Source organism: Brachypodium distachyon, chromosome 4 (genome assembly GCF_000005505.3).
Source record: "Brachypodium distachyon strain Bd21 chromosome 4, Brachypodium_distachyon_v3.0, whole genome shotgun sequence".
NCBI lineage: Eukaryota > Viridiplantae > Streptophyta > Magnoliopsida > Poales > Poaceae > Brachypodium > Brachypodium distachyon.
The window spans coordinates 9,798,938-9,906,208 of NC_016134.3; the positions used below are offsets into that span (position 1 = coordinate 9,798,938).

The 107,271-nt window shown below is 43.0% G+C and overlaps 5 protein-coding genes, 4 long non-coding RNA genes and 1 pseudogene across 40 annotated transcripts; 9 read left to right on the forward strand and 1 right to left on the reverse strand.

The window, feature by feature from the left end:
• Positions 1 to 8,001: 8,001 nt before the first annotated feature.
• LOC100826073 (putative disease resistance protein RGA3) lies at positions 8,002 to 49,773 on the forward strand. Of its 21 annotated transcripts, none has more exons than XM_024462814.1 (11): positions 8,002 to 8,149; positions 8,252 to 8,388; positions 8,489 to 8,723; positions 9,647 to 11,018; positions 35,069 to 36,874; positions 37,343 to 38,312; positions 38,703 to 39,088; positions 39,161 to 41,080; positions 41,158 to 41,265; positions 48,080 to 48,191; positions 48,514 to 49,692. In XM_024462814.1, the coding sequence occupies exons 4-5, from the start codon at positions 9,722 to 9,724 to the stop codon at positions 36,838 to 36,840; spliced, it is 3,069 nt and encodes a 1,022-aa protein (XP_024318582.1). In that variant the 5' UTR covers positions 8,002 to 8,149; positions 8,252 to 8,388; positions 8,489 to 8,723; positions 9,647 to 9,721; the 3' UTR covers positions 36,841 to 36,874; positions 37,343 to 38,312; positions 38,703 to 39,088; positions 39,161 to 41,080; positions 41,158 to 41,265; positions 48,080 to 48,191; positions 48,514 to 49,692. The 21 variants fall into 21 exon arrangements, with proteins under 21 accessions (XP_024318582.1, XP_010238997.2, XP_024318576.1 ...); XM_010240695.3 differs by having other exon boundaries at positions 8,575 to 8,723; XM_024462808.1 differs by lacking the exons at positions 8,002 to 8,149; positions 8,252 to 8,388; positions 8,489 to 8,723; ... (2 more) ...; positions 48,080 to 48,191; positions 48,514 to 49,692 and adding exons at positions 29,883 to 30,174; positions 30,932 to 30,963; positions 32,309 to 32,427; positions 32,667 to 32,828 and having other exon boundaries at positions 33,694 to 36,874; positions 38,703 to 38,993; positions 39,389 to 39,504; positions 39,586 to 40,603.
• LOC100823904 (putative disease resistance protein RGA4) lies at positions 13,248 to 16,291 on the forward strand. Of its 3 annotated transcripts, none has more exons than XM_024462823.1 (5): positions 13,248 to 13,395; positions 13,498 to 13,637; positions 13,735 to 13,777; positions 13,898 to 13,977; positions 15,041 to 16,291. In XM_024462823.1, the coding sequence occupies exon 5, from the start codon at positions 15,103 to 15,105 to the stop codon at positions 16,138 to 16,140; it is 1,038 nt and encodes a 345-aa protein (XP_024318591.1). In that variant the 5' UTR covers positions 13,248 to 13,395; positions 13,498 to 13,637; positions 13,735 to 13,777; positions 13,898 to 13,977; positions 15,041 to 15,102; the 3' UTR covers positions 16,141 to 16,291. The 3 variants fall into 3 exon arrangements, with proteins under 3 accessions (XP_024318591.1, XP_024318592.1, XP_024318590.1); XM_024462824.1 differs by having other exon boundaries at positions 13,264 to 13,395; positions 13,604 to 13,637; XM_024462822.1 differs by lacking the exons at positions 13,248 to 13,395; positions 13,498 to 13,637; positions 13,735 to 13,777 and having other exon boundaries at positions 13,837 to 13,977; positions 15,041 to 16,242.
• LOC112272330 lies at positions 18,929 to 19,779 on the forward strand. The gene is made up of 3 exons (XR_002965979.1): positions 18,929 to 19,135; positions 19,512 to 19,585; positions 19,707 to 19,779. It is a non-coding gene; the product is annotated as an uncharacterized LOC112272330 (long non-coding RNA).
• On the forward strand, positions 21,445 to 27,843 carry LOC106866809. The gene is made up of 3 exons (XR_001407683.2): positions 21,445 to 21,762; positions 21,852 to 22,604; positions 26,528 to 27,843. It is a non-coding gene; the product is annotated as an uncharacterized LOC106866809 (long non-coding RNA).
• A 22,393-nt stretch (positions 49,774 to 72,166) lies between the features above and the next one.
• On the forward strand, positions 72,167 to 79,688 carry LOC100824827 (putative disease resistance protein RGA3). 7 transcript variants are annotated; one of them, XM_014902672.2, is made up of 7 exons: positions 72,167 to 72,566; positions 72,669 to 72,806; positions 72,928 to 73,169; positions 73,306 to 73,484; positions 74,147 to 77,158; positions 77,858 to 78,003; positions 78,756 to 79,295. In XM_014902672.2, the coding sequence occupies exons 5-6, from the start codon at positions 74,210 to 74,212 to the stop codon at positions 77,966 to 77,968; spliced, it is 3,060 nt and encodes a 1,019-aa protein (XP_014758158.2). In that variant the 5' UTR covers positions 72,167 to 72,566; positions 72,669 to 72,806; positions 72,928 to 73,169; positions 73,306 to 73,484; positions 74,147 to 74,209; the 3' UTR covers positions 77,969 to 78,003; positions 78,756 to 79,295. The 7 variants fall into 7 exon arrangements, 2 of the variants coding, with proteins under 2 accessions (XP_014758158.2, XP_024318593.1); XR_002965983.1 differs by lacking the exon at positions 78,756 to 79,295 and adding an exon at positions 79,562 to 79,688 and having other exon boundaries at positions 72,168 to 72,566; positions 74,147 to 77,313; positions 77,645 to 78,003; XR_002965982.1 differs by having other exon boundaries at positions 72,168 to 72,566; positions 72,666 to 72,806; positions 74,147 to 77,313; positions 77,645 to 78,003.
• Positions 79,689 to 81,476: 1,788 nt separating this feature from the next.
• LOC106866813 lies at positions 81,477 to 86,606 on the forward strand (annotated as a pseudogene).
• A 2,763-nt stretch (positions 86,607 to 89,369) lies between these two features.
• Positions 89,370 to 92,145, forward strand: LOC106865443. The gene is made up of 2 exons (XR_002966572.1): positions 89,370 to 89,682; positions 91,732 to 92,145. It is a non-coding gene; the product is annotated as an uncharacterized LOC106865443 (long non-coding RNA).
• A 313-nt stretch (positions 92,146 to 92,458) lies between these two features.
• Positions 92,459 to 98,452, forward strand: LOC112268543 (putative disease resistance protein RGA4). Of its 3 annotated transcripts, XM_024463659.1 has the most exons (5): positions 92,460 to 92,622; positions 92,725 to 92,861; positions 92,960 to 93,136; positions 94,200 to 97,344; positions 98,003 to 98,452. In XM_024463659.1, the coding sequence occupies exon 4, from the start codon at positions 94,262 to 94,264 to the stop codon at positions 97,304 to 97,306; it is 3,045 nt and encodes a 1,014-aa protein (XP_024319427.1). In that variant the 5' UTR covers positions 92,460 to 92,622; positions 92,725 to 92,861; positions 92,960 to 93,136; positions 94,200 to 94,261; the 3' UTR covers positions 97,307 to 97,344; positions 98,003 to 98,452. The 3 variants fall into 3 exon arrangements, with proteins under 3 accessions (XP_024319425.1, XP_024319427.1, XP_024319426.1); XM_024463657.1 differs by having other exon boundaries at positions 92,459 to 92,861; XM_024463658.1 differs by lacking the exons at positions 92,460 to 92,622; positions 92,725 to 92,861; positions 92,960 to 93,136 and adding an exon at positions 93,185 to 93,202.
• On the reverse strand, positions 93,933 to 102,426 carry LOC112272539. 2 transcript variants are annotated; one of them, XR_002966574.1, is made up of 2 exons: positions 102,123 to 102,426; positions 93,933 to 94,280 (listed from the first exon to the last, which is right to left on the reverse strand). It is a non-coding gene; the product is annotated as an uncharacterized LOC112272539 (long non-coding RNA). The 2 variants fall into 2 exon arrangements; XR_002966573.1 differs by lacking the exon at positions 102,123 to 102,426 and adding an exon at positions 98,981 to 99,116 and having other exon boundaries at positions 93,937 to 94,280.
• On the forward strand, positions 99,036 to 107,065 carry LOC100825129 (putative disease resistance protein RGA4). Its single transcript, XM_024463661.1, has 3 exons — positions 99,036 to 101,667; positions 102,506 to 105,646; positions 106,592 to 107,065. Exon 2 carries the CDS (start codon positions 102,572 to 102,574, stop codon positions 103,982 to 103,984), a length of 1,413 nt encoding a protein of 470 aa, XP_024319429.1. The 5' UTR covers positions 99,036 to 101,667; positions 102,506 to 102,571; the 3' UTR covers positions 103,985 to 105,646; positions 106,592 to 107,065.
• The last annotated feature ends 206 nt before the right edge of the window (positions 107,066 to 107,271 follow it).

Here is a 107,271-nt window from a genome sequence, read left to right on the forward strand (position 1 = left end):
ATGGAACCATCAAAATCCTTCTCTGTCAAGGCGCTGTATCAGCTTGAAAACTTTGGGGGTGTCTCTGATCTTGCATGCTCTGCTCTTTGGGGTTGTTAACAAGGAATAGTTATGGCTACACCATTCATCATAGATAAAAAGTATGACTCCCAATAGAAAAAAAATTGGGGTTAGGAAGAAAAATTATCATGGATGTAACTAATGGTATGAGCGATCAACAACTGTAACGAATAGTGATATCTGATTGAACAATACTGCAATAGAATAAATTATAACTTACTGAAAACTTCTTGCTATGATATCATGTAACTTTCCAGTTACATGGTAGGAGTACTAAATCTCACTTCGCAAACACATTAAATGGGCAACCTGCAAACACAAGGGTTCATCCTTAATACCTCACCATACTACTGAATTTGTCAAACACCAGGATGGACCTACCGCCATTGCTTCAGTATCTGAACTTACTCAATATCTAAATGAGAAATAAATATATTTGTGGACATCTTTAACCAGAATATAAATTCCATTTTCCTTATATAGTTTTTAAACCATATTAACATTTATTATACATTCATTGGCAGCCAACAAGTTTACAGTTTTCTGAAGTAAGCTGCACGCTTAGTACTTCGGTGGATCTCCCTCATCAAGTTCATCTGATGGCAGCTGTATTAGACCCTTTGGTTGGATCATGCATCACGAAGTTGCAAGAAATCATTGCAGAGAAGGCAGTGCTAATTCTTGGTGTAAAAGATGAACTAAAAAAACTGCAGGGGGCAATGAAACAAATACGATGCTTTCTTGATGACGCTGAGCAAAGGAGGATAGAGGAGTCAGCAGTTAACAATTGGCATAGTGATCTAAGAGATGCTATATATGATGCTGATGACATTGTTAACTCAGCTAGATTTGAAGGAAGCAAGTTACTGAAAGACCACCCATCATCATCATCAAGAAACTCAACTGCATGCTGTGGCATTTCGTTTTTATCTTGCTTTCCTGTTATTCAGAAGCGTCATGAAATTGCTGTTAAGATCAGAGACCTGAACGATAGAGTTGAGAAGCTCTCAAAGCATGGAAACAATTTTCTACATCTTGGTGCTGGGCCTACTGGCCAAGGTTCAACATCCAAACAAAGAACTGCAACATTAACTCCACTAGCTAGCGGCCGGACAATAGAAGTTCTTTAAGGGTGTGCTAGGTTTGGTTCTTTCAATTTAATTATTTTATTTTATTTACTGGTAAGTGGCCACCATGTGCCAAAATGGAAACACAACAGGATGGGTGTATAGAATAGAACCGAAAGCTGATGTTAAGCTGTAATTCTTGCTTTTTCGCCACCAGAAATTTGTTAATTGGGAAACGCCCAAGGCATTCATTACACAAAATCTGCTGATGCCTGATGGGCATTGCAGATTTAAAGGAGTTAGCTACCTGTAATTCTCTCATTGACTAATGGGATGATTCAGAGTCTATCGAGGTTATATATCTAGTAACATATCTCCATGGTGAATACTGCATGAAAAGAAATATTCATGGTGCTTTTATTGCTCTATAGATGCAGGTGTTCATTTTTGTTGAGCATATGAATATTTCACATAGTAAAAGATGTATATTTCATCTAGTGCTTCATCAAGTTGGTTTCTTTATTTTCATATGGTCTGCTTATGTCTTTCCAAATATCTTTACGTTTTTCTTGGATAATACTATCTTTTAGTTGTGGACTTTTATTTATGTGCTTGGCTGCTTGTTTGTTTTGTAGGTTGCTGATTCCAATGTCTTGTGGAACTCAACTTGATGAAGGACCCATCGGTGCAGTACCTGATATTCTACTTTGAGGAAACAAAAATCAGAAGGAAAAAAAAGAGGGAAAAAGGGAAAATAAAAAATATATAAAGTAGAAAAAATACAAAAAAAAGAGAAAAACAAAAAATCACAAAAAAAAGAGAAAAACAAAAATCCACCAAAAAAAGATTGAAAACTGGGATAATCAATTTAGCAATGCCTAAGGATGTTTGTTGTTGTCCGTTCCCCTGTTATCAATCTAATTGCCTTAAGATTCTATTATTATTATTTCTACTTGTCTACACAGATTTATAATTATCATCCAATTGTTCGTATCAGACACAGGCTGCACACATTAGTTCAGTCTGGCTCTGTCGGTTACAGTGATCTGTATGAATTCGAAGCGGCAGTGCAAACTTCTGCCCTTTTATTATTTTCTTTGTTCGAGTGTTATAAGATTATGAGCAAGAACGAGCCCCCCTGCACATAGCTGGCTCTGTTCTGTTCAGAAGATGAAACGAGACAGTGAGAAATTCTCTTCAGTCCTAACTGGCCTCGGCGTTGGATTGGATCAAAAGAGAAGCCCCAGGACCAGGTGCGCGGCAGCCTCGGGGCAAATATTTTGTCCCAGCACCGTCGATGAATTATTTACTCTCTCCGTCCCAAAATAAGTGACGTAGATTTATATAGAGTCTAATACAAATTCACGACACTTATTTTGGGACGGAGGTAGTAGTAATTCTATCAAATTTTCATTTGATACAGAAAATTTTATCAGCTATTTTGGTCACTAAGCTTATCTTAAAGATTGTTTATGCATATACAGTGATGAATTTATTGTAAAAATAAAACAGACAACTGAGGCCTTTTTTTTGGCGGAACGTAGGCCAGACTTTGGTCAGTTCCTCCTCCATCAGAATATTTGGCCAGATTGCCCATCAGGGCCCAGGCCCAGCCCATACGCATAATGCACAGCCCAAACGTCCGGCTTTCTTCTCCTCTTCCAGACCGGCAAAGGCTCTCTCCGCCGACGGACGGACGGACGGCGGCGCTGCCCTGGGCGGCGCCGCACCAATGGAGCCGAAAAAATTCCTCATCTTCCACTGGTTCTTATTCGTCCCCCCTCCAACCCCTTCCGTCTCTGAGAGATCAACATGAGGGAGCCAAGAAAGAAGAAGAAGATCTCCAGTCCAGGGTTGGGGTTCGGCCATCTCTCCATGGTAAGACTTACGAACAAAATTTCTCTTCTTGCTTAATTAGCGTGTTCACTTCTTGCTTAATTACTATTCCATATACCCCACCCCATCAGCACTCAGCAGTGGTTGCTTAATTACTAGTATCTGGAATCTGGACTGCCCATCACTACAGAGGATAAGATCATAAATCCGAGCACCAAATGACCTTCTGGGCTTAGGCTACTCAACGAAAGTGCAGGCTTCGATTTGTGTGGATATTAATACATTATTACACTGGTGTCAACAAAACTCACATGCCCTCCCTGTGGAATCTCGAGGCAAAACTCACATGCTTTTGCTTTGGAATCTCGAGGAAAGAACAACCCGACAACAAAAGCTTAGGAAAAATACACGTAAATCAATTCATTGGGAGCACCGATTCCACAGCTTGCTCGGACACATGAGCTTGCTCTTGCATATATACCTCCTAGTCACAGCAACAGCTGAGTCTCAGGAAACACTGCCTGGCTTCTGGAGTAGATTAGATTCGGTAGCCAGCTCCATGGTAACTTACGTCGTTGCCAATTGGGCAGCCAACAACACCATGAGACAAAAACATTCCAGCAACAACACCGACGTATAATTGGCACACTAACCATCATAGCCGTCTGCTTAATTTGCCCCCACTTCGAACTGGAGTATATGTATGCAAGACATTCATTTCTGCAAAGTCGTCCTATCTGAATCAGCTTCCTTTCGCTGCTTTAGGACGAATACTCCTAAAGTTTCATTGGAGGAGTGCCAACACTCCAACACCATTGTATGGGGAAAATTTATCGGGACTCTGTAGACTGTGCTGTCTAGTCTACATATTTTATACAAGGTTCACCACTATCGACGTGTGATGCAAGAAGAGCATACTGAAGTAGCTCGTTCCTAGTCTGTTACGGTGGCTATCTCGGTCCTGTAACCTTGCACGATGTAGGGCGTAACTATAGTGGCAAGTGACGCCCCAACCCCTTCTTCCACATAATTCAAAAAATTAGAATAGGCAAACCGAAAGAGGCCCAGAACTTGTTTGATGAAACTTACTCAGACAGATTTTTTTATTAATGGAATTCAGATATATCTCTTTCTATTATATATCGGAGAATAAATTCCATTATTGCAAAGATTCTATTATTCAGTAGTTTTTTTTGCGAAGTGGCAGGTTGAGCATTGAATTGTTTGAGACATTTTCTGCCAGATTTGACACCAGGAGTCCTCATTTGGATTACGTTAGAAACATCCATCCATTCATCTGGTGAATCTTCATGATTAATTATCAGTAGACCATAACCGTTAGATCCTTTCTGATGGGAAAATTGTAGGCCGTAGGGGAGGTCCCGGCAGTAAAATACTAAAATTTATTAAAGAACGAATACTTACTAGAGAATCTGTACAATAGGGAAAATATACAGGGGGGGGGGGGGGGGGGGGAGAAGAAAGAACTAAACACTTAGGGGGGAGGTCTTGAGCCCCTTCTAGAGTCTTAGAACTCATCTGAACAAAACTGTTGGCAGGTTTCACATGGCCTCCTTGTGGGATCTCGAGGTGATTACTTGATTAGATTAAACCCGACAAACAAGGTTAGGGGCACTATTCCTATGCAATGTTCCTAGTTAACTAACACCAATGCAAATAACCAGCCAGTGGTTAATTTATCTCACAAGAACCAATACCATTGCGCCAGGCATTAGTAGACTGTGCTGTTTAGGTTCCCACTTCAGCCACTATTTCTCTGCTCTTGCTTTGCTCTGGTGTATTACTTGCTGCAGTTTGCCCTGGTAAGCTCCATGCCACACTGGCATCAGGCATTAGTAGTACTCACATGTTTTTTTTTTTTGCTTTTGAACAATATTTTACAACCTGACAAGAATGGTTAGGGAAAAAAAGTAGTACTGAATCTATTCATTAGCTCGGACAAATCGACGCTGGATTATATTTTTAAGCATTAAGCAGGCTTTGATATGATGAAAGTGGGAGGCTGGGGACCAAATAAGCTTTCATATTCCTCTATTCCTAATGGCAAACTAACCCTGGTCACAGCAACCGCGTGTAGTTTCAGGATTCACACTGTCTGGCCTTTCGGCTTGGCCGTTGGCTCAACAGCTGTGGAGGTATGATCTCTGTATCTGTCGCCCCGATCGTTTCTCGGTCGCACATGGCCCTTCGACTATGCCAGCTACATAGAGGTATCATGGTGTGGCCTCGGCTCATGCTGCCTTTCGACTACGTTGATGGCACAATGTTGGGTGACAGTTCGATGTCTTTTGGCTACATCATTTGTGTTCCTGTTGTGCAATGCGATTGTTGTTGGCTTGCTTCGAAATCATAGTTTGTTTCTTTTGCCAAATGCTACGGTTTGTACTTGTTGTATCCTGATTCTTCTATATTTATTTAATTCAAATTGTTCTGGCTAGCTAATGCCTGCTATAGTTCACCTCAAACAAAAGGAAAAAAAAGCTCGAGGAATCTCCAGGTAAATAGTACTAAATCAGATTCAAGTGAACAGCCAAGTTTAAGAGTAATTAATCTTGGTAACTTACATTCGACAGCCAAGATTTAATTCAACTGTCTAGCTTGTGGATGAACGCTCCTGCTAACTCTGACAACGGGCAGCTCGTTAACTTCTTCCACAAGCTAGCCTCAGCATCATTCCGGCAATAACACCTAGTATAATTGGCACTCATAAATCGTTGACACTAACCATCACATATAGCCATCTTTTTTTTCCTTCAGTTCAAACTGGAGTATGTGTATGAATGAATCGAGATGCAAAGCTTTTTGTGTTTTCTTGGCGAAAAAAAGACATTCATTTTTTCAAAATCATCCTATCCATAATATGTTTTTTTTTCTATTTCACCTTGAAGTTAACATCGATTGTATCAGAGTTTTCAGGTCATCCCACCTGAATTACCTTTTCCATTTTTGCATCGTTGTGGCAGTTTATCTGGAAACTGCAATGGTTGTTATTTGCTGGCAATTAGTGACTAAATGACCTTTTTGTTTAGGGCAGTCAAAGGAAAGTGCAGGCTTAATTTGATGCGTGTGGATATTAATACATTGGGATACACTGGTCTGAACAAAACTCACATGCCCTCCCTATGGAATCTTGAGGAAAATACTACTCACTCCGTCCAACAAAAGATGTCTCAAGTTTGTCAAAATTTGGATGTATCTAGACATGACTTAGTGTATAGGTGCATTTAAATTTAGTCAAAGTTGAGACATCCTTCGTTGGACGGAGGTAGCAGTAGTATTTTGCTTTTGAATAATATATGTTACAAACTCAACAACAATGCGTAGGAAAAAATACAACTAAATCTATTCATTGGTAGCACCGATTCCAATAGCTAGGCAACAGCTTGCTTGGACTAATCGCCGCTGGTTTATATTTTTCAAGTGTTAAGCAGGCCTTGATCTGATGAAAGTGGGAGCCTGGGGACCACATTTTTCGAGTGTTGTGTGTATTTCACTTTGAAACATGTACAGAATAGTTGAAGCTTTGTATACATATACATGTGCAATTCCTCAGCTTCTCCATCCAAACAAGAATTGGAATTGGTACCTCACTTGAATTCAACGAGCCAATTCAATGAACAACCAAACAAGAGAATTGGTATTCCATCCCAATTAGATTCCTTGATGAATTGGTATTCTAGCCCAATTCAATTCCTTGCCCCCCAATATGTACATCCAAACGGAGCCTAATCCTAATGGCAGACCAATCCTGGTCACAGCAACAGCTTGCGGTCTCAGGATGCACACTGCCTAGCTTGTGGAGTCTCGAGGTAAATTGTACTGTACTAAATTACATAATTAGATTCGGCAGCCAAGCCTAGGAGTTGTTAATCTATTCACTGGATGAACGCTCCTAGGTAACTTACATCGTTGCCAATAAGGCAGCCGATGGGCAGCACGTTAATTTCTTCCACAAGCTAGTCTCAACACCATCAAAATCATTCCAGCAACAAAATCTGTGTATTATTGGCACTCTAACCATCATAGCCGTCTGCTTAATTTGCCTCCATATATTTCGAACCAGACTATATGTAAGTAAGATATTCATCTCTGCAAAGTCGTCCTATCTGAATCAGGTTTCTTCTCTACTTTACCTTGAACTAGCCATCAGTTGTATCAGAATTTTCAGTTCATTTTGCAGTACTTTACGTTTCACCTGACTTTAGTTGTCTGATTTTTGCAGTTTATGTTTGGACAAGTATCAAATTGCATGTTACTTTATGGTTTCACACGTGAATCTCAAGGTGCTGATACTGACGAATTCTCCTAAAGCAGCGTTGGTACTTGCAAATTAATGGTTTCATCGGAGCAGAGCCAACACTCCAACAGCACCATATGGGGATTTTTTTTTTTATTGGCGACTCTGTAGACTGTGCTATCTAGTCTACATATTTTTGCAGCCAAGTGAAAGCCTTGAGCTTGTTATGAACAGACAGATATTTTTTGATGACCCGACAGCTGACCGACTGACCTGCTCGCGAGCTGAACATTGTTTCCAACTCCATAATGTCATGTACACACGACCTGTCCGACTTGATTATGAACTATCACCAAACTTGTTTTTCGTTTAACCTGGTTTTCTTGCAAATAACACAATTATAGACAAAATGTGATGGTGTGAGTTTGAAAAACAAAGATGACGAAATTTGTTTCCTGTGCAAATATATTAACTGCACATTGTGCTAGTTGCATGAAAAGAAAATGCGAGAAAGATACCTGAAAATGATTATAACAGAAAAAGGAAATCTCATTTGTACTTTGGTTGCTCATTGTTCTCTCTGACCGACACACACGCACATCAACAGAATTGAAATCCCAACTCTGGTCCGTTCTGATGGCTAGCTTGATATGAGGCGGAAATCCAGTCCTTCAAGTCATGGTCCCAAGTCTTAAATAAATAACCTGAAAAAAACTGTTGGCAGGATTCACATGGCCTCCTTGTGGGATCTAGAGGTGATTACTACTTGATTAGATTAAGCCCGACAACCAAGGTTAGATCTATGCAGCGTTCCTAGTTAAATTTTCTCACAAGAGTCAATACTTGCTGTTTAGGTTCCCACTTCCCAGCCACTTTCTCTGATCTTGCTTTGCTCGATCTGCTGTACTACTTGCTGCGGTTTGCCCTGGTAAGCTCCATGCCACACTGGCATCAGGAGATCAAGTGATTGTTGCAATTTCTTTCTTTCTATTCTCTTGAGTTGATAAACTTATGCCTGGCTTTCCTGCAGCATATCGATACATTGTGTCCATTACTGTTGGCCCGCAGAAGTTGTCCTGCAGAGTGTTGAGGCAGGAAGCAGTTGGTACTAACATATCGCTCTCCTTCTCCAGGCCTCAGTACTCTCATCAATTGACCTGTGTTCAGGTATGTTATTTCAATGTTCTGCATCTGTTTTTCAGTGGTAATTCTTCTTTTCTGAGGTATTATTAGAACCACATATTTTGTTCTTTCCCCCTTTCTGTAGGTGTAGAGGCGTGGGATATCTACGGTTGTTCCTTGGTGATTGACAGAAAAATTCTGTTACCTATTTCCCTGCATTGATTTTTCCAGGCAGCTCCATTTCATCCCTCTTGGTTTGAGCACGTTGAGATCTTAATGCAGCAGTGGGTTGATCATCAGAGCAAGATGCACCTGCAAGATGATTACAATTGATTTTTCTTATTGGCTGTTTATTTCTTGCTGAACGAATTGCTTGTGAGGTAAGAAATATAATTTTAATTTAGGTCTTGAATCTTAGCTTCCACAAAGTGACTGAAACATGTAATCACAACTGGATAGCTAGCATGCTAGACATTGATTCGTTGGCGAGAAAATTTATCAGACAAGGAAGAGTTATGGCTACACCATTCATCATAGATAAAACTACAACTCTGTAGAACATTTTCTAAGGTCAGGGAATTTTTTTGTCATTGATGTAACTAATGGAATGATACATGATATATTATAATTAGGATGCTAGGCAGCTGCCGATTTTTACATACACGATGTATTGCCCTTCTCTGCAGTTGAGCAGACAAATAAACGTTGTTATCATACAAAACCGAAATAAATGTTAATTTTTACATGGACAAATGGGTTGCCCACATTTTGTGGAAACTTATACCTATTTCATAGTATATGTTTCTTTTTTTCCTTCAAAATGGAAGCTTTATTACCCAGAACAAATAGTGTTTGTTTGCTTCTAATATTTTCCAAACTAGTATGAGAAATCAATTACTGTAAGTGATATCTGATCGAGCAATACTGCTATAGAATAAGTTATAACTGTGCAAACTACTTGAGGTTATGTATGTATGATACCATGTAACTTTCTAGATACATGGTAATAAATGTCACTACGCAAACACGCATTAAATAGGAAACCTGCTAGCTAACTCAGGAGTTGACCTTCAATACCTCACCATGCTATTGAATTTGTCGAACACCAGGATGGACCTACCAGCATACATACAAAGCAAATTATTGGGGCAGCATAGCTGATTAGCTCAGTATCTGAACGTACTGAATATCTTAATCCAAAATAAATAGAGATATATGTTGATGTCTTTAACCCTAATATAAATTTCATTTATGTTGCATAGTTTTTAAACCATCTTAACATATATTATACATTCATTGGCAGGCAGCAAATTTGCAGTTTTCTGGAGCAAGACCCACGCTTACTGCTTCGGCGGATCTCCCTCCTCAAGTTCATCTGATGGCATCTGTATTAGATCCTTTGGTTGGATCATGCATCACAAAGTTGCAAGAAATCATTGCAGATAAGGCAGTGCTAATTCTTGGTGTAAAAGATGAACTAAAAAAACTGCAAGGAACAATGAAACAAATACGATGCTTTCTAGATGATGCTGAGCAAAGGAGGATAAAGGAGTCAGCAGTTAACAATTGGCTTAGTGATCTAAGAGATGCTATGTATGATGCTGATGACATTGTTGACTCAGCTAGATTCGAAGGAAGCAAGTTACTGAAAGATCGCCCATCATCACCCGCAAGAAACTCAACTGCATGTTGTGGCATTTCGTTTTTATCTTGCTTTCCTGTTATTCAGAAGCGTCATGAAATTGCTGTCAAGATCAGAGACCTGAACGACAGAGTTGAGAAGCTCTCAAAGCATGGAAATAGTTTTCTACATCTTGGTGCCGGACCTACTGGCCAAGGTTCAACATCGAAAGTCAGAGAAACTTCCAAGCTTGTACAACCCAACCTTGTGGGAAAGGAGATTATGCATTCTAGCAAGAAATTGGTGGATTTAGTCCTTGCAGGCAAGGAACGGAAGGATTATAAGCTCGCTATTGTTGGAACTGGAGGAGTTGGTAAGACAACACTAGCTCAGAAAATATACAATGACAAAAAAATAAAACCAGACTTTCAGAAACAAGCATGGGTTTGTGTTTCTCAAGAGTGTAATGAAGCTAATCTTCTAAAGGAGATTCTCCGCAATATTGGAGTGTATCAAGATCAAGGTGAAACCATAGCTGAACTCCAGAACAGGATTGCAGAAACAATTGAAGGCAAGAGTTTCTTTCTTGTTCTAGATGATGTGTGGAAGTCTAGTGTGATTGATCTATTAGAGGCTCCAATATATGTCGTAGCTTCATCAGTAATTTTGGTTACCACACGAGATGATAGAATCGCAATGGATATCCATGCAGCGCATACCCATCGAGTTAACCTTATGTCAGAAGAGGTGGGGTGGGAGCTACTTTGGAAGAGCATGAGCATAATTGAAGAGAAAGAAGTGCAGAATCTGAGAAACACGGGCATTGAGATTATTAAAAAATGTGGTTACCTCCCCCTAGCAATCAAGGTCATAGCTCGTGTTTTGACAAGCAAAGATCAAACAGAGAACGAGTGGAAAAAGATTTTGAGCAAAATCAGTGCTTGGTCTGAGAGCAAACTTCACGATGATATAGGAGGAGCTTTATATCTGAGCTATAATGAGTTACCACATCATCTGAAGCAATGTTTCCTTTATTGTGCATTGTATCCTGAAGATTCTACCATCAGTTGTATCATAATTTTCAGTTCATTTTGCGGTACTTTACATTTCACCTGATTTGACTTTTCTGATTTTTGCAGTTTATGTTTGGACGGGTATCAAATTGTGTGTTACTTTATGGTTTCACACGTGAATCTCAAGGTGCTGATACTGACGAATTCTCCTAAAGCAGCGTTGGTTCTTGCAAATGGTTTCATCGGAGCAGAGCCAACACTCCAACAGCATCATATGGGGATTTTTTTTATTGGCGACTCTGTAGACTGCTATCTAGTCTGCATATTTTTGCAGCCAATTGAAAGCCTTGAGCTTGTTATTGACTGACCGGTATTTTTTGATGACCCGACAGCTCACGTATAGGTCGGCCGACTGACCTGCTCGCGAGCTGAACCTTATTTCCAAGTATTGACATAATGTCATGTACAGACGACCTGTCCGACTTGATTATGAACTATCACTAAACTTGTTTTCCGTATAACGTGGTTTTGTTGCAAATAACACAATTGTAGACAAAATGAGATAGTGTGAATTCCAAAAGGAAAGATGACTAAATTTGTTTCCTGTGCAAATATATGGACGTGACATTATGGTTACATGAAAAGAAAACGTGAGAAAAATACCTTATAATGATAATAACAGAAAAAGAAAAATTTCCATTCTGTAATTCTGGTTGCTCGACTTCTTCCTCATTGTTCTCTTTGTCCGACACATGCGCACAGCACGTCAGCACCCTCTCTTTATTAATAGAACTGAAATCCCAACTCTGGTTGGCTCTTCCCCATTGGCCCCTTCCAATTCCAGGCATCTTCAAGTCATGGTCCTAAGTCTTCAATAGAACTCTGGCAGGGTTTTTTTCTCGAGAAAAGGCAAAAGCTTTGCGTCTCGATGCATAGATAGAAAGAAAAAGTTATGTACAAGGTCACGGAGGACCACACCCGATTACAACACGACGCGCCTAACTAGGATCCAGCGGCAGCAGCGTCCCCAGGCCCACAGCTCCCGCCCTAGACCACTGCCGAGCCTCCGTCTTTATCAGGTCGAGGAGGGAAGCGATGTTGGGGGGAGTGTTGTCGAAGACAGCAGCATTGCGGTGTTTCCAGATTGACCAAGCCGTGAGTAGGATCACAGACTTAGTGCCTTTCCGAGCAGAAGGAGGGGAGGAGTGGATAGCTCCCTGCCACCAAGTCGCAAAAGGGGCGCCAACGGCCGGGGGGATGCAGGTGGATCGGATCCAGGAGAGGACCTCATGCCAGATAGAGCGGGAGAAAGGGCAGTCGACCAGGAGGTGGTTCATGGTTTCCATGGATTGATCGCACAACAAGCATCTGGGGGAGTGCGGCAGCCCATGGCGTGCCCTCCGCTCGGCTGTCCAGCAACGATCCTGACAAGCAAGCCACATAAAGAACTTAACACGGGGAGGGGCCCAAGCCTTCCAGTTCAGCTTCCAAGTGTCCGAGGTAATCCCCCCCAAGAAGAGAGCCTCATAGCACGACTTAGAAGAGTACTGTCCATCGGCTGTCCATCTCCAACGAAGGACATCCGCCGTGTCCGTGAGCTGGACACCCAGGACCAAGTTCCAAATCTGGATGTACTGCCATAGGGCCACCGGCCCAAGAGCCCCTCGGATATCCCGGATCAAACGTCGGTAAGCAAGGGCCTCAGCGACCGTGCGGGACCTGCAGGTGCGTTTCGAGGTGAGCAGGTAAAGAGTAGGGGCAAGCTCCGAAATGGCTCGGCCATCCAACCACCGGTCTTTCCAGAAAGGCGTGGAGGAGCCATTACCGACCACCATCGTGGTCAAGGCAAAGAAGATGCTCCGCTCGGTGGGGGAAAACTGCATATCGAGCCCTCGCCAGGGGCGTTGGGGGTCGTTCCTCATGCGCCAAATCCAACGGGTGCGAAGACTGACAGCCGATTTGGCAAGGTCAGGGATGCCCAACCCACCGTATTGCAAAGGCCGGCAGCATTTAGCCTAGTTTACGTGGCAGTGGCCGCCTTGAGCATCTGCGCGGCCCAACCAAAGGATCTTCTCCACCTGCTTTTGGACCTTCCGGTAGAGGCCTAACACCGTCATCTGGTGGAGGGGGATGGCCGAGAGGACCGCCTGGACCAACGTCAGGCGTCCTGCTTTTGGACTGTTGGCAGGTTTCACATGGCCTCCTTGTGGGATCTCGAGGTGATTACTACTTGACTAGATTAAGCTCAACAACCAAGGTTAGATCTATGCAGCGTTCCTACTTGAATTTTCTCACAAGAATCAATACCATCGTGCCGGGCATGCATTAGTAGACTGTGCTGTTTAGGTTCCCACTTCTCAGCCACTATTTCTCTGCTTTTGCTTTGCTCTGGTGTATTATTTGCTGCTGTTTGCTCCGGTAAGCTCCATGCCACACTGACATCAGGAGATCAAGTGATTGCTGCAATTTCTTTCTTTCTATTCTCTTGAGTTGATAAACTTATGCCTGCTTTTCCAGCAGCATATCGATACATTTTGTTCATTCCTGTTGGCCGGCAGAAGTTTGTCCTGCAAAGTGTTGAGGCAGGAAACAGTTGGTATTAACACGTATTGCTCTCCTTCTGCAGGCTGCAGTACTCTCATCAATTGACCTGTGTTCAGGTATGTTATTTCAATGTTCTGCATCTGTTTTCAGTGGTAATTCTTCTTTTGTTTTCCTCTGAGGTATCAATTTTTTTGTTCTTCCCCCTTTCTGTAGGTGTAAAGGCGTGTCCGCGTGGGATATCTACGGTTGTTCCTAGGTGATTGACAGAAAAATCCTGTTACCTATTTCCGTGCATTGATTTCTCGAGGCAGCTCCATTTCATCCCCCTTGGTTTGAGCACGTTGAGATCTTAATGTAGCGATGTGTTGATCCTCAGAGCAAGATGCACCTGCAAGATGATTACAATTGATTTTTCTTATTGGCTGTTTATTTCTTGCTCGACAAATTGCTTGTAAGGTAAGAAATGTAATTTTAATTTAGGTCTTGAATCTTTGCTTCCACACAGTAACTGAAATATGTAATCACAACCGGATAGCTAGCATGCTAGACATTGGTTACATTGGTGACCGAGAAAATTTATCAGACAAGGAAGAGTTATCGCTACACCATTCATCATAGATAAAACTACAACTCTGCAGAACATTTTCTGAGGTTAGGAAGAAAATTTGTCATTGATGTAACTGATGGAATGATACAAGATGTAGTACTATATTTAGGATGCTATGCAGCTTCTGATTTTTACATACACGATGTATTTTCCTTCTCTGCAGTGGAGCAGACAAATAAACGTTGTTATCATACATAACCGAAATAGATGGTAATTTTTACGTAGACAAATGTGTTGCCCACATTTTGTGGAAACTTATACCTATTTCATATATGGTTCGCTTTTTTCTTCAGAATGGAAGCTACATTACCCAGAACAATTAGTGTTTGCTTGCTTCTAATATTTTCCAAACTGGTGAAAGAAATCAATTACCGTATCTGATCGAACAATACTGCAATAGATTAAATTATAAATTAGTGAAAACTACTTGAGATTATGTATGTATAGAGGTGCAATATGGTGACCCTCAGGGTACACTTCGACCCTCCTTAGTTCAACCAAATGAACTAAAATTTCAAAATGGCATGTAACTTTTCGAAAATCTAGTTCATTTGTTTGAACTAAGGAAGGTCGAAGCGTACCCTGAGGGTCACAATTTTGCAGCTCTATGTATGTATGAGATACCATGTAACTTTCATGGTAATAAATCTCACTTCACAAACAGGCATTAAATAGGCAACCTGCTAACTCAGGTGTTGAGCTTCAACACCTCACCATGCTATTGGAATTTTCAAACACCAGGATGGACCTACCAGCATACATGCAAAGTAAATTATTGGGGCAGCATATATGGATGTCTTTTTTTTTTGACTGAAAGCATATATGGATGTCTTTAACCATATAAAACATAAATTTCATATACATTGCGAAGTTTTTAAACCATCTTAACATATCTTATACATTCATTGGCAGCCAGCAAGTTCGCAAGCCCCACGCTTAGTGCTTCGGCGGATCTCCCTCCTCAAGTTGATCTGATGGCATCTGTATTAGATCCTTTGGTTGGATCATGCATCACAAAGTTGCAAGAAATCATTGCAGAGAAGGCAGTGCTAATTCTTGGTGTAAAAGAAGAACTAAAGAAACTGCAAGGAACAATGAAACAAATACGATGCTTTCTTGATGATGCTGAGCAAAGGAGGATAAAGGAGTCAGCAGTTAACAATTGGCTTAGTGAGCTAAGAGATGCTATGTACGATGCTGATGACATTGTTGACTCAGCTAGATTCGAAGGAAGCAAGTTACTGAAAGATCGCAAATCATCATCATCAAAAAACTCAACTGCAGGTTGTGGCATTTCGTTGTTATCTTGCTTTCCTGTTATTCAGAGGCGTCATGAAATTGCTGTTAAGATCAGAGACCTGAACGACAGAGTAGAGCAGCTCTCAAAGCATGGAAACAGTTTTCTACATCTTGGTGCCGGGCCTACTGGCCAAGGTTCAACATCCAAAGGGAGAGAAAGTTCCAAGCTTGTAGAACCCAACCTTGTAGGAAAGGAGATTATGCATTCTAGCAAGAAATTGGTGGATTTGGTCCTTGCATGCAAGGAACATAAGGATTATAAGCTCGCTATTGTTGGAACTGGAGGAGTTGGTAAGACAACGCTAGCTCAGAAAATATACAATGATCAAAAAATAAAACCAGAATTTCAGAAACAAGCATGGGTTTGTGTTTCTCAAGAGTGTAATGAAGTTAATCTTCTAAAGGAGATTCTCCGCAATATTGGAGTGCATCAAGATCAAGGTGAAACCATAGCTGAACTCCAGAACAAGATTGCAGAAACAATTAATGGCAAGAGTTTCTTTCTTGTCCTAGATGATGTGTGGGAGTCTAGTGTGATTGATTTATTAGAGGCCCCAATAGATTTTGCAGCTTCATCAATTATTTTGGTAACCACACGAGATGATAGAATCACAATGGATATCCATGCAGCGCATACCCATCGAGTTAACCTTATGTCAGAAGAGGTGGGGTGGGAGCTACTTTGGAAGAGCATGAGCATAATTGAAGCTTAAAGCAAGGACACTTTTAATTTGGTCTGCTAAGAAACCGAGTATTGAAAACACAATTTTCAAGATACTTCCATGCATTCGAGTTTTATCTTTGAATGAATCGTCATTACAAAGTATTCCAGATTGCATTGGAAGTTTGATCCATCTACGATTTCTTGATTTCGATCGTACAGATATATCTTGTCTTCCAGAGTCAATCGGCTCTCTCTTGAACCTTCAGGTACTGAACCTGCAAGGATGTCAAGCCTTGCACAGCCTTCCTTTGGCAATCACTCAACTATGCAATTTAAGGCGCCTTGGTCTGCATGGTACACCAATTAATCAGGTACCAAAAGGGATAGGCAGATTGGAATGCCTCAATGATTTAGAAGGGTTTCCTGTTGGTGGTGGAAGCGATAATGCTAAAAGACAAGACGGATGGAATTTGGAAGAGTTGAGGCATCTCTCAAATCTAAGGCGTCTTGACCTAATCAAACTGGAAAGAGCAACGACTTGCAGTACAGATTCATTGCTAGCAAACAAAAAATATCTGAAATTTTTGAGTCAATTCTGCACGAAACATCCAGTTGAATCTTATTCAGAAGAAGATGTTGGCAACATTGAGAAGATCTTTGAGCAGCTTATACCTGGTTAGATGGCAACACAGACACAAGGTATGATCTGTGGTTGGACTTTTCTTTCCTTAACCATCTGGTATGAAAATCTTCACTCTGCCTTGTTCCATTGGGTGTTTAATGCTCTGTTCTGCTATGTGCACTATTTTCTTTCTCGAGCACATATACAGGATATATTAATTGCATTTCATAAACCTCTTAGATTGAATATCCACTTGTGCGTTTTCCATTAGAACATTACTGGAGTTGCATACGTTATCATGTCCTATTTCACCTGAAATTTTTGAACCTACTGTACTTGAACATGTCTCATAAGAACTGTTTTGGAAGGCAGCAGATCGAAATCACACATTCTGCTCTGCAGTTCTACTGACAATTCTACTGGTTAGATTCTAGGATCTATTCTGTTATGTTTCATACGTGTATGCACACTCTTTCTGAACTCAACATACGAAATGTGCCGTGTTGTTAGATAAGCCTAAGCCTTTCATTACATAAAATGAGTCAAAGGGTACTGTAAAATTTGGAGGAGTTGATTAGCAACCTATGATTCTCTCCTTTACTGATGTGTTAATTCTCTCCGTAATCTCGAAAGCTGATGTTCAGTTGTAATTCTTGCTCTTCTGCCGGTAGAAATTGATTAACTGGGAAACAGTGATGTCTGCTATGTCAGTTCTAGAACACTATCCGATAGACCAAAGGGCGGCGTCTGCTATGTCAGTCATATGACGATTTTGAAAATTAAAAATCAAAAAGCTTCATGGCGACATTTTTATTGACACAAATGCGTACGCCCTAGTCATGTTGAGCAGGTATGCATGGTCTCATGTACCATGTTCAAAATAGGCAAGATCTTCCTTTCCTTTTGGATTTTGACTTTTTTTTGTCCGAAACTAGGTCTTCTTTTCTCAAATGCATGATAAGATCGCAGGTTTACAAACTTCTATCTATATTTCAATTATGTTTGAGAAAAACATTCATATTATGCTTATTCAATGTCTTGTATTTTTGCAGGTTGTCAGCCGGAAGGGCTTGTGGAACTACAATTTAGTGATTGACCCACATGTGAACAGACACTAGTGAGATACCATTGAGAGTGGAAAAAATGAGAAAATAAAAAAGGAAGAATTCAGAAAAAGTAAAAAAGTAAAAGAAAAACCTAAATTTTTTGAGATAAAAAGCAAAAACACAAAAAAAGGAAAAAGAAAATCCCAAAAAGAGGTTATTTTTATGCATCGTAGTTTGTTTTATTTTAGTAGGGTAGGTAACTCCGTCTATGTCGCAACGAGTGCAACACTCATGCTTCATAGCCGGTTCCAAGCCCGGAAAAAGGAGGAGGACCAACCATGTGGTGCCATTGGAACTAGATGATGAAAGCGCTAAACATGTTCTTTTGAGTGCTGTGAGCTATCTAGTAATCAATAAGATTGCCTTTATCCCTTGCATCATTATTTGCATGTAAAGACACATTTCAGTCAGCTCTTTGGTCGCGTTGTTATTGTTGATCAAAACATTGTCTGTATATTCAATGGGCAGATACGTATGTAAATATGTAATGTTGTTGTGGAAGACACAGTTCGGAAATATATGCATATGGAGCAAGATTTCTAGTTTGCTGTGATATGGCGGGAATTATCCTTGCTTGCCCATTGACTGCGTCTTCTCCAATGAGTCCGAGCTGAATTCGAGGCAGAGACTGCCTGCTGGCATGTTTTTATAAAGAGGACATTCGTCCTGGCCACCACCACTGATGAATCCTCCGCACTGCATAAGCTGACCTGAGAAAATTTCAGCAGCTACCTCGCGATGAGTGTCCTTCTTTCTTTCTGAAAATAATCTTGAGCATAATCCTTGCATCTATCGCATATGTTGTTACCAACTACTTGCTGCGTTCATAATTTTACATGATATAGTTGCTATGCATATCCCATTGCAGCAGGTCAGTTGGTTTTGAGCAGGGCAATTTCGTTTGCCGAATAATTTTCTGTTCCAGAAATTTGTAGCTCCGGTGCTGCTATACAAATTATCATAGACGCATATAAAGCAGCTTTGCTTCATGTGGCTGCCATGTCTCACGGTTGCAATGGCGGGAAACGCCAAATTCGAAAAATAAGCAGCCCGGCAATAGAAAGCCCACCGAGTCCTTCTAATATCCGGCCCAGCCCGTGTGTGCAACAGAAAGCCCAAACAGAGAAGCTTCTTCTCCGTCGCTCCACTCCATCCTTTTCCCCTCCGCAGACTCTCTCTGTGCCGCGGCCGCAGCCATGGATCCAAAATTTCGGCCGCAGCCATGGTAAATTTTCTCTGCCTGACCTCGCTGGTGACCCGGAAGGAAATCTCTGCCTGGATGCAAGAGAGCCTGCTCCAGCTGCTGCTCGGTGCAGGTTCGTCGCTGCTTCCTGCTGTTAATTACTACCAGTACCGTTGTAATTTCCTTGTTATGATGTGCCTTAATTTGGTGAGGTAACTATTAACTTGGTCTTACTTTTAATAATAAACTTGGTAGATTTTGGTACCATGTTGCTGTTGCTTTCATGGAATTAGAGTCAATTTGGTCGTGCTTGGCTGCTATTATGTAATGTGCAAGTTGCACATACAGAGAGTGCTGCATGAGGAGGGATTGTGTTTCCTTTTCTCTGCATTTTTTAAAAAAAAAAGGACTACTAGTGTTAATCTAAGACTCCACTGCAATGGGTTGGTGGCTTGTTGCCATCATGGTGGGATTAACTTTATCGCCTAATCTTATTGGCGTATCAGCAGCACTTGGACAACTTTTACCAAAGTAGTCTTTGGTGGTGGCTGTGCCTCAGCTTTACTCAAGAGTCAACAATCTTGTGAGTGATGATTGATACACTTCTAATCTTCCATTATAATATTTGCTGTGCAGTTGTTTATCCGTCTTCCTTTTCCTTTTCCCTCGTTTATCTTCTTTCCTTTTCCTTTTGTTTTTACTAGCATTGCTCCCTGGTGGTCTTGTAAGACTTGGCCGTCTTGGCCCCTCTTCTAATGAAATTTGACAAGTTCGATAAAAAAAGATGTGCAGTACAATGCACAACCAAGCCAAGGCAACAACAGAACAAGCCAGGCAAGTTTTACTTGTGCTCTACAATACTGCAAGCCATTACTTCATTTCGATTGCTAGTATCCAAGAGCTTTTCCTTTATCTCCACTGAACTCTGCATTTGCTAGTACAGATGTAAACAATGCTGCAATTAAAGGCATAGTTACCGGATCTGCGATTCGCTCGCTTCGGGATTTGGATTCGAGTTTCGCGATTCGGTACTTCTTACGAATCGGGTTCGACGCACCTCTGATTCACGAATTAGCGATTGTTTTTTTTGTGAGAAACCAAAGTGAGTAAATAAGAACTGTGAATGCTGCAGCACAAATAAGTGTTTTTTTAGCGAGCGCAGCACAAATAAGTAAAAAAAGAAGAAGAGAGATATATAGATGGTCATTAGTTGTTGGGCTGGCCCAGCCTTTGCTCGCATCTGCACCATCCACCATCAAACGCTTTGTCTCCTCTCAAAAAAAATAAAAATCATACGCTTCGTCTCTCTGATCTAACCCCTGACCACATTGCCGCCTCCCCAGTCCCCAACAGGAGTACTCCCCCAACACTCACATCCCGATTCATGTCCAAGCAAGATAAAGTGAGTCTGAACTACGATAAATCTAAGAGTACTTTAAAATTGCAACTCAAAATTCGAGTGACACACCAAGAAACATAAAAAGGAATACATATCCACGAAATATAGCCCAAAGTACCATGAACGAATGGACTTTTCGTTCTTGTTTCGAGATGGGTGGATCGAATTTGGATTTCAGATTTATTTGGCATCGCTATCAATTTTGTTTGGGTTTTCTTTTTCTATGATTTTTGTATAGCTTAGCTCTCCACATTGTAGGTCACATTTTTTTGGAATAGTATTGCGGGTGACTCGTTGGACGCTGATGCGTTTCTTTCTGGCATACTTGAAACTTACAACTCAAAATTCGATTGGCACACTGAGATACAGAAAGGGATAGACCCATCCATGAATTGTAGCCCAAAGTACCATAAACAGATGGATTTTTCCTTCAACACCAATGCTTTTCTTTCTGGCAGGCTACATCCATGGTGACTGGTGAGAGCCATGATGCTGCCATGTGGGTGACAGTGAGATTCCTGCAGCAGCAATGATTCCTCGTTGGTGCCTGTCCCGAAGCTTGACTCACGAGTCAACACTCTTGTGGGATTGGTGCAGTTCCGTTACTAACAGTGATGATGTTGAGAAAGGGCAAATAAACGACAGTCATACTGTCAGTGCACAACCAAGCCAAGGCAACTAAAGCGGTGGCTGTACACCCCCCACCCCCACCTTCCTAGCCACACGTTTGCTCCTCCCTTTCTCGCTCTTTCTTATTAATCATTGTTCTTTCTTATTAATCATTGTTTTTTAAAATAAAAGTGGACACGTGTGTGGACAACACGGTGGGTGTAGATAGGTAGGGGGTACCAGGAGGTTTGGCCCAAGCCAACAGAACAAAGTCAGTCAAGTCATACTTTTAGCACTGCAATAACGCAATACCTTTCTTCATGTTGACTGCTACTTTCTCTGTTCCAATATATAAGTTGTATTGACCAAGAATTACTTACTCCACAAATTTGTGACTTATGTCATGCAAATCCATAAGTAAGTAGTACTGCAATAATGCAAGACCTTCCTTCATTTTAATTGCTACTAGCATCCAAGAGTTTAGCAATTCCTGTCCTTCATTTGAACTTTGTCTGTGTTATATTAGGAGTGTAATAAACACCACACCAGATGAGGCTTACACTGCAGACCCTCTACTTTACACTGTTTCTCTGCTTTGTCCTCTTTAGTCTACACTGCAATAATGCAATGTCTCTTCCCCACACCACACATGCTTGCAAGAAGAGGAGACTTCATCAACGAGTGCTAAGGATTTCTCTGCTCTTTCTTGCTTTTCTTTTTCTCCAGTGCGTGATTTGCTGCTTCTGGATGTGGTAAGCTCATACCGCAAGAATCGTTGATTTGGGTACCTCTTTTTCTTCTTCTTCTTCAGTTTCCTCATGCACTGCCCATTTGCTTCCAGTGATGCCGGTCAAAGAAGTTTGCACAGGATAAGAACTTGTGTTCAATTCTGTTCTGCTTGACGGATCCTGTCCAGGAACTGAGAGAAAACCGCCATGCCATCCTAGTAAAGAATAGTACTTCCCTCAGTAAGGACTCTGCGAGAGAAGGATGCTTCATTGGGATTTTGCAACTAGAAGTTTCTCCAACCCTTGCCATCTCGTGAAGCTCAACATGAGGCAGAAATCCATTTCTGCAAGTCACGGCCCAGAGTCTTACTGAACAAAACTTTGGCTGGTTTTACATGGTCTCCTTGCGGGATCTTGAGGTGAATACTGGATTAGATTGAACGTGGCAACGCCACTTGATTAGATATACTGGTGTCAATGAACTGTCAGCAGGTTTTTTCTCTCACAAGTACCAACCCGACTGTACCGAGCATTAGTAGACAGTTTTATTTAGGTTCCCGTTTCCCAGCCACTATTTCTCTGCTCTTGCTTTGCTAGGGTGTATTACTTGCTGCTGTTTGCTCTGGTAAGCTCCATGCCACACTAGCACCAGGAGATCAAGAGATAGTTGCAATTTCTTTCCTTCTATTCTATTAAGTTGGTGAACTTATCTCTGCTTTCCCTGCAGCATCGATATATTGTGTTCATTTCTGTTGACTGGCTGGGAGAACTTGTCGTGCAGAGTGTTGCGGCAGGAAACAGTTGGTATTAACACATATCACCCTCCTTCTGCAGGCTGCTGTACTCGTCAGTTGACCCGTATCCAGGTATGTTTTCTCAATGGTCTGTGTCTCTAATTCAGGCTGCAGTACCCGTAGGATTTTTCTAAGTGTGTGCAACTAGACTAGATGATTAGCAAAGACAAATCTCAAGCATTTACATGACCAGGTTTCACATTTGCTGATGGAAACTTGATGATACCTGCATTCTAGTCCCATTGATCATCATTCATCAACGCGGACCCAGCTGAAGTTTCATGATCGGTGCACTTGGCTGTGCCTCAGCTTTACTCAAGAGTCAACAATCTTGTGAATGATGATCTTTTTCCCTTTGTAGGATGCTCTTAAAATGAATCCTATCTACTTGGCGGGGGGGGGGGGGGGGGGCACATGACCGAGACCGGGTTCTCCGTTCCACGTCTGTCACCACGGTGGCAGATCAAGTTCTCGGCGGTGATCTCCTCTTCTCGCCTGAGGATACTCGACGGGATTCTCGAGTATCATGCCGGTGCGGGGCAGCTTCTCTTGCGGGATTCGGTCGGTCGGATTGTGCGGACTGGAGGGTTCTCATACGACGGTGGCACTGTGTCGTTTCCATTTCATGTGGTACACGGGACAGGAAAACCGGTGCTGGTGGCGGATTCCTCCGCGTCATGTGGTGCTAATGGTTCCACGTCGACGGGATCACGGGTGCGGGCGCCAGAGGTGCGGGTCATCGGGGTGATCCCTACACGCTCGGATGAACCGGGTTTGCTTGGGCCGCCTCCGGGGAAGCCGGTTCGACACGTGGACACCACATCCACCAACTCTCGCGGCATCAATGGTGGATCGATTCCTGGCACAAGGGTCCCACGAGGTGGCATGGGCATTGATAACACCCCTTCCGATCTTGGTGAGTTCGATCTAGACTCACTCTATGCTCACTTTTGGTCTGGATCTAGGGTTTCCACTACTTCTTCCCCTCTTCGCTCGCGGGGCGAGTCCTTCGGGTGGTGGCCGGGCAAGGTCGCCGGGGACACACGTTCCTTTGCGCAGGTGGTTTCCTCGCCGCTTGATTCGATGGAGGATCAGGGAACGCACTTTAACCGAGGCCATCGTTTAGATGGTTTCGGAGCGGAGCGACGAGGTCGGGGTGCGGGAAGGCAAGATCGGGGACGAGGCCATCCCAATGTGTGGCGAAGCAACTCCTTGGATCCCGTTCAGTCCTCCTCCAACACAGGTGAATCGGCTCCGGCGAACCGTTGGGAGGAGGCGGCGGCGGCACAAGACAACCGGGCGGGGGCTCCGCAAGATCGATGGGCACTGGCGGCTCAGGGGGTGCAGTTGTCGCACTCTAAACAAGGGGCACGGATGGCAGATAAACTCGGTAATATCGATTCTTGTCTTCACTGCGGTTCTTCTGCTCATGCTTCTGGTCGTTGTCCTTTGGTGGTTTGTGAACGTTGTGGTAAAACTGGTCATCTTCAAGCTGCTTGTCGTGCTGTCTTTCCCTGGGAGCATGTGGCTCAGATGTGTGCTTTTCGATCGTCCTAGTAGTGTGGTTATCACTTTGATTGAGGGGATTGCTTCTTGCAAGGATATTGAGATGGAGTTTACTAATTTCTTTGCATCTGGTTGGCGTTGTACTGCACGGCCGATTGGTCCTGACAAGTATGTCATGCGTTTCCCCTCTGCTAGAGAGGTCGAGAAAGCTTGCTACCAGGACCGATTTCGGATGCATGGTTGTGCTGCTACTTTGCGTTTATCTCCTTGGACTGCCTCTGTGGGAGCGGAAGCTGAATTGAATGTTGGTTGGGTTCGAGTTGCTAATATTCCTTTGGATAAAAGATCTGAGAAAAATGCTTCGTTTGCTGCTTCACTGGTTGGTGTTCCCTTGGAAATTGATTTGTCCACGTTACATAAACCAGAGTATGTGCGTGTTCTGCTTGGCTGTAGAGATATTTCTAAACTTCCTGCTGTGGCAGAAGGTTGCCTGGGAAGACACTTCTATGATTTCTTTTATGAGGTGGATTCTGGTAAAGCTGTTGTGGTTGATGAGACTGATACTTCAGCTCTCCCATCACCTTCTAAACGTCCTTGTACGACTGAGTATCCTAAAACTACTGACAAGAATCCTACATGAAATCATGCATCACACACTTGTAGAAAGAGAGATTGGAGTCATCCTAAAACTGGATTTTGAAAAGGCACATGATAAAGTAAATTGTGAGTTCTTGCTATCTTGTCTGCATTTGAAAGGTTTTAATGATAAATGGTGCAGGTGGACTGATCAGATCCTAAAACATGATATTGTTAGTGTGAAGTTGAATGACATGATTGGTCCTTATTTTCAAAGTGCTAAAGGTGTGAGAGAGGGTGACCCCCTATCACATATGTTGTTTAACCTGGCAGCTGAAGTTCTCACTAAAATGGTTTTGAAGGGGCAGAGTAATAATCTTTTTGTTGGTCTGGCTTCTGATCTCATGGATAAGGGTTTGGCCATTATGCAGTATGCAGATGATACTGTTATATGTTTGCAGCATGATTTGAAGAAAGCTGTTAACATGAAGTTGTTAACATGAAGTTGTTACTTTATGTGTTTGAATTAATGTCTGGCCTGAAAATCAATTTTTTGAAAAGTTAAGTTTTTCTTATTGGGGGTGATAATACTATTGCTTCTCAGTATGCTGCCTTGTCTGGCTGTCACCCCTAAAATATCTTGGGGTTCCTGTGAGTTTTTCCTCCATTAAAAACAAAGATTGAGATTTTTTGGAAACAAAGTTCATGAAAAGATTAGAAGCATGGAAAGGTTGCAGCTTATCTATGGGGGGGAGGACAGTGCTTCTCAATGCATGTTTGTCTAACCTTCCCTCTTATCATATGTCAATGTTTCTTTTTAATAAAACTTTTATTGAAAAACTGGATAAGCACAGAAGAAAATTCCTCTAGCAAGGAAATGGGGACAAAAAGAAATATCATTTGGTCAAGTGGTCTAGAGTGTAGATCCAAGAAGAAAGGGGGTTTAGGAGTGAAAGATCTAAGAAAACAAAATGTTAGCCTGTTATGTAAATGGTGGTGGAAGCTGAATACTGGTCAAGGTTTGTGGCAATTTTTGATCAGGAGAAAATATTTACATAATAAAACTGTTCCTACTGTCAAGATGAGACAACTTGATTCCCCCTGTTGAAAATCTTTATTGAAAGTTAGAGAATTTTATTTGACTGGAAGAGCTATAAGGCTGGGATGTGGTGACTTGATGAGGATTTGGGAAGACTGTTGGGATGGGGAGAATGGCCCGTTGGCTAATCAATTCCCTGAATTGTTCAGTATTTGTTTAACCTCTGATATTACTATCAAAGTATTTAGAGAAGCTGACTCTGTGATGAGATTTAGGAGACAACTTAATCCTATTCTAGCTAGTCAATGGCAGGCACCGCGTTCTAAGCTGGATGCTTTACCTCTATCTGATGATTCTGACTCAGTTGCTTGGTCTTTTGAAAAATCTGGTCGTTATACTGTAAAATCTTTATACTTCTGGCTTGAAAGGAATTTGAATGGTGCTCATAATAAATGGATTTGGAAAGCTAAAATTCCCCTAAAGATTCAGATCTTTCAATGGTTGTTGCTCCAAGGATCTGTTATTACCAAAAACTGTATGCAAAAGAAAAATTGGCAGGGATCTCCTCTTTGTTCCTTTTGTGGACAAAATGAAACTGCTCTTCACTTGTTTTTCACTTGTTCTATTTCTAGAGTGGTTTGGGGGATAGTTGGATCTTTGTTTGGTACTTTCATGATTCCTAATTCGTTATGGCAATTCTTTGTCTGGATGCATGTTTTTCTTCCTGGTGGTGATTGTTTCTTTGTGGTGGGTTTGGCTGCTGTCACTTGGGCCACCTGGAATTATCAGAATCGTGTAACTTTTGAGAAATATAAGCTTCGTTCACCCTTTGAGATTGTATTTTCGACATGTGCGTATTTGTTATCATGGGCAGGTTTACACAAAGGGGGTGATGATGTGCTGCTGCAAGAGGGCGCCAGGAAGCTTGTTGCCAATGCTCAGATGTTGATGAGGAACTTCAATGAAGGCACATCTGCGACTGAATCTATGGTGGTGCCCTATCTGCCGATACCTTGATCTGCTTGGGCTACTGGAAGAGGGCTGCTGGAAGAGGCTTTTGTCATGTTGATTCTGCTGTGTTGCACGCTGTAGATTATCATGTTTTGTCTGGCCTTGTATCTCTAAAACTTGTTGAACTTCTAGCTGGCTGTTCTAAGACTCTCTTTTTTTCAGCTTCTGGACAGCTTCTGGACAGCTTCTAGGTCCAGGAAACCGCTAGCTGAAAAGAAGGCAAAATTTCTTGAGAGCTTATTTTTCAACATGCAGCTTCTCGTGGTGCAATTGGAGAGCTTCTCCACCCGCATCTTATGAAAATACCACATGGACACACCGTATTTACGGCTGAATTGCCACCGCCTCCCGTCGCGCCGGAAAAAAAAATGATTCGCTCGCTCACCCTCGACCTCAGACCCGATCCTTCTCCACTCGCTCCTGTCCCAGCGCCGCCGCCGCCCCCGCCCCTGCGGCCCTGCCCTCCTCCGACATCTCTCCCGTGGCCGTTGCCCCTCCCTCCACCGGCCGCCATCCTTCCCATCCCCTCCGTCCGCGCCGCCCTCCCCCACTCCCGGATCTGTCGTCGCCACCCCCACTCCCGGATCCGCCGCCCTCCCCCAGTCGGGCTCCAAGATCGCATCTCCATGGACGTCCTCTAGTGAAAATCTGCTACCGGCATGGAGCTTGCCCTGCTCCTATCAAGCTCTGCTGCCAACGAGCGTGGCCCTTGCCCTCCTCCCGTGAAGCTCTGCAACTAGCAACCAGAAGGAGGGGGAGCAAGCCTCGACTAGCTCGCCCCTGATGCCGGCCGCCATGAGCGAGATCCATGCAGTGGCACACGCATCCTTCCCTGTGCAGCCCCGTACCAAGCCGCCATCTCCGTCGCCTGAATCTGTATGGATTTGGTGGTGTCTCCCGTCGGCCTCTCAAGACCCCCTTTCGTGCGTGCAAGCAAGAACAAAAATTGGATTTTCCTTCTTCTTAATTCTTGTGTTTACTAGTAGTATTTGCAAATCTGGGTTAGCATTAGCTTGAAATTTCTCAAGATCTTGCAACCCCCTATGCATGGTTCTTGATGTTTGCTCAGGACGTCTAGTTCAATTCTTTGTTGGTTATGAAATTGCCGTAGTTTTAATTTTGCATGGACTGATGCATATGTATAAAATTAGATGGATGAACTGATGTTGTAGATGCGAACGTGTGGATATGTTGGTTCGAGCTGTCAACAAATACCTACAAATTTGAGACAGCAGGTTGCATCTTGAAAAGCTGAAAAAAAGGGAATAAAATAACTTCTGAGGCTTCTCGTGGCAGCAGCTTTCCTCGGCTGAAGCTGACTTATGGAGAAGCTGCAGCCGAAAAGAAGGGGCCTAAACTTTGTTAGGTTATAGTTTAGGAGCAGGTTTTTGTCCCGTAGTCAGCGTTTCGATTGCGAGAGCTGGTCAGTGGGTTTTCTGCTCATGTAGTTTCACCTCTCTTCTGTTCCTCCCCCAACTCCAATATTGTCTCTTTGTTTGTGACAACAACTTTGTATTTCCGTTATTTTGGAAATGGAAAGGGAAGAAATCTCAGGTGGAAAAAATCTTCCATTATCGTATTTGCAGTGCAGTTGTTTATCCGTCTTCCTTTTCCTTTTGCCTCGTTTATCTTCTTTCCTTTTCCTTTTTTTTACTAGCCTTGCTCCCTAGTGGTCTTGTAAGACTCGACCGTCTTGGCCCCTCTTCTAATGAAATTTGACAAGTTCGATAAAAAAAGATGTGCAGTACAGTGCACAACCAAGCCAAGGCAACAACAGAACAAGCCAGGCAAGTTTTACTTGTGCTATACAATACTGTAAGCCATTACTTCATTTCGATTGCTAGTATCCAAGAGCTTTTCCTTTTTATCTCCACTGAACTCTGCATTTGCTAGTACAGATGTAAACAATGCTGCAATTTAAGGCATAGTTATCGGATTCGCGATTCGCTTGCTTCGGGATTTGGATTCGCATTTCGCCATTCGGTACTTCCTACGGGATTTGGATTCGCATTTCGCCATTTGGTACTTCCTACGAATCGGGTTTGACGCACCTCCGATTCACAAATCAGCGATTGCTTTTTTTTTTGAGAAATCAAAGTGAGTAAATAAGAACTGTGAATGCTGCAGCACAAATAAGTAAAAAAAGAAGAAGAGAGAGATATAGATGGTCATTAGTTGTTGGGCTGGCCCAGCCTTTCTCGCATCTGCACCATCCACCATCAAACGCTTCGTCTCTCTGACCTAACCGCTGACCACACCGCCGCAGCCCCAGTCCCCAACAGGAGTACTCCCCCAACCCTCACATCCCGGTTCATGTCCAAGCAAGATAAAGTGAGTCTGAACTAAGATAAATCTAAGAATACTTGGAAATTACAACTCAAAATTCGATTGACACCAAGAAACATAAAGGGATACCTATTCACGAATTGTAGCCCAAAGGACAATAAACGGATGGATTTTTCGTTCTTGTTTCGGGATGCGTGGATCGAATTTGTATTTCAGATTTTATTTGATATTGCTATAAATTTTGTTTGGGTTTACTTTTTCTATGATTTTTATAGCTTAGCTCTCCACATTGTAGGTCACATTTTTTTTGGAATAGTATTGCGGTTGACTCGTTGGACGCTGATGCGTTTCTTTCTGGCATACTTGAAACTTACAACTCAAAATTCGATTGGCACACTGAGATACAGAAATGGGTAGACCCATCCATGAATTGTCGCCCAAAGTGCCATAAACAGATGGATTTTTCCTTCTGAGTGGACACCAATGCGTTTCTTTCTGGCAGGCTACATCCATGGTGACTGGTGAGAGCCATGATGGTGCCATGTGGGTGACAGTGAAATTCCTGCAGCAGCAATGATTCCTCGACGGTGCCTGTCCCGAAGCTTGACTCACTACGAGTCAACAGTCTCGTGGGATTGGTGTAGTTCCATTACTAACAGTGATGATGTTGAGAAAGGGCAAATATACGAGACAGTCATACTGTCAGTGCACAACCAAGCCAAGGCAACTGAACAAAGTCAGTCAAGTCATACTTTTAGCACTGCAATAATGCAAGACCTTTCTTCATTTTGACTGCTATTTTCTCTGTTCCAATATATAAGTCGTATTGACCAAGAATTACTTACTCCCCAAATATGTGATTTATGTCATGCAAATCCATAAGTAAGTACTGCAATAAAGCAAGACCTTCCTTCATTTTAATTGCTACCAGCATCCAAGAGCTTAGCAATTCCTGTCCTTCCTTTGAACTTTGTCTGTGTTATATTAGGAGCGTAATAAACACCACACCAGATGAGGCCTTTACACTGCAGACCCCCTTTACACTTTACATTGTTGCTCTGCTTTGTCCTCTTTAGTCCACACTGCAATAATGCAATATCTCTTCCCCACACCACACATGCTTGCAACAAGAGGAGGCCTCATCAACGAGTGCTAAAGATTTCTCTGCTCTTTCTTTCTTGCTTTCCTTTTTCTTCGGTGTGTGATTTGCTGCTCCTGGATGTGGTAAGCTCATACCACAAGAATCATTGATTTCTGTACCTCCTTTTCTTCTTCAGTTTCTTCATGTACTGTCAATTTTGCTTCCAGTGATGAAGGTAAAGAAAGTTTGCATAGGATAACAACTTGTGTTCGGTCCTGTTCTCCTTGACGGATCCTGTCCAGGAACCGAGAGAAATCTGCCATCCTAGTAAAGATCAGTACTTCCCTCAGTGAAGGACTCCGGGAGAGAAGGATGCTTCATTAGGATTTTGCAACTAGAAGTTTCTCCAACCCTTCCCATCTCATGGAGCTCGACATGAGGCAGAAATCCATTTCTGCAAGTCACGGCCCAGAGTCTTACTGAACAAAACTTTGGCTGGTTTTACATGGTCTCCTTGCGGGATCTCATGGTGAATACTTGATTATATTGAACCTGGCAACGCCACTTGATTAGATCTACTGGTGTCAATAAACTGTCAGCGGGTTTTTTCTCTCACAAGTACCAACCCCACTGTGCCGAGCATTAGTAGACTGTTTTATTTAGGTTCCCATTTCCCAGCCACTATTTCCCTGCTCTTGCTTTGCTCGGGTGTATTACTTGCTGCTGTTTGCTCTGTTAAGCTCCATACCACACTAGCACCAGGAGATCAAGAGATAGTTGCAATTTCTTTTTTTCTATTCTATTAAGTTGGTGAACTTATCTCTGCACGGCAGAACTTGTCGTGCAGAGTGTTGCGGCAGGAAACAGTTGGTATTAACACATATCACCCTCCTTCTGCAGGCTGCTGTACTCATCAGTTGACCCGTATTCAGGTATGTTTTCTCAATGGTCTGTGTCTCTAATTCAGTCTGCAGTACCCGTAGGATTTTTCCAAGTGTGTGCAACTCGACTAGATGATTAGCAAAGAGAAATTTCAAGCATTTACATGACCAGGTTTCACATTTGCTGATGAAAACTTGATGATACCTGCATTCTGGTCCCATTGATCATCATTCATCAACGCTGACCCAGCTATAGTTTCATGATCGGTGCAGTTGTTTGTTTTTGACCGAAAACTGTAGTAGAGCTTCATATCAGAACTTCTGTTCGTTTCTTCCTCATTTTCCCGGCTCAGACTTTTGTCTTTACCATCAGCACTACTTTGACTCAGTCTTATGAACAATACTATCTCTGCATCCACTCTCTTTGGTAACCTGTACAATTGCTCATTAATCAATAAGTAGTTTGCTACCTTGGTATGTCTTAAGTCATGCTTCCCTTTCATTTGCTCATGTGCACATGTGATGGAAGTTTCATGACCGTGTATGTTTTTTTTTGTGTGTGTGCTGATCATGCATCGAATTTGCTTTCTTTTTTGAGGGGCTGGGGCAAGATGGATTAGCTAAAGTTAGTTTTGTAATTTGTGTTCCCGATTTTGGGGATAGCATCAAACCATTTGTGAATCCATAACAGGGAGTTGGTGGTTTGTTACTATCACAAGGGGCATTATATTCATTACCTATCTACATCCGAGTTCATTCAAAATTGCAACTTGCACAAATGACAGAGGAAAATAAAATAAAGCATGTCGTGCCAGCTCTGGTGATGTCCATTAGCAGCCAACGCATACGTCCCAAGAACTTAAACTGTAAACGATTGTGGCTGTATTGCAATTATCAGAAGACTTGGTGTCCAGTCTTATTTCACATGCAGCCAGTACATAGTGTGACTAACCACTCCTTCCATCCTCCAGTTCATATGAGAACTTCTTCCTCATTTTGCCAGCTCATCGTTTTGTCTTTACCATCAGCACTACTTTGACTCAGTCTTATGAGCAAAGCATCTTAACAAAACCAATTCCCTATTTTTATTGCATTTGTTGAAGACTCTACAGCAGGGAGTTGTTGGCTTGCAGCTGGCTAACAACATCCTGTGGGAACAATACTATTAGTGACCTTGTAGTCTACATATTTTATCCACGTGATGCAAGAGAAGGGTGCTTCAATAAGAATTTCTCTTTAGTTCTTTGTCATTCCCCTGCTCTTGCTTTCCTCTGGCGTTAGTTGGCTCTGGTAATGTCCATGGCAGAGTAATTTGTAACCAGAGATCACGAATTTTGATTCTTTCTTCTCTTCAGTTAATCCTTGTATGCATGCTTAGTAAGTTTTGTGTCGGCAGCTTGTGTTCGTTCCTGTCGGCACGCTGATTGAAGTAATCATATGGAGTGTGGTGGAGGCAGGATCGGAGGCAGATCGTGCTAGCACGCACAGCACGCTAATCGCTTCACCGTAATCCAGGTGTGTTTTCTCAATGTTCAGCATCTCTAGTGCAGTGGTAACTATTCTTTCATTTTCCTGTTTTGTTTTGATTCTCTATCGCTTCTTGCTGTATGATTGGTCCAGTTTCTTTGTATTTGGGCATAGCAAATGGTTTAGGTATAACATCGGGTTGGAGGGTTAGATAAGCTTCAACTTTTGCACCAGTAGTTTGTTTGCCAAGTGACATGCGAGCATTGAATTGTTTGAGACATTTTCAGCCAGATTTTGAACCCGTACGGTTTCACTCCCAGAGCTGGCAGAGCTGGATTCCGAAATTTCTACCTGCAGCAGAGGGTACCTCGCGGATTGCATGCTGTACGGAATGCTGCAATTCCAAGTCGCAGGCGTGGGGTGGGCTACCCAACAGTTTTGCTTGTAAGGTAAGAAATGTAATTTTAATTTAGGTCATGAATCTTTGCTTCCACGCAGTGACTGAAATATGTAATCACAACCGGATAGCTAGCATGCTAGACACTGATTCCATTGGTGACCGAGAAAATTTATCAGACAAGGAAGAGTTATGGCTACACCATTCATCATAGATAAAACTACAACTCTGCAGAACATTTTCTGAGGTTAGGAAGAAAATTTGTCATTGATGTAACTGATGGAATGATACATGATGTAGTATTATATTTAGGATGCTATGCAGCTTCTGATTTTTACATACACGATGTATTTCCCTTCTCTGCAGTGGAGCAGACAAATAAACGTTGTTATCATACATAACCGAAATAGATGGTAATTTTTACGTAGACAAATGTGTTACCCACATTTTGTGGAAACTTATACCTATTTCATATATGGTTCGCTTTTTTCTTCAAAATGGAAGCTATATTACCCAGAACAATTAGTGTTTGTTTGCTTCCAATATTTTCCAAACTGGTGTGAGAAATCAATTACCTTATCTGATCGAACAATACTGCAATAGATTAAAATTATAACTTAGTGAAAACTACTTGAGATTATGTATGTATGAGATACCATGTAACTCTCATGGTAATAAATCTCATTTCGCAAACAGGCATTAAATAGGCAACCTGCTATCTCAGGTGTTGAGCTTCAACACCTCACCAGGATGGACCTACCAGCATAGATGCAAAGTAAATTATTGGGGCAACATATATGGATGTTTTTTTTTGACTGAAAGCATATATGGATGTCATTAACCATATAAAACATAAATTTCATATACATTGCGTAGTTTTTAAACCATCTTAACATATATTATACATTCATTGGCAGCCAGCAAGTTTGCAGTTTTCTGGAGCAAGACCCACGCTTACTGCTTCGGCGGATCTCCCTCCTCAAGTTGATCTGATGGCATCTGTATTAGATCCTTTGGTTGGATCATGCATCACAAAGTTGCAAGAAATCATTGCAGAGAAGGCAGTGCTAATTCTTGGTGTAAAAGAAGAACTAAAAAAACTGCAGGGGACAATGAAACAAATACGATGCTTTCTTGATGACGCTGAGCAAAGGAGGATAGAAGAGTCAGCAGTTAACAATTGGCTTAGTGATCTAAGAGATGCTATGTATGATGCTGATGACATTGTTGACTCAGCTAGATTTGAAGGAAGCAAGTTACTGAAAGACCACCCATCATCATCATCATCAAGAAACTCAACTGCATGTTGCGGCATTTCGTTTTTATCTTGCTTTCCTGTTATTCAGAAGCGTCATGAAATTGCTGTTAAGATCAGAGACCTGAACGACAGAGTAGAGCAGCTATCAAAGCATGGAAACAGTTTTCTACATCCTGGTGTTGGACCTACTGGCCAAGGTTCAACATCCAAAGGGAGAGAAAATTCCAATCTTGTACAACCCAAACTTGTGGGAAAGGAGATTATGCATTCTAGCAAGAAATTGGTGGATTTAGTCCTTGCAGGGAAGGAACAGAAGGATTATAGGCTCGCTATTGTTGGAACTGGAGGAGTTGGTAAGACAACACTAGCTCAGAAAATATACAATGACCAAAAAATTAAACCAGTCTTTGAGAAACAAGCATGGGTTTGTGTTTCTCAAGAGTGTAATGAAGTTAATCTTCTGAAGGAGATTCTCCGCAATATTGGAGTATATCAAGATCAAGGTGAAACCATAGCTGAACTCCAGAGAAAGATTGCAAAAACAATCGAAGGCAAGAGTTTCTTTCTTGTTCTTGATGATGTGTGGAAGTCTAGTGTGATTGATCTAATAGAGGCTCCAATATATGTCGCAGCTTCATCAGTTATTTTGGTAACCACACGAGATGATAGAATTGCAATGGATATCCATGCAGCGCATACCCATCGAGTTAACCTTATGTCAGAAGAGGTGGGGTGGGAGCTACTTTGGAAGAGCATGAGCATAATTGAAGAGAAAGAAGTGCAGAATCTGAGAAACATGGGCATTGAGATTATTAAAAAATGTGGTTACCTCCCCCTAGCAATCAAGGTCATAGCTCGTGTTTTGACAAGCAAAGATCAAACAGAGAACGAGTGGAAAAAGATTTTGAGCAAAATCAGTGCTTGGTCTGAGAGCAAACTTCACGATGATATAGGAGGAGCTTTATATCTGAGCTATAATGAGTTACCACATCATCTGAAGCAATGTTTCCTTTATTGTGCATTGTATCCTGAAGATTCTACCATCGAACGTGATGATCTTGTCAGGTTATGGGTTGCTGAAGGCTTCATAGAGGAGCAAGAAGGTCAACTACTAGAAGAAACAGGAGAGGAGTACTACTATGAGCTAATCTATAGGAATCTCCTCCAACCAGATGGTTCAACTTTTGACCATACTAGCTGCAAAATGCATGACCTCTTAAGGCAGCTTGCTTGCTACTTATCAAGAGATGAATGTTTTAGTGGAGATCCTGAATCATTAGAGGCTCAAAGCATGACTAAACTACGGCGCATTTCAGCTGTCACCAAGAAGGATATGTTAGTGTTTCCTACCATGGACAAGGAAAATCTTAAACTGAGGACTTTACTTGGAAAGTTCTATGGGGTCTCTCAAGGAGTTGATCATTCACTTTTCAAGAAGCTTTTGCTTCTTCGTGTTTTGGATCTGACTGGTTCGTCCATTCAAACAATTCCAGATTGCATTGCAAATTTAATCCATCTACGGTTGCTTAACCTCGATGGTACAGAAATATCCTGTCTTCCAGAGTCCATCGGCTCTCTGATAAACCTTCAGATATTAAACTTGCAAAGGTGTGATGCTCTACACAGCCTTCCTTCGACAATCACCCGGTTGTGCAACTTAAGGCGCCTTGGCCTGGAAGATACACCAATAAATCAGGTTCCAGAAGGGATAGGTAGATTGACATTCCTCAATGATTTAGAAGGATTTCCTATTGGTGCAGGGAGTGCTAGTGGTAAGACACAAGATGGATGGAAGTTGGAAGAGTTGGGGCATCTGTTGCAGCTAAGGAGACTTGATATGATCAAATTGGAAAGAGCAACGACTTGTACAGATTCATTGCTAATAGACAAAAAATATCTCACAATTTTGAATCTATGTTGCACGAAACATCCGGTTGAATCTTATTCAGAAGATGATGTTGGCAATATTGAGAAGATCTTTGAGCAGCTTATCCCTCCACACAACCTGGAAGATCTATCTATTGCCGATTTATTTGGTCGAAGGTTTCCCACCTGGCTTGGTACCACCCATTTGGTCTCAGTGAAATACTTGAAGCTCATAGACTGGAATTCCTGTGTGCATCTTCCCCCACTCTGGCAACTACCAAACCTAAAATACCTGAGAATTGACGGAGCAGCAGCAGTTACCAAGATTGGGCCCGAATTCGTGGGCTGCTGCAGGGAGGGAAATCCCAGATCCACGGTGGCAGTTGCTTTCCCCAAACTTGAAACGTTGATCATCCGGGATATGCCCAACTGGGAGGAGTGGTCCTTTGTTGAAGAAGGAGATGCAGCGGCAGCATCTATGGAAGGGGAAGAGGACGGATCTGCTGAGATTCGAAAAGGGGAAGCCCCGTCTCCAAGGTTGCAGGTGCTTCCATGCTTGAAGACGTTGGAACTTTTGGACTGCCCCAAGCTGAGAGCTCTCCCACGACAGCTTGGACAGGAGGCCACCTGCTTGGAACTGCTCGCATTGAGAGGAGCAAGCAGCTTGAAGGTGGTGGAGGACCTCCCGTTCCTCTCTGAGGCGCTTTGGATCGTGGATTGCAAGGGTCTGGAGAGGGTCTCAAACCTCAATAAATTGAAAGAGCTGCGTCTGAGTCGTTGCCCAGAGTTGACGTGTGTTGAGGGGTTGGGAAGTTTGCAGCAGCTGTGGTTGGACGATGGTATGCAGGACATCTCTTCAAAGTGGGTGCCGGGGCTTCAAGAGCAGCACTTGAAGCTTCACGGTGATGACCTGGATATCTACACATGGCCTAGAGGTTGAGATAATAACTGCTTAGATGGCACGCTGGTACAAGGTATGGATACTGAACACTGGTTGGCATTTAGTTTTGTGTAGTACTATTAAGTATCTGCTCAAATATTCATGCCCCCAGAGTAGAAAGTCACTGCCGTACTGGATGCATTTCAGATTGTGTACTGTTATGTGTGAATTATGCCTGTTTTCTTTACCGTTCATTTCCTTAAAAGTGTGTGTTAATCCTCTCACTAAATAAGGTTTATATAGTGTAACCAACCTATTATCTTTGTATATGCTCCTGCACTCACTCCAGTTTTTATTCTAATAAAAACTACTAATATTGTGTTGTGATGAACTTGTTAGAAATAATTTTCTTCAGTTTTCATGCCGTCCGTCTCAGACCGTAACAGAACTGCAACATTAACACTCTACTGCAGTTTTCCAAACTTCTATATGTTTGTAATTACGTTTGAGAAAACATTTGTAATCATGCTTATGCCTGTAATTGTTTAATTTGCTTGTGAAGGCACATTTTAATCAGCTGTTTGGTCACGGTGTTTACCAAACCATGGCCTGTTTGTTCAGTAGACAGAGAGCTGTACTCGTATTGTTTTTTGCGGAAGACACAGTTGGGCAATGTGCATGCCTGTGGAGCAATTTTACAGTTGCTGATATATGTGGCAGGAAGGAATTACCATATCCTGTTCCTGGGCTGTAGTCAGTCTTCTCGGTGAGTCCGAGCTGAATTCGAGGTGGAGACTGCTAGCCGGCTCAATGAGTAGATGATGCGAAGGTTTCTGAAGAGGGCGTTTGAGGACATGATGTGGTTTTATTTTAGCTGCTATATATTTCACGAGAGGGTGTCCTGTTTTCTGAGGACAGATTTGCACCTAGTCCTTGCATCTGTGATAATTGCTCTGGAAATTAAATCACCGCAGGCCAGTTGGTTTTGAGCAGAAGAATTTGGTTTTCTGAATTTCGTTGCAGAAATCTGTCGCGTGGATGCTTCTGAAGAATTTAATCATGGATGCGTACGTAGCAACTAGAGAATCAACTGAGGAATAAGAAGCCCATGCGGCCCATCCCGGCTGTGTCATACAAAGCCCAGGAAGGAAAGCCCAAACATCGTTCTAGCTTCTTCTTCCCCGTTCCCGTTGCCACTCCATCCATCCTTCTATCTCTGCGGCGCCGCCGCCAATGGAACGGAAACTTCCGTGCGTCCTCCTCCGTCCGCTCCCCGTCTCGATTCCGAGTAATCCCAAGAAGTCGACGATAGGGTTGCATCGAGGGGGCCGATAGGTACTAAGGAGTATATATATCGGATTGATTATCTGCAGGAGGACTGACTATATCAAAGCTTAGTTGTTGTACCGAGACGGCGGAAGTACCCACTGAAGCATGTTTTAATTTGAGCATTGCCGATAAAATTATGCAGTAGCCAATCCAATCGGCCGAGCAACTCCTTCATACTGTTTCCGTAAAGATTGGATGGAACGGTAAGAATTATCTTGTGTTTAATGGTGAGCAAGCAGTGGGAGGAGCTGAATGATGAAGGGTAGAATTAGATCCCTGGCACAGCTTATGATTGCTGTTACTGCTGTCGACTAATTTCCTTGTTCTGATGTGCTTTGATTTCTTCCTTTGTTCCTTGTGCTTTTAGTCGTTACAGGGTTAGGTGAATAATTTGCATACATTCGGTAGCATGTTGCTTGCTGTCACCGACCTAGGGTTAATTTGGTGTTGACTGCTTATCAGATGCGCGAATTGCATGAACAATGCTGAATTAGACAGGGGGTTGATGGAAGGGTCGTCTTATTTTTTTGCTGCATTTCTCGACATGTTTGTATGAACTGATTCCTAGTGTAAATTCTATGACTCCACTGCAGGGGATTAAATTGGTGGCTTGTTGCCATCAGGTACGGTACGTGCGATTAAATCCACCGTGTAACAATTTGCAGCACTGAGTCCTCTCAAAACTGCAATCTGCACAAGGGACAAGGGGATGACCACATCGCCCGTTAGCAGCCAATGCATATGCGGACGAACCTCAACTGTGAACAATCAAGACTGTATCGGATTTAGTCATTATTTTATATATGCAGGGAAGCTCAAAGGCGTTGATTCACTGAACATATATTGGCTTATCAGTTATCAAGTATATATTTCCCCACATTCAGGTATATATTCTTCTCTACTGCAGTGGCTACTTTTGGCTTTCAAAGACTTGACTAGTTATAAAATCTGCAACTCTGCACCTCGCAGTGATGTAAAGGTATCCTGTACTCCCTCCGTTCCTAAATACCTGTCGCTGTTTTAGAACAAACTTGCACTAAAACAGCGACAGGTATTTAGGAACGGAGGGAGTATTTATGTAGTTAGTATCATTATCTGGAGCCTGGTGTAGTTCCGGTCAAAAGGAAAACGGGGGCACAATTATGGAGGGAGGATGAAAGAGGCAGTCGTCATTGGTCACATAGCCGGATGGAAACTTTATTACCCTCGGGCCTTGGCTTCTGCATCCAGGATGCTGTCGATAGAACCGAATTCATTCCATCTGAGTTGAATTTTGTAGCTGGATGAAAACTTTATTACCCTCCCGAGGTGATCATGGCGAAGCCGTGTTCTTCAGTCCATTCAGTGTGGCTTGGATGGGCACGAGGCGGGGGCTTGTTGCGACAATTTCTAAAAGTAATTTTCATTAGTACCTTGAACAAAATTTTGGCAGGCCTGGAATTTTGAGAGAAAATAATTTTTTTGAGACCACTGTAGGATGATGCATTGATGCTTAGGCGGCCTAGTTGCAGCTAAGAGAGAACAAGGGGCCAAGACAAGAGCCGGCCTTTGCCTCCTGTCAATTTATCATTCCCTTCCCATCAATCCTCAAATCTTGCTTCTTGCTGCACCATACGCATCAATACTTTCTTGGAGGCTTCATATTTCCTTGTCTGTTTCGTGGAGAGAACTATTGACTCTAATATGGAGGGGATTTAAAACTTTTCTTTTTCTTGGCCTCGTTAACTCTAATGTGCTGTATTTGTCTGCATGTAACCTCTGCTCTTCATGCTGTAATCTGCAATGAAAATTCAGGTGGGGATTCAAAAAAAAAAACATAATTTCTTATCCCAAGTTCCGCGCCCCCACACTGGAACTTGGTATGCTGCTGTACACGCAGTGGGATAAGTCTCACAGGTTGCCTTTCATCTTATCATGTGTCCCAATGCAAGACTTGTTAACTTTCTTTCTTGCTCGATCCGACGACCTGTCTCACAGCCCTTCACCTAATTATGTTAGTTACTCTCCGATTAATTCAGTTTGGTAGTTCTGTTCTTGTAGGAACTATTGACTGCAGAATCACAAGTCCTTTTTTAATGGAATTATCTGCAGAACATCATCGGCACATATTTGCTAGGACATCTGAGGAGGTGATTGAATGGAATGTATTCCGGACCAAAATTCTGAAAGAGACATCCGATTGACGAGAATATCTTTAAATTCATTTTGCTAAGACCAGAATAAATATGATAGGTTCCCTATCCTAAACATCTACTTGGAATGAATCATGCAATGGATCTCGACCATGTAGAAATAACTTAACACAGTTCTTCAGCCTGTTTAAGGTTCAGAGGTGCCTCAAACAAGAGCGTTTTCTTTTTCTTTTTTGAGAGGTGGCCGGGGAAAGACTTTCAAGACAAATGGCCCACAGAAAACTGGCCTATGCGATATGACGGGCCCTTTGTGTACAAACTGGATTATCAAACAGGGCAATGTAAAAAAGAGGTATCAAACAGGGTCTTCGGTTTTTAACTTCTATATATCTCTTTACGTACCAACGGAATATCATAATCAGATGCACAGGAGACACTACTGGACTGAATTTCCCAGGAGAGGCTACTACGTAATGACAATATTGACTAGTTCTAAAGTGTGCAGCTTGTGTAAATTACAAGGGGCCAAGGGCCGGCCAGCAGCATTAGTTGCTTCATGCGGCACCATTTGCTTCAATACTTTCCTAGAGGCTTCATATTTTTTTGTTCTCTGTTTCAGGGAGAGAACGATGCTGGATTCTGCTAAGAATTAATACAACTTTATTCGCTTTCAAAACCTCTTTTTTTCTCCATCTCGTTAACTCTAGTGTGCTGCTGGCAGCTTCGGAAGCACCGCGATAGGATTGTTTTTCGTGGCCTTTGGCTCCAGTCTAGGAAGAGCTATATTTGTCTGCACGTAACCTCTGCTCTTCATACTGTAGTCTGTAACGAAAATTCAGGTCGGGGGTTCAAAAACACACACAAAAAAAATCTTGTCCCATGTTTTGTGGCCCCAAGCTGATTCTTGAAGTTGTAGATGCAGTGGGACAAGCTGGTACTCTATGTGGACCAAGGTTTCCACTGAAACCTCACCAGACTTCTACATAATCCTTTCGTCGTCTCACTCATTCTATCGTCAGGAGATGTAAGTGTCTTTTGTCGACTTCCATTCAGTTTAATTTTTGTATACTGTGTTTCTAGTATCATATTTATCATAAGAATTTTTCTTCTCATGTTGTTTATAGATATGGAACCATCCTTCTGATAGATCCATGTTTATTTCCCCCTTACCAGTTCATTGCAAAGAAAGTATTGTGATTATTTCCTGATATCCGTTAGTAATGATCGAGTTGATCATCAGAGGCTGACTACTGCCCACTGGATGATTTGACGGCCTTGTTTGGAGAGATGTCTTTCAAGGTAGGCCCTGTTTGTCAACAGGAGTTCTGAAAGCTTTCCAGTTGTTAGGTTTAGGTGTTAATCATGAAAGTAAATCCATCGAGCATCATAAGAGATTATAGTTCGTAATGCCCTTCTTAATAAAAGTTAAGTTGGTGATTCGTACCGGCAACATAAGCACTCTTTCTTGTATTGCGTCAAATGTATAACATCGTGGATCACTCAAGTGCTAACAATACACTGATCATTATGTCTAACCATACTAAATATAGCCCGGTGTTCATAAGTGCATAAAGTGTGAGGAGCCTCTTACACCCAACCCTAGCGCCCCGCGAGCCGCTCCTGCGACTCACGGGGCGACCCCCCACCGCCACCCCAACCTCCCTTCTCCCCCGCGTTCTCTCCCCTTGCCGCTACCACCGGCGGCCGCTGGCCGGCCCGCGGCGGTGGCAGGGCCTTCTAGCCGCCCCACCATCTCCTCCTCTCCGCCCGTCCTCTTCCCTCGCTCTCCCTCAGGCTCGCGTGATGGCTCGATTCGGGCGGCAGGGGCACGACCCGAGGCGGCGCGATTCCGGTGACGGTGGATCCACCCGTTGCTGTGCAGGTGCGTGGTCTTGCACGCGGCGGCGCAAGCACGCGGTGGCTCACAGTTTCGCGGTAGCACGGTTCCGGCGACGGCGGCCTGATTCGCGGCGACGCAGGTGCTCGACGGCTCGCGTGCGGCAGGGTCGTGTGATGGGCTTGCTGCGCCTGGCGCTGATTGGTGGCTGTTGCTTGTGCAGGCAGCGGCGGGTCGTGTTGTGGCCGGAAGGCACGTGCTTGGGCGCTGTGGCGGTTCTGGACGGCGAGCGCCCCTGCTGTTGGTGATGCACTGTTGGTTGAACAGTGCGCCCGGTGTGTGGCAGGGCGCTGCCCCGTCAGGCCGGACGGCATATGCCGCTGCTGCGATGTTGCTTGTTGCCGGCAGTCCGCGCCTGCGAGGGTGTGGTTGGAGGTTGCGGGTGGTTCGGGAGATGGCTCAGGTGGCGTGCTTGGTGTGTGTTGGCCGGCTTTGCGGGCCGCACGTGGTTGGCCAGTGCTCGAAGAGAGGCGGGCGTTGGTGTGTGGCCTGATGTGGTCACCGGTGCCGCGTCGCAGGTTTGTCGCAGGTTGTGCGACGTGCGCCTTTGCGCCCATCCGGCAGTACCTCAGGGCTGGCAGCGGGTGCTTCGCTGGGCTCTAGCTCGGGGTGTTGTCGTGTGCACAGGCCGTTTGGGCCATGTGCCAACGCCTTCCGGGGTTGGTATTGTGGCTAGTGCATGCGCCAAGTTGCGCGGCGTGTGGTGGCCTCTGAAGGCGGGACGGTGGGTCATCCAGTTTCTTGCACTAGTGTGGTTGTCGGCATTGTTTAGACTTTGCCGCTGTTCCTTTGCGTTACCTTGGTTACATCTGTTTTGCTCATGGCGCTCCGGGTGAAAACCTTGCCTGACCTTTGTCGGTGCCGACGTCGGCGACGTTCTCGGGCGTCGTTCCCTCCTTGGTGGCGTCGTCGAGGAGCCCTGGCTAACCTCCATGCCCTGTGGTCCAATCCTTAGGGTGAAAACCCAGATTTGGCTTGCCGGATCAGACGAGGGTGACGTTGGTGACGTCGCTCCCTTGTTGGAGGCGTTGTTCTTGGAGGATAACCCTTGGCTGGAGTGTGTTCCGCTGGCACACGCGTTGGCTTTAGCGAGCAAGCTTTGGGCACACCGACATCGTGCAAGTGCGCCACCTTGGATGACAAGGATAGTGGTTAGCGGAGGATCCCGTGCTGCTGCATCTTGGTCGCATGGGGAAATGCACTCGACGAGTATCGACCGACGAAACTGGGCGTTTGTTGTGACCAACAGTGAAGTGGTGAGATATGGTGGCGCAATGTTCGGGACGAGCGCGGTGATCGGCGGCCGAAGGCTTCTACAGTGGACGAGATGCCTCACGGGCTTGTCTTCGAGTTCTGCGAGGCCGACGGGCCGCGGCGCCTTCTTCACTATCCTGTACTTTGTGTATTTGGTTGTTTGGTTGCGTTGGTTGTAATGCTAATCTAGCGGTCGTTGGTCGTGTTCTTGTTTTGAGTGCTCGGTTGTGTCGGCCTGTTCTTGTGCTTGTAAATACATTTTTTTTATCAATGCATCGAGACGCAAGCTTTGCTTTTTCTCGAAAAAAGAGTGCATAAAGTGTATTTTGTTTTGATCAACTTAGCAATTTTACACTAATATTGTCCTCTGTTCTCAATTTATCGTATATTCGGTGGTTTGAGAGTACATACTCGAGTAGTTTACCCCTTTTTAGTAGCTCCTGTACAAATACAGAGTCGAACATGCAGTTTTATATCTTGCCAATCCATCGGAAGAACATAATTTAACGTTGCAAACTTTGTACACCTTTCAGATCATGTTCTTGATCTTCGTTAATTGACAGGACACAAGGGAGTTGCCTAGTATTTAAAGGTACATGTGATGGCAACCATATTATTTCCTTTTATTGGGTCATGTATAAAAAAGATTCAAGAACTTGCTACCGACGAGGCGGTACTAATACTGGGAGTCAAACAAGAGCTTACAGAACTGCAACGAAGAATGAAGCAAATACAATGTTTTGTTAGTGATGCTGAGCAGAGAAGCATACAAGAGTCTGCAGTTAGCAATTGGCTCGGTGAGCTTAGAGATGCCATGTATGATGCTGACAATATTATTGATCTGGCAAGGTTTAAAGGAAGCAAGCTACTAGTAGACAATCCTTCATCCTCAAGAAAATCAACTCTATGCAGTGGCTTCTCACCCTTGTCTTGCTTTCATAATATCCAGATTCGTCATGAGATTGCCGTCCAAATTAGAAGCCTCAACAAAAGAATAGAGAAGATTTCCAAGGATAACATTTTTTTAACACTTCATAACACAGCACCAAATGGAGAAATCTCTGTTCCAAATTGGAGAAAAAGATCACACCTTGTTGAACCCAACCTTGTGGGAAAGGAGATCAGATATTCTAGTAAGAAATTGGTTGAGTTGGTGCTTGCACATAACAAAAATAAGGATTATAAGTTGGCTATTGTTGGGACTGGAGGAGTTGGTAAGACAACACTAGCCCAGAAAATATACAATGATCAAAAAATAAAAGGAAACTTCAAGAAACATGCCTGGATTTGTGTTTCTCAAAATTACAATGAAGCTAATATTCTGAAGGAGATTCTCCGAAATTTCGGAGTGCATGAAGAGCAAGGTGAAACCATACCAGAGCTTCAGAGCAAAATTGCAGAAACAATTGAGGGCAATAGTTTCTTTCTTGTTCTAGATGATATGTGGCAGTCCAATGTATGGACCAATCTACTAAGAACTTCATTACACAAAGCAACTGCAGGAGTAATTTTGGCGACAACACGAGATGATACATTTGCAATGAAAATAGGTGCTCAACATACCCATCGAGTTGATCTCATGTCCATAGAGGTGGGGTGGGAGCTCCTTTGGAAGAGCATGGGTATTGACCAAGAGGAAGAAGTGCAGAATCTAAGAAACACAGGGATTGAGATCATTCATAAATGTGGTTACCTTCCTCTTGCAATAAAGGTCCTTGCTAGTGTTTTGGCAAGCAAAGATCAAACAGAGAATGAATGGAAAAAGATTCTGAGCAAAAGTTTTACTTTATCCCAGAGCAAACTTCCCGATGAAATAGAAAGGTCTTTGTATGTAAGCTACAATGAATTACCACATCATCTGAAGCAGTGTTTTCTTTATTGTGCTCTGTTCCCTGAAGATGCTACCATCGTGCGTGATGATATTGTCAGGTTATGGGTCGCTGAAGGCTTTGTAGAGGAGCAACAAGGCCAACTGAGTGAAGAAACAGCAGAAGAGTACTACTACGAACTAATCCACCGGAATCTCCTCCAACCAGATGGTTCAACTTTTGACCATACTAACTGCAAAATGCATGACCTCTTAAGGCAGCTTGCTTGTTATTTATCGAGAGAAGAATGTTTTGTTGGTGATACTGAATTAATAGGCGGTCAAAGCATGTCTAAATTGCGACGCCTTTCAATAGTCACGAACAAGGATATGTTAGTGCTCCCTATAGTGGACAGGGGAAATCACAAAATGAGAACTTTGAGAATTCCTTATGCGGTCTCCCAAGGAGTTGGTAATTCAAATTTCAAGAAACTTTTACATCTTCGTGTTTTGGATCTTGCTGGTTCATCCATACAAACCATCCCAGATTGCATTGCAAAGTTAAATCTTCTACGACTTCTTGATCTCAATGGTACAAATATATCTTGTCTTCCAGAGTCAATTGGCTATCTCATGAACCTTCAGATACTGAACTTGCAAATGTGCAAAGGTTTGCACAACCTTCCTCTGGCGATCACTAAATTAATTAATTTAAGGCGCCTTGGTATGGATTATACAGACATAAATCAGGTTCCAAAAGGTATTGGTAAATTAGTGTCCCTCAACGATTTGGAAGGATTTCCTATTGGTGGTGAAACTGTTAGTCGTGAGACGCAAGACGGATGGAATTTGGAAGAGTTGAGGCATCTCTCAAATCTAAGGCGTCTTGACCTAATCAAACTGGAAAGAGCAACAACTTGCAGTACAGATTCATTACTAATAGACAAAAAATATCTCAAAGTTTTGAATCTACAGTGCACGAAACATCTAATTGAATCTTATTCAGAAGAAGATGTTGGACACATTGAGAAGATCTTTGAGCAGCTTATCCCTCCACACAACCTGGAAGATCTACTTATCGTTGATTTCTTTGGTAGAAAGTTCCCCACCTGGCTTGGTTCCACCCATTTGGTCTCAGTGAAATACTTGAAGCTCATAGACTGCAATTCCTGTGTGCATCTTCCCCCACTCTGGCAACTACCAAACCTAAAATACCTGAGAATTGAAGGAGCAGCAGCAGTTACCAAGATTGGGCCCGAATTCGTGGGCTGCAGGGGAGATAATCCCAAATCCACGGTGGCAGTTGCTTTCCCCAGGCTGGAATCGTTGGTCATCAGGGATATGCCCAACTGGGAGGAGTGGTCCTTTGTTGAAGAAGGAAATGCAGCGGCAGCATCTATGGAAGGGGAGGAGGATGGATCTGCTGAGATTCGAAAAGGGGAAGCCCCGTCTCCAAGGGTGCAGGTGCTGCCACGCTTGAAGAGGTTGGAACTTGGAGGCTGCCCCAAGCTGAGAGCTCTCCCACGACAGCTTGGACAGGAGGCCACCTGCTTGGAACTGCTCGGATTGAGAGGAGCAAGCAGCTTGAAGGTGGTGGAGGACCTCCCGTTCCTCTCGGAGGTGCTTTTAATCTCACGATGTGATGACTTAGAGAGGGTCTCGAACCTTCCTCGCGTGGGGAGGCTACGTGTAGAACATTGTCCAAAGCTAAGGTGTGTTGAGGGGCTGGGAAGCTTGCGGCAGCTGTGGTTGGATGAGGATATGCAAGAGATGTCTGAGCTCTGGGTGTCTGGGCTCCAACGGCAGTGCCAAAAGCTTCACGATGAAGACCTGGATGTGTACGACCGGGCTTGATTAGCAGCGTTGCTGTATGGATTCTGAAGACTGAGGTATGCCCAATTGCACCCATATAATACATATTTGGGTTTCTATTCGTTATCTAGTTCGATTCATGTTAGTGCTTTGCTCTGCCACACTCTATAGTATGTCTCAAGTACTAGTTCATGTTAGGGTCTAAAGAATCTGTAAGCAATATTTAGTAGTCCTACTTTTATGTTTGTAAGCGATTTTTAGTTTTTTTTTCTCTCTCTCAGTTACCTGATCGTAGTATTGCACTCTTTTGGGTTGAGAGTTGCTGCCACGCCCAGCTCTACTACATGGCAGGGGGCTGTGCTTTTATACATTTCCGAACAGAGCTCTTTGTTAGATAATCTGATTGCATACAAAATTATATATAAGTGCCCTGGTTAATTGTTTACTAGGTCTGATTTCTTTGTCGCTCTTCCGACGGTAGTGATCATGTGTTAATCTTCATGGAGAGTTACTGTCTGATAAATGCATGCGTCTTTGTTGTCTTGAGCATGTATATCTCACCTAGCATCTCTTCTACCCGCGTTAGTATCTTCATATATGTGATCATGGTCCACTGTTTCTTATTCAGTGCTTGTTTACCTTTTTGTAGGCTGTTTAGTCTGAAGAGGTCTTGATCTTCCATCGCAATAGGCGCAGCATGTGATGTACCTTCTTTGGGAGAAAATCATAAAAAAAATAGTAAAAGGAAAAAAATTCCAAAAAAAATGATGAAAACACAAAAAGCAAAAAAAGAGAGAAAAACAAAAATCCAAAAGTTCCTTCATTTGGCTTGTAATGGTTAGCTACATTTGGGCAAACACGTCTATACTTTTATGTGAATTTTGTTTTAGTAGAGTAGGTAACTCCGCCTATGTGAGGACAAATGTAATACTTATTTCGTGGGCATAGCCGGTTCCAAGCCCGGGAGAAGGAGAAGGACCAACCATGTTGCAGCATCTTTATACCAACAAATACAGTACTTGTGTTGCATAGCTGGTTTGAAGCTCATCACATGATTCTTGTATGCAGTTTTTCCCATGTATAGAGATGTACTAGTAATGTACTAGTGTCAGCGTGGAAGACCATCAAGAAGCTCATCACAAAGATTTTTGATATGCTGTTATTGTGGAAGACCATGGAGGTCAGTTTGTTGATATAAACAAACTTTGTTCATTCATCAGGCGGTTTCTTTGTTCGTATCATGCGGATTTGATCTTCATGACACTTGATGTTTTCCTGACTAGTCTGAACTGAGTTCAAATTGGGTGTGCAAATTAAACAAGTGTAGCATGTTTGACAAATTTTTAGCTGCATCTTAGCCGGTCTGTATATTAGTGTTATTTGTGATGGGGCGCGTGCTATTTCGTGAAGGGTTTAATTTTGTGAAGATAGTTCTTGCATCCATAGCATGCCATGTTCTAGAGGTACAGACACTTGATGCTTTTAGTTATCCCTTCTTCCAGGTTCGCTTTTCATCACGTTGTCAAGACCCCAATTTGCACAGCATCTCATCTTGAGTAAGAGCAAGTCCAGCAGCTCCCCGAAACCCTCCCCGACAGAAAAATAGGGGAGAAACCAGAAAAATAGGAAAATCTCTGCTGGGGATGCCGCAAGATGGTCTGGCTCCACTCTAGCCTCAGACGCGAGAAACCCTGCTCTCCTGCGCCTGCTCCTGCTGGTTGTAGGTTCGTCCTTTGCTTCCTGCTGTCTGGGGTTAGCTAAATAAATTCGATAGGATCGATATCATCATTTCCTGGAACAAAGGTTAATTTGGCCGTGGCTGCTTATCAAATGCGGAAGTTACTCGAACAATGCTGCACGGCTGACGGAGGAGGTTGATGGAACGATTAGCATAAGATCAATAAATTGGAGGAGCAATGCTTGGACCACGACATTTCTCTAGCAATGGACGCTGGAAGCAAAAGGAATGTACCGCAGCAGGTATGCTCTCACGGTGTTTGTGAATATGTCAGGCTGGGAAAAAGAACATGTGTTCGGTACAGCAGAGACCACAAGAGTTGTGTTTACTTCTGCTGCATTTCTCAACATCATTTTACAAGGTGATGGGTAGTGTTAATCTAAGACTACTCCACTGCAGTGGGCTGGTGGCTTGTCGCCGTTGACCTGATTTCCTCTCGCACCAAGTTCTTCCGTTCTGTGGTGCCGCTGGCCATGGCTAAGCCCTGTTCTTCAGCCCATTGAGAGTTGATACTGATTTCCTCTCGCACCAAATTATTCCGATTTGTATGCAGTATGCACACACATGCATGCTCATTCCGAACTCAACTTACAAATGTGATGGGTTGTTAGATAAGCCTAACTGCCCAAGGCATTCATTACACAAAATCTGCTCAATGGTGTTGCAGATTTAGAGGAGTTAGCTACCAGTAATTCTCTCTTTTAGTAATGAGATGATTCAGAAGCTATCGAGGTTATAGATCAGATATGTATTAGACTGAAGGTCAACTATCCAACATATCTCCATCGTGAATCACCATGAAAAGAAGTGGTCATGGGGATTTTATTGCTCGAGATGCAGGTGTTCAGTTTGTCACTTTGTTGAGCATATGGATATTTCACATACTAGCCTTTTCCCAAAAAGATATATATCTCATCTAGTGCTTCATAGGGCTGATTCTTTATTTGCATATGGTCTGCTTATATCTTTACAAATATCTTTACATTTTTCCTGGATAATACTATCTGTTAGTTGTTTATGTGTCCGTTCCCCTGTTATCAATCTAATTGCCTTAGGCTTTTATTATTATTACTTTTACCTGTCGACACAGATTCTTAATTATCAGCCATTTGTTCGTATCAGACACATGCTGCACAAAGTGATTCAGTATGGCTCTGTCGGTTACACATATCAGACAGTAAGCTGCACAATTCGAAGCGGCAGCTCAAATTCCAGTCCTCTGTGAAACAGGATCCTTTTACTTTTTCTTTGTTTGAGTGTTGTCATAAAGACTACATGTATCTAAATTTTATTTAGGCATAGATACATCCATATTTGAGCAAATTTAAGTCAATTAATATGGGACGAAGGGGGGAGATAAATTTGATGGGTTTGGTAACATGTGCTTGACATATGGGGGAGTTGCAAAGCAATGAGCAATGCTGCACCAGGGATGGAAGGGCTGGTTAATCAATAATTAATTGGAGGAGCAATGGACGATGCCCGTGTCTGGGGCGGCCGCCGCCGATGAGTAGCGAGTTGTCCGGCCGGCGCGGCTAGGACGCCCGCGGCGAGGAAGGAGGCCGCCGTCGTGTCCCGACCCTGTACCCCCCTCAGACTCCGGCTGGGACAGTGGCGAGCGTTTGTTTGGGGCGAGGAGAGTAGGAAGCAGAGAAGTGTGTGCAGTTGGAAGAGACGGAAGCAGAGCAGACAGTTGAGGCGAGAGTCAGTGCCGTCTATGAACTTCCTAGAAACAAGAACGAGCATGAGTAAATTTATTTTTGTTTTCAATTGTTAAACCGGCATAACATAAACATTCTGCAAATCTTAGGAACTCACTAAGCAAAAAGGGCATAACCTTATGAAGCACCCACAACATCTACCTAGTGTTGTCATTTGGTCATCCGTTGTCAATACTCGACTGTAACGACGTATGAACCGATCGCTATGTGCCCATGCCAAGTTGAACGATCGCCCGCGCTCCCTGACCATCGCGACGACGAGGTTCGGGGATGCTTTCCGAGATACACATGCCCGACCGACTTAGATAATCATGTTGGTCGAGTCGATGGCCTCTTGTTGGCTACGCACCAAAGTCAAACGGCCTTCGACTCCGGCCTCCCTCCGGTTGATTTCTAAGGCCGACGGCCAACGTCTATCTCCACGGATTTGAGTAGCTCTGCTATCCAAGCTAAACTTGGCATGCTGCCCCGGCATCCACCAATCCTGCCAACATGGTTAGCGCCGTGTGGTAGCCACAGCATCACGACGTCCCTACTAAGCACACATGCTGCACCACCCACCCCATCAGGCTTGAGCGGGAGCCATGCCACAAAGCGGGCGAACGACACTACAATGAGAGAGAGGCACCGGTCGACCCCCATCTTTGTCCGGAAAAGCAGACAGGGGGGGGGAGTACTTGCAAGGTAAATTAGTACTATTCATTAAATAAAAATGGGAGAAACATTAGTATTAGTGTTCAATTTGCCCCTCCAATGATGAACTTCTTTTTTTTGCCCCCTCTATACTCAAATCCTGGCTCCGTCCCTGAACTTGTCGCCCCATATTGAGAGCCTTAAACCCTCGTGACAGTTCTACATTTCTCATGCATGGATTTATGTTTCTCTCGACTCTCGCCTTACGTGATTCTTCTACGTCATTAATTTATTTATGTGGTCATGCTTCTTCTTTGTGTAAGCAAACACTACCTGATACTACCGATAGAGAAAAATCACCTAACAAATTTAAGGGAAAAGTGATGAGAAACCAAAAAAGGGGAGAAAATTATTTTGGGAAGCTGAAATAAAGGAGTGAAATGTTGTTTGTTTATAATGTTTGGTTACTCTCAAAGAAACCTACATGAACTTGTATATGTATTTATTCTTATTTTCATTTCTCGGGCATGGTATGTTAACTCCTCCCATGTAAGCTTAGAGTTATGTTTTTTTAGAACACAGTACAAACGCAGAAGCTCACAACACGCGCATACACTCATCCCTATGAATAGTGGCGGATCTAGGGGGTGGCCAGGGTGGTCCCTGAACCACCCTAGGATTTTGGGCCCTTCATAATCACATGAACAGCACTCACAAAATAGAAGAAAAATATAATTTTGATGATTAATACTCCCTCTGATCCTAAATTGTTGTCGAAATATTACATGTATCTAGACGCCTTTTAAAAGTAGATACATCCATATTTGGACAAATTCGAGACAAAAATTAGGATCGGAGGGAGTATTACTGTTGGACCACCCTGAATTTCTTGGCTAGGTCCGCCAATGCCTATGAACGCACACACGCACACCCTACCCCTATGAGCACATCCGAAAGACTAAGCCGGCAGTTCTTAAGAGATTGACGAAGTCTCCGCTGACGCCTCGCTATTGACGGGTACGTCACCTACCACTGAAAGAAAAAGTGCCGGTTAAATCATCCTGGAATAATCCAGGTAAATGTGACACCCTAAGTCTAGTACTTGAACCTGGGTGGGCTGGTTCCACCACAAGGAACCAGACCACTTGAGCGGCTCAGTTCACAGCTTAGAGTTATGTTGCATAGCTAGTTACAAGATCAAGTAGACTTAGGGTGTGTTTGGTTCTGCTTTGCTTCCAGGAAAAGCTGCTTTGCTTTTTGTGCTGTGGATAAGCAGGAAGCGTGTTTGGTTGGGACTGCTTTTGCTTTTGTAATGACCTAATCACAGTTTATATGAGAATTGATCGTAAACCAATGATCTTTGAGTTGATTGTGACGACGAAGAAAAATGTTCTTTTTCTAACTATGCTTATGTTTACATGACAAATAAAGACCTTCGTTCTATATTATAAATTTATGACACAAATACATACTACTGGCATCCTGGAATACCATGTTTCTGAAATCTCATACATATATGTAATGATAATGGCATCCTCAAATATCCAGGAAAAATTGAACTAAAAATAAAAAGAAAAGGACAGAGGCCTCAAGGGGGCGGCCTCCTGCTGCATCTTCCCGTGGCCGCCGGTGAGGAACAGAGGCAGGCCGGGGTCGGGCGTGGAAGGGGGCAGCCGGGGACTAGTGGGCGTGGAAGGTGATAAGGGGTGGCCCGATCTTCTCGTTGAGCTCGTTGTGGATGGATGATAACACGCGAGATGCTGACGAATCTCTAGTTGTTTCCTCGTTGCCAATGCAACAATTCTCAACCCTAGTTGATATTCGCAACACCACACGCTTGTGCACGTAGCCACCGACCACGAAGCGGTTCTGCAATCTACCAATTCCCAATGGAACAATAGATAAACACTTGAATCTTCAGTAGCAAAAAACACCAGATCGAAACAAAGTGGTGGAGATAAATTCCTGATCGAATCAAAGAGGAATATAATTTCAGATGAATGCTTGCAGCAGTTCAACAAAAGGTTCTGAATAATCTAAACGTGGTCTCCCTAACCCTAAGCGTACCCCTTGTATATATAGGTGAGGGGCAGCCCAAACACATTACAGACTCAGACTCAGATTCAAACTCAGACTCAAACTTAAACTCAGACTCGACTCATACTGGATTCCGACTCAAACTAGAATTCGACTCAAACTAGAATTTGACTCAAACTAGAATTCGACTCAAATATGGACTCGCAGATCCGGGCGCCCCTTAGACGTGTCGGGCTCGTCGTAGGCTGTCCTAGTGCGCCTCGTACCCGTACTCAACTTGTGGTGCAACCTGTGCATATCATCCTTGTCGTTGGCTGCCCCTTGCACACAAGTCATTCTTCTAACTTGTATCTTTCATCTTCACTTGTGGTGCGTCTGCCTCCCTCGCGCATATCTTGATGTTGGATATCAACACTTGAGGATCCGTGCCCTCATCATCCTCCCCTCCTTCGAAAGGCGTTGTCCTCAACGCTGAAAGGTCTTCTCCAGTGGGTGGCGTCAGATCAGCAACATCGCCACACTCCGTCTTCAAGCCTCGCCAACCTGCCACACCACGTCCTCCCTCTTGGCTAGCTTCTCCTGCCCTCGGTGCCACTTCCGTTGTCGGCGCCACCAACCTGATTGAGACATAAAGCATCCTCCAAATGCAATAAAGCACACCTTGCATATCACCCCGAACAAACAGGACAAATTCCTGTACGCTAAGAGTCCAAATAAGCTGAGTACACCCGTATGTGCAATCTGTTGTAAACCAATGTCTCTTTTTCCTTTTAATCATTTCCTTGTTGTCCACGTGTAGCCAGAAACTTCCCGGAACTCGGAACTCGGAACTCGGAAATTGCCGGAACTCGTAACTTGCCGGGACTTGGAACTTGCCAGGAAGTTGGATCTGAATTGCTTGGCTTCACGTGCACACACAAATCTCTTCTTCTCTTTTTTCTTAGGTTGCTCACCGAGTAAACACTGGAAATCTGATACCAAGATGATAAGGGGTGGCCCAATCTTCTCGTTGAGCTCGTTGTGGATGGATGGTAACACGCGAGACGCTGACGAATCTCTGGCTGTTCCCTCGTTGCCAATGCAACAATTCTCAACCCTAGTTGATATTTGAAACACCACACGCTTGCGCACGTAGCCGCCGACCACGAAGCGGTTCTGCAATCTACCAATTCCCAATGGAATAATAGATAACACTTGAATCTTCAGTACCAAAAAACACCAGATCGAAACAAAGTGGTGAAGATAAATTCCGGATCGAATCAAAGACTAATATAATTTCAGACGAATGCTTGCAGCGGTTCAACGAAAGGTTCTGAATAATCTAAATGTGGTCTCCCTAACCCTAGGCGTACCCTTGTATATATAGGCGAGGGGCAGCCCAAACACATTACAGACTCAGACTCAAACTCAGACTCAGACTCAGACTCAAACTCAGACTTGACTCATACTGGATTCCGACTCAAACTAGAATTCGACTCAAATATGGACTCGCAGATCCGGGCGCCCCTTAGACGTGTCGGGCTCGTCGTAGGCTGTCCTAGTGCACCTCGTCTCGTACTCAACTTGTGGTGGAACCTGTGCATATCATCCTTGTCGTTGGCTGCCCCTTGCACACAAGTCATTTTTCTAATTTGTATCCTTCATCTTCACTTGTGGTGTGCCTGCCTCCCTCGCGCATATCTTGATGTTGGATATAAACACTTGAGGATCCGTGCCCTCATCAGAAGGAGGCGGCCGAAGATGGGGTTGTGGAAGGGGACGGCCGGAGACGGGCGTCGGGGCGGGGCGGGCAGACCAGGGAGTTGGCCAGAGAGGATGCGGAGTCGGGCGTGGAGGCGCGCGGGATGGGGCTGGGTCCTCGGGGCGGGCCGCCGGAGCTCCGGTAGGGGAGCTCTAGGGCTCCTCGGTCTTGCTTGCTTGCTTCGCTCGATGGCTCTTTCTAAAAAAGATTCGGTCGGGGGTTAGAGAAATAGACGAAACGTTTTCACTTATCAGGTGGCAGCGTGGGTAAATAATTCAAAGTTTGCCAAGGAAAAGCAACCAAAAGTATCTCTGAACCTACTTTCATAATTGTACTGCGAAAAGCAATTTGCTTTTGTGCGTTTTGCTTTGAAAAATACCCTTTTGGTTAGTTTTTTTTTTGCCTTTTGGAAGCAAAAGCAGAAAAGCAGGCTACGCCCCCTTAATCAAATTCTCAGCTTATTATTTTTTTTTGAAGGAAAAAACTTTCCATTATGGCAGAACGGCCGAGAAATTACAGTTGTTTACAATCACGGCTTGATCAGCCCAGGGTACCCCATCAGATGAGATGCCCGAAGAACTATTGTTCCTAGCAAACTGGGTGAGGTTATGGGCGATGGAGTTCTTTGACCTGCATGCCCAGGTACAGCAGGACGCGGTGAACTTCTGGAGTGCAGCCCTAATTTCAAAGATGGTAAAACAGATGGCCGACCGGTCCGCAGTGTCTTCATGCATTCTGGAGACGAGGTCGATGCAGATCTCAGCTTATTTAAGCATGATCTCGTCCCGGTATTGTCGTATCTGGTGTTATATTTGCGAGACAAAATTTTTATCAGCTCTTAAGTAACCATATATTGAAGACTATTTATCCTATAAATTTACGCATGTATGGAGATGTCTTTATTGTCAATGTGGAAGAGATCGAGGTTAGTTTTTTTTTTGATTGAGCGAAGTTTGTTTTTTTTTTGAGCGAAAAAAAAAGACCATCACATGTAGTCATCTTTTTTTTGCCTTCACTTCAAACTGGAGTATGTGTATGAATGAATTGAGTTGCAAAGCTTTTTGCATTTTCTCGGTGAAAAAAAGACATTCATTTTTTGAAAATCATCCTACCTATCCATAAAATATAATTTTCTTTCTGTTTCACCTTGAAGTTAACATCGATCGTATCAGAGTTTTCAGGTCATCTCACCTGAATTACCTTTTCCATTTTTGCAGCATTGTTGGCAGTTTACCTGGAAACTGTCGACCACTTCAGAGGAATTATTGACAAAGTGACCTTTTTGTTTGGGGCAGTCAAAGGAAAGTGAAGGCTTAATTTGATGCGTGTGGATATTAATACATTACACTGGTCTGAACAAAACTCACAATCCCTCCCCGTGGAATCTCGAGGCAAATACTAGTAGTATTCACATGATTTTGCTTTTGAACAATATATATTAAAAACCCGACAACAATTCGTAGGAAAAAATACAACTAAATATGTTCATTGGTACCACCGATTCCAACAGCTAGTGAACACCGCAACAGTTTGCTTGGACTAATCGCCGCTGGTTTATATTTTTCAAGTGTTAAGCAGGCCTTGATCTGATGAAAGTGGGAGGCTGGGGACCACCACATGAGCTTGCTCTTTCATATGTTGGATAAACACTCTACTCGTCCTCGCACGCGTGATGGATTCCAGTCCGAGAAGAATTAGTATTCATCACCGTATACGATTAGATAGCTCCTAATATTTGCATCCATAAGTATATGTAATCGTTCCCCGTAAAACTTCAACCCCAGAAAATTCAGAAATAAAGAGAACAGGCTCGACGGGCCTGTAGCAATTTCCAAACAAATCGATTCCTCTCGTGCGTGTGTTGCTTGACGTGCGTGATTAGTAGAGCTAGCTGATCGCTGATCGATTGCTGCTGCTTTGCTAGTGTGTTGCTTGACGTGCGTGATTAGTAGAGCTAGCTGATCGCTGATCGATTGCTGCTGGCTTTGCTAGTGTGTTGCTTGACGTGCGTGATTAGTAGTAGAGCTAGCTGATCGCTGATCGATTGCTGCTGGCTTTGCTCTGTACATGTGCATCTCGCCGGATTCCATCAGATCGTGGGAAAGTACTCAGACGTGTTTCCGACCTCTGCGATCTGAACCAAGATTTGGTACCAGAGCCAGGTTAATCGATCAGAGGCCTCTTCCTAGTATCCGGGAAGGATATCGACGGATACAGAAAGCGTAACGTCGGCAGCGTTCTATCTGAAGCTTGATCGCAAGGAGTACTGTGAGATCGAGATAGGCAACCAGAGGGGGATGAATGATTGCACGGAAGCAAATTAAAACTTTTCCCGAAAATTCAAACCCTAAATTACCTTTCTGTCCGTGATAGTAAAATAGTCGTAACTTTGTATTGGATGAATCAAAAAATACGTATGAGTATGCAAAAGAGAGGTATTGAAATTATCTAACCAATGCAACAAGAATCAGCTCAATCGGACATACTAATCAAAAGATATGATCAAAACAGTAACAGATGACAGAAAGTTACGAGGATTAATCTAAAACCAATTTCGAGAAATAATAAGAAAGATGAAGTAATCGCGATCTTTCCTTGATCTCGTGATAAACCTGCAGCAAAGTATTATGAACTCGTGATGAACCTGCAGCAAAGTGTCAGAGAGATCTAGCACGAAGAATTCATAAAGATCCGAAAAGAACATAGATGACACAGCCAACGAATTTCTTTATTGCAACGATGTCGATCGATTACAAAAAATGCAACCATGCATCCAAGAACTCTCCAAGAAATTGATTTAGATCCAAAGCTTTGAGTTGCCTCACGTCCTTGCTAAAACCCTAGCTAGGACGCCCTCTATTTATAAGGGAAAATTCGCGACCATAAACCGAGTCCGAATCCAACACGAACTCCTCTGTCCCGGTCGGTATTCTGCCCATGGGGCCCGCATACGACCACGGATTGAGATGACTCCAAAACTAAAGTTGTTCGCCTCGACGACGTGCACAACTTTCATGTGGACGCCATCTTGATGACGCCACTGTTTAATCTTTAAACAACTCTCATCCAACCACGGCTGGACCTAAATGTCTTCACGTCGATGCCACTGTGTCGCACCGCTGCACGACGCGTGGGTCGCATCGCTAGGTTCCTGGAAGGATCTCACCCCGGGCGGCAACATGCAGGCTGCCCGGCTAGCTACCAGCCCGGCAGGGCTAGCGGGGCTTCGGGGAATAATCCCGCCTGGGCACTTCCCGGGAAGGCACTTGCCAGGAGGAGACGTTCCCGGGCACAAGTTTCCGCCGCGAGGACGGGGCTGAGTGAACAGAGCAGCGGCGCCACGTGGGCGCGCGGCAGGCTCCCGGTGTGCAGGGTTGCCAGGACGAGGAGTGAGGCGCACGACGCATTTAATGACCCGACAGGAGGGGGGTTATCCGTCTAGTCAGGCAAACAGTGGCTGCTCAGGGCTAGTTTTTAGGCCATAGACCCCTAGTCGCGGGGTTGGCGCTCTTTCATGCATGCCAGCGCACCGAGGAGGAGCTGCCCAAGCTCCTTGCTCGCCACTTGTAATTCATGCACCGTGGCACCTGTGGTATCCCCTTGGCTATAAAAGGAGGACCCCCGCCAGCGGTCAAAGGGTCGACGGACCGACTGGTTCATCCGTTCGCTTTTTGGTGGACTGAGTCACAGTTCACTGCCACTAGTCCAGAATAGCAAGGAGCACTTAGCCAAAAAGAGAGCACCCGGGGACCCTCCCCCGGCAACTTGTAAACACTCGATCTTACGATAATACGAGCTCAGACAAGCAGGACGTAGGATTTTACACCGCAAGGTGGCCCGAACCTGGGTAAAAAGCGTTTTCGTGTTCATTACATCCTTATGCTTTGCATCGACCTCGCCGGCGATCGCCGGAGCGATCTCCGTAGCCCACTGCCGAACCTAAAAGGGGGTGCCCGCGCATCCCCGGTGTCGGAGCCCCGTGCGACGACACACTCCATGCCATCAACTCTTCTTGTGATGTCTTCAAAACTCGACCATCACGTGTCGAATATGTCCAATACCGTACATCTCCGGTATAAACAACGTACGACAAATCGGTGCCCTCCCGGATCATCGTAGCTTCACTTTCATTGTTCCTTCGCACGAACGTCCCGCATGACCTTGATCCCTCGACCTCAGCTTCTCCCAAGCTTCGTCCCTCGATCCCGTCATCGACCACGTTCCTCTAGCTCCGGCAACACCTGAAAGCGAACACTCAAATAACCAATACGAGCACAAGTCCACGACTTGACTCAGGGTAAGTTTCACACAACTCACACCATGTTTTCACATAAGAAATTAATGGATCAACACACCACTAGCAAAGCACTAAGTCCAAACAAGATACATGTCATCACATGAGTATCTATATTATCCAAAGTATCCACGTCAATGTTTCACCTAAAACACTTGCCAATGTTACACATCACCTATGATTTCACAAGTACAACATGTGGGCAATAAAGATGGAAGTCGCGATGGAATCTCAGAATATCTGGGAGGCGGTCGACCCTGGAGGCAAGGAGTACGCCAAGGGCGCGGCAAAGTATCGCAAGGACCGACTAGCACTGACGGCAATTCATGGGGCCCTGCCCAACGATGTGCTGCAACATATCATGGGAAAGAAATCGGCCAAAGAAGCTTGGGACACGGTGAAAACCTTGCACCAAGGTCACGCGTGTGTGCGCGAAGCAAATCTTCAGAGCTTGTTGAAAAGCTACGAAAATTTGAAGATGGGAGACGATGAATCTGACGACGCCTTCGGAGCAAGGGTCACCACGCTGGTGAACAGCATAAGGCAACTCGGCGAAACGGTCACTAAGATCTCGATAGTACGCCGATTTCTTCGTGCAGCATCTCCTCGGTATATGCAGATCGTCACCTCAACTGAGCAATGCGTGGATCTCGCAACGCTCACCGTAGATGACCTAATCGGTCGCTACAAGGCTCATGATGAGCGCCTTCGAACTTATTTTGCCAAAGGCAAGGAAGATGAGTATCTGATGCTGACTCGGGCACAATGGCAGGCTCTCAACAAGAGAAGTGGTGAATCCTGAAGTGGAAGGAAGGAGCAGCCGCGAGGGTCTACACGTGAACCGAAGAAGAAAGCTCAGCCCGCTGGTGATAAGGGAGAAGCACCAAAGTGGAAGTTTGACATCAAAAAGGTCAAGTGTCACAATTGTGGCATATACGGGCACTTTAAAACTCAGTGCCAAAAGCCAGTAAAAGAAGCAGCTTACATCGCAAAGGAGAACGATGATGAACCGGCCCTCTTGATGATGGAAATTTGTGAACTGATGGAAGAAGATGCAAATCCGCTGGAACCTGAAGCTACAGAAATGCTGAACCTTATTGAAGAGAAAGTATATCTTCATGACAAGGAAAGACAGAATTGCGCATCAAACCTGTGGTACTTGGACACAGGAGCCAGCAATCATATGACAGGCGACGAATCTCAATTCACAGAACTAAACATTGGCGTGGGAGGCACGGTGCGGTTCGGCGATGGAAGGACTGTTGGAATACAAGGACGTGGCACTGTCCTATTTGAAACCAGGAACGGCGATCACAAGGTACTAACCGATGTGTATTTTATACCGAAACTAAAGAGCAATATTATCAGCCTTGGACAACTTGAGTAACGAGGCTGCAAAATAGTGCTCGAAGATGGTTACTTGTGGGGGTACGATCGACAGAGGCAGCTACTGATGCGTGTGAAAAGGGTGAAGAACCGGCTGTACATACTCAGCCTCGATTGAGCCGAACATGTGTGCTTAGTGGCTAGCTTGGACGATGAAGCTTGGAGGTGGCACGCTCGCTATGGTCACCTAAATTTCCATGCGCTTCGTCAACTTGGCCAGAAGGAGATGGTGCGTGGCATGCCATGTGTGCAACACATAGAGCAGCTGTGTGATGGTTGCCTTGTTGGCAAACAAAGAAGGGCACCGTTTCCAAGAGAGGCACAATACCGTGCCAGCAAAGTACTAGAGCTCATGCATGGTGATCTGTGTGGGCCTATATCTCTCGCAACGCCTGCTGGAAATAAATATTTTGTACTTGTGGTTGATGACTACAGCAGGTACATGTGGATAGTTCTGCTGAAAAGTAAAGATCAGGCGTTACAAGCCTTCAAAACAATCAAGATTGCAGCTGAGGTGGAAGCTGAAGCAAAGTTGAAGGCATTCCGAACTGATCGTGGAGGGGAATTCACCCCCAATGAGTTCACCATGTATTGTGAACAACACGGGATCAAGAGATTCTTGACGGCGCCCTATACCCCTCAACAGAACGGAGTGGTGGAAAGGCGTAACCAAACAGTGGTGGCAATGGCAAGAAGTATGCTTAAGAGCAAGAATCTCCCTGGAAAGTTTTGGGGTGAAGCTGTCACTACTGCCGTCTATTTGCTCAACAGGGCACCAACAAAGAGCGTGGTTGGTATGACTCCATATGAAGCATGGTGTGGAATAAAGCCAAGTGTCGAGCATCTACGCACCTTCGGGTGCATCGCCCATGTGAAGACCGTCTCGGGTCACACCTCAAAGCTAGCGGATAGAAGCACGCCGATGATTTTCATTGGATATGAAGCTAGCTCGAAGGGACACTCAAAGGCATAAAGAGTGTATTATCCAGCAACCAGGAAGGTCCACGTCACTCGAGATGTTATATTCGAGGAAGAGAAGATGTGGCTGGGATAAAACATAACCGAGACGAGTGAACAAGGTACGAGTGAAATATTTCACGTACATTATGATAACCAGGTCGCTGCAGGTCATGGTGATGGTGGTGATGGACATCAGCATGAGGAGAATTGGGAGGAGCCCCGAACTCCTTCGGGTCACAGCGGAGGGGGTGGCAACTTCTCGTACCCGCAGTCTTACCTTGACACGAAGTATCTCTGCCGCGGCAGAGAAATCTTCTACCGCGACAGATAGGCAAGATGCAGCGGACCAGCAAAGCAGTGAAGCTACCGCGGCAGGGAATTATTCAGCCGCGGCAGAACAAACAGAAGAGGAAGAGAACCAGCGAAGCAGTGCTGCAGCCACGAATTCTGCCGCCGCGGCAGGAAACTCTGCCGCCGCGGCAGAACAGACAGAGGAAGTACAGTCAGCTTCGGGGGAAGGTTCAGCGCGAGCTATGCGACGCCTGAGATGTCGATACGTACACGTACACGTCGTCCGACTCCAGTGAAGCTTCGCCTGCTGTCTGAGTTGTATCTGCCTCCGAAGAAAATAATCAGGAAACCGAAGCCGGCTAAAACGACACGTGCAACAAGATCCAAGTGCCTACTAAGTGTTGAGGAACCAGCAACGTTTGAGGAAGCAAATGAGGAGGAAAGTTGGCGTGTGGCAATGAAAGAAGAGCTGGTTTCGATAGAAGACAACAAGACATGGAGTCTTGTTGACCTGCCCCATGGTCAGAAAGCAATTGGCCTAAAGTGGGTATACAAAATCAAGAAAGATGCCGATGGTGAAGTCGTAAAGCACAAGGCCAGATTAGTGGCTAAAGGATATGTTCAAGAGAAAGGTGTAGACTTTGAAGAAGTGTTTGCCCCGGTGGCGAGGATGGAATCAGTGAGATTTTTGATAGCACTTGCAGCTCAGAATATGTGGAAATTGCATCACATGCACGTGAAATCTGCTTTTCTGAATGGAGAGTTAGAAGAGGAAGTATATGTGAAGCAACTTCCTAGTTTTATCAAGGAAGGGGAAGAACACAGAGTGTTTAAACTACACAAAGCATTATATGGCTTGCGACAGCCACCTCGGGCATGGAACATCAAGCTGGACCGAACCTTGATTTCCCTTGGTTTTGAGAAAAGTCCTCTAGAACATGCAATGTATAAACGAGGAGTTGGAGACAGCCTTCTACTAGTTGGCATCTACGTAGAGATGATCTGTTGATAACAGGAGCACATGAAAAGGAGATTGCAAAATTCAAACTTCAGATGAAAGATTTGTTCAAGATGAGTGATCTAGGGCTGTTGACCTACTATCTGGGTATTGAGGTACATCAACAACCTGCTGGAATTTCACTTTGTCAAGAAGCATATGCAAAGAAAATTCTGAAGACTTGTGGTATGGATGATTGCAATCCAACTCATGTTCCCATGGAGCCTCGGTTCAAATTAAGTAAGAAGAGTGAGGCAGCGTTGGTTGATGCCACGGAATATAGAAGCATTGTGGGTAGTCTTCGGCACCTAGTAAACACAAGGCCCAACCTAGCATAGTCGGTTGGGATAGTGAGTCGGTAGATGGAAGCGCCTACAACTGAACATTATGCTGCTGTAAAGCAAATACTCAGGTACATAAAAGGAACAACAAATTTTGGTTGTATGTACATGAAGAAAGAAGGGGTGGCCAAGCTACATGGCTACAGTGACAGTGATATGGCAGGAGATGTGGATGACCGTAAAAGTACTTCGGGCGTTGTATATTTTCTGGGAAATAGCATGATCACGTGGTTGTCACAAAAGCAAAAGGTGGTAGCATTATCATCTTGTGAGGCTGAGTATATAGCAGTAGCAACAGCAGCATGTCAAGGAGTTTGGTTAGCACGGCTCCTAGCAGATGTGATGAATCAAGAAGTAGAACAAGTGGTGCTATATGTTGACAACAAGTCTACGATATCATTGAGTAAAAACCCAGTACACCATGACAGAAGTAAATATATTGATACTCGGTATCATTATCTGAGAGAGTGTGTGGAGGAAGGAAAGGTGGACGTCAACTATATTTGCACCGATGACAGCTTGAGGATATCTCGACGAAGTCGCTGGGAAGGCAGAAGTTCGTTGAGATGCGAGGAAGAATTGGTGTTCAAGCGGTCAAAGAGCACATCGTGCTTAGAGGGGTGAATGTTGGATAAGCACTCGTACTCGTACGCGTGATGGATTCCAGTCCGAGAAGATTTAGTATTCATCACCGTATAGGATTAGATAGCTCCTAGTATTTGCATCTATAAATATATATAATTGTTCCCTGTAAAACTTCAAACCCAGAAAATTCAGAAATAAAGAGAACAGCCTCGACACAGGCCTGTAGCAATCTCCAAACAAATCGATTCCTCTCGTGCGTGTGTTGCTTGACGTGCGTAATCGTGTTGCTTGACATGCGTGATTAGTAGAGCTAGCTGATCGCTGATCGATTGCTGCTGGCTTTGCTCTGTACGTGTACGTCTCGCCGGATTCCATCGGATCGTCGGAAAGTACTCGACGTGTTCCGATCTCTGCGATCTGAACCAACATCATATTCCTCTAATCCTAATGGCAGACCAATCCTGGTCATAGCAGCAGCTCGGGGTCTCAGGATTCACACTGCCTAGCTTGTGGAATCTCGAGGTAAACTGTACTGTACTAAATTAGATAATTAGATTCGGCAGCCAAGCCTAGGAGTTGTTAATCTATTCACTGGATGAACGCTCCTAGGTTTTTTCGAAAGGGGGGAAACCCCCGGTCTCTGCATCAATCGATGCACACATTCATTTTATTAGGAAGTTCAGTGTCACAGAAATACAACTTATGCGTTACTCAAAGTTGACACAAAAATCAGCCACCGGAATAAAAGAACAAAAAATGTCTATGCATCATGTAGCCAGAATTCTACCAGTGAACCGCCATCCACCCTGACTAAAGATATCCCGAGTAACCGTCTCCAGACGGTTGCACCCAGTACCCAAAAGCTACCGCTAGTCCACAGGGAGTAGATAAGACCACAAAAACGGATCCAGTGAGTGGCCCTGTAGAGTACCTGCAAAAAATTGAGCACTCTGGTCTTGTTAAAAACAATGTCATTACGGTCATTCCAAATAGCCCAACAAACAACAGAAACTCTCACCCGAATTTGAGCTTTAAGTTTTTTATCAACACCATTCAACCAATTCCCAAACATATTTGTGACATTGGTTGAAGGTGGCAAATTAAAAGAAACATGAACAATTTGCCACAAAAAACGAGCATAAGGACAAGATATAAACAAGTGATGGATAGTCTCCTCTAATCCGCAAAAACAGTTTACACCCATCCCAATTGCGCTTAGCAAGATTGTCCTTTGTGAGCAGCACTTTCCTATAAAGAAACCACATAAAAATCTTGATTTTCAGAGGTATTTTAATCTTCCATAAATATTTTTGAGGAAAAACAATATTTCCGTCCATTAAGTCCCTATACATAGACTTAACCCTAAAAACCCCATTTGTCTTAAGTTTCCAAGAAAAACATCAAGATCAATAGAAAGGTGAACCATCATTAAACGTTGGACTAAATGTAACCAAGATGTCCATTTATCCCCTGTCAGTGTACGTCTAAATCCAATATTCAGAGGAACAGATGACAGAGCAGTCGCAACCAAAACACTTTTTCGTTGCACAATCTTATATAATGATGGATATTGCTGGGCAAGAGGTCTATCACCAAGCCAAGTATCTTCCTAGAACCGAGTGCTCATTCCATTCTCAACAATAAAGGAACCACGATTGAAAAAAGCTGTCTTAACTCGCATAAGTCCTTGCCATAGCCTGAACTTGAGAAAGAGTTTTAGAATGAAGGTATTTATTAAGCAACAACTGTTGCCACATACCCTCCTCATTAAGAAGCTTAAACAGCCATTTGCTGAGTAAACACACATTTTTAATATCCAAAAGCTCTATCCCCAACCCCCCTTGTTCTTTAGGACGACAGATAATATTCCACTTTGTTAAACGATACTTTCGTTTATGTTCATCACTTTGCCAAAAAAACTAGATCTATAAAAATCAAGGCGCTTCCGTACCCCTTTAGGTATTTCAAGGGAAGACAACATAAACATTGGCATACTTGTGAGAACAGAATTAATATGCACAAGGCGATCTCCATATGAGAGTAACTTGCCTTGCCAACATCCCAATTTTTTCTCAAAGCGGTCCTCAACAGACTTCCATTCCTTGTTAAGGAGCTTCCTATAATGAATAGGGATACCCAAATATTTAAAAGGCTGAAGCGATCCTCCCCCTTACAAAGGGTTCGATCTCTGTGCTTACTGTGCTAGTCCCTGGATCGACTCACTAGCACACACAGTTTCATGATGAAGTATACAGAAACGAAGGTCAAAAGTACTTTATTACATCGCATCATCCAGAATTTAAATAGTACTTACAACCTCGCATGACCTCTTGGGTCAACATAAAACAAATACTGTTTTCTCATCATAAAACAATGTTTCGAAACTGCAGCGAAAAAGGGGATAACAAAAGGGCCTCAACTACTCCACGGTGAGAGCATGTTGGAATGTAAGCACATGACCCATGACAAAACGACGAACCTCACTCATCGTCGGATCCACCTGCATTGTTAATTGCAGCCACTAGGTGGTCAATACATTTGAATGTATTGGCAAGCTCACCAGAGTTATAAAGGACCTACCAAGTATATGCATAATTTGGCTATGTGGAGTTTGGCTGTTTGCATAGAAGCATCATTGTTTAGTTTTGAATTCTATTGGACACGGGGTAGAAACACCCATGCTCCTATTAACCTAGGCACATTGAGTAGAAACATCAATGCTCCTACCCTGTTCAATCCACTCGTTTTATTATGAAGTTTGAAATGAGTGAGACCTTCCTTACAGCTCCAATGTCCAGTTGCTCATAATTGTCCGTAACCGGGGACACGGCTAAGTACTTAGTTTGACACTCTCGAGAGGTGGTACACTTTACCCACAAGAAATCGACGTGTTAATCCCTTGCTGTCCTCAGGGTAGAGTAGCAACGGCATCGATTACAGGAATTTTCAGAACATATTCCCCCAAACCACCTGAGGGACGCGTTCCAACCTACACTGCTACATACCGATGTCACCTCGGATCCAGGTTCATATTTCTTACATCCATCCTGGCAGAGCCCATAATACCATGTGGTTGTACTGGAGCTACTAAACAGGAAACTAGTCCAGTCTCTGGTTATCCCGGGTGGCATCCCACATTGTGACGCAGGCGCTCCCTGAATCGCACGGGGAGACGACCATGGACGCTCCCGAATCACACGGAGAGACAACTCAGCGGGCCCCATAGAAATGGACCTAACGTCACGACATCCGAAAACTCAAAGCAGCCCACCCAGGACGGTTCATTGAATTACTTGTTTTGCCATACACTAGGAAAATCATATTGTAATTCAATAGTATCACATTGTAATAATACCACCCTCGTATATTATCATAGCATAGCATTTTACTACTACGATGGCAATTGGTGGTAAGGTCATGACAAAGGGTATCCTATACTACAAGGACAGATCATAGCTAGCATAGATACAGTAATAACCCTAACAATGCAACTAATAAAATCTAGTGCATAATAAAATAATGGGATGATGGTCAAAGTGAACTTGCCTTGATAGTAGTTGGTATTCAAACACTCTTCGCAATCACACAGTTCGCTCTCCGAGAAAACTAAACAACACAAACAATGCATACATAAACACACCATACAAACAAAAGAACAAGTATGCCATGATGCAATGCAAAACATGTGACATGAGTGGGTTTCTTTTATTTGGGTGATCTACTGGTCCAAAACAAGGATGATTAAGACAAAAGTATTAGGGTTTTTAAACAAAAGCAAAAGCTACGGTTTAAACACTAAAATAAGGTTTTATTTGCATCTGCAAAACAATTTAATTCAAAATATTTATTTATCTGTCCCATTGGACAGAGGACATTAAAACAAAATTTTGGGCACTGGTTTCATTAAAAAAGGGCTTCTAAATAATTAACTATGATTTAAATGGTATAAAACACTATTCTGTAATTTGAATGTGATTCAAACATTCAAATTTGAAATTGGACAGTGCCAAAAGATTCTACAAATCCTAAGGATTCCAAAAAGGTGTGGATCCTTAAATTTGGCCAAACAGATTAAAAGATATGATAATTTGAAGTTACAGGGGCTTTTCTGTAAAAGTGCCATTTAATTAAACCGGGGAATTAATTTTTCAATTTAATCGGGGACACGTGGCGCTTTCTAATTGGACGGTACCGGTTCGGGTTTATAATTAAAACCGAGCCGTTAGATCTAACTTATAAAGATCGGACGCTCCATAGTGCATACCGATTCGTTTTATAAGTGATCTAATCCTAGCCATCGATCTAGATCGGACGGACGTGGGAGCTCGAGGCTTACCGGTGGCGGGTTAGGTTTCCGGCGACGCGGGGCGCGGCAGCGGGCGGTTCCGGCGAGGCGGGCGTGACGGGGAGGTCACGGGCGAGCGCGTCACGTCGGGGCGGAGGCGCCGGTGGCGGCGGCGGGGCTCGGGCGCTTCGGGGTCGGCGCCTAGGACGAAGGCGAGCGCGGTGGCATGGCACGAGCTCCGGCGAGGCTTCGGGTGGTGGCGGGGGTGGCGCTGCAGGGCACAAAAAAGATGGCGGCGCGCGTCAGGAGATGCGCGAGAGCGAGAGGGAGGAGATAGGGTAGGCGGGGGTGGCTCTCGACCTTTAGGTTGCCGGTGACGAGCTCGAGACGGCGGTGGACTCCGGCGAAGCTTCGGCGAAAAATTGCAGCGGCGTGGTCGCGCGATTGACTGGGGAAGCAAGGGGAAGCAAGGGGAAGAAGAGAGGGGGTCGCGGGGTTTAAAAGGACGCGCTCGGGGCTGCAAAAGGAAGGGCGGGCGAGGAGATTGGGGCGGTGACGGCGCGCGGCGGCGAAGAAGGAAGGCGGCGCGCGTCGCGGGCGCCTTCCAAACGAGGAAGAAGCCCCTGACAGGTGGGCCCCACCTGTTAGCGGGTGCGGGCACGGCGCGGGGCGCTGCTGGGCTGGGCTGCACGCGCGCGTGCGTGAGGAATGGGCCGGTTCGGCCCAAAGTGGCCGGGCCGGTCCGTTTCTCCCTTTTTTTTTCTTTTAGCCCTTTTCTTTTTCTGCTTTTCTCATTTCTTTGATAACTTTTGATTTTGAACTCCAAATTGGTCCAAATAAATTCCAGATAATTTGTAAAATCATGTTTTACCATGATACAACTTTTGGGAGTGATTTCCCATCAAAATGAAATATATAAAAAATACATTTGCCCTATAAATGCCCTTAAGGCTATAAAGTTATTTAAATAAAATACTTTTTCAACTCCAAATAATTATCCAAAAATTATGGGATAGCTTATATATGCATTAAACCCCTTTTATACATAAAACCTATTGGTTTGAAAATCCAAAGCTCAAATGGGTGTAAACCCTAGGGTTCAAAATGAAACAAAGTCTTTTAAAGCCTTTTGAGATTCAAATTTGAATTTAAATATGCAATTGTGGCATCATGCTCATGGGTGCAATGCATAAGTAAAAGTTTGAAATTTTGGGATGTTACAAAGGCAAAGACCCAGACTCGCATCCAAAGAGACGCTTATATTGATGTTCGTCATCTTTTGCTCGACCAAAGCAAAAGAGCTCACTTTTATGAAAATTAATCTTCAGTCCCGAAAGTTGTTCGAAAATACATAGAATAAGTTTCATAGTAACGGCTTTCTCAAAGTCGTGCTCCATGAAAATAATAGTATCATTAGCATATTGTAAAATAGACACACCTCCGTCAACCAGATGAGGGCTGAGACCCCCAACTTGGCCATCCTCCTTAGCCCTTGCAATGAGGATAGCAAGCATATCGGCAACAATATTAAAAAGGATCGGGGACAAAGGATCACCCTGTCTTAATCCTTTTTTGGTTTGGAAATAATGACCAATATCATCATTAACCCTTATCCCGACACTTCCCCCTTGCACAAACTGAGCAATCCACTCGCACCACTTTGGAGCGAAACCTTTCATACGCAAGACTTGTTGTAAGAAGGGCCAATTCACTTTATCATACGCCTTTTCAAAATCAATTTTAAAAAAGACACCATCCATTTTCTTCCTTTGAATTTCATGGATAGTTTCATGAAGCACAACAACACCCTCAAGAATGTGTCTCCTAGGCATAAAAGCAGTCTGAGTCGGCCTAACAACCCTATGGGCAATCCCAGTAATGCGATTAGTACCGACTTTGGTAAAAAATTTGAAGCTAACATTAAGGAGGCATATAGGTCTATACTGCTGAATTTGAACCGCATCCTCCTTTTTGGGGAGAAGGCAAATAACACCAAAATTCAGTCTAAATAATGGGAGCTCCCCTGACTGTAACTGGACAAACATGGCCATCAAGTCATCCTTGAGAACCTCCCAAAAACATTGATAAAACTCCGCAGGGAACCCATCCGGTCCCGGAGCTTTATTATGCTCCATCTGAGAGATGGCATCATGCACCTCCTTCTCAGTGAAGGGCGCCACAAGGAAACCATTCTCCTTCGGAGACAACTGCGCAATATCATGTGTCATATCCTCCATCAAAGAGAAAGAATTTGGGACCGGTGCCCCAAAGAGTTTCTTATAATACTCCGAAATGTAGGTACTTAAATTATGTTGACCAACAATAGTGCCCTCATCTTGTTCAAGTTGTACAATTTTTTTCTTCCTATGTTTCCCATTCACGATGAGGTGAAAATATTTAGTATTATTACCCCCCTCCTGTACATGTTTAACCTTAGCCCGTTGAGACCACTTAGTCTCTTCATCACGTCTAAGTTTGGACACATGATCATTAGCATCCCTCAAAACGTCCCGTTCAGATGCACATAGAGGAGCAGACTCAGCTTTGACGTCCAAGAAATCAATGATCTGCAAAAGCCGGTCTCGCTCTTTTTTATACAGACCACTCAATTGCTTGGCCCACCCACGAAGAAAACTACGAAGGTGACGAATCTTATTCTGCCATCTCTCAATCGGGGTTTTACTTGCAGTGATCGAAGCCCACTCGGCCGCAACCATGTCATAAAACCCATCCTGTCTAAGCCAAGACAGCTCAAAAGAAAATTTAGCTTTGTTACCGAGGTGAGCTTGTTCACCTGAGTCAATGAGTAAGGGGGTATGATCTGACCCCGAGCGGGTCAGAGCCTGCACCGACACAAGAGGAAACTTTTGCTCCCACTCAATACTTGTAAGAACACGATCAAGTTTCTCGTATGTTGGAATTTCTCTACGGCTGGCCCAAGTATATTGTCTTTCCGAGAGAACTAATTCTCTAAGGTCGAGACTCTCAATAATAGCATTAAAAATAAAAGGCCATCTAGCATGGAAATTTTCATTGTTTTTCTCTTCCCGTCGACGAATAATGTTAAAATCCCCCCCCCCCCCCCGTTACCATCATAGGGAGCGATTCTGACTCACAAACTCTGACCAACTCAGCCAAGAAGTCGGGCTTATGTGTTTCCTGAGCGGCACCATATACCAAGACCAAGACCCACTCAAACCCATCATGTTTAGATTCTAAGAAGAACGCTCCTAGGTATTAACTTATATCGTTGCCAACAAGGCAGCCAATGGGCAGCACGTTAATTTCTTCCACAAGCTAGTCTCAACTCCATCAAAATCATTCCCAGCAACAAAATCTGTGTATAATTGGCACTCTAACCATCATAGCTGTCTGCTTAGTTTGCCTCCATATATTTCGACCCAGACTATATGTAAGTAAGATATTCATCTCTGCAAAGTCGTCCTATCTGAATCAGGTTTCTTCTCTACTTTACCTTGAACTAACCATCAGTTGTATCAGAATTTTCAGTTCATTTTGCGGTACTTAACATTTCACCTGACTTGAGTTTTCTGATTTTTGCAGTTTATGTTTGGACGAGTATCAAATTGCGTGTTACATTATGGTTTCACACGTGAATCTCAAGGTGCTGATACTGACGAATTCTCCTAAAGCAGCGTTGGTACTTGCAAATTAATGGTTTCATCGGAGCAGAGCCAACAGCATCATATGGGGATTTTTTTTTTATTGGCGACTCTGTAGACTGTGCTATCTAGTCTACACTCATGTATAGGCTGACCGACTGACCTGCTCGCGAGCTGAACATTGTTTCCAACTCCATAATGTCATGTACACACGACCTGTCCTACTTGATTATGAACTATCACCAAACTTGTTTTTCGTTTAACCTGGTTTTCTTGCAAATAACACAATTATAGACAAAATGTGATGGTGTGAGTTCGAAAAACAAAGATGACTAAATTTGTTTCCTGTGCAAATGTATTAACTGGACATTGTGCTAGTTGCATGAAAAGAAAATGTGAGAAAAACACTACCTTAAAATGATAATACCAGAAAAAGAAAATTTTCCATTCTGTACTCTGGTTGCTCGACTTCTTCCTCATTGTTCTCTTTGACCGACACATGCGCACAGCACCCTCTCTTTATTAATAGAACTGAAATCCCAACTCTGGTTGGTTCTTCCCCATTGGCCCCTTCCAATTCCAGGCTTTCTCCCCTTCTGATGGCCTGCTCGACAGGAGGCGGAAATCCAGCCCTTCAAGTCATGGTCCTAATTAGTCCTAAATAGAACTCATCTGAACAAAACTGTTCTCACAAGGTTTCACATGGCCTCCTTGTGGGATCTCGAGGTGATTACTACTTGATTAGATTAAGCCCAGCAACCAAGGTTAGATCTATGCAGCGTTCCTAGTTGAATTTTCTCACAAGAATCAATACGATTGCGCCGGGCATGCATTAGTAGACTGTGCTGTTTAGGTTCCCACTTCCCAGCCACTTTCTCTGCTCTTGCTTTGCTCTGGTGTACTACTTGCTGCTGTTTGCCCTGGTAAGCTCCATGCCACACTGGCATCAGGAGATCAAGAGATAGTTGCAATTTCTTTCTTTCTATTCTCTTGAGTTGATAAACTTATGCCTGCTTTTCCAGCAGCATATCGATACATTCTGTTCATTCCTGTTGGCCGGCAGAAGTTTGTCCTGCAGAGTGTTGAGGCAGGAAACAGTTGGTATTAACACATATCGCCCTCCTTCTGCAGGCTGCAGCACTCATCAGCTGACCCATATTCAGGTATGTTTTCTCAGTGTTCTTTGTCTCTAATTCATGCGGCAGTACCCGTAGGATTTTTCTAAGGGTGTGCAACTCTCCTAGATGATAAGAAGAGACAAATCTTAACCATTTATATGACCAGGTTTCACATTTTCTGATGGAAACTTGAGGAGGTAAACAGATCAGGCTGCCAAATAGTCTTACCTGCATTCTGGTCCCGTTGATCATCCTTCATCGGTGCAGACCCAGCTCAAGTTTCATGACCGGCGCACTTGTTTGTATTGTTTGTTGGACTTCTTATCAAAGAGATCTTGTCAGGAGAGAACAATTAATATGAACACATCCCGCCCTTCTTTAGCAGCCTAATCAATTTACCTTATCCAGGTATTTTTGCTACTTCTGATTCTTGTATTCTCTAGTTCTGATAGCTTTGTTCAGTGATAGTAATTCTTGTTTTCACTGAACGAGCTTTCTTTCAAGGGAATAGAGTACTTCACCTTCTCCTTTTTTTATTGTGTAGCAGTGAGGCTTTCTTGGTGACTGGCTTATAATCTTCTAATATCTCTTCTATACATCGGTCTATTCAACCAGTTCTCATTTCCTTCGGGCAAAATGGGTTGATCACTGGAGCGAGATGATTACTATATATTGGTTCTTGTAATCAACCGTTTATTTCTTTCTGAAAGATTGGTTTGAAAGGTATGGTTTGTACTTTATTCCAGATCGTGCATCCTTGTTAGTGAAATATCAATTACAGTTAGTGATCTAGACGTTTCATCATTGCTGCAACTGAGTATTACTTGGTTTTAGAAAATAATCAAAGAAATAAAAACTCACAAAACCTTGCTTTAGTACTGAATTTTTAAACGAACGCCCGAAGATCCAGTTACTTAAGCCAATGTAGCAAAACAAGTGAAGTACCAACGTTTTTTTTCGAAAAGGGGAAGCGATCCCCGGCCTCTGCATCAATTGATGCACACAGCCATTTTTATTGCAAAGTGATCAAAAGTCATACAATTCACTGATCAGCGATAGTCGATACAAAGATAAGCCAACGAAATAGCTCTAACAAGACGAATAGCTCTAACAAGTGGAGTACCAACGTACTGACTATCAAACATGAATGTGGATCCTTTTCCTCAATCAGTTTCGATGCAGTTGATTTACTTGATTCAAGGTACCTTGTGTATTAGCTCACCATCCCCATGGGCTGGTAGTCCCAATATATATACATTTATTTTCAAAATTTAAACAGCCAATAGGTGGCATTATCTCTGTATTTCTGTTTCAAGGGTATGAATTTAGTCAACACTTTCTACTTTTTGAACCATCTTAATACATGATATGCGTTTTTTTTTCAGCCTCCAAGTTTGCGACACTTCTAGAGAAATTGCTTCGTGGTGGATCAACCTTGTCAAGCTTGTATGATGGCAGCCATACTAGATTCTCTTGTTGGGTCATGTGCCAAAAAATTGCAAGAAATCATTACAGAAGAGGCGGTTCTGATTCTAGGGGTAAAAGAAGACCTCAGAGAACTGCAGCGGACAATGACACAAATACAATATTTCCTTAGTGATGCTGAGCAAAGGAGAACAGAAGAGTCTGCAGTAAACAATTGGCTTGGTGAGCTGAGAGATGCTATGTATTATGCTGATGATATTATTGACTTGGCAAGGTCTGAAGGATGCAAGCTACTAGCTGAAAGTCCTTCATCATCAAGAAAGTCAACTTCATGTATTGGCAGGTCGTTTTTCACTTGCATTCCTAATGTTCAGAAGCGTCACAAGATTGCCGTTCAAATCAGAGACTTCAATGCTGAGCTTCAGAAGATTTCAGAGCTCGGCGAAAGATATTTAAAGCTTCAGAATATGCAGCCTAAAGCAGAAGTTCCGACAGTGAAGCAAATGGCAACTAGCCACCTCGTGGAGCCTAATCTTGTGGGAAAGGAAACATTACATGCTTGCAGAAGATTGGTTGAACTGGTGCTTGCACACAAGGAAAATAAGGCCTATAAGCTTGGTATTGTTGGAACAGGAGGGGTTGGAAAGACAACACTAGCTCAGAAAATATATAATGACCAAAAGATAAAAGGACAGTTCGGCAACCAAGTATGGATCTGTGTTTCTCAGAATTACTCTGAAGCTGCTCTTTTGAAGGAAATTCTTCGAAATTTCGGGGTACACCATGAGCAAAATGAAACTGTGGGAGAGCTCAGCAGCAAGCTTGCAACGGCCATTGCAGATAAAAGTTTCTTCATTGTGTTGGATGATGTTTGGGTGCCTGAGGTTTGGACCAATTTACTGAGAATTCCATTACATGCTGCTGCAACTGGAGTCATTCTTGTAACAACTCGACATGATACAGTGGCACATGTGATTGGAGTGGAAGATCTGCATCGAGTTGATTTGATGCCAGCAGATGTTGGATGGGAGTTGCTTTGGAAGAGTATGAACATTAGTGAAGTAAAAGATGTGCAACACCTGCAGGAAATAGGGATGGATATTGTTCGTAAATGTGGTGGACTTCCTCTCGCAATCAAGGTTGCTGCTCGTGTTCTATCAACTGAAGACAAAACTGAGAATGAGTGGAGAAAATTTATCAATAGAAGCGCTTGGTCTGTTGGCACTCTTCCTACTGAGCTCAGAGGTGCTTTGTACATGAGTTATGATGACCTCCCACGTCATCTAAAGCAGTGTTTCCTTAATTGTGGTACGTATCCCGAAGATTGGGTCATGCAGCGTGATTACATTGCCATGTCATGGGTTGCTGAAGGATTTATACTGGAGCAAAAAGGCCAACTACTAGAAGACACAGCAAACGAGTACTACTATGAGCTTATCCATCGGAATCTCATCCAACCAGATGGTTCAACTTTTGACCTTGCAAAATGCAAAATGCATGACCTCTTAAGGCAGCTTGCTTGTTATTTATCAAGAGAAGAGAGTTTTGTTGGAGACCCTGAATCATTAGGGGCTATAAATATGTCAAAACTGCGACGCGTTACTGTTGTCACTGAGAAAGATATTTTGGTGTTACCTAGCATGGTTAAGGGTGAACTTAAGGTGCGGGCTTTCCAAACTGATCAGAAGGCATGGAGTGTTGAGGATACATTTTTCAAGAAGATTCCATCTATTCGTGTTTTGAATCTGAGTGACTCACTTATAGAAAGAATCCCAGATTATATAGGAAATTTGATCCACTTGCGTCTACTTGATCTCGATGGTACAAACATATATTTTCTGCCAGAGTCAGTAGGCTCTCTCATGAACCTCCAAGTACTAAATTTGTCAAGATGCAAAGCTCTGAACAGCCTTCCTTTGGCAATCACTCAACTGTGCACTTTAAGGCGCCTTGGTCTGCGTGGTACACCGATTAATCAAGTACCAAAAGAGATAGGCAGATTGGAATACCTCAATGATTTAGAAGGATTTCCCGTCGGTGGTGGCAGTGATATTGGTAAAACACAAGATGGATGGAAGTTGGAAGAGTTGGGGCATCTGTTGCAGCTAAGGAGGCTTCAGGTCATCAAATTGCAAAGAGCAGATCCTTGTGCTACAGATTCATTGCTAGCAGACAAAAAATATCTGAAACTTTTGAGTCTATGCTGCACGAAACATCCAATTGAACCTTACTCAGGAGAAGATGTTGGCAATATTGAGAAGATCTTTGAGCAACTTATCCCTCCACACAACCTGGAAGATCTAGTTATTGCTGGTTTGTTTGGCCGAAAGTTTCCCACCTGGCTTGGTACAACCCATTTGGTCTCAGTCAAATACTTGAAGCTCATAGACTGCAAGTCCTGTGTGCATCTTCCCCCACTCTGTCAACTATCAAACCTAAAATACCTAAGAATTGATGGAGCAGCAGCAGTTAGCAAGATTGGGCCCGAATTCGTGGGCTGCAGGGAGGGAAATCCCAGATCCACGGTGGCAGTTGCTTTCCCCAAGCTTGAAACGTTGATCATCAAGAATATGCCCAACTGGGAGGAGTGGTCCTTTGTTGAAGAAGGAGATGCAGCGGCAGCATCTATGGAAGGGGAAGATGACGGATCTGCTGAGATTCGAAAAGGGGAAGCCCCGTCTCCAAGGTTGCAGGTGCTGCCACGCTTGAAGAGGTTGGAACTTGTAGACTGCCCCAAGCTGAGAGCTCTCCCATGGCAGCTTGGACAGGAGGCCACCTGCTTGGAAGGTCTCGGATTGAGAGGAGCAAGCAGCTTGAAGGTGGTGGAGGACCTCCCGTTCCTCTCTGATATGCTTTCAATCGCGGGATGTGACGACCTAGAGAAGGTCTCAAACCTTCCGCAAGTGAGAGACCTACGTGTGCAACTTTGTCCAAACCTGAGACTTGTTGAGGGGTTAGGTAGTTTGCAGCAGGTGTTGTTGACTAATGATATGCGTGAGATCTCCTCACTGTGGTTGCCCGGGCTTCAGCAGCAGTGCATGCAACATCACGGTGAAGACTTGGGTATCTACCCATGGACATGGTGATTACACGTAGCTGCCTGATTACATGGTCACAAAGATGTGAGGTAAAACCATTAACCATTTCTATTTACATTTTGGTACACACCTTATCTACCTCTGTTTTTTTCGGAACTTGCTAGCTAGCTATGATTCCTTCATGTATATGCTGGACAATCATGTCTGAGTTCTGAAATCTCACACACATTGATACGGTGGTTTCATTAGTTGAAATTAATGTGTTGAAGGGTGCTATAAAATTGAACACGCCTGTTACTGCTATTTTTCTGGCAAAATTCTACTGGATGTATATTTCAACTAGGACATATGTTAAATATGTACGGATCTCGCTTCTTTTGGTGCTGAGTTGTCATGTACTCTTATGCTCTCCCACGGCAGCTTGGACATGAGGCCACCAGCTTGGAACTGCTCGGATTGAGAGGAGCAAGCAGCTTGAAGGTGGTGGAGGACCTCCCGTTCCTCTCTGAGAGGCTTTTAATCGAGGGATGTGATGACTTAGAGAGGGTCTCAAATCTTCCTCAAGTGAGAGAGCTACGTGTAGACGATTGTCCAAAGCTAAGGTGTGTTGAGGGGCTAGGAAACTTGCGGCAGCTGTGGTTAGATGAGGATATGCAAGAGATCTCTGAGCTCTGGGTCTCCGGGCTGCAACAGAAGTGCCAAAGGCTTCACGATGAAGACCTGGATGTGTACGACTGGGCTTGATTATCAGCCTTGCTGTATGCAATCTGAAGACTGAGGTAATGCCCAATTACCCATTCAATACCTAGTTTGATGCCTTATCTAGTTTGATTCACGTTTGTGCTCTTCTTTGCCACATCGTATGGTATGTCTCTAGTACTAGTTCATGTTAGGGTCTCAAGAATCTTCAAAGCAATATTTAGTAGTACTACTTTTATGTTTCTAAGCAATATTTAATTTTTTTTCTCTCTCAGTTACCTGATCGCAGTATTGTACTCTTTTGGGTTCAGAGTTGCTGTCACGCCCAGCTTACATGGCAGGGGCTGTGCTTTTATACATTCCGAAAAGAGCTCTAGTAGATGCTTTCCAATTAGATGGGAGCAAAGATTGCGTGCTTAAATAAACATATATCAGTGACACTAGTTTAGCTCTTTGTTAGATAATACAATTGCATTCAAAATATATTATATATAAGTGCCCTGGTGCATTTTTTGTTAAAAAGACTACTAGGTCTGATTCTTTTTCTTTTAAATATGTTTATACAATCGACGGTGTTAGTGTTACTAACCGATATTTTATCGATCCTCCAACGGTGGTGATATGTTAACCTCGATGCCATTTACTGTGATAAATATATGCATGTGACATAGTTGTGTTGAGCATGTTTATCTCACCTGGCATATGTCGAATAGGTAGCACCTCTCTTGTGTTGGACTTTGAATCTTTATGTAGTCTTACATGGTGCATCTACTTGCATTCCTTTCATCATCTACGTGATCATGCTTATTTCGTGTGCTTGTTTATTTTGTAGGCTATTTAGTCTGAAGAGGTGTTGAACTTTCTGTTGATAATTGAAATAGGCGCGGCAAGTGGTATCTTTGAGAGAAAATACAAAAAATAGTATAGGTAAAAAATCCGAAGAAACGATCAAACCAAAATGGCAAAAAAAAGTGAAAACAAAGATCCAAAAAAAATTGAAAACAAAAATGGCAAAAAAAAAGAGAGAAAATAAAAATCCAAAAAAGTTTCTTTATTTGTCTTGTAATTTACTTTTCAGCAAACGTGTCTATGCGTGTGTTTGTGTTTTGGTAGAGTAGGCAACTCCGTCTATGTGAGGAACTGTGGACAAATGTTATAATTATGTCACATAGCCGGTTCCAAACCCGGGGAAAGGAGGAGGACCAAATCATGTTGCAGCTTCTTCGTATCAACAAATGTAGAACTTGTGTTGCATAGCCGGTTTGAAACTCATCACATGATTCTTGTATGCCGTTTACACATGTATACAGATGGAATGTACTGATGTCAGCTCGGAAGACCATCAAGAAGCTAATCACAAGGATTTACGCAATTATGCCTATATAGAGTTTTTTTACGGTACCTTGGTAAGGTACTCCAATTATCTAGTTGAGAGTACCAATTAAATCTGGCCATTCATTAGGGGCAAATTAGACATTTTCTCACCACTACAGAATCTTTAGATTCCTAACTGAGTTTGAATCCCTAATCAATTTGATCGCCGCCGCCGAGGAGCAGCTCCTCACCTAGCATCGGCCAATCGGACTATCTTATCAACTGCAATTGTCTCGCGAATACTAATGATCCTCCCGATCCCAGGTGCTCGCCCGTCTTTGACCGGCAAACGTCCCTGGCGCGCTGCAGTAGTCACTCAAGATCTGAAGCAAGAACGCTACAAGTTTGTTGATTGATTCATGTTGATCTCTTCTTAATCTTAACACAAGAAAGAAAATATCATCTGGTGATCTCTTTTGGTTTCACTGTATGATGCTTGGCTTCGGTAGATTAAGATGCATGTATTGTAAATTTCAAGAAAGTCCAATACTCATCCATTAACGGAGAAAGAAGAACTTCATATATAAGAGGAAGAACAGGTCGAAACAAATAAAACATCCAGAGAGGGCAAGAGGCAGATGAATCATCGTTTCATATAAACAAACAACAGTTGCGTAGGAGGCCGGAAGGGCCTCAATTGAATCTAGTTGAAACGGCAAACGTCCTTCCGGTTATGCCGCTAATACAAACAATTACAGTTTTACCCTTTGAGATTTGGTACTCCCTCATATTTATCGGTGGCACTCCCTAGTTGTTACCCTGGAGTACAAGTAATTTGCAGCCCTTGGATGGGATGAAATGGATGGTCCATATTAATATAAGGGTACTGTAAAAGAGCTCCCTATATATCATCCGGTTTTGATTAGAGGAATTCGGTACAAATTTATGAAATACGTAGCATGTTTGTTTGTTTTCTCCGTGGGCAGGTTATCTGTTTGTTTGTTTCATGGTAGGAAAACTGAATGCGAAGCCCAGGGCCAGTAGCATACGAGAAATGAACCCAAACAAACTGCTGCTGCTTCCTGTTGCTTCACTTGATCTTCTTCCTTCTTCACCGCTTTCTCTGGCCGCTGCCCTTGCCGGCATCAATGGAGCTCCTGCTGGTTTCGATTCCCTTTCGATTCGATGCATCCCCTGCCGCTCTGTTCTGTGTATGTAATTACGCATATTTTTCCTTCTCCAGCACAAACGACTATATATCTACTACCTCCATTTCATAATTCTTGTCGAAATCTTACATGTATCTAGACACTTTTTAGAAATAGATACATCCATTTTTAGACAAATTTGAGACAAGAATTATGAAACGGAGGGAGTAGCATTTACTGACCGTCGATTTTTTTCAGAGGGTAGTTCACTGGCAAATAGCAATGCACAGCAACTGCCAGTAAATGTCTCCAATCACCCTCTGACGCTTGTAAATGTCTCACATCTTGTCTAGATAGTGTTGATCGTGCACCTGAAACGTTTAAATTAACCTGCTCCCTCCGTCCAACAAAGAATGTCTCAATTTTGACTAAATTTAAATGCATTTATACACTAAGTCATGTCTAGATACATCCAAATTCTTTCAAACTTGAGACATCTTTTGTTAGACGGAGGGATTACTTATTTGAGAAAGAGCTCGGGTAGAGATAACCATTTAGATGGCAGTGGATTGAAGGCTGAACTTTGTGCTCTGCAGTTGCCTAGCTAGGTTCAGTGGATAATCTCTATCCTTTTCAATTTCGAAGAACCTGGTTCTTCTCTCTGCATATGATTTGATCTCGCTTTTCAGTTACTTTTGTCTGTTTTTTTTAACGAAAACTGTAGGAGTATATAGGTAGACCTATATGTAGTGTCAATGTGGAAGAGGAGAGGTCAATTCGTTTGTTGATATAGTAACAGAAGCTCGTTCCATCGAGTTGGGGCCACGCTGGCCTGAATTTTGCAGTTGATGCCGGAACCACTTGCATGCAGGCCGACGTGGATGCCACCTCGTTATATGACCGCATTTTGTTGTTTCCCTTTTTTTTTCTTTTTGAGGGGAGTTGTTTCCCTTTCTTGAGAGGCGGGAAACCACTGTGGGGAATGACTTTTGAAACAAAGGGCTGACGGCCCACGGGCCTACAATATACAACAACGGGCCCGCCCAGTCCTTGCTTTATAAGGCCCAAATCAGCCTCCCTTCTCTGCTCCACTCCATCCTTCTTCGTCTTCCCCACTCTGCCGCTGCGGCAGGCGCATCAATGGACCCAACCCAAGCTTCCCGTGCGAACCCTGCAGCCTCCACCGGTTTCGATTCCCTTTGAATTCGCAGCAACCCCATTCATTCAGCCACTCACAGGATCGAGGGAGCCACACCCACACCTCGATGGGGAACTCCAATCCGTTCCAGCCCAGTCCAGGGTTGGGTTGGGGGTCAGAATTATTTAACGGGCGATTAATCTCTTCGTGTTTCGTGGTAAGACCCCATAAGCCTATTTGGCTCTTCTTACTTGACCTGATCTGTAAAAACGCTACTTTTGAGTGTATGGCCAGCCCTAGTGTCTAATGGATAGCAGCCAGCATTGGAAAAGCAGACATGTGAGATACTAGTATACTACAGACAAACAGTTGTCAAACAGGGCGTTTGTTTTTGCGAATAGCTTTTAACTCTTTCTCAACCAATCGATTGTTACAATCATCAGATGAACAAGAGGCACTAAAGTACAAGTCTCATGGACTGATTTTCAGAGGAGAGGCTAGATTTGGACAGCAATAGGCCAATAGGTAGAGCACAAAATTGACTAGTTCTGAATTTGCAACTTGCATAAACAAGGGCCGGCAGCATTAGTTATGGAACTCTCGAGGCGAAGAGAGACCACGCTCCATATACCATTTTACAAAGCAGCCTATCATCCTGATGAATTAGTTAATGTTCCGAGCACTGCATATACCATTTTACAAAGCAGCCTTGGTGATCTATGGTTGAACTGGCACCATTGTTGATGGGTGATCAATGAAGAGCTTCAGTACGAATTCTCTCCGGTGATTGGTCAGCTAATGACCTGGTTGATCATGGAAAGTACTTTGTTGATTGGTGAGCACTATATATACCAATTCATTACACAGAGAAGGTATTTTGATTATGCTTCATATCTCGTACTAATGATCGAGTTGATCAGCAGAGGCTGACTACTGCTATTGGATGATTTGACGGCCTTGTTTGGAGGGATGGATGTCTTTCAAGAAGGTCAACCCTGTTTGCCATTAAGAATTCTGAAAGCTTTCCAGTTCTTATGTTCAGGTGCTGATCATGAAAGTAAATCACTCTAAGATGATAAGAGATTATAGTTCGTGATGCCCTTCTTCAAAGAAAAAAAACATTGGTGGTTCCTACGGCAAAATGAGCACTCTTTCTTGTATTGCCTCAAATGAATAACATCATGGATCACTCAAGTGCTAACATTACACTGAACATTATGTCTAACTGTACTAAATACAGTTCGATGTTCTTAAGTTCATTGAGTGTATTTTCATTTCACCATCTTATCAGTTCTTTTAATTACTATTGTCCTCTGTTTGCAACTTATCGTATATTCGGTAGTTTGAGCTTACATACAATAGTAATTTACTGCTTGTTGGTAGCTTCTGTACGAGTACAGAGTCGAACATGCAGTTTTATATCTTCCAAATCCATTGGGAGTATAATTTACCATTGCAAAGTTTGTTCACCTTTCAGATCGATCAAGTTCTTGATCATCGTGAATTGACAGCACACAAGGAGTTGCCTAGTATTCCAAGGTACATCTGATGGCAAACATATTATTTCCTTTTGTTGGGTCATGCATAAAAAAGATTCAAGAAATTGCTACTGAGGAGTGGTGCTAATACTGGGAGTCAAAGAAGAGCTTACAGAACTACAACGAAGAATGAAGCAAATACAATGTTTTATTTGTGATGCTGGGCAGAGAAGCTTACAAGAGTCAGCAGTTAGCAATTGGCTCGGTGATTTGAGAGATGCCATGTATGATGCTGACAATATTATTGATTTGGCAAGGTTTAAAGGAAGCAAGCCACTTGTAGACCATCCTTCATCCTCAAGAAAATCAACTTCTTGCAATGGCTTCTCACCCTTATCTTGCTTTCATAATATCCAGACTCGTCACGAGATTGCCGTCCAAATTAGAAGCCTCAACAAAAGGATAGAGAAGAGTTCCAAGGATCACATTTTGTTTAACACTTCATAACACAACACCAAATGGAGAAGTCTCTGTACCAAATTGGAGAAAAGTATCACACCTTGTTGAACCCAATCTTGTGGGGAAGGCGATCATACATTCTAGTAAGAAATTGGTGGAGTTGGTGCTTGCACATAAGGGAATTAAGGATTATAAGTTGGCTATTGTTGGGACTGGAGGAGTTGGTAAGACAACACTAGCCCAGAAAATATACACTAGCCCAGAAAATATACAGTGACCAAAAAATGAAAGGAAACTTCAAGAAACATGCCTGGATTTGTGTTTCTCAAAAGTACAATGAAGCTAATATTCTGAAGGAGATTCTTCGAAATTTTGGAGTGCATGAAGAGCAAGGTGAAACCATACCAGAGCTTCAGAGCAAAATTGCAGAAACAATTGAAGGCAATAGTTTCTTTCTTGTTCTAGATGATGTGTGGCAGTCCAATGTATGGACCAATCTACTAAGAACTTCATTACACGCAGCAACTGCAGGAGTAATTTTGGCGACCACACGAGATGATACAGTTGCAATGAAAATAGGTGCTCAACATACCCATCGAGTCGATCTCATGTCCGTCGAGGTGGGTTGGGAGCTCCTTTGGAAGAGCATGGGTATTGACCAAGGGGAAGAAGTGCAGAATCTAAGGAACACAGGGATTGAGATTATTCATAAATGTGGTTACCTTCCTCTTGCAATAAAGGTCCTTGCTAGTGTTTTGGCAAGCAAAGATCAAACAGAGAATGAATGGAAAAAGATTCTGAGCAAAAGTTTTGCTATTTCCCAGAGCAAACTCCCCGATGAAATAGAAAGGTCTTTGTATGTAAGCTACAATGAGCTACCACATCATCTGAAGCAGTGTTTCCTTTATTGTGCTCTGTAGCCTGAAGATTCTACCATCGTGCGTGATGATATTGTCAGATTATGGGTCGCTGAAGGCTTTGTAGAGGAGCAACCAGGACAACTGAGAGAAGAAACAGCAGAACAGTACTACTATGAACTAATCCACCGGAATCTCCTCCAACCAGATGGTTCAACGTTTGACCATACTAAGTGCAAAATGCATGACCACTTAAGGCAGCTTGCTTGTTATTTATCGAGAGAAGAATGTTTTGTAGGTGATACTGAATTAATAGGCGGTCAAAGAATGTCTAAACTGCAGCGCCTTTCAGTAGTCACCAACAAGGATATGTTTGTGATCCCTATAGTGGACAGGGGAAATCACAAAATGAGAACTTTGAGAATTCCCTATGGGGTCTCCCAAGGAGTTGATCATTCAATTTTCAAGAAGCTTTTACACCTTCGTGTTTTGGAACTTGCTGGTTCATCCATACAAACCATCCCAGATTGCATTGCAAATTTAAACCTTCTACGACTTCTTGATCTCAATGGTACAAATATACTTGTCTTCCAGAGTCCATTGGCTATCTCATGAACCTTCAGATACTGAACTTGCAAAGGTGCAAAGGTTTGCACAACCTTCCTCTGGCGATCACTAAATTAATTAATTTAAGGCGCCTTGGTATGGATTATACACCCATAAATCAGGTTCCAAAAGGTATTGGTAAATTAGTGTCCTTCAACGATTTGGAATGATTTCCTATTGGTGGTGAAACTGATAGTCCTGAAACACAAGACGGATGGAATTTGGAAGAATTGAGGCATCTCTCAAAGTAAGGCGTCTTGACCTGATCAAATTGGAAAGAGCAACTCCTTGCTGTATAGACTCATTGCTAAAAGACAAAAAGCATCTCAAAGATTTGAATCTACGCTGTACAAAACGTAGGGATGGAGCTTATTCAGAAAAAGGTGTTAGCAAAATTGAGATGATCTTGGAGCAGTTAATCCCTCCACACAACCTGGAAGATCTAACTATTGTTGATTTCTTTGGTCGAAGGCTTCCCAACTGCCTTGGTACCACCCATTTGGTTTCTGTCAAATACTTGATCCTCATAGGCTGCAATTCCTGCGTGCATCTTCCCCCACTCGGGCAACTACCTAACCTCAAATACCTAAGAATTAATGGAGCAGCAGCAGTTACCTAGATTGGACCCAAATTTATGGGCTGCAGGGAGCCTAATCCCAGATCCACGGAGGCAGTTGCTTTCCCCAACCTTGAATCATTGGTCATGAGGGATATGCCCAAATGGGAGGAGTGGTCCTTTGTTGAAGAAGGAGATGCAGTGGCAGCAGCTATGGAAGGGGAAGAGGATGGATCTGCTGAGATTCGAAAAGGGGAAGCCCTGTCTCCAAGGTTGCAGGTGCTGCCATGCTTGAAGGAGTTGGCACTTGTAGGCTGCCCCAAGTTGAGAGCTCTCCCACGACAGCTTGGGCAATAGGCCACCAACTTGGAACAGCTCCGATTGATTGGAGCAAGCAGCTTGAAGGTGGTGGAGGACCTCCCGTTTCTCTCAGAGAACCTTGGGATCGTGAGTTGTAAGGGTGTGGAGAGGGTCTCGAACATCAATCAATTGAAAGATCTGCGTCTGAGTCGTTGCCCAAAGTTGATGTGTGTTGAGGGATTGGGTAGTTTGCAGCAGCTGTGGTTGGATGAGAGTATGCAAGACATCTCTTTGATGTGGGTACCAGGGCTTCAAGAGGAGCAGCAAAAGTTTCACGGCGAAGATCTGGATATCTATACATGGCCTAGAGGTTGAGATAATAACTGTTTAGATGGCACGCTGGTACAAGGTATGGATACTGAATGCTGGTTGGCATTTCGTTTTGTGTAGTATTATTAATTGTCCGCTCCAATATTCATTTCCTTATGTGTGAATTATGCCTGTTTTCTTTACCGTTCATTTCCTTGAAGTGTCTGTTAATTCTCTCACTGAACATGGTTTATGTACTGTAACCTACTTATTATATTTAAATATGCACCTGCACTCACTCCAGTTTCTATTCTAAGTTTCTAACTAATACTACTAATATTGTGTTGTGATGAACTTGTTAGAAATAATTTTTTTCAGTTTTCATGGCGTCCGTCTCAGACTGTAACAGAACTGCAACATTAACACTCTACTGCAGTTTTCCAAACTTCTATATGTTTGTAATTATGTTTGAGAAAACATTTGTAATCATGCTTATACAGTGATTTGTATTTTTGCAAGTTGCTAATCGTGGGGGCTTGGGGAATTGCAATTTGGTGATTTACAAAGGGTGCTAAAAACGTAGTGATATAATTGAGAAAAAGATGAAAGAAAACTCCAAAAAAATAGGAAAATAAAATTCAAAAAAAGGAGGAAAAACAAAAAACAAAAAAAAGAAAAGAAAATTCCAAAAATGAAGTTACCTTTATGCATCGTAGTTTGTTTTATTTTTCTTTAGTAGGGTAGGTAACTCCGCCTATGTCACAACAGGTATAGGATACTTCTTCCCTAAAAGGGAATTGTAGTACTGGTTGTGTTGCATAGCCGGTTCCAAGCCTGGGAAAAGGAGGAGGACCAACCATGTACTCACTCCGTGTCATATTAAGTGACTTTCTATTACATCTATCTAGACGTTTTTTAAGCATAGGTACATGTATATTTGGGAAATTTGAGTCACTTAATGTGGGACGGAGGGAGTAACACCGTGTGAAGTTGATGAAACCACTAAACGTGTTTTTTACAGATGTTCCAATGGCCTTATGCCTGGAATTGTTTAATTTGCTTGTGAAGGCACATTTTAATCAGCTGTTTGGTCACGGTGTTTACCAAACCATGTTCTGTTTATTCAGTAGACAGAGAGCTGTACTCGTATTGTTTTTTGTGGAAGACTCAGTTGGGCAATATGCATGCCTATGGAGCAATTTTACGGTTTGTCGATATGGCAGGAAGGAATTATCATATCCTGTTCCTGGCCTGTAGTCAGTCTTCTCGGTGAGCCCGAGCTGAATTCGAGGTGGAGACTGCTAGCCGGCTCAATGAGTACATGATGTGAACGTTTCTGATTGTAGTCAGTCTTGTTTCTGAAGAGGGCGTTTGAGGACATGATGTGGTTTTATTTTAGCTGCTATTTGACGAGAGGGTGTCCTTTTTCTCTTCTTTTTTGTCATGAACTCATAATACCTGTCTAGTTTGTTTGTGCCTTTCATGCTCTGCTCTATTGCACTCACTTATGAAGTTATGGTTAACCCCTTGAGTGCATATCTCCCATTCTTTAATTCCATTAGAGCAGTCAAACTATTTTAAGGCTCAATCAAATTATTTCCATAAGTGCAGTCAAATAAGGTTGAATCAAATCATTTCCATTAGTGCTAACGTCGCTCAGAAGAGCTTGAGTGGATACCCGTTTAGATGACTCTGGACTGAAGCTCAAGCTGTGCTTTTGCTGTATGTGGCTATGGACAACTAAGCTTGTAAGTTGTAATAGCCGTTCAACTAGTTGGTACGCGGCCATGACCAAACCTCATGTTGTTGCCTAGGTTCAGTGAATTATATCTGTTTTTGAATTTTGAGTTCATGTAGTTTTGAACCTGGTTCTATGCACACATGATTTGGTCAGATATTTTCAAATTACTTTATATATGTGATCATCCTACGAGATACCAAGGCCCAGTAGAAAGCCCAAAATCTAAATTTAACATTATCTGAGTAACGTTTAAGGTCCTAACAAAGGCTCCTCCATGCCAAAATATCCATGGCTGAGTGGTGTATAGGCCCAGCCCATGCGTACAATGCAAAGCCCAACACAAGCTTCTTTCTTCTTCCCCACTTCCGTCTTCTCCTCTTCCGGTCGAACCCCTTCTGTCCGTCTCTGAGTCTGAGAGATGAGCAGGAAGGGGGAAATAGAAGAAGATCCATTCCAGCAGGGTTCGAGATCGGCCATCATCTCCATGATTTTGCTTTTGAATAATATATATTACAAACTCGACAACAATTCGTAGGAAAAAATACAACTAAATATATTCATTGGTAGCACCGATTACAATAGCTAGGCAACAGCTTGCTTGGACTAATCGCCGCTGGTTTATATTTTTCAAGTGTTAAGCAGGCCTTGATCTGATGAAAGTGGGAGCCTGGGGACCACATGAGCTTTGCATATTCCTCTAATCCTAATGGCAGACCAATCTTGGTCACAGCAACAGCTTGGGGTCTCAGGATGCACACTGCCTAGCTTGTGGAATCTCGAGGTAAATTGTACTGTACTAAATTAGATAATTAGATTCGGCAGCCAAGCCTAGGAATTGTTAATCTATTCACTGGATGAACGCTCCTAGGTAACTTACATCGTTGCCAATAAGGCAGCCAATGGGTTTCTTCCACAAGCTAGTCTCAACACCATCAAAATCATTCCAGCAACAAAATCTGTGTATAATTGGCACTCTAACCATCATAGCCGTCTGCTTAATTTGCCTCCATATATTTCGAACCAGACTATATGTAAGTAAGATATTCATCTCTGCAAAGCCATCCTATCTGAATCAGGTTTCTTCTCTACTTTACCTTGAACTAACCATCAGTTGTATCAGAATGGCTCCTTCGTGGATTACCTATTTACCTTTTTAAGGAGTAAAAATAAAAACTCGGGCTATTCTTAAGCTATAATATTGGTGCCGTGGTGCATGACTTGGAACTAGCTAGAGAGATTAAATCCATTGGCCAGCCAGCGCACATGAAGTCCAAGTGCTGGAGCCTGCCCTGGAGTGCATCTTATCAGAATGGCAACAGGTACCAAAGTCTGAGGCCATTAAACTAGCAAAGTCTGTCTCCGTTGGCAGGTTCTTTGTCATGGCGGGAAAACTAACGAAGGAACCAAATATCCATGGCGGGAATAAGCCCAACAGAAAGCCTAACGAGAAGCCCATGTAGCCTACGAGATACCAAGGCCCAGTAGAAAGCCCAAAATCTAAATTTGACAATGTCTGAGTAGCGTTTAAGGTCCTAACAAAGGCTCCTCCATACCAAAATATCCATGGCTGAGTGGTGTATAGGGCCAGCCCATGCGTACAATGCAAAGCCCAACACAAGCTTCTTTCTTCTTCCCCACTCCCGTCTTCTCCTCTTCCAGTCCAGCGAACGCGCTCTCCGCCGACGGCCGGCCGCCGCTGCATCAATGGAGCCAAAAATTTCCTCATCTTCCGCTAGTTCTTAGTCGTCCCCCCTCGAACCTCTTCAGTCCGTCTCTGAGTCTGAGAGATGACCATGAAGGGAAAAAATAGAAGAAGATCCATTCCAGGGTTCGAGATCGGCCATCATCTCCATGTGAGCTTTGTTCTTTACCATTGATAGTGCTGGCTTAATTAGCGTGTCCGCTTCTTGCTTAATTAGCAGTAGTTGGAAGCTTTATCCGGAAAATCTGGTCTGAACAGAAGTCGCATGAACTTGCGGAATCTCGAGGTGAATACTAATACGGAGTACTCCCTCGGATCCGTATTAATTGTCTCAAATTTGCCCAAATATAGATCCATCTATGCCTAAAAAGCGTCTAGATACATGTAATATTTTGACAACTAATATGGATCGGAGGGGCAGTAGATTAAAGATTAAACCCCACGACTGTGCTTAGGACTACTAAATCTATTCATCAATGGGTAGCACCCACCGACGCCAAAAGTTTCACTTTGATATCATGAAAGTGGGAAGAAGAGGACCGTGCCACTTGCATGGACAACATACTCCTACTTAATTAGTATTCCATGGACCCCTCTTCAGCAGTAGTTGCTTAAAATTATTTTGTATCTGGAATCTGGACTGCATGCCCATCACTAGAGGATAAGTCTGAGCAGAAACGACTGCACATTTGTTAGGAATTTAGCGACTAAATGACCTTCTGGTTTAATTAGGGTACTCAAAGGAAACTGCAGGCTTTGATGTGATGGGTATGGATATAATTGCACTGGTCTGAACAAAGCTCACATGCCCTCTCTGTGGAATCTCGAGGAAAATACTAGTAGTACTCACATGTTTTTGCTTTTCAATAATATATTACAACCCGCCAACAATGCTTAGGGAAAAAACTAGTGCTAAATCTATTTATTAGCTCCGACAAATCGCCGCTGGTTTGCATTTTTAAGTGTTAAGCAGGCTTTGATATGATGAAACTGGGAGGCTGGGGACCAAACGAGCTTTGCATATTCCTCTAATCCTAATGGCAAACTAATCATGGTCACAGCACCAGCGTAGTATGAATTGGCACTTGTAAATCGTTGATACTAACCATCATATATTGCCATCTTTTTTGCCTCCACTTCAAACTAGAGTTACGTGTATGAATGAATTGTGACTCAAAGCATTTTGTGTTCTCTCTGAGAAAAAAAAGATCATTTCTCCAAAATCATCCTATCCATAATATGTTTTTTTTCCTATTTCACCTTAAAGTAACATCGATTGTATCAGAGTTTTCAGTTCATCTCATCTGAATTACCTTTTCCAGTTTTGCATTGTTGTTGGCAGTTTATCTGGAAACTGTCGACCACTTCAGAGGATAAGTGTGAGTAGCAATTAATGATTGTACATCTGCTAGGACTTAGTGACTAAATGACCTTTTAGTTTAGGGTTCTCAAAAGAAAGTGCAGTACCTCGAGTTTCCAGTGTGAATCATGAGACCCCAAGCTGTTGCTATGACCAGGATTGGTCTGCATTAGGATTAGAGTAATATGCAAGAGCAAGCTCATGTGGTCCACGATCTCCCACTTTCCACTACTTTACCTTGAACTATGGAATATTTTGCCTATTGGAATTGGTGCTACCCATGAATAGATTTAGTACTGGTATTTTTCCTAAGCATTGTTGTCGGGTTGTAATATATATGTTATTCAAAAGCAAAAGCATGTGAGTACTAGTAGTATATGCCTCGAGATTCCACAGGGAGGGCATGTGAGTTTTTTCAGACCAGTATAATGTATTGATATCCACAGTCCACTTAGATAACTATATTCGGCAGCCAAGCTTAGTAGTTGCTAATCTATTTACTGGATGAATGCTCCTATTTAACTTACATCGTTGCCAATAAGGCAGCCAATGGGCAGCGCATTAATTTCTTCCACAAGCTAGTCTCAACACCATCAAAATCATTCCAGCAACAAAATCTAAGTATAATTGGCACTCTAACCATCATAGCCGTCTGCTTAATTTGCCTCCATATATTTCGAAGGACTATATGTAAGTAAGATATTCATCTCTGCAAAGTCGTCCTATCTGAATCAGGTTTCTTCTACTTTACCTTGAACTAACCATCGGTTGTATCATAATTTTCAGTTCATTTTGCGGTACTTTACATTTCACCTGATTTGACTTTTCTGATTTTTGCAGTTTATGTTTGGACGAGTATCAAATTGCGTGTTACTTTATGGTTTCACACGTGAATCTCAAGGTGCTGATACTGACGAATTCTCCTAAAGCAGCGTTGGTTCTTGCACATGGTTTCATCGTAGAAGAGCCAACACTCCAACAGCATCATATGGGGATTTTTTTTATTGTCGACTCTGTAGACTGTGCTATCTAGTCTGCATATTTTTGCAGCCAAGTGAAAGCCTTGAGCTTGTTATGAACTGACAGATATTTTTTGATGACCTGACAGCTCATGTATAGGCTGACCGACTGACCTGCTCGCGAGCTGAACCTTATTTCCAAGTATTGACATAATGTCATGTACAGACGACCTGTCCGACTTGATTATGAACCATCACCAAACTTGTTTTTCGTTTAACCTGGTTTTCTTGCAAATGACACAATTATAGACAAATTGTGATGTGAATTCGAAAAGGAAAGATGACTGAATTTGTTTCATGTGCAAATATATGGACGGGACATTATGCTAGTTGCATGAAAATAAAATGTGAGAAAAATACCTTAAAATGATAATAACATAAAAAGAAAATTTTCCATTATGTACTCTGGTTGCTCGACGTCTTCCTCATTGTTCTCTTTGACCAACACATGCGCACAGCACCCTCTCTTTATTAATAGAACTGAAATCCCAACTCTGGTTGGTTCTTGCCCATTGGCCCCTTCCGATTCCAGCAAGCCCAGCAACCAAGGTTAGATCTATGCAGCGTTCCTAGTTGAATTTTCTCACAAGAATCAATACCATTGCGCCGGGCATGCATTAGTAGACTGTGCTGTTTAGGTTCCCACTTCCCAGCCACTTTCTCTGCTCTTGCTTTGCTCGATCTGTTGTACTACTTGCTGCTGTTTGCTCTGGTAAGCTCCATGCCGCACTGGCATCAGGAGATCAAGTGATTGTTGCAATTTCTTTCTTTCTATTCTCTTGAGTTGATAAACTTATGCCTGGCTTTCCTGCAGCATATCGATACATTGTGTCCATTACTGTTGGCCCGCAGAAGTTGTCCTGCAGAGTGTTGAGGCAGGAAGCAGTTGGTACTAACATATCGCTCTCCTTCTCCAGGCCTCAGTACTCTCATCAGTTGACCTGTGTTCAGGTATGTTATTTCAATGTTCTGCATCTGTTTTTCAGTGGTAATTCTTCTTTTGTTTTCCTCTGAGGTATCAATTTTTTTGTTCTTCCCCCTTTCTGTAGGTGTAAAGGCGTGTCCGCGTGGGATATCTACGGTTGTTCCTGGGTGATTGACAGAAAAATCCTGTGACCTATTTCCGTGCATTGATTTCTCGAGGCAGCTCCATTTCATCCCCCTTGGTTTGAGCACGTTGAGATCTTAATGTAGCGATGTGTTGATCCTCAGAGCAAGATGCACCTGTAAGATGATTACAATTGATTTTTCTTATTGGCTGTTTATTTCTTGCTCGACAAATTGCTTGTAAGGTAAGAAATGTATTTTTAATTTAGGTCCTGAATCTTTGCTTCCACACAGTAACTGAAATATGTAATCACAACCGGATAGCTAGCATGCTAGACATTGATTCCATTGGTGACCGAGAAAATTTATCAGACAAGGAAGAGTTATCGCTACACCATTCATCATAGATAAAACTACAACTCTGCAGAACATTTTCTGAGGTTAGGAAGAAAATTTGTCATTGATGTAACTGATGGAATGATACAAGATGTAGTATTATATTTAGGATGCTATGCAGCTTTTGATTTTTACATACACGATGTATTTTCCTTCTCTGCAGTGGAGCAGACAAATAAACGTTGTTATCATACATAACCGAAATAGATGGTAATTTTTACGTAGACAAATGTGTTGCCCACATTTTGTGGAAACTTATACCTATTTCATATATGGTTCGCTTTTTTCTTCAAAATGGAAGCTACATTACCCAGAACAATTAGTGTTTGTTTGCTTCTAATATTTTCCAAACTGGTGAGAGAAATCAATCACCGTATCTGATCGAACAATACTGCAATAGATTAAATTATAACTTAGTGAAACATGGTGACCCTCAGGGTACCCTTCGACCCTCCTTAGTTCAACCAAATGAACTAAAATTTCAAAATGGCATGTAACTTTTCAAAAATCTAGTTCATTTGTTTGAACTAAGGAGGGTCGAAGGGTACCCTGAGGGTCACAATTTTGCAGCTCTATGTATGTATGAGATACCATGTAACTTTCATGGTAATAAATCTCACTTCACAAACAGGCATTAAATAGGCAACCTGCTAACTCAGGTGTTGAGCTTCAACACCTCACCATGCTATTGAAATTTTCAAACACCAGGATGGACCTACCAGCATACATGCAAAGTAAATTATTGGGGCAGCATATATGGATGTCTTTAACCATATAAAACATAAATTTCATATACGTTGCGAAGTTTTTAAACCATCTTAACATATATTATACATTCATTGGCAGCCAGCAAGTTCGCAAGCCCCACGCTTAGTGCTTCGGCGGATCTCCCTCCTCAAGTTGATCTGATGGCATCTGTATTAGATCCTTTGGTTGGATCATGCATCACAAAGTTGCAAAAAATCATTGCAGAGAAGGCAGTGCTAATTCTTGGTGTAAAAGAAGAACTAAAGAAACTGCAAGGAACAATGAAACAAATACGATGCTTTCTTGATGATGCTGAGCAAAGGAGGATAAAGGAGTCAGCAGTTAACAATTGGCTTAGTGAGCTAAGAGATGCTATGTACGATGCTGATGACATTGTTGACTCAGCTAGATTCGAAGGAAGCAAGTTACTGAAAGATCGCAAATCATCATCATCAAAAAACTCAACTGCAGGTTGTGGCATTTCGTTGTTATCTTGCTTTCCTGTTATTCAGAGGCGTCATGAAATTGCTGTTAAGATCAGAGACCTGAACGACAGAGTAGAGCAGCTCTCAAAGCATGGAAATAGCTTTCTACATCTTGGTGCCGGACCTACTGGCCAAGGTTCAACATCAAAAGTGAGAGAAAGTTCCAAGCTTGTACAACCCAACCTTGTGGGAAAGGAGATTATGCATTCCAGCAAGAAATTGGTGGATATGGTACTTGCAGGCAAGGAACGTAAGGATTATAAGATCGCTATTGTTGGAACTGGAGGAGTTGGTAAGACAACATTAGCTCAGAAAATATACAATGATCAAAAAGTAAAAGCAGAATTTAAGAAACAAGCATGGGTTTGTGTTTCTCAAGAGTGTAATGAAGTTAATCTTTTAAAGGAGATTCTCCGCAATATTGGAGTGTATCAAGATCAAGGTGAAACCATAGCTGAACTCCAGAACAAGATTGCAGAAACAATTGAGGGCAAGAGTTTCTTTCTTGTCCTAGATGATGTGTGGAAGTCTAGTGTGATTGATCTATTAGAGGCCCCAATTGATTTTGCAGCTTCATCAATAATTTTGGTAACCACACGAGATGATAGAATCGCAATGGATATCCATGCAGCGCATACCCATCGAGTTAACCTTATGTCAGAAGAGGTGGGGTGGGAGCTACTTTGGAAGAGCATGAGCATAATTGAAGAGAAAGAAGTGCAGAATCTGAGAAACACGGGCATTGAGATTATTAAAAAATGTGGTTACCTCCCCCTAGCAATCAAGGTCATAGCTCGTGTTTTGACAAGCAAAGATCAAACAGAGAACGAGTGGAAAAAGATTTTGAGCAAAATCAGTGCTTGGTCTGAGAGCAAACTTCACGATGATATAGGAGGAGCTTTATATCTGAGCTATAATGAGTTACCACATCATCTGAAGCAATGTTTCCTTTATTGTGCATTGTATCCTGAAGATTCTACCATCAAACGTGATGATCTTGTCAGGTTATGGGTTGCTGAAGGCTTCATAGAGGAGCAAGAAGGGCAACTACTAGAAGAAACAGGAGAGGAGTACTACTATGAGCTAATCCATAGGAATCTCCTCCAACCAGATGGTTCAACTTTTGACCATACTAGCTGCAAAATGCATGACCTCTTAAGGCAGCTTGCTTGCTACTTATCAAGAGATGAATGTTTTAGTGGAGATCCTGAATCATTAGAGGCTCAAAGCATGACCAAACTACGGCGCATTTCAGCTGTCACCAAGAAGGATATGTTAGTGTTTCCTACCATGGACAAGGAACATCTTAAAGTGAGGACTTTACTTGGAATGTTCTATGGGGTCTCTCAAGGAGTTGATCATTCACTTTTCAAGAAGCTTTTGCTTCTTCGTGTTTTGGATCTGACTGGTTCGTCCATTCAAACAATTCCAGATTGCATTGCAAATTTAATCCATCTACGGTTGCTTGACCTCAATGGTACAGAAATATCCTGTCTTCCAGAGGTCATGGGCTCTCTCATAAACCTTCAGATATTGAACTTGCAAAGGTGTGATGCTCTACACAATCTTCCTTCGTCAATCACTCAGTTGTGCAACTTAAGGCGGCTTGGTCTGGAAGATACACCGATAAATCAGGTTCCAGAAGGGATAGGTAGATTGACATTCCTCAATGATTTGGAAGGATTTCCAATTGGTGGTGGAAGTGATATTGGTAAAACACAAGATGGATGGAAGTTGGAAGAGTTGGGGCATCTGTTGCAACTAAGGAGGCTTCATATGATCAAATTGGAAAGAGCATCACCACCTACTACAGATTCATTGTTAGTAGACAAAAAATATCTGAAACTTTTGAGTCTAAACTGCACAAAACATCCGGTTGAATCTTATTCAGAAGGAGATGTTGGCAATATTGAGAAGATCTTTGAGCAGCTTATCCCTCCACACAACCTGGAAGATCTTATTATTGCTGATTTCTTTGGTCGAAGGTTCCCCACCTGGCTTGGTACCACCCATTTAGTCTCAGTAAAACACTTGATCCTCATAGACTGCAATTCCTGTGTGCATCTTCCCCCACTCTGGCAACTACCAAACCTAAAATACCTAAGAATTGACGGAGCAGCAGCGGTTACCAAGATTGGGCCTGAATTCGTGGGCTGCAGGGGGGATAATCCCAGATCCACGGTGGCAGCTGCTTTCCCCAAACTTGAAACGTTGGTCATCGAGGATATGCCCAACTGGGAGGAGTGGTCCTTTGTTGAAGAAGGAGATGCAGCGGCAGCATCTATGGAAGGGGAAGAGGACGGATCTGCTGAGATTCGAAAAGGGGAAGCCCCGTCTCCAAGGGTGCAGGTGCTGCCACGCTTGAAGAGGTTGCGACTTGATGGCTGCCCCAAGCTGAGAGCTCTCCCACGACAGCTTGGACAGGAGGCCACCTGCTTGGAAGAGCTCGGATTGAGAGGAGCAAGCAGCTTGAAGGTGGTGGAGGACCTGCCTTTCCTCTCTGAGGCGCTTATTTGTGGATGTGATGGCCTGGAGAGAGTCTCGAACCTTCCAGTATTAAGGGAACTGTATGCGCAGGACTGCCCACACTTAAGGTGTGTCGACGGATTGGGTAATTTGCAGCAGCTGTGGTTGGATGATGATATGCAGGAGGTGTCTAAACTCTGGGTGCCGGGGCTTCAGCAAATTCGTGGTGAAGACCTAGATGTCTACACATGGTAGAGTATACCCCATTAGATGCCAACACAGACATGTACAAGGTACTGGTTGGACTTTTCTTTCCTTAATCATCTGCTCTGAATTTTTTTTTTACTCCGCATTGTTCCATTGCGTGTGTAATGCTCTATTCTGTCATGTCCCCTGTTTTCTTTCTCGAGCACATATACAGATTGTACTAATAGCATTTCATAAACATCTTAGATTGAATATCCACTTGTATAGATGCCACATTTACAAGGCAGCTCTGCTGTTTGTTGCTCTGGACTGTTTCTCAGCTTGTTTCTTATCCATACCACACTCATTCTGAACTCAAAATACAAAACGTGCCGTGTTGTTAGATAACCTAAGCCTTTCATTGCACAAAATGCTTTGATGCCACTGTAAAATTTAAAGGAGTTAGTAACCTGTTAGGCTGTTACTCTATCCCGTATTGGGATTCATTCTCTCCGTGGTGAATTGCCAAGAAAAGAAATGTCAGGGTGATTTTATTGCTCTGCGGATACGAGGGTTCAGTTATGTTGAGCATGTTCACATAGTACCATTTTCTAAATAAAAAAAGATATAGAGTTTCATATAGTGCATTCATGGGTTGGTTCTTTTATTTCCATATGGTCTGCTTATATCTTCATATAATATTTAGATGATACCAATATCTCTTTTACGTGATCTTCTTACTTATGTTGCTTGTTTGTTTTGTAGGTTGCTAATTCAGAAGGCTTGTGGAACTGTAACTAGGTCAAGAACCCACTGGTGCAGTACGATGTGATATTCTTCTGGGAGGAAACAAAAAAAATCAGACAAAAAAAAAGGAGAAAATTAAAAATATGAAAAAGGAAAAAAAAAAGAGAAAACAAAATTCAAAGAAGAAGAAGAGAAAAACGAAAATCAGGCCTACAAAAAGAGATTGAAGATTCCTTTTAATTTCTTGTAATATTTGGTTATCTTTGTGAAAACACTTTGGACTTTTGTTTGTATTTCATTGATAGGGTAGGTAACTCCGCCTATGTGACAACAAGTGTAATATGTTACATAGCCGGTCCCAAGCCCGGAGAAAGGAGGAGGGACCAAACGCACATGTCAACAATCGACACAAACGGTGAAGCCCCTCAACATTCTTAAAGATGTCCATTAATTTAGCATCTTCTCGCATCTCCTTGTTATTGATCAAACTATCTCAGGCCTTGTGTTATTATTTGTTTGTCAAGATGCATTCTTATCAGGCCTTTGGTCAAAATAGTCGTGAATATATCATCTCTGTTTGTCCAAACATGTATTTCTTCTTCTCTTTTTGTTGCTAGGGTAAGTAACTCCGCCTATGTCATGATAAATGTAATATCTATGTTGCATAGTCAGTTCCTAAGCCTGGGAAAGGAGGACTGACTACATCAAATCTTGGTTGTACCGAGACAGCGGAAGTACCCACTGAAGCATGTTTCGGTTTGAGCATTGCCGATAAAATTATGCGGTAGCTAATCCAATCGGCCGAGCAACTCTTTCATACTGTTTCTGTAAAGATTAGATGGAACGGTAAGAATTATCTTGTGTTCTGCGATGAGCAAGCAGTGGGAGGAGCTGAAGCCTGAAGGGGAGATGATGCCTACAGGATGAGCAATTCAGCATGGCAACCAAACAGAACCAAAACAGTGTCTCTTCAGATATCGGTCGACCTGGACTCACCGTTGGATCAAAGGCGAGCGGCCCTGATTGAGCATAAAAGGAGGAGGGAGTTTCCGCTGCCAAAGCCAAGCCCCAGGACCAGGACAGCCGGCGGCGGCAGGACGGCTTCGTCGCCGTCCGGGGTGCTCCTCGCCGGAAGATGCCAGAGGGGGAGGGAAATCTCTGCTGGGGCTCCCCGGATGCCGCCGCAAGAGGGTCGCCGCGAGAAACCGTGCTCCTGGATGCCAGATAATCTCTGCAGGGGAGGCCGTAGCAAATCTTCTCTGGGGCTGCTGTCGAGTAATTTCTTTGTTCTGATGTGAGATAATTTCTTTCTTTGTTCGCAGGGTTAGGTTAATAATTTCGACAGATTCGGTATCATGTTGCTGTCATCGACCTAGGGTTGATTTGGTGTTGACTGCTTATCAGATGCACGAATTGCATAAACAATGCTGATGGATTACGTTCTCTGACATTTTTTTATGAACTGATTAGTATAATGTATATCCATGACTCCACTGCAGGGGATTAAATTGGTGGCTTGTTGCTATCATGTACGGTGGGATTAGATTCATCGTGTGACAATTTGCAGCACTGAGTACTCTCAAAACTGCAACTTGCACAAGGGACTAGGGATGACCACATCGTCTCCTGGCCTTGGTGGTGCCTGTTAGCAGCCAATGCATATGCCGAGGAACCTCAACTCTAAACAAATTGAGACTGTATTGGATTTAGTCTCCATTAATCATTGTTTTATATATGCAGGCAATCTCAAAGAAATCGATTCACTTAACATATATTAGCACTCTGAACATATATTGGCTTATCAGTTATCAAGTACTCCCTACGATCCCTAATAAAAGTTGTACTAAATCAGTGACACTTATTATGGATCGGCCCCACATTCAGGTATATCCTTTTCTCGAGTGCAGTGGCGATTTTTGGCTTTCGAAGACTTGACTAGTTATAAAATCTGCATCTGCAACTTGCCCTGTGTAGTTTCAGTTAAACATAATATCTGCAACTTCCATAAAATGGATATGCCTGTTTCTGGTTGTCCTGCTGACCATGCACTGTGTTCAATTGCTTTGTTTTGGGTAACAAATGCGTTACGTAAATTTTTTCTAGTAATTTGTGCTTTTCAATTTTCGGGCTAGCGTCGAATCATTTCTGACCAGACAGCAGGGAATTGGTAGTTTGTTACCATCACGAGGGGATTAAATTTATGTGCCTATCTATGGACGAGCACATTCAAAATTGCAACTTGCACAGATGACAAAGGGAAAATAAAATAAAAAACATGTCGTGCCAGCTTTGGTGATGCGCATTTCCAGCCAATGCATACGCCCCGTGAATCTAAACTGCAAGCAATTGTCACTATTGGAATTATTATGAAGCATGGTGTGAAGACTCATTTCATATACATGTCTTATAGAATGCACTCAGAGGAGCCTTTGCAAATGAAATAATTTTTGCTCATGAATCATTCGCTTACCACTCCTCCCTCGTCTGGTTCGTATGGGAACTTCTTGTTCATTTCCTCAGGTCACCCACTCGGAGTGTGGTCATCATTATTTTGAGACCATGCAAACTCAGTCTTTCGATTAATGTACAATAGCTAATCAAAGAATTTAACAAAATCAACCTTCTTTCTCTCACGCCATCATTGCTAGTTTCTTGCATTTTTTAAGACGCTACGGAAGGAGTAGGTGGATTTTTGTCCTCATTTACATATTCAAATTACATCAATTAGTTTATCCCAGGATTTATTTTTAATTGTACAAGTTGCCTAGATGGTCAGTGGAGACAACTCTAAAGCAGATAAAAAGATGAGACTGCTAACTAGTCTTGCCTGCATGCTGTTCCGGATGATTAATGAATAATGGAGACTTGTAGACTGTCTAACTAGTTATACATAGTTAATGCAACCTCCCAGCCACTATTCATGAGATACAAGAAGATGGTGCTTCTTAACTTTCGCGGGAAAGAAGGTGATGCTTCAGTAGGAGCTGCTCTTTAGCTTTCAATGATTTCCTCTGTTTATGCATTCGTTCAGTTTGCAAAATTCTGCTTGTGCTTCACTCAGCTTCTGCATCCACTCTCTTCACTCTCTGGTAAGCTCAACTGTGCCCTCTAATCAACAGTTTACATATTTCATCCTCCTCATCTTGACCTTTCTTAAGTAATACCTTATTTGCACACACTGATTGCACAGATTCAGCACAAGTGTCATGATCGGCGCACTCGTTTGATTGTTTGTTGGACTGCTTAGCAAAGAGATCCTGTTGGGACTTGAGAGGGAACTTGATTTGTACGATCACATCTCACTCTTCCGCAGCAGTCTAACCTTATTCAATATTCAGGTATTTTCTCTAGTTCTGATAGCTCTGTTGGGTGATAATTTTTCTTCTATTCACTGAACCAGCTTTCTTTCAAGGGAAACATGTATTCACATTCTCCTTGTCCCTTTTTACATCAGCAGCAGTGAGGCTTTCTTTGGGTCACTGGCTGATACTCTTCTAAATCTCTTCGACACACTGACCTATTCAACCAGTTACTTATCAATTATCATTTCCCCTTTGGCTTCGGCAAGTGAGATCTTATTAAAGTAGTGATGGGTTGACCGAGATCAGAAAGGGGTGATTGGTTGGTAGCTTGATCTTACTATTGATTCTTGTTTCTTTCTTGCTGAAAGATTGGTTTGAAAGGTAAGATTTTTACTGTATTCCAGATCTTGAATCTCTGTTTCCATGATATTACTACAATGAAATATGGTACCATGACTATGCTAGCTTGTGAAAAGTTAACAGTTTGTGATCTAGAAATTTCATCATTATTGTAACTGAATATTGATGACTCAACTTTAGTAAGGCAAACCAAATGACCCCTAGTTATGGAACAAAAATAACTTCAACACCTCGCTTTAGTATTGAAATTTCAGACGAACGGCCAAAGACCCAGTTATTTACAAAAGCCAAAGTAGCAAAAGAGGATAGTACTGAATCTATAAAACATCGATGTGGATCTTTTTCCTTGAACCGTTTTAAAAGGTTGATTGACTTGATTTATGGTATCTACTGTATTAGCATGGGCATCTTTATCGGACAAAAAAAATTCACAGGGAAGTGAAAGTACGTAATTGTAGAGCGAGGGAGGAGCTCACCTGCAACAGCAGCAACAGCAGTCCTTCTCTTCTTGGTTCTCTCTCTGGCGGCTCCTCTCCTCAGGAGGCTCTCGTCTGCCTCTTCTAGGGCAGGACAGCTACAAGATGAAATGGGCCAGCAGAACATGGGCCTTCAGCCCAGTCACTATTCAACAGCAATTGACTGGTCCCACAGTTCTGAACACCATCTAGTCAAAACCCATAAACTTCAATATAGCCATTATTGAAGCTCCGTACGTCAAGTAGATTATTTATTTTATTCAAAATTTAAACGGACTTGCAACAGGTTTGTTATTTCTGGATTTCTGTTACAAGCATACGAATTTAGTGAACAATGTCTACTTCCCGAATCATCTTAACACATGTTGTGCATTCATTTCCAGCCAGCAAGTTAGCTACACTTCCAGGGAAATCGCTTTGTTGTGGATCAACCTCGTTAAGCTTGTGTGATGGCAACCATACTGGATTCTCTTGTTGGGTCATGTGCCAAAAAATTGCAAGATATCATTACAGAAGAGGCAGTTCTGATTCTAGGGGTAGAAGAAGACCTCAGAGAGCTGCAGCGAACAATGACCCAAATACAATGCTTCCTTAATGACGCCCAGCAAAGGAGGACTGCAGAATCCGCGGTTTACAATTGGCTTGGTGAGCTGAGAGATGCTATGTATTATGCTGATGATATTATTGACCTGGCAAGATCTGAAGGAGGCAAGCTACTTGCTGAACATCCTTCATCAAGAAAGTCAACTTCATGTACTGGCATTTCATTGTTCACTTGCATTCCTAATGTTCAGAAGCGTCACAAGATTGCTGTTCAAATCAGAGACTTCAATGCTGAACTTGAGAGGATTTCAAAGGTGGGTGAAAGATTTTTAAAGCTTCAGAATATGCAGCCTAAAGCGGAAGTTCAGGTAGCAAAGCAGAGTATGCAGCGAAGTAGCCTTGAGGAGCCCAATCTTCTGGGGAAGGAAGCTTGGAGAAACATGGTGGATTTGGTCCTTGCTCATAAGGAGAACAAGACTTACAAGCTCGCAATTGTTGGAACAGGAGGAGTTGGAAAGATAACCCTCGCTCAGAAAATATATAATGATCAGAAAATACAAGGGAACTTCAACAAACAAGCATGGATTTGTGTTTCTAAGGATTACTCTGAAGTTGCTATATTGAAAGAAGTTCTCCGCAAAATTGGGGTACCTTATGACCAAGATGAAAATGCTGGAGAGCTCAGCCGCAAGCTTCAAGTGGCAATTGATAAGAAGAGTTTTTTCCTTGTGTTGGATGATGTCTGGCAGGCTGAGTCATGGATCGATGTACTGAGAACTCCATTACACGCTGCCACTACAGTAGTTGTTCTAGTGACAACTCGACATGATACAGTTGCACTGGCAATTGGGGCTGAACATATGCATCGTGTTGATCTGATGTCAATCGATGTTGGATGGGAGCTTCTTTGGAAGAGTATGAACATCAATGAAGTCAAAGAAGTGCAAAGCCTGCGGGATATAGGGATGGAGATTGTTCGTAAATGTGGTGGCCTCCCTCTTGCCATCAAAGTTATTGCTCCTATTCTAGCAACTAAGGAGAAAACTGAGAAGGGATGGAGAACGGTTATAAACAAAAGTTCTTGGTCTATGAGAAAGCTTCCCCCTGAGCTTTCAGGTGCTTTGTATTTGAGTTATGATGAGCTACCACGGCATTTAAAGCAATGTTTGCTCTATTGCAGCTTATATCCAGAAGATAGTGAGATGTGGCGTGGAGATCTTACCAGGCTTTGGGTTGCTGAAGGTTTTATAGAAGAGCAAATATTAGAAGATACTGCTGAAGAATATTACTATGAGTTGTTACATAGAAATCTCCTTTAACCAGCTCAACAGTATTTTGACCATGAGGTCTGCAAAATGCATGATCTTTTTAGGCAACTTGCTCAACATATATCAGCAGAAGAATGTTTTTGCGGAGACCCACAATCCTTGGAGGCTAAATTTTTTCCCAAACTGCGGCGTATTTCAATTGTCACTGACAAGGATTCGGTACATCTTCCTAATGTGGGAAAGGAGCAGATTAGAGCAAGGACTTTGAACATTCATTGTGCCAAGCCACCAAGAGTTGAAAGTACAATTTTCAAAATGCTTCCGTGCATCCGAGTTTTGAATCTTTCTGGTTCATCCATAGAAGCCATTCCAGCTTGCATTGGAAATTTGGTCCATCTACGATTGCTTGATCTCAATGGCACAGATATATCTTCTCTTCCAGAGTCCATTGGTTATCTCATAAACCTTCAGATCCTGAACTTGCAAATGTGCAAAGCTCTGCATAATCTTCCTTTGGCGATCACCCAGTTGTGCAATTTAAGGTATCTTGGTTTGCATGGTACACCCATAAATCAGGTTACAAAGGGGATAGGGACATTGGAGTTCCTGAATGATTTAGAAGGATTTTCTATTGGTGGTGAAACTGGTAGTGCTAAAACACAAGATGGATGGAAGTTGGAAGAACTGAGGCATCTCTCATGGCTGAGGAATCTTGATTTGATCACACTGGAAAGAGCAGTTCCTTGTAGCACAAATTTATTACTACAAGATAAAAAGTATCTCAAAGTTTTGAAGCTAAGGTGCACAGAACATTCGGACATACCATATTCAGAAGAAGATGTTGGCAAAATTGAGAAGATCTTTGAGCAGCTAATCCCTTCTCAGAACCTGGAATATATAGGTATTTTTGGATTCTTTGGTCGGAGGTATCCAACTTGGCTGAACAGTACCCATTTGTCCTCAGTCAAACTCTTGAAGCTCATAGACTGCATTTCTTGTGTGCATCTTCCACCACTTGGGCAGCTACCCAACCTGAAGTATCTGAGAATTAATGGAGCAGCCGCAATTACCAATATTGGGCCCGAATTTGTGGGCTGCAGGGGGGCTAATCCCAGATCTCCGGTGGCCATTGCTTTCCCCAAGCTAGAATGGTTGGTAGTTGAGGGTATGCCCAACTGCGAGGAGTGGTCCTTTGTTGAAGAGGAAGATGCAGCTGCACCGGCTATGGAGGGGGGAGTGGATGGATCTGTTGAGATTCGAAAAGAGAAAGCCCCTTCTCCAGGGATGCTACTGCTTCCATGCTTGAAGAAGTTAGAACTTGTTGACTTCCCCAAGCTGGGAGCTCTCCCATGACAGTTTGGAAATCAGGCCACCAGCTTGAAAGAGCTACAAATAAGAGGAGCGAGTTGCTTGAAGGTGATGGAGGACATGCCATTCCTCTCTGCCCTCAAAATCGAGGGATGTGAAGTGCTTGAGAGGGTCTCAAACCTTCCTCTGGTGAGAGTGATGTGTGCGCATGGTTGCCCAAACTTACAGAATGTAGAAGGGTTGGGCAGTTTGCAGCAGCTGTGGTTGCACAAAAATATGGAGGATATATCCAAGCTATGGGTGCCAGAGCTTCAACAGCAGTGCCAACAAATTCATGGTGAAGACCTGGATGTGTTTGACTGGGTTTAGTAGATTCAACAGTTGCATGGCATCTGAAGAAACGAGGTATGACCATTTACCTTGTTATTATTTTGGGTTTTACATCTTATCTGTTGGGATTCACCCCGTGCTTGTTTTTCTCTCTAACGAAAGCTGTGTCTAAAGCACTAGTACTAGGATCCACACTTCTGTTTGAATGAGACATTTTTTTTCCTTAATTACCCGCTCTTAGTTTCGCACTGTTGCATGCAGTGTTGCCTTATTTGATTGGATCTTTGCCGCCATGTTCTGTGTATGTAATTAGCCTATTTTTCCTTCTCCAGCACGAAACGACTATATTACATGCCACACCGTGCGTATAGTATGTCTCTCAAGTACTAGTTCATGTCAGGGTCTCAAGAATCTGTAAGCAATATTTAGTAGGAGTACTACATTTATGTCTGTAAGCAATGTTTAGTTTTTTTTTGTCAGTTACCTAATCGTAGTCTTGCACCTTTTGGGGTTCAAAGTTGCTGCCACTCCCAGCTCTAGTACATGGCAGGGGGTTGCTTTTATACATTCCGAAAAGAGCTCTAGTAGATGCTTTCCAATTAGATGTGAGCAAATATTGCGTGCTTAAATAAACATATATATATATATATATATCAGCGACACTAGTTTAGCTCTTTGTTAGATAATCCAATTGCATTCAAAATATATTATATATATGTGCCCTGGTGCATTTTTTATATTAAAAAGACTACTAGGTCTGATTCCTTTTCTTTTAAATATGCTTATACAATCGACGGTGTTAGTGGCACTAACCGATACTTTGTCGATCTTCCAACGGTGATGATATATGTTAACCTTGATGCCATTTACTGTCTGATAAATATGCATATGACATACTTGTGTTGAGCATGTTTATCTCACCTGGCATATGTCGAATAGGTAGCACCTCTTGTGTTGGCCTTACATGGTGCATCTACTTGCATTCATTTCTTCATATATGTGATCATGCTTATTTTGTAGGCTATTTAGTCTGAAGAGGTGTGGAACTTTCTGTTGATCATCGCAATGGGCGCATCAAGTGGTACCTCTGAGAGAAAATCACAAAAATTAGTATATGTAAAAAATCCGAAGAAAAGATGAAAACAAAATGGCAAAAAAAGTGAAAACAAAAATCCAAAAAAAATGAAAACAAAAAATGGCAAAAAACTGAGAAAAATAAAACTCCAAAAAAGTTTATTTGTCTTGTAATTTTACTTTTCATGTGTGTTTTTTCTTGGTAGAGTAGGTAACTCCGCCAATGTGAGGACAAATGTTATACTACTTATGTCGCATAGCTAAATCTTGTTGCAGCTTCTTCATGTCAACAAATGTAGAACTTGTGTTGCATAGCCGGTTTGCCGCTCATCACAAGATTGTTGTATGCCGTTTTCCCCATGCATAGACATGTGATGTACTAATGTCAGCTCAGAATACCATCAAGATGCTCATCACAAAGGTTGTTATTATGCATATTAGGGTCACACTATTTGACTCCCTGGGTGCAGAACTATTCTGCACCCCGCGCCTGACCCCCGAGCGTGCTTCCTCCCAGTCTGCATGCGACGTACCAAAGTTACGTTTGGCGCATCAGTCGTTAATGGCACAGAGCGCTTTTTCTATGCATGCAACCTAAGAAAATTACGTTGGGGGGGAGCCTGCAG

Excerpts from the sequence above, each read along its gene's own strand:
- LOC112268543 (XM_024463657.1), top strand. The coding sequence starts at position 94,262 with ATGGCATCTGTATTAGATCCTTTGGTTGGATCATGCATCACAAAGTTG.
- LOC100826073 (XM_024462807.1), top strand. The coding sequence starts at position 33,769 with ATGGCATCTGTATTAGATCCTTTGGTTGGATCATGCATCACAAAGTTG.
- LOC100823904 (XM_024462823.1), top strand. The coding sequence starts at position 15,103 with ATGGCATCTGTATTAGATCCTTTGGTTGGATCATGCATCACAAAGTTG.
- LOC100824827 (XM_024462825.1), top strand. The coding sequence starts at position 74,210 with ATGATGGCAGCCATACTAGATTCTCTTGTTGGGTCATGTGCCAAAAAA.
- LOC100825129 (XM_024463661.1), top strand. The coding sequence starts at position 102,572 with ATGGCAACCATACTGGATTCTCTTGTTGGGTCATGTGCCAAAAAATTG.